This window comes from Ptychodera flava, chromosome 17 (genome assembly GCF_041260155.1).
Source record: "Ptychodera flava strain L36383 chromosome 17, AS_Pfla_20210202, whole genome shotgun sequence".
In the NCBI taxonomy this organism is placed as follows: domain Eukaryota; kingdom Metazoa; phylum Hemichordata; class Enteropneusta; family Ptychoderidae; genus Ptychodera; species Ptychodera flava.
Window position 1 is genome coordinate 34,878,041 of NC_091944.1, and position 123,043 is coordinate 35,001,083.

Below are 123,043 nucleotides of genomic sequence, written 5' to 3' on the forward strand. Positions count from 1 at the left end.
TTATCACTGTCTGCCAATTTTTAATATTTCTGTTTCGAGTTTTAAAAGAAAAGCTAAAAGCATTTGTTTTTTATTTTTTACTTTGTCCTCGTTGTGCATGTTATCTGTTTTAACTAGCTTTCTTGTCCTGTAACATCATGTTATTTATTTGTTTTGTTACTAAAATCCTCCTGTAGGTGCGGATGTATATGGTTTTTAACGGTATCATATCTATGTTGGAGTTCGAAATAAATAAATAAATAAATAAATAAATAAATAAGTATATATGATATTGATCTTGTGTGAAACCAATGGAAGTTGAACTTCAAGTGTACAGGGCCTGCTGGGTATTTTATTATTGACCACCTTGTACACGTGGTTAGTTTATTAAGTTTACTCTTTGTTCAACAGGTGGCAGCCCAGCTTAACGAAGTGTCAGATATCGATTGACACGTATATAGCTTGAGGACAATTTAGAACAACTTTAAATGTCTCCAGTTTATTTTGAGAACATTGTAAGTTTGCCTTCATGCGTTTAGTTCAACTTATCGAATTGTAGACCAGAGTGTACAAGCATAGTTATGATGGCATTTAAGTAGGCTAACACTTTTCTGACATTGAATCTAAAAACTGAGATTTCTTGTGCAGTGCGTTTTTACCGCCCCCTGCCGATCATATCCCCGCACGTGCTTCGCCGGAATTAGATCGGCAGCTAGCTGCCCGATTCGAATTCGCTTCTGTTGCCGATTTCGACCCTTGTCACAAAATCAAAATCAAAGCATCACATGCTGTACATGCAGGGATATATAATGTTGAATTTACACATTTTGCTATGGTATGTTATACTTTTAAGAAGTGATAAAATGCTTAAAAAAGACGAAAATCTGTTATGCATCTATCACTATACTATCGATTCTTCAATGACTGATGCCATTTTCAGTAATTGGACATATTTGTGCAGGGCACTGGACAGTTTTACCGGACATGGTTGGTTGTCGAAATGTTAACATTTTCCCCTCACAGGACAAGGAGATGCAAGAAAAATACACATTTTTTCAACTCCTGCAAGTCAAAGATGACAGAAAACGACGTCTAAAGACACATCCACATGACAGACAGTATAAAATGCGTAACTTTCCAAAGTCGCACATTCCTATAACTTTGCCAGAAATATATTTTTTTACATCTAATATGAAAGGCTCAAATATATACAGCCTAAAGGACACCCAAATCTATGAGATGGCAATCATATACCTCACAAGAAAATATATAAAAAAAACGTTGTCAGACAGAAAGTGGTTTCAGGGTCCGGTACATGAAGTAGGTGTCTGGCCTGTGTTTTTAATAGACACCAACTTTGGATCGTTCGCGCATGCGCGGGAGTAATATCGCGGCAAGGGATAAAATCGCACTACAGATGACTTGAAGTCAAAGCCATTAATTTTGTTCAAAACATTGAATATCTTGCAGTAACTCTCTCCGTCAAGCGATTGATCAATATTCACTCCCAAGTACCCTAAGTTTTCTGCGAAAATTCGGTGAGTGACAAACAACTGCAATTTTAAGTTTACTTTCATCAGAAAAAAAGATTGACTCAGTTGTTCCAAGGTGAAGAGATAACGGAATTTCATGACTTTAAATCGTTGCTCTACACTTGATACAAGTATGTAAATACAGCTATTTTTGCAAATATGACATAGTAGAATTTATCGTAGTATAGTAGTTATCGCAAGCATCGCGTTCACTCTATACATGAATAGATGTCACGTGTTCACGCAACTCGGTGAAGACTGCGTACTATAGTATATATTGCAGTCATCTCGGTCAAAGTGATTCAATAAAACGTAACACTACTTTGTGATAACTTTCCGAAATGATTCTTTTACAATATCACAGACTGATACTGTGGCCCCACTTTATTGGACTGAAGAATGAGTATATAATATAATTTACAACTGCAGCATAATATTGTAAATTTACAAACATTACAGAATAACCTAGGTCCCAAAATTGACCGGGGGGAACACCACTAATAATCGTTTGTAAGTCGAAAAAACCCAAACGTCAAACATTACAGAATAACCTAGGTCCCAAAATTGACCCGGGGGAACACCACTAAAAATCGTTTGTAAGTCGAAAAAAACACCAAACGTCAAACATTACAGAATAACCTAGGTCCCAAAATTGACCCTGGGGGAACACCGCTAGAAATCGTTTGCAAGTCGAAATAACACCAAACGTCATGCTATTTTTAAGATGGGATGTGATATGAACCAGTTCAGAGCATTGTAAGACTAGTGTGTGGAGGGACTGTTGTAAGACAAACCGGTGGCTTTTAGCTTACACCGCGGGAGTTTACCAACTTTCTGGTGCGATCACCATGCATATCAAACACTTATTAGTCCCCACGGACGAAGTCCGGGGGGACTTATAGATTGGGTCATGTCCGTCCGTCCGTCCGTCCGTCCGTTCACGCAGATATCTCAGACATGCCCTGGTCAATTTCTTTCAAACTTTGCACAAGGATAGTACCCTACCCCATACAGATGCACGTCGATTTGTTTCACAATGCGATCAAATTTGGCCGTGTTAGAGGACTTTTTAGTTTCCACCTCCATAGACTCTCATGTATAAGGCAGCTGTCCATAGACTCCCATGTATAAGGCAGTCCATAGACTCCCATGTATAAGGCAGTCCATAGACTCCCATGTATAAGGCAGTCCATAGACTCCCATGTATAAGTCAGTCCATAGACTCCCATGTATAAGGCAGTCCATAGACTCCCATGTATAAGTCAGCTCTGCATAGAATCCCATGTATAAGGCCAAGTAAAATAAAAATTTAGTTTCTCATCGTATTCATATAGCAAAAAGGATGCGGTGACACAGTTTTAGCCCCACGGATGAAGTCCAGGGGGCTTATAGATTGGGTCATGTCCCTCCATTCATGATGATATCTCAGATATTTTGACAAGATGTCACGTGACCTCGGTGACCTTTGACCTCAAATATACATATTTGTCCATAATCAGTAACCACAACTGCTACACCCTCCATATATGGTATGATGGGACCCTAATGACGCCACATATTGTACCTCATTAATTATGTGCATATCTAATTTTGAGCAAGCCAATAGAGCTAGAGGTCTGATTTTTGGTATATAGGGATAACTTAGCAATACAATTTTTTTTAACAAAATGTCACGTGACCTCGGTGACCTTTGACCTCAAATATACATATTTGTCCATAACTCAGTAACCACAAGTGCTACACCCTTCATGTACGGTATGATGGGACACCTTATGACGCCACATATTGTACCTCATTAATTATGTGCATATCTAATTTTGAGCAAGCCAATAAGGCTAGAGGTCTGATTTTTGGTATATAGGGATAACTTAGCAATACAATTTTTTTTGACAAATTGTCATGTGACCTCGGTGACCTTTGACCTCAAATATACATATTTGTCCATAACTCAGTAACCACAAGTGCTACACCCTTCATGTATGGTATGATGGGACACCTTATGACGCCACATATTGTACCTCATTAATTATGTGCATATCTAATTTTGAGCGAGCCAATAGAGCTAGAGGTCTGATTTTTGGTATATAGGGATAACTATAGAATAGAAATTTTTTGATCAAATGTCATGTGACCTCTATGACCTTTTACCTAAAATATACGTTTTTGTCAATAAATAAGTAACCACAAGTGCTATGTCCTTTATATTTAGTAGGATGGGCGACCTTATGACAACACACGCTTTACCTCATTGATTATGCACATATCTAATTCTGGGCAAGCAAATCGAGCTAGATGTCTGATTTTGGCATATAGGGATTAATTAACAATATATTTTTTTTTTTCAAAATATCACGTGACCTCGATGACTTTTTACCTTGATTATACATATATATGCATAACTCAGTAACCACAAGTTCTATACCCTCCAATTTTGATAGGATATTAGACCTTAAGATGTCACATCTTGGACATCATTTATTATCCACATATGTATTTCTTGGCTGGCCAATACAGCTAGAGGTCTGATCTATTTTCCCGATTTAGAACCATAACTTAGACATGCCTCATGTGTTTCAAATTGGGAAAAACAAATAGACCTATGTGCCCATAGATCTTAACATATACACTCCAGTGATACTTCTTAAAGACCACATTTACCTGCCCCATCAAGACTAATACTCCCTATTTCAAGTGGGGACTATGTCATTGTCAATGACTTGTCGTAAATAGAACAAGAACATATCCGCACACAAATTCCCTTTATATATCCACTTCCAGAAGTCTATTGTCGGTTGAGGAAAAGGAGACTGGTATTTGCTGAATAAGACTTAAAACTAGACTGAAACCGATACAGAAGATTTGAATCTTCAACATTGTGTAAACTATTTTTTCATATGCTACTTTTTCAATCAACTTTGAAATTACACTCAAAAGTTTTACATTAGTCGGTAACACTCAAAAGTTTTACACTGGTCGGTAATTGTTGACATTTACTTTACCGCCGTGTAAATGGAAGTACTCCATTCTTGAAATCGTTGGGAAATTTCCTTAACCTAATGATGTCAAGCAGGGGACAGGTTGTGATGTCGACGGCATGCAAACTTGACAAATCTGGCTGGAATATCATTAAAACTATAATAGGCTTTACTTACTGGGCGTTTTGAAGAACTTTGCAAAAGGTTGTCATCACTAACAAGAGAGAACTTTAAAGGATCTGGTCCGACACCTTTCTTCAAATGAAACTTTGTATGCCAGCTATGTTTAAACAACATCGTGTGCCGATAAGGGAGCCGAGTTTTTTCGGCAAGGCTGGCAACGATATACTCGTTGGCAAACTGTTGAATTTAGATTTATCAATCATAATGGAAACGTCATCACGAAACCCAATGGAATTTGAAGTCAATGATTCTCATTGATACACCAATGTCAGAAGATTAGCTTTAAGATTCAATGAAAATTGCCTTGTCTTTTAAAGGGATACAGTCGTCGGAACTGCGCTCAAAGGTCGTATGGTACCCACACGACAAATGTAAACACCCTATCCAAGGGACGATGGTGATTGATAAAAGTTAAACATGTCTGTCATTCAAATGTTGCAGCTATGATGTGAAATGCATCAAGATATGGTGCGCGAAATACATTGTTTGCTAACAAGAAACTCGCACAGGCACAGTTCCGACGACAGTATCCCTGGCTACCTAAGGGAGAATACTTTACAAACAACGTCCCAGAGCTTGTCATGGTGATTTTGGATGATTCTCTAATATTCATTAAAGATGCAAAATCTTATAGAAGTGAGGGGAGGGTATATAGAGAGTTCTTCAGGTAGATATTCTTATCCCAAATTTTCAAAAATGAACATTCTCAAAGAAAGTGATATTCATCCTCTATACGTCACTCGGGCATACTTTACAAAATATATCTGTTAAGATTCGTATCCCTAGGTCTAACTGCTCTAGCTCTACGGCTTATGGAAGCACAGAGTGTCGCAAGCAGGTAAACAATTGGATAATGTGGAAAGATGTTCTTCTGGTTCAAGCAGTGTTTTGATCTGCATACATGTACGCAGTTTTGGCTTTGACGCAAATATCATTCCCTGTAGGCCTAACCACTGTCGGTTCAGGTTCTGTTTCTAGAAATTTATGAAGAAAACAATGTTAGTTTCCATTTTCTCAGCCCGACATGCTAGGTCCTCATCTGTCAAACTCGCAATGGTTACAGAACCTGATTCTTCACTTTTCTGTGCCAATAATTGACAATTAAACAAAAACAAGAATCTTTCGTTCTCTAATAGCGAAATATACTAAACCAATGCATCAAAAACTTCTTGACGACAGAGAAGTCAAAACTTCATGAATGATATAATTTATTTAACGAGATGAAAAAAATTCCTTTTTGACTACATAACTAAATGAAATCATAGTCCTTCGAAAACTCGAGAGTCTTGATGAATTCGGAGCTATCCCGCGAGTAAGAAGATTTTGGACGGAAATAAACTCCGGACCAATCAGGCAAAACTTTCCAGATAGCTCCGGGAGACTGCAGACCAGCCAATTAAAACACGCGTTCTTCTGCTCGGTAGCTAAATTCAAGATGGCGTCGCCGACAAAGCTCGCCCTAAAATCTCTTTGATTTTGCGGTTGTTTCGTGCAGAAAAAGAGGCAGAAAAAACAAATTTTGCTATTTCTACATATTGGAGACATCATGACATCGATTCACTTTGTTATTCACCCGCTCCCGGGAACTGAAGACCAGTTGAACGATAGGTGAGTTTCTGTCCATGCATGCTCCTCGACGATAACGCTTACATCAGCTGTTGAAGAAAACGTTACAAGAACGGAGTCTAACGTCACAAAGAGCCTGACTTATGTCGTTCACACTACTAAAACCTAGACTGGTAGCATTGAAGCGTAGGCGATGGTCCTGTTGAAGATGTCATATGAAAACGTGCTGGTTGCCAAATTCTCGAGAATTTTCCCAATATGGCGACCTCATTGTTGTGTATGGCGTCAATTCATTTAACTGAAAGTTGAAAGATTAATGCAGACTGCTGTCAGGCACAGATGTGTAATTTTCCAGTTTAACATATTCCGTTGAACCTCGATCAATGCACATAGAATGATAAGCCATGCTTTCATGTAGTGGCGAAATATTTCGCAAATAATGAACTCTGTGAATGGCATTGACTACATTCCTGGCGAACTGAACTCAGAAGCTGATAATTATGTTACCATGCGGATGATAGAAATCGTGTCGTCAGTGCTTAAATGAGATTAGATGTTTTAGATGAGTCACTGAGAAAAGTCTAGTGTCAGTGTTACTTTTGATCCGTTTTGTTCTCTCAAATGCCGTTGATGGCAACTATGATCGTGAAACACGACACAGTAGCTGATAATAGATAATTAGCATGTTGCCATGTTGATCATAAAAATCGTGCTGGCAGTGCTCAAATTAGATTAGGTCTCAGATGAATTACAGAGAAAAGTCTAATTTCAGTGTTACCTGTGATGCGTGATGTTCTCTGAATTTCTCTCAAATAATGCTGATGGCAAGGACAGTGATATTAACATTCTACACTGCACCATGCGCAAGATTTAACCAGAAAAGTTACTGAAATGGTTATTCCTGTGATTGATCAAACGGTATTGTAGGTTGCAGAGACTAAATTTCACCAATTTTTTTACAGTGTTTGGGATTGTATATCCACAACAATATCAACACAATATCATCAACAACTTGTAGCGTCTGGTGTCAATGCCACTATTCAAGATTTTTGGGACTTAGATCTTGAATTGTAAACTCGCAATAATTTCAGGTCATCTCCAGCAAAAGCCTAGCACACAGGACATTACAAATTGACCAAACATAAGTAATCCCACTCAACTAGAAACCCTTGTGATAGCAAATTTGTTGTGTCAAATTAGATTGTTCAACTTATCTCTTCGTAACATCTACATAAATGACTTGAAGATTTTAAATGTAGGTGGTCAGTGAGTTGGTCAGATATTTTGACATCGCTTTTTGTATTTACCCAGTACTTTTAACTGTACACAGCAAGTATATATATATATATATATATATATATATATATATATATATATATATATATATATATATATATATATATATATATATATATATATATATATATATATAATTTAAATGACACACCACATCTTCTGTGATCACTTAGTCCATAAATCAAAATTCACAAAATGAATTCCTTTTCCATGCAGACTCCGAGAAGTGGCTGAGAAGATAAACAGGCAAGGAATCACAAGGTACGTAGTTGATAACCAGGGAACTATAATTTTAAATGTAAAATCAAATACTGAACACCTGATATAATGTGATGAAAAAGAAATTATACAAATTTATAAATTTCATGGTCAGACAATGTACATAAGTTAGAATGTTGCTTTTTAGCTCACATAAGGTATCTGTATATATATATCAAAGAGAACTTATTACATGGATTAGAATTGTGTGAGTTAAAGGGAACATTTGCAAGGTAGAAGGGGATGGGAAACCAGCCTGATAATTCATAGCTATTCACCGAATCATAATCTATATACATAAAAATGAAAAATGGGATGACTGTATTGCTATGGATAAGTCTTGCTGTTTTGATATTAAATACAGCCATCTGTTTACCATTATCCTCTGTCTCTGCTGATCAGAAGTTTAGTTGGTATGTTTTGTTGTGAAAGTAGAAAAATTTCTTGTGTCAGCTTGTAATTCTTATTTTGAGTGGGTCTATTTGAATTTTTTGAGCTATTGTCCAAAATGGTGAGGTAACATATTTAGAAAATAAGCTCTTCCTGAATTTGACAGCAAGTGAATCAATTATCAAACAAAGAGATGTAGAGTAGGACAGAAATGCCAATCCCGTAACCTTTCAGTACCCCTCTGCATGTCAGAAACATTGAAGCTTTGATTGACCCTTCACCACAGGTCTACATATGGAAGCAATTCAAGTACCAATTCTACTCCTATGGCAGTCACATCTTGAGTTATTATTCCATGATTTCTCAAGCAATGCCTGTCTCTGATGGGATGAATGTAGTAGTAGTGAATATTTTGTTGTCTGTGATAAGATTTGCAATTAGTGCTTTCAAAGTGTACAGCTACTTGAACAACGATTGAAATCCCATGCTGGTTTGAAATTCAATACAAATCAAATAGATGTATTAATTCAGTGGTTTGATGGCTGTCATTTTAGCATAGAGCAGGTGGTTCAGTGTTTGTTTATGATGGAAATTTTGATTGCCGGTACGCCAATATGGATATTTCCAAAAACTGTAGACTAAAGGCAAAGCCTAACAAATTATAGTAATTGTCATCTTTTTAGAATGTGTTTATTTCTACACATTGGTTACGGAAAGTGCAATAAAACCTTTTTGTTGTCACAAGGGAATGCTGACCCACAGTGTTCCAACAGGAAATACACTCCACCCACACATAATTTGTATTCGGCCATACATGTAACATTTAGAAATCAATCTGAACATTATCATAACTCAAAGAGGGTATCATTTTTGTTTCTCTTTGATTTTAAAGTAGTTGAAGCAGAAAATTTTTTTCCTACCATACATTATACGGTTGCTGTTGTACAATGTATATGTATTACACACATTGAATATATTTAGCCGTATCAGTGCGTAGAGGTATGTCAGTATTCCCATGAATAAACATGGTTCTGGCATTAAGGTTCTTTGCATTGTAAGAAAAGGAACATGAATATGTATAATTATTCCTTCATAGAAAATTGTCTATTCCTGGCAACCTCTGGTATGTTTGTTTTAAATTATAGCTGAGTCAAGTTCTGGAGTACACCTACATTGTATTTGCTTGCTGTATCATGTATGTGATGACAGTTTGGTTGCATGAGTGGCTTACACAAATAAATGACCCCCATTAAAATAAAATCTCCCTTACTAATGGAAATATGATTCTCGTACAGTCTACATGTAACTAACATATTTAGTTATTATTACATCTCATACAATACAGGTCAATTGATATCAGTCCTCCCCATCCAATTGTAAGATGGAATCATCGGTATTTATTGCATTGTTATTTATTATTTATCTTTTACAGTTCATCCATACCTGCCTTGAAAAACCAAACCATCAAGGAGATTGTTGTTGGACCAAATCATATTGCATTTCTGCTTGAGGTTTGTAGAGTTCCCTTCAACTTATTCATGTCATTGTTCCAAAGCAGACAAAGTGTCTTGCTTGGCTACATGTCTATTTAACCCAATCCTAGTAACTAAAGGTATGCTAATAGCAATCTGCCCACATTGACTGTTCAGGATAAGATTTTTCACACACACACACATGCTGCATGATTCATTTTCAAGACAACTTATCTCTCAGTGAATTTACCATGTACTAAATATTCCTTGGTTTTGTCTGTTTTTGTAACACTGGTCATGTAAAGTGTTACATTTAGCGGGATGTAATATTTTCACACAACAAAGTCATGTAAATAATTACTGGTATTACCGATCATTTAAACAGTAGATGCCATCTTTTATTACAGTTCAGACAGAATGTGAATTTAGGTATCTACACTTAAGTGAAGATTAGTTTTCTCCATTCCAAATTGATGGAATTTACCAAGATTTTTTTCTAAAGCGTTATGAGATACATGTAGCACATGTGCTAGAGCTGCATTGATTGAACAGTGTGACATACTAACATCCAATTTAACATATTTTGCTGATGAATAATGGTAACTTTGCTTTTGTTACCTAAGAAAGAAAGGTAGTCAAATTTCCACACAATGCCTGCATGTATTTCAAGCATACATGTATTGTACTTGCAAGTACACACAAATACAGGTGATTCAAATATGCATTGAGAGCAAATCTTGGTTTTTGTGACTCCAGTACAACGTGTGGTGGAATATCATGATGTATTGCTTCCCTCATGCATTTATATTAATTCTCAACCGTGTAATTGATTTAGTCTATCATTTATTGACAGGATGGTCGGATATGCAGAGTTGGCTATGCTATCACTGTAGATAAACTTGACCTCAGCAAAGTTGATATCAACAAAAGGTATAGTATGTTATAAATATTGTTCTTCTAATGAAACTGCCATTTGGATGTCATAAACAAGCGGTCATGTTCATTTCTATTCTAGAAACCGCCACCTAGAAACACATCACATTGTTGCACAGAGCTCCATGTATACAGTGATACAGCTGTAAGGGGTAAATAGAATTTTACAGGTATCCAACTATGTAACAGTTATTTTTTTACAGAACATGTCACAATTTTGTCATCAAAATCCAACCACCAGATCTTAAAAGGAGCTTGTGCTTTGGTTCATACATATATCAGCTTTTCAAATGGTTGCCAACACTTCATGGGCTTCGGTAGTCATTTCACTCCTGGTTCAAGGGAACTGAGGGGCTGGTTAACAAGCCATGATGATTCAGATGATTATCTTCAAGTAGCTACATCACGATGATCGTATTTGCAATGAGATCAAACTATGTGAAGGGCAGTGTGCCCTTTGATTTTCAGTATTTCTGAACTCTCTGAGTCAATTTTTAAATTACTCAAAAGTTGTTTGTGTCTGATCACACAGTGCATAAACTCAGCTTGCATGATTGAAAACTTTCTTCTGTAAATGAACTTGCAGTTTATCATATAGGGCACTAGTGCAGAACCTATAATGCATAGATGATAAAATTCTAAATTGAAAGAAAACAGAATTATTTTTTAATTTTTTATTTTTTATTTTTTTGGACCACACATCATATATTAGAATACCGTATTCATTTTATCTGAATCATGGCATAATTTATGCTTGCAGTGCCAAAGGCAAAGGGGCCAATGCAAGTCGCGTGTTATGGCGATCTAGTTCACGTAGCGGTGAGAGTCCATGGCTTATGCTAGGCTCTGAAGGAGCTGGTGGTCTAGGGCCAACCCTTGGGTGAGTATCTCTTTCAGAGTCCAATATTCATGGTGAGTGACTCTCATCTCATGCATTCATATTACATTACCATATACTTTGATTCATATGTTGTTCAGCATATAGTGGTCATGTAGATCATTTCAATATTTCAGTGGTACATTTGCATTCAACATTGCTTTCCATGGTTGAAAAGTAAAGATAGGTGGCTTATTTACAAGTTCATTTGCACAAATTTAGGTATAGATGTAAAGAAATTTGAAATGGAAGTCTTTTCTCAATAATACTCAGAGACGAGCAAATCATTCAGACTTTGTTTATTTCACGTGCATACTCGGCGTGCTTAATCACAGATACACATCTGTTAAATATTCTCTGATCTAAGCTGAATGAAGAGACCTGTGACCTCAGACCAAGGAATTTGTTTGTCCTGTTGTATACAAGTAGGTCCATGGAAATTTGCCTTAATCTGATATGTTTGTCAAAATGACTGCACAAATCTTAAGGCCCAATACATTTGAGGCAGATTTTAGTATTTATTGATAGAGATACATTGATGCAATTTAAGTGATCCATCTTCTTGTTATCAGGCGTTGGGGGACTGGAAGTGGGTCATGCACGTCTCGCACTAATGCCAGCAGTTCCAGAGCACCACCTAGAAGTAGAGGGCGCTGTGTGCGTGCTCAAACTAGAGGCCGTGGAGGTGTGATAGTTGGCACCAGACCACCGGTGCATACCGCTGCGGTTCCTGAAGAACTGGTTGCGCAGGCTCAAAGCGTACTGCAAGGAAAGAGTAGAGCTGCTATTATCAGAGAATTACAGAGAACAGTGAGTTATCAAGTTATCTATTTCTCCATGTTTGTCAATCACCAAACCTTGCAAGCATGAGAAAAGCAAAAGGTGTAAAACTTTTTATAAAGGGACTCTTATGCAATTGAGTGTCTCATTTATCATATTGCTTATGGGCATGTAAAGATTTAAAACAGCTAATTTTTGTCTCAGAGTCAAAACAAACATGCTGTTGAATGTATTCTTTCAAAGACACATCTCCATGATTCAGTAGTTACAACAGAAGAGGAAACTCATAATGTGAATGAAAAACCAAGAATTCAAAGTTTATAAATGACAGGTAACGTGGACACTGATGCCAAAGGTTGACAGATTTTGCTTCTTGTCTTCAGGAGACTCTGTTTTCAAATATCCCCGATACTATAAATATTTTTACACTCAACTGTCTGTGTCAATGCATGTTCTGTATACATGTCATTCTTGGCCATGTTACTGTACATTTTTTGAGTTTTCGAAAAAGAGGTTCTAGGATATACAGTCTGTCGTTCCAGGTGTAGTCATGTAGATATTTGGTTTGTGTTTATACCTTCAAGTCGGCAATATTAACACAGGTATTACATATGGTGATGTGTACACTCTGTAATTTCAATATTTAAATGTAATATGGTTTTGTATCAGAACCTTGATGTCAATATGGCAGTGAACAATCTTCTGAACCGAGACGATGAAGACGGTGATAATGATGATGAAAATGAAAGCTACATGTCAGGTGGAGGTAAGCTCAATAGGTCAAGTGACTTCTGAAAAATATATTTAGTAGAGGTTTCAAGTATTGCAGCGTAATTTGGCAAAATTAGCATTTCTTTAATTCATTGCAGTTGGCTGTGATTAGTTTATAGCATGGTTTACAATGTGGACTTTTTTAAGCAGTGCACTGTTGCTACATAACTTGTAAGCATAATGTGTCAACGACCAGAATACATACAAGTGTACTCAAAGACATCACATTGTTCAATTTGTGTTGTTTCTCAAGAAGTGTTGGAGCAGTGGCACTAAGGATCATCAGGAAAGTGCATGCAGAGCTTGAAAGATATGTCTTGCATCACAGCTTATAGATCTGCAATATTAATTCTGCTTGTTAGCAGTATTTTTAAATCCAAAGTCATATCAAAATGCTTTTTTCAGTTCCCAAAATTTGCTCATGGCTGTATAGCTTATAATTTAGCAATTTTCGTCGTCTGCAAAAATAAATCTCTATAAGCATAATATGACCAGACAGGTTGAATACAACTGCCTATTTGTACACAACCATACCATCCTGTATTTCATTCCATATTTTCCGATTGTAATGTTTATCATATAGTATTATCATCATATCTATTCTCAATTTCATTTTCATTTAGCAAAAGCTGAGCATTCAACTCACATAATGTTCAATTAAATAATGTAACTGTAGACTTAGAGTAAATTTTTTATTATCATTGGCTTTGGATATGATCCAAGCAATCAGCAGTGACTGAGGCTTTATCTTTGGACGTCTTGACCCAACTTCAAATCCAAAAGAAATGTAATTTATTGTATTCAGATAAGTGTCAGAACCAAGGAAGAGCTTCATCATCATGTGCAAATAGGTGTCAGCTTCAACTAGCCAAATTTAAACTAAAGACATGTCTCAAGGGGATTAATGTGAAATATTTCAGATTTAGAATATTTGTATGCAAGGGATGTAAGGGATGGGATAATCCCTGAACAGAGAGGATGATTGATACATGGGAAATAATCTACTGTCTGTGGTTTTGTGTAGATGATTTAATGTCCTTATTAGATGCCGGTATTCACAATGACCATCCCAGTGTCATCATAGACGCCGATGCAATGTTTTCAGAAGATATGTTTGTCTATGGATCAAGAAACCGACCCAGCAGTCGCGGGTCACTTGGACGATCTGGTGAGCCTTATTGTTACCTTGAGAGAAGCGTTTCTATGAATCTTTTCAGTTTGCGCCTCCTTGCTCCTATCAACTAGCTACGTTTCCATCCTGTTCATTGTAAATAGAAAATGTCGGTATCACCAAGTAGTATGGTATGGACTTTGTAAAAGTAACATGCGTAGGTATGGGCTAGACGTCTTCAGGCATACCCCCTAAGATCATGTTGAATGATAGTATGGCATAGTGCGACCCCAGTATTATTCAGTCGGGGAGCTGTATCAATCATAATACTGTAGACATTGCATGGTGTATGGTTTTGAAGGAACTCGGCAATACTTTCCAAGCAAGCTTCTATCCTTTATGTCTTTGCTCCCTGCCTGCACCAATGGTCACATTTAAAGAGCCAAGCACTATTTTCATCCTTCTCTCCTTCTTAATGAAAAAATAGATCAAATTTCAATCATGTATTTCTGAATATCATGTTTGAAGGAAAAAACCTCTATGCACACTTCTATTCAATTTAGAACAAGCACATTATGATATAAAGCCAGGCAAGAGCTTCAATTCACAGACATTTAGCTGCTCAAATTTCAAAGCAAAGGAAAAATTTGCAAAACGAACTTAGAGCTTCAAGAAAGATATGTATTTTAACAGTATAGTGTACTTTGAAAGAAACAACCAACAGAAAGGTAAAGATGAAAGAGAAAAATTTGCAAATTTTGCATCTGAATACAAATGCCCTGCACACACAAGTCTGTGATGCCATTCAGAATAAATTACTGCAGTTCTCACACTTGGTAAGTACGCAAAAACATAGCCTTTCTTAGTTTGAATGTATGTCTTAAGTTTAGTCATCACTGCATTGTTTCTATTGTGAGAGACATTACAGCTGCATACATGGTCATTCACTATTGTACCAGTATAGTATATTCTGTTTCCTGATATTTTGGTATAGTAGGTACTCATTCGTACTCATGCTTTGCTTTCTGCTTAATTGACGCTTTCACCCCATTTTCCTCTCTAGAGGTCCAACTTGACCATAGAAAATAATGGGATTGGTTCAAAGCACAGTAGTGAAAGGGTTAATGACAGACTTTGCATTTCCAGTCAAGCACACATAGAGTTGACTCTGCACTGTTACATAGTTGCAAAAAGACTCTGTATTTATTTTGTGTGTTCGTTACCAAATATACATCACCAAGTATCCCACACCAAGCGACATCAGAATATTGTCACTCATGCCACATGAATTCCAAATTTCCAGGTCTTTATCAGTGAATATGGATTAGAATAGATAGTGTCCGAGAAATTCAAGTTTTTAGGTTGTTATTTCTTGTTGAGGTAATCAGTAAAGTACCCATAACAGAAGTGAAAGCTGTGGAGTAATTATTGGTACTGTATTTTGATAAATGTAAACCACATTATTATTGATTGTTATTTAGCTATCATCTTAAGTATTGCAATTCAGTAGTCCGCAAAAGAATTACTGGTACATATCTTTCTGTGTTTGTTATTATTCATAAATGGTAAAAGTTTGGTATGTCTGGCAGATCAAATTTCATAGTCATAACAAAGCCAGCATTACCATTGCTCCCTTTATATCAGAGAAAAAATTATGTTGGTGTGTTTTTTAATTTTCGATACAAAGAAATAAAATGATTAAAATTATTCTGACAATTTATCAACAAAAAGGTGTTCCTAGATTTTACACCAGCCCACATTTAGACACAAATATTAGATTGTTCAATATTTATAATTTGAACGGAGTTGTTTATGGAACTGCTGTAAAGCAGTACCTATTTTGCTCCTATCCACAGAGAGAGACAGAGACTCCAGTGAGAGGGACCGAGATCCAGTCTTCCGTGTTCGGGATAGACGATGGCTGGATACCGGAATACGGGACAATGCTCCCGGTGGTAGCAAGTCAGGTGGCCAGGATGGTGCTAGTTGTGATGGTAAGAAATCCAACCAGCCTGCTCCAAATCCGTTACATCTGTCTGACGAAGCAGAATGGTGGAATGATAAGGTGAGGAATTGTATTCAAGTCTTGTCAGCTCAATCTTCTGATATGCAATCTCATTTTATGCATCAATGGTCTTCTGGCCTCTTGTAACAGTCTCCTCAGTGATCTGCTGCTGTAGATGACGATGTAACAATCTCATTGCAATGAACAGGACAAACCCGGAATTCAAATGGACCGCAGTACAAACAAACCCATGTGGGCAAATGTGCATAGAAAGAAGTGCATTTCCGTATGTGCGTGTACACATGGGTTTGTTTGTACTGCTATCATGTGATCTTTTTGTGTATTGAGTGTGTACAACACATTGATTCTTTCTTGTTCTAGAGTAGAACCATTAAAACTCCATTAGCCCTTACTTTTGATGCATTTTCCATTATTTTTATTCTGTTTGTAAAGATACCTGTTCTACTCCAAAAATCTAGTTGGAATGCTTACTTTGATCAACATGGCAACACTTCCATTTATGTCTGTACATGCATTGTCTGATTTTAGTGAAGGCATCTTAATCAAACTAGAATTAATTTGTCAACAGTAATATTTGATATACATATTGTAAGTCGTTTGCAAGGCAAAACCTTTAACATGATTTTAGGAGAACAAGCGAAATACAGATTTTCAAGAACAAAAATAATTAAATATCAAATGCTATACAGCTATTGCTCCCTTGTCATGTTGTCATGTAAGCATGGCTTAGTTATAGGTATTGGTATGTTGTACTGCTGGAGTGATTGACAGATATCTTTTCATCATACTTCGTTGTGAATGGTTGGAAGCATTAGTCATGTGTACAGTATGTACTATAATGAACCTGCCTGTGTTGTTTTCAGGGAGAAAACCTGCGTTTTTCGCACATTGCTTCACTACATGGTGAACTAGCAGCCATAACTGTCACTGGTCAGTTGTATCAGTGGAAGTGGACCGAGGCAGAGCCGTACAGGAATGCTGAGGTAGGTACAACAGGATGTCTCAAGCCATGAATCGGGGAACACCACAAATGTTATCATTGGTGAATCGGTGGATTTGTGGTGCATAGGAATCAGTACCATGTTCAAGATATTTTTACCTCTTGTGTTTCTTAGAGAGAGTCGGCTTTGCCGAAGAAAACAACAGACTCATAAGGTGATAACAGTCTAAAAAGAGTTACCTTATTACATTTCATAAACTAATTTCTCCATTTATAGCAGTCAACATGTACAACACAGTACCATACCTGATGTTTGAACAAAGACTGGCATAAACTAACAAAATAATTTGTCTAAATTCTGATATGATAGCGTCGAATTATGATTCGTTGTTTTCATTGTTTCATATGGACCAATATGTTCAGTGTAGTACTTGTGTAGTTTAGTGTGCCATCATTGTATATCATCACATGTAACAGACATTTTACTATAGACAGTAATCATTTTGATTTTTCTCAAGCAGAATCCCAATTTACATCACCCGAAGGCAGCAGCTTTGAATTTACTCAATGAGAAGATAACACTGATATCATCCTGCAATGTGAGAGCAACAGTGCTGACTGAGTCTGGTAAAGTAAGTATTGCTTCAATCAGTGTATCTCAGCTTTGCTACGGGAAATGAAATGTTAACATTTATTCCACTATAAGCAATGCCCATCTCTACTATGTTTGATACCCAATAGACCGGTAGTACGTACATAGCCGAAAATCCTCTTAGCCTTTGAACTTACGATTCTGTGCTGGCAATTCTTTACTGATATACCAATTACATAAGCTAGATACATAGAACACATTGCAGATCACGTCCCACTTCTGTAGGTGTACTTCCTTTCATAATGTTTCAGTAGTACTGACATTTAGATATTTAACTAAACCAACAAACTTTTTTCTACCAAGTTTAGTATTGCAGATTACAAACTACCAAAACTTGCAAGATATGACATTATGTATCATCATAACAGTGGTATCTATGTCAGCCACAATACCTCACCCACTTTAGAGACCCAATCATCTTTTTGTCTGATTTCACATTATCTGGAGTATATGTTTTGCTCTTTGATATACAGCTGTCACACTTCTTTTACTCTCATCATGTGGTTTGATGTCATTTGAATAAAAAAGCTGTAACATTGAGTCCGTAGATTCTGTCTTGTAACAACAATATTCCAAAATCTGTATTCTGTAGGTAGCCACATGGGTTGATGAAAGCCTATCAGCCATTGCTGGTAAACTGGAACAACCAGCTCAGCAGTTCCCGGAGTTCCAACAAGACAAGATAGTAGCTCTGTACAACTGTTCATTGTACACATGTGCTAGGCTAGAATCTGGAGCACTTTACTGGTGGTAAGTAAGTCTGTTAACTCATGTCTGAACTAGGTCTGATATAACATAATGAACAGTTTCCAAAGTTGACAAAAATATCATGCGTTCCTGGTGTGACATTCATGTTATGATGAACCTCTGATGTTTCACAGACTCAAATAAGTTCATTTACACATGCATGCATTGGTGTAGGGCTGGCTCAAGAAAATTCTAAAATTGACTGAAAAACTTAATAATGTTGTAGGATTTAGGGCAGTCTGTCTACAGGTATTGAAATGAGTCCCCTCAAGGTGTCGGCTAATGCAGAATTTTAAGATTTAGATCCTTTCAAAATGCGTCTTAGTGCTACGTTGTGCATTTACATACTTCGTGTATATCCTTCACCCTATTGAAGTATGCATGTGTATAGTGGATGAATTTCCTATGAAGTACAAAGTAAGGGTTTTAGTATCAATAGAATTATTGAACTCTGTCACATTTATTTAGCTGATTAGGTCTCACCATAATGCTCTTTGCAATCATAGAAACACGAATGAGTTGTGTGTTTATAAAGAGGAAAGACAGCTAAACTCAGTGAAGAGGTTTGTGTCATTCCAATATTGATATTTTTTGTAAACAGGGGAGTGATGCCATTTATTCAAAGGAAGAAACTGCTGGAGAAGACACGAAGCAAAGCATCTTCTAGGAAGCCTAAGACAGCAAACAGTAAAGTTCACATCACTGCTGGAACACAGGTAGGTTTGTGCTGTACAAGATGCTCTCTCTCAACATTTAATTATTTAGGAAACACTGAGCTGCAACTTATTTTAAGAGCTAGCTCTAAATATTTCTTTGGTGGAGATTTTAAGAGTGTGTCACCTCTTGTTTTGATAACATTTGATGTACATCTTACTGTAAAATTCCCAATTGAAGCCGCGGCTTGTATTAGAAACATTTTGAGGGACCCCTGGGATCACGCACTGAAGTCCGGGTGCGGCTTCAATTGCGTACATTTCCTGTGTTTCGATATTTTTCTCAATGCTCACCAAGCATTGCAGGGGCAATCGCTATTGTTATGCAAATTAGTACCAATGAATTCTGCGTGAATAAATTACCCGTATAAAAAGCCCCTACCCTGGTGTAACTCCAATATCCCTTTCCTGCCGAGCGCCCCTGTCCGTTATCCTGCCAAGTCGGTCAAAACCGGCCCCTTTTCCGTGTCTACAGAAGATAGGCTCTCCTGCACGCTTTCCTGCCAGGCATTTGGCGGGAAAATACCGCATTTTCGGGGTACGATTACCGACCATATACGTGTTAGACTTCAAAAATTTTTGCATGCCCGTATAGAGGGGCAACCGCTGATGAGGTTGTGTCCAGAAAATGACGAGGTCACGGCGTTGTTTGCCCCGGGGGACGTGCACTTTTATGCCCTTTTCTAGCTTACTTTCGCGGAAGTAAAGCTCGTTCGCCGGCACGCACGGCCACACCGGGGAAACGTCACCTCTCTCGTGGGTTAGTAGAAGACCCAGGGGTTAGTGCTATGGGTGCGGGAGCACCCTCAAACCTGTCCTGTTTCCCTGGGTTGTGTCACTTGGCCACGTACTTTGAACGACTTGGAAAGAGTCGCACATTGCAGTCTGCTTTGACGTAGTGTCAACGACATAGTTCCGCCATTGAAGGAAGGCGTGTACGTAGTTTGGCCAGTTCAGTGAACACTTAGCTCGTTAGTGTTACCGTTTCCTAACACGTTAGTTGTGCAGTTGTTACTAAGGTGCAGTTTTGTACCACCTTAGCTCTGGACAGTGCAACTGCTCTATGCACTAACCCCAACGACAAATGGTTGGTACAACGTCTACGTCGCACGAGCACAGCCTCCGTTGGGCTGTGCCCCTCCCACGTGATACAACGCACGTTCATCCATTACTATAGCGTCCTTACGGATCTGCCAAAAACGAAAGTGGGGGTAAAAACAAAACAAACGAAAATATGCGATCCATAGATAGTATTTTATTCGGGAATAATTTACATTATGCCGAACAATAAATCTCGGAGTCTGTCTCGACGTCCGAGTGCATGGTCCGTGTTTCAAAAATTACAATCGGGGTGGCAGATCCGTGTTTCAAAAATTATAATAGGGGGAATTGTACAAAATAATCCGTCTAAACAAAACAAAACAAAACGAAAATATGCGATCCATAGATAGTATTTTATTCGGGAATAATTTACATTATGCCGAATAATAAATCTCAGAGTCTATCTCGACGTCCGAGTGCATGGTCCGTGTTACAAAGATTACAATCGGGGATTGTACAAAATAATCCGTGTTTCAATTTACAATCAGCGGGATCGTAAAGCACAAACAAACGGCACAACCGTGCTCAAAATGTGATCATGGTCCGTGTTCAGAATACAGTCAAGCCACTGTTAGGCGAAGCTGTCCCCTGTCCGTTATTTACGTCGGGTTCTCTTGCTGATGGGTGTCGTCGGGGCTGTGTGAGTAGAGGTCTGCACGCCAATGCTCCTCTTACCTCGTAGCATCATGCGATGATGAAAAGCCGCAAAACACTCGCCCTCGTGAAGATGAACCCCGCACAGACTACATCCTTTGGACGTCTCAGACAGTCGTCCGCTCGCAGTGGTCTTACCCTCTCTGCTACATACTTTACAGCATTTCTGCCGCCCCTCCAAACGGCTGACAACGTGCATCGGCTGATTTTGTGGATTGATGTACGAGGCAAGAGAAACAGTGGCCTCGACCTCTCTCACACTGGGCTGCGATCGCCCACAATAACCGCCAATGAGTTGTTTCCCGACACGCAGATGAAACATCTTATGGGTCAGCTTACTATCAGGGTGTACATGCTTGAAGCATATATATGCATTTACCAGGGCAACATCAATCAGGTAACATGCCAGATATGTCCACCATCTGTGGTTCTTGCGCCCAGTGTGAAAGTACTTGCGCTTCTGGTTGGCTCGGTCGACGCCTCCCATGTACCGGCGATAATTATACAGCGACAGAGGCACTTGTCGCCGCTCGTCTCCCTCCCCCACTGGCACGCACTCCAAGGGTGGATAGACCGTATTCAAGATCAGCACCTGAGCGTTACTATCCTGATAAGCAGTGATGTTAAGACGAGAGTCCGTTCTGGTCGTGGCTTTCATATCCCCAACAGACAGAGGAAGGCGCTTCCTCTTACCCGGCGGAATTAATTGAGGGGGCATGGTGCGACGATTACGGCGGTTGAAACTCCCGACCATGTAGATCCCGGTCTCCATCAGCTCTCTAGCAGTAACGACCGTGCTAAACAGGCTATCACAGAATAGGCTGTGATTATATCCACAGAATGGCTGGACCAGCTCCATCGTAATTCTTTTCACCACACCTCGCTCCTGCCGTCTCCCATCAGTCCGATCCCGATATTTCACACCTAGGTACGGTGCAAAGTTAGCTATGTATGCAGTGGTGGAGTCGCACAGCTGCCATATCTTGAAACCGTCTCGATCAGGCTTATGCGGTAATCTCTGCTTAAATTTAGAACGGCCCTTAAATCGCACCATGCCCTCGTCGATGGAGATCTCTCTACCCATCTTATAATTATTTACGCACCGGTCAACTATGGGCTCCATCCATGGATTGATTTTATACAGGGGATCCTCCTGACACCGACGTCGGCGGCGTGCCTCATCAGGATCACGACGTGGATCGTTCTCTGGGTCTGCCAGATGAAAGTATCGCATAAGCTGCTGAAAGCGACTGCGGGTAATCACAGTAGAAATACCCTGGTTTCTCAGAAAGGGATCGCTAGACCAATAATCCTCCACTGATGATTTACGGTCGATACCCATACAGACTAAGACGCCAATGAACGCCTGCACCTCTCGGTAGTCAGCGTTACGCCAGTATTTATCTATTTTCCTAGCGATATGTCGCTGGTGGAATTTGGCGTATTTATTAGTCTCGTCCTTGGCCAATCTGATCAGTGTAGCTGGAATAAACTTAAAAAAGTAATCGAGCTCACGGCGTGGCTGGGCAAGGTGAAAGTCGGTCCTCTCTCATGGTCAAAATCGGTCTCCTCAAATATATTAGCATCGGTAGTCTCCGACATACGCCAGACAGGAGGTGTGTCGTCCTCCGCCAACACAGCAGCAACGTCATCATCGTCGTCAGAGCTTGCCTCACCTACGTACTGCCTGTCATAAAAGTCATCGTCCTCTGCCGCATCCTCGTCAACCTCCGAGTCGGACTCAGCGGTGATATCACCGTCGTCTGGGCGTCTGGGCCTGAACTCGCCCGTAGCGGCATCAAGGATCATATCTGGCTCAAAATCAGGTGGGCTATCCTGATAACGAACCCTCCGCACTATCTTTTTCGGCGGGGACATCGCAGCACACGAAACTATGGCAGGAGCGGGCTCGGCAGCCTCTGCTGATGACGAGGACTCAAGCTCTTTCGCACTGGGCACAGGAACCTCTCCTGACGCAGGATGAGGGCTCATAGTAGCAACAGGTGGTGTCTCTCCCGGAGCAGCCGGGGGAGAACCAATGGCATCAGCCGTCTCATTACTCACTGTCTCACTAGCAGCAGCAGACGTAGTCTGTGCAGGTGAAGTATCTCCCACAAGAGCAGATGTAGTCTCTGCAGGTGAAGTAGTCTCTCCCGGAGCAGCCGGGTGAGAACCACTGGCAACCGGTGACCCGTCATCATCCTCATCGGCAGAACGATCGCTCTTACGTTTACGCTTACCACTGGGTTTTTCAGCCGGAGATGGCTTCGCCTTACGGGAGCGTTTCTTGCCCGACTTCTTAGAGCGTTTACTAGGGACATCACAACGATCGCTACCACTACCGCCCGGAGACTCTGCATCTTTGAGCTTCAGTCGTCTGCTCGCCTTCAGAAAACTTTTGCGGTCCGTCAAGCTCATGTCTGGAACAGTGTCGACAGACTAGCAGGTCCCTCCCTTTTAAAGCCACAGGGAAACAAAGCCCTGGACATGATTGGACGCAGGGGTGTTAATATATGCATCCACCTGTTATTATAATGGACCTACGGCAATCAGTCCACCAACCGGCGCTGACATTCCTACCCGTCATGTAAATTGCCTGTCCGCACCATTTGATATGCTAATAATACTCATTTGCGATGCAAATCAATCGAGCACTTAGCATAACATAGTCAATGTCATTAGCATCTCAACTTGACATTCCGTCCAGCTGGGTACGTGGCATGCGCACCTGCCACCCAAGGACGTTGCCCCAAGCCCATGTTTAGTACGGGTGGGAAACCCGTATCTTTAACCTCATGTCCCTTCTAATTTCACCTGCGCAGGGCGTATTGTCATCCAAGTCGGTGACAAGCCAACCCGACAGATTGCCCATTAAGCAGTAATGGACTGGCCGTCTCGTTCTTGTACGGCAACGAACAGTGCTTCAACGGCTTGTTTAGGTCATAACCGTCGCCTGCCGAGCGGCTTACCCAACTAAGGCGGTCAAAGATGAAGGATGCCAAAATTGTCAACGGCTGTCTCGGCCTCGTCCGTTGGGCAAACATGGCTCCTTCAAATAACGTGGCCAGCACGTCTACGTCATCAGCGGTGATGACGACCCGTCATTGACGCCCGAGTGCGTAAAACTCGGAATATACCGACAGGTACCTCTACCTGAGTCGGTCATACTACGGTATAAACCAAACACAGGTCTGCCAACTCCCGTTAGACTCGGCCGTTAGCCGAACTTCACAGGGACAACATAGGCGTAACAAGTCGGTGAACAACGGTTCACGCACCTAACCGCAGCCGCCAAGTCGGTGAACAATGGTATCAAATTTTGAGGCCATGTTCCTGAATGGCAAGGCTGAGGCGGTGTGTTCGTTGCACGGCTTGAACGTCTAGAGCCAAGTGCAGCCGACAACGTCCGACATCTGAGTGGGTAGTCTTTTCGAGAAGGTAACAAGTCGGTTAAAAGCGGTGGTTACCCTTCACAAATGTCGCTCAAGTCCGTTCGGATCAGTTCCATGTCAGGGACTAATCAAGCCGAGTCCGTCAAATCCGTCCGCACTTCCCGTCAATCAGGACCAAGTCCGTGATTTTCGTCTCGCACCATTGGCAAAAAATTGCACCGCCAGCTGAGGCGGTCTTAGGCGGTTGCCTTCGAGAAAGCCGAGTCCGTCAAATCCGTCCGCACTTCCCGTCAATCAGGACCAAGTCCGTGATTTTCGTCTCGCACCATTGGCAAAAAATTGCACCGCCAGCTGAGGCGGTCTTAGGCGGTTGCCTTACAGATTAGCGTTGCCGAGACGGTCAATTTCGGCCGCAATCTATGTAGTGCCTCAGAGCCAAGTTACCCCAAACTCCGCTAGAATACGTCAACGTGCTAACCTGCCAAGTACGCTACTCGTCCCCAAAAAAAAAACCAGTCCCCCACCGGGGTGGGGGGACTGGCTGGGTAGCTTCCGCACCTTTCCCTGTCCTTGGACTCTCTGTGAACCCATTTCGAGAGCAAACGCCGTTCCTCGCCCAAAACCTGTCCTCGAACGACCCCTAGCGCGAGCAAGGGTTTGCTACACGTAGTTCCGTCGACTAGGCAGGAAAGGGGGTACCAAAAAGTAGCCCGATTTCCACCGCCTTGGCAGGATAACGGCCGTGGCTGCTCAGATTCTAGCTACACCGAATTTCAAGCGGATTTTCACCGACTTGGCAGGAAAAGGGATATAGAAACGTTAGGAGAGTGTATTTGATCGTTAAACTTGGTAAAATTCCTTTTAGATAATAAGGAAACTATTAAAAGATGTTAAAACAATGGGAAACTGGAGTTCCCTTGACAGCATCGTAAGAAAATGACACGTTTTATCAGTACTTTCTTGTTTCTCTGACCCTACTGACCCCCGTCCCCTAAATAGAATAGTCTCACTAAGGTCGGCCATATTGACCAGCATGGCAGCAGCATGCATGATGTCTTTGTTTCAAGTTTAGGGGTTTTTGGACGCTGAAATTTCACAAAAATGTCACTTCTGTATTCAGAGATTGTACAATCAATTTCTTTGGACGTGTAAGTCGATTTTGAAAGCGATAGAAGATCAAATGGTGTTGAAAAAAATCGTGCATAAAATTAGCATAAATTAAGCATCCATGGCAGATGGGTCCCTTGATTTACAGCTGTCTTGTGATGCCGAACCGGTGGCTCATACTCGGATAGTGCAATAAAGGCAAGTGAATGACCTTTGGTATCTTTACTGGATGTTTTTGTGAACTGTTTTGTGGTCAAATTTTATTTTCTCATGATTAAAAACGGAACGTGTACAAGCTTATATGCACCCACCATGGTCATTCAGCAGCCACAGTACAGTAGGCAGTTCATTATGTCAATATGATGCAGGTGGTGTTGTTGTACGTCAGGCATCGGTAAGGGTACGCACGGTACGTGAAAGTACCCATGATGCAATGCGATTTGTACACACGGAGATCGGCCTGCCCGTTATCCCCATTGCGCGTATGCACCCATATAGAAACACGATACAATAGTTGAGTACATGCAGATACAGTCATCAGCGCGTTGCGATCGCCTCGAAAATATTTAGACTGACAGTGGAAAGTTTTTCTTGTACGCACGTATATGTATTTATCATCGGCCAGAGACATGTACGACACGGTTTTTGTGGTTTCAGTAGATATAAGGATGGAACTTTTAGCACAAATGCGGCGATGTCTGATACATTGATAGCATGCATTACCGAGTTACTGAATGTCAGCTCTGCGGCTACGCGGTGACACTGACAGAAACACATTTCGGCGAACGCAAGCTGCACTGAATCGACACCCCTTCCAAACCAGCAAAGCTGTTGACGCCGGTTGTGAACGTTTAATAGACCGCAATTTTCAACAAGCGATCGTGAAAGTTCTGTAAACACTTCAGTATCCTGTGAGCGTGCAGTAACATATATACTGATAGCGTACTGCGTAGCGCCTTTGTAGTTTTACGTACGGCCAGTATTGTTTACATCTGATTCAGCCGGTCCCCGGGAGAAGACCGGCAACGCAACCCTATAAACGCGTCGTAACAAAAAGGTTTTGTCAACAGTTGGCAATGCAAAGCCACGTTCCTATCTGTTCTAGTCTTTACAGTTCAAGGACCGTGCCAAAAATGAACATTGATTCATATTTCGTGCGATCGAGAAATTACATGATTAATACCGGTACACTGATAATACACAGATACAGAATGAGCCATGTCATTTGTATTGTTTCAGCGCCGTGTGTCGTACGATTTTAATCCCGGCACAAGCGAGCGTAAGCCTGAGTACAGTGCATGTGCATACAAAAGCAAAATTATAACATGGCAAAGTACAATTTTCATTCCGATGTGACTGTCTGTTTTCAAACTCTATCTCCTCCCTTGATTTTGGGGTCAACATAGGCAAGCAGTATATCGTTGGAATCGTATTTAGTTGCACGATAATCTAATGTTGACCATTTCTCAAAATCCACGTTTGTAATCGAGAAATAGCCGAAATTCCGTTAAAAATATCATTTTTTACTAAATAATTGAGCTGAAATTTCCAAATATAGGTCAAATAAAAATCTGGGAACATAGTTTTACTCGGAGCAAGCATGGCAATGGCGTATGCACTCTTTCAGGCATCATTGATAAAAAACCAGAGAAGAGATAGCTAAAAATATCCCCAAAAGCGCAAAAAAATGAAAACTTAACGACAATTTTCAATGATATGGATCTTTGGATAGAAAAATGCTATAAAGATCCGGAAAAAAACTGAAAAATGTACGTCTTTCGGGCTATCACATTGACGTAACTGCGAACGAGGATAAAAGTCATGCGTACGCATTCGACCTCAATTTCAAGCTGGGGGCTATTTTTGGACAGCTTTAGTCATATTTGTAATGGCGCCCTCGGTGGTAGAATGGTGATCTCTGTGTGTACGAATCGAGTTGCATTATGGGATAAACCACATACTGTGGTACGTGGGTATTGAATGAAAACTACGTATTTGAAATATGGTATCTCAATCTCTCAACTATTTTAACTTGTACACAAACACCGTTGCTTCAAAATTGTTGCATCAGGTAGTTGACTATGGCGGTATTTACCACAATGACAAAAAACTTTGGCCGTGTTCAAATATACACACAAACGTGCCGATACATGGGGCATTGTTTGTACTTTTGTTACTATCAATGACAAAATGCACAATGGTAGTAGTGTTAAAACGGAACTTTTTATTGGGTATTTTTTCTGTAAGAAAGACACCTGTCAATCATTAGCACAAGTCAATGAGGCGACGCAAGCCAGCTGGTGTGAATTTCAGCATGCATTGTTTCATGATGGGCTCAAAGAAGGGGTGCGGCTTCTATTGTGGTACAATTCAAAAACCCAAAATGGGCAAACAATGAGCCAAGACAATGTTTCAAAGTCAGGGTGCGGCTTCAATTAGAGGTGCGGCCTCAATTGGGAATTTTACGGTAATAGCCAAACAACAAAGCAAATTAGCAAACCAGTAGGACTTAGTACATTGTATTATCTATATACCCCTCAAACCTTGAACCCCTTCCATTGCAATGGTTTGGTAGAAACCTATTGTTTTCAATGGCAAATATGGACCTCTCTACAAAGAAATGGGGAGAAATTGTCATGAGATCATCAACGTTTTGTTCCCTAGGTGTGTCTGGTCAGCAAACCATTGTTCCATTCCGGAGCCCTTGGTTTCACTGTGGTAGGAGGGACACCAAAGGTTGGGGAACTGCAGGAATCTGCGTGGAACCTCTCTGAAGTGTGCCGGTTTAAAATCCGCTCCAATGAGAAGACAGAGGAAAAGAAACCAGAGACCAAACCAGAGAACAAGAATGAAGTGAAAACGGAGATGGGTCCACCACCATCACCAGCATCTACATGTAGTGATGTATCAATAGTCTCAAGTGCATCATCTCTTAGTAAGTTCTGAAAAAAAATATCATTTTCTGAACTTTCATTGATCATTGCAATTTAATTATTTGCAAAGTGTGTGCTAACATAAATGAGAAAAACATCACCCAATTTTAGCATAAGATGGGTTGACATTGTTGGCCTTATCTTATCATGAAGACAAATTCCATTCAGTATTTATAGTCCAAAGGACTATATCAGGGTCAAGCTAACAGTCCTACAACCTTACAAGGTGGTCCGGTGTTCATTCGTTACCCTACAGCTACAATTTATTATTTTTTAGGCCTCTCACCATTTGACTTGTGCAAATGCTTGTCCAAAACTGCAAATATTAGTGGTTCTGAACCTCGCACACTTCATTTGCCTGCTTCTGAATTTAGTGATATTTCATCTCTATTTACAAGTAATCACTGTATACTGTAACCCTTCCCAACTTCAGTCTCTGTAAATCAATTGACAGCTTTTACTGGGTGACAATTGAAGTAATCTGTGCCTTTCTTTGGCTGTTTCTGTCAGGGAGGGGTGGTAAGAGATCAGCGCCCTCACCAGTCAAAGAAGTTACTGAGAAATCAGATGAAGAATCCTGGCCACTGAAAGATGTTATTTTCGTAGAAGATGTGAAAAACGCCCCCATTGGCAAAGTTCTCAAGGTTAGTAATGGTGTGCTGCTATTTACTCACTTGATTACTATAGTATACTAAAGAAAGCTGTGATTGAAAGTTATTTAGGAAAGTGGTAAGCTGTACTGTCATCATGTATTTACCGTCGCAAATTTGGCAAACAGTAGCTAGGTTCTTACATTCTCTCTTCTTACATTCTCTCTTGATTGTTCTTTATAAATCACGTGTAGCATACAGCATCAATGTACAACTAATGTTTTATAGGAATGTAAAAGATATTACATTGAAAAGTTCTTAGAATGAACATAAATGTATTACGAAAAAATGAATATTTTGGAGTGTCGTCTATGGTACATCGAGAGATGGAATGTGTTTGTTACAGCTTGATGTGCATTTTTTATTCCCTTAAAATTACACAGACAGCAAATTGTTTCAACGGAGTGACACTTCAACGGAGAACAAAGATTTGGAAGTGTGAATTTGGAAAATACACATAATAGAACAATAAGTGAACTACATCAAACAAATTGTTTGTAATTTTCATGATTTTGTTTCAGGTTGATGGTGACTATGCGGCTGTCAAGTTTCCAACCAGAGAGGTCGCATCAAGTGGCAGCACATTGGAAGACCCCATGTCAATATTACAAGAGTGCAGGCTGTTACGACTGGATCAACTCCAGGTGAGTTCACAATTCTTTACGGTCTCTAGTTTATGAGCCAGAGGTTGGACAATTCTATGCCATCAACATGAATGCATTAAAAATGTTTGTGTGAATATCATAGATTGTAAGTTGTGTGGCCACTCCACAGAAAGCATTCCCTCTTGACTACACAGTTCTACCATAAGATTAAAGTTCATGTGTTGTTTCCAGCATGTCAGTTGTTTGTCCCTATAAAAATTCCCTGTTCACAACAGCTACATCAGAAATTTTGACAAGACAAGAGTCTGGTGGTATACAGGTTTATCAAAGACCTTTATAAAAGCAGCAGAATCTTGGATCCTATGTCATAAACTGCTGTATGGTGTTATCAGCCTTTAGTGGTAATATTTACAAGTGATACCAGGCTGTGGATTATACAAATACTGACAAAGTCCTTGTGATCATCAAGGATTTTGTATTCGCGATGGGAAAGTTACACAGAACCGTGTAGTAAGCCTATAAGATGGTACTCACCATCAGCTCTCCATCTCAGTGACACACTCCAGTTTTACTATTGAAATTTATGAAATGAAATCAGAATGTCTGACAGAAATGTTTTAACCTTACCTTAATCCTGCCAGACAGTTTCCCTTCCCCATCTGCCAAGTCAGTAAAAAACATAATTGAGCCAAAACTATACATATTTTCACCCATTAAGTATGTAGCATGTTTCATCACTAGAAATCATTTTTAAGGAACTCGGTATTCAGGGGCCTTCAAAAACGTGAACAAACGTTACTGAATTTCAGGTTGTAAAAGCAAACACTGCTCCAAAGATTCCAGAGTGCTTTCAGAGAACTCCTAAGAAAATCTTACTTCCAGAGAGTGCACATATCTTGGCTGTAGCTGTGGATTCTAAAGGTAAGTTGTAGACCTTGAGTCAAACAGAGGGTACTTTTCTCTGAAGCTTTAGGTAGACTCAGGTCTGAAATATTTCAAGAAATACAAAATTTTAGGTTCTGTGGTCATTAAAGTAAAAAGGAATTATTTTTACTATTGAAATTTATAATCATATGGATTTCAAATACCAGCTTCCACTCCAAAACTGTTCATACAAAAAAATTAAAACATGTTGACGAAATATAAGCAAAAGTTTAAAAACTTTTATTTTCAAGTTGCATAGTACATGTGATTGTTGTAACAGTTTAAGGATGTGTTATTCCATAGAAAAATGGAACAAATCGACAATAAAAGATAAAATTTGATATGAATTTCTGATACATGCAAATTTATCTCTGTCCAACAGGAGTGCATGTTGTGGTAAAGACTGGCACAACACTGAAGGTTGTAGTTCATGATTTAGGATCTGGTAAAATGGACACAGAGAGTGTATTCCCAACTGAAATTGCTGGATTCATTGGACAAAATGAAAGAAATGTAGCACTCCATACTGCAGGACAGGTAGGAAAATATCATTATTATCTGTATATTTAAAGAAAGGCATTCTATGTATGTCGCAGTGCTTTGGCCTTGGAGGAATAAAATAAGTGTTGTGTATATTCTCACCATGAACAAGTCCCACAGTATCTCTTCTACCAAGGTATGCATTCATGTCTGTAATAGACAAGGCAGAGTGGTTCAGAAGCTTTGTTGATACATTTACAACATCTCACTCAAGTTTTAAGGTGGTTGGAAAGGCTAGAGCGTCAGTTATAAATTTCAACAAAACTATTAAAATATAAAAGTAGTCAACATTCTCTGTGGAATAAAAAAAACTAGACATTTGGGCACAAAGGCATTGCAGAGTTATAGCCTGTTAAAACTTCTGAAAAACTGACCAAATAAGAAGTTGGGGAGTCCTTAGTGTATTAACTATGTTAGAGGTCCCTAGCTTTTAATAAAATGTTTGAAAAGGGAAAGTCATTATTTGCTGTTTTTCAGGAAAGTTTGACAAGGCGGTGCTGGCATTCAGAGTGAGTGACTGCTATTGTAAATGCATTTTTAGATTCTTTGAGTGTCAAAGAGGTGTCAAAAGTGAGATTAACCAAAAAAACTGCTCTATGACTTCAAAAGAGGGGTGCAAATATGGCTTGTTTTCAACATTTTTGACAGAATAACAGTTTTCCTACATAATTGTATACCAATTTAATCCAACTTGAAATGAGATATGGACATGGAATTTTTACAGCCTATTAACAAGGTTACCGATAAGATTTGTACTGCACAATTTTCCTGTATTTGAAGTACTTTTTGAATAATCACATTTTGAAATTTGAAAGAATTTTTAATAGTTTTTGATATATAAACACATGTAAAATCATAAAAACAAATTTTATTACAAATCCTGCCGTACAAATCTTACAATAAATAGTGTCAACATATTTATAACTAATTTGGTAATATTAATACCATCCAATTATTATTAAATTCAAATATCTAAAAAAAAACATGAAAAATTAAATTTTAATATTTACTGGTGTCATATTTCAAAATCATGGCTGCAAATATACAATTTTTATATTCTTTGGAGAAAATATTAACTAAGGGAGTTATCCTGAAAATTTGAACTAAATATCTTGATTCTAACACTTGAAATTTGACATTAACTCCGAGAAAAGAATTGGTGCCAAAATAGCCTTTCCAACCACCTTAAGGTCGAAGAGAACCAACTCTTGAAGAATTTCACCCAGACAAAGTTTTCCTGGGAACTGATCATAGTGTTATGAATCACCGTGCAGTTGATATATCAGATGTTATCCACCTATGTATTATAGTTCTTTTACCAGTTCCATGATGCAGTGCGCGCCAGGGTTTACCAAGCATACATTACACATAGAACTTTTTAGCCGTAGGGTACACGCAGGGTACGTTACTCATAGAACTCTATGGCAGATTACACCCTGACCTATATTTTCGTCGCTGATGGTTAGATTATACACGGGGCATTATTTGGTATTGCAAATTTGTGTCATTCTTCTATAACAATCTGTTGTACAAAACAAATCAGCATGTTTTCGCTGTTTTGAGCTTACTTATGGTGTTTGATAAAGTCACTGCAATGCATTGTGGGATAACCGGGAAAAGGTCTATTAGATACCTCTGTTAGTAACCAACCTACTTGATTATGTAGCAATATCTCAATGTTCTGTTAACTTACCTAATATACATTGTTTGCAGGACACATGTACATTGCTGCAAGATGGAAATGGTGCTCTCTACCCACTAGCAAAGGATGCAGTGGGTGGGATACGTGATCCAATATGGCTTGATATGCCACCATTGCAGTGTATGAGTATTGGTACATACCACATGAATAACACCATCAGTATTCTGAAAAACAGAGCTGCGGTCATTGTCATGGCGTTACAGGTAAATAGAGTATGATCATGCGTTGTCTCATCTTTGGAAAGCCAATCCTTCCAGCAAAATTTGAAAAAAAACCTGAAATTTACTATGCATAAATTGAGCTGTGTGTCGTATGAACTGTATATGGAATAGTTGTACATTTGCTTGTCCTGATAACTTACATGAACAGAGCACACACATATCAATTTGACAGATATGTTGTGTGTTTAATAGCAGTTGATACTGTCAGGAATTCTGGAATGTTGCATGTTATACTGGTTGGCAATGACAAAATGGTGGCTCTAATGGTGTCTCCATGTTGTTACAGATACAAACACTTATTCCGTCAATTCTGAAATGTGACTACGAAGCAGTCAGGATATATTTACATAATCTTGACCAAGAGCCAAGTAAGTATCTGAAATAAATAGAAATTTCATTTGGCATATATGAAAGCGTACTGCAACCATCAACAGTGGTAGACTCAAAGGGTTTTAATCTTCATGGTCTTCATCTTCATTCTGTTATAACTGTGTGACCCCTTTCAGTTATTTATCACTAGCTGAAAGCTGTATGCTTTTTTACCAATTTAAAAACTGTTATACATCTCACTTGTGCTCATAAGATCCTCATGTAAATGAGACATTAAAGTTCAAAAAGTTGACAAAGTGTAATTTTGATATATCAAAAAATAAACATGCATATTCAGACTGAAAGGTATTAACTCGATGGTATTGCAAATCCAATGGAACTTGTACAAAGTGGTAAGATCTGCACAGTCAGCCAAATTGAGTACAGGCACCGGAATCAGTTTGGTGATTTGTGAACTGTAACCCCCTTGGAGAAAGAAAGACTGATACTTAGAATGAAATCTGAAACTTTCCTTGAAAGTCGTGATGCAGCAACTTGTCTGTTTCTGTTTGTCAATTGTTTCTTGGAGATACACTGTTTTTGTTAAGGTTTGGGAAGATAGATAAATGTCGTAGGAACCCTGGTCGTATTTCTGCTGTCACCTGCTTTAACATTGATAAACACGGCAAATCCCAGTAACATGACTGGTGAACCCTGATACACTTTTCACTGTCTGCTGCCCAACACAACTGACAAGAGTTACTCTGTGTTTGTCTATAGACTCACCCTCCAAGGAAAGCAAGATACAACAGCTGATCAAGGAATGTTCAGACGGTAACAGGAATATCATCCATACCTGCATAGCTATGTGTTATCCTACAACCAATGCTGACAGTGGTAAGCCTTCATTTACATATTAGTCATGTGATGCACCTATAAATCTTGGTTTATTAGAAGTGTGTGTAGGAGAGTCAGACATAGTATCAAAAGATTGGATGAAAGTTTAGCAGGCAAGTGGAAGCATTGTTGTGTTCTGGATTCGACAAGTTTATAAAGGAGAGCGCTAGTAATTGGTACTGAACTGAGATGCTGAAAGGAACAATTTTGTCATTGAACTTATTATAGTTCACTTCTAATTTAGACCAATACCAGTCAAATGTTTACATGTATCTGTATCATTATTCTAGATGCTTATCCCATAGAAAATGTCTTGGTTGCTATCGTATGCAATTTTGAAAAATAATTAAACCTGATTCTAACAAACCACCTCCCAATCTTATCTTTCTCATATCACTATCTTGCCTGTTGTATTAGGTGAGAGTAGTGGCAGTAGTTCAGTTACCAACAACCCAGCACCCATGGCAGCTGCTGGTAGTAGCAGTATTAGTAATCTGAGTTCAGCATTGGATCACGTCAGCAGTCACATCAGTGCTGTCACCAATGCCATGGATGCTATAGCTAATGCCATTGCAGCTAATAATGCCAGTGGAAGTGGCGCTTCTTCATCAAGAAAGTAAGTCATCGTTAGTATTGATGGCGTAAATTCATTGGAATTTTCATATAGAAAGTTTGACAAGGTAACTCTATGTTACATGAATGCATTGGATGCATTGAATAAGTTACACATAGTGGCTATCTTATAAAAAAAGCATTGATTTTTAGCTCATATTTGGTTTTATATATAAATACCAAAAAGAGCTTATATGATGAGTCTAAGTGGCGTCTGTATGTCTGTATATTTGTGGGTATGTGCGGATGTATGTCCGTCACACACAAAGGCTCCCATACCGCCAAAGCTACTGTCTCAGTATTTGGTGTACAGGTAGATGTAGGGGTTGAGATGTGAATTTGTTCAAATGAACACATCAGTGTCAAAAATGTGCAAATGAGGTAAGAAACAGCGAAATTCTGAAACAGGCTTGAAACGGGCTTACTCCCCTGACTTGAGTCACTTCCTGTCATTGTTTATGAACTGTAGAGGGGAGGAAGACCGTCAGTAGAGGGGAGGAAGACCGTCTATGGTCAAAGTAAGGGGGGCTAGCTGCCTTTCTGCTATGCATGTTGCTAAAGTTCTCCAGTACCTAAAGTTTCAGACCTTAATTTCTTTTGTCATTCTTGTTTTTCTGGTTTAAATATTTCTTGTTGTTTTCCTGGTTGTACTGTGCAGAAATCATTGTCATAACATCAACGTAGAATTTTCCTGCACTGAACAGATAGAAACAACATTTATTGTTGATCTTGGTACCCATACTGGTATGGGTACCAAAATTCTGATCAAATTTGAGCAACACCGTATAATTGCAGTATTTTTCCATGATATGGAAAATTCGTTACACCAGTTGGAATTGTTATTTAGACAATAAAGGTATGTTACTGTGTTATATGAATGTATGTGATTTGTCATTGAGAAGTTATGCAAAATCACCATTCTTTCAAGAATATTGTATGTTATGGGGAAAGATGGTTTTGATCGACTCATAAAAAGTAATATCTGCAGATTTAAAACGCCCAAGTGGCAATTTCCCCTCAATTACTGGTGTATTCTTTCACTCTAGAATGTTTCTAGCTTATTTACAGCAGTGTAGTAAAATTTACAAATAATTGGACTTCATACAAATCATTTGACTTTCTGTGTCCTGTCCTTTCAGTATTAATCTGCGTGAAATGATGCGTCGTTCGATATCAGCTGGCAGATCAGGGGCTAGCAGTAACAGTGGATTACCACAGGATGAAAGCAGAGATGCTGCAAGCCAGGATCCACAACCACCACCTCTACCAACTCTTAATTGGCCTCCTGATCCACCACTCTATTCCGGTGAGTTACAGCATGTGCATTGGTTCTGAACAGCTCTGAGAAATCATGCTTGCAACGTTTGATGTGTCAAGATCTTGACTATATCCAGTATTTATCATTGAAAACACACAAACAACTCTTGAAGTTTGCAAATACAGAATTAGAAGTTATACACATAAGGGGAATAGAATTTTCAGTTTGTATGTTGGGGACATGGCCATGGAAAGAAATCTTGAAATAGTGATACCAGTAGTATTGTTGTGCAGGAGTGTGATTTGCTAAGACGATACAGGATGGTACAGCTTTGACAATGTGCATGTGAAAATTCTGCAGTGTGTAGGATGTTGTTTACAGCCCTCATACATGTGATATTGTGTTGATTTGAAGATAAGATATGCTGAGAAGATACAGGCTGGTACAGTTTTGACAAAGTACATGTATATATGAAAACTGTGCAAGTGTATTTGGCGTGTTGTTTACACCCTCCATTCATGTGATGTTGTGTTGTTTGGTGATCAGATCATGAAGAGGACAACGTGAGTCTGACGACAGCAGCCACAGCTGGTTCTGCTAGTGCCTTCTCATCACCAGGGTCTGTTGTCAGTGGACAACCTATTAATCTGACTGTGGAAGACAGGAAAGGCAATGCTCATCTCATACTGAAGTTACTCTGTGAAATACCACTGCTACAACCATACCTTGGTGATCTACTCTCAGCAAAGTGAGTTTGTTTTATTTTTGTATTGTCTGCATATTTTGACTCAACTGTGTGATCAAGGTCAGGTTTTCATAATAGGTGTTCACAGTTATTAAATTGAAATTAATAAAATGAAAAATTACTCTTTTGATTTTTGTTGAATCATAATCTTTAAGTCATTTCTCACTTGCAAAATGTCATTTCTTCCTTGCAAAAATGTTAGTTTTGCAAGTTATTGTAATGACCCAAGATTGACGCTAGGAAGCTTCCTTTTTAGCTCATATTTGGTATGTATATAAATACCAGAAAGAGCTTTTATTTTCTTGTTCAAATTTTGATGAGAGCTCAACCTTGTACTGTGGTTGTGCAATTAATCTGCAGGTGTTATGGTTCAACTTTACAAACTTAGTGAATGGTATACTATATGAGGTAAAGTTAACACACACTTTCATCCAGATCATGTGCTTGACTTACAAGATTCTGTGTTTTGTGTATTACCAGGGACACAGAAGGTAACACCCCATTCATGGCGGCAGTCAATGGCAGAGCCTACGCTGCTGCTGTGACAATACTGGATGCCATACAGCAAGTTGCCAAGACCCAGGCTAGAGAGAAAGTGAAAAGTGACAAGAAAGAGGACAGAGACAATGTAGAGAAAGAAATCAAAATGAGAATGGTTTATCCACCAGGAAGTAATCTGAACAATTCACCATTACATGTATTGTGTTGTAATGATACGTGTAGTTTTACATGGACTGGAACTGAACATATCAACCAGGTATGCTATATTCTGACCTGTTCACCCCAATTTCCTGTGAACATTTCCATGCTCACATGGATAACAATGGGTTTGGACCAAACCATGTTGGTGAAAGGGTTTCCAAGCACTTACAGTCAACAGTGTTAGCTATTTAAAAAAGTTCAAGAACTGCTCAATTTTAACAACATTCTTTTTAGCTCTGGTTTGAATTATGCAAAAGAGAGGGCAGTATCAGGAAATTCATAATTTCGATCTTTGAAGTAGTATACTAGCAGCTGTTGGAACCACGGGTTGATAACATTCTCTCACCTTTGTCCATGAAAATCTGTAAGATTGTAACATCGGCAGAACAGTTGAAAAGCTCGTGTCAATCTCCTTGTTCATGGATTGGATGTACTATGGTTGACTCAAGACAACCAACCTGGCTGTTTTATCAGGCTGCTGCAATGGTAACATTGCTATCACTGTTATTTGTTTGCCAGGATATCTTTGAGTGCCGTACCTGTGGTTTACTTGGCAGTCTGTGTTGCTGTACAGAGTGTGCTAGAGTCTGTCACAAAGGTCATGACTGCAGGTAGGTCATTTGTAATTCCAAAGTAAAATTTCATCAAGCTATTTGATGTTGATCTCACTGCATTTACCAGTAATGAGTTTATGAGATTCTTTGCTAGGAAATATACATGGCAAAAGTTGCCATCTGAATCTTCCAACCTGTTACTTAGTGTACATGCTGTTTCACACATTTGTACATACCAGCATCACAAATTACAAATGAAGACCTAGTCGTGCTTTAGAAAAGTAATACATCTCTTTAAAATACAAGTATCACCAGTTTAGCTCCAAGAATCTGTCCCTTAACCCTTTGAACCCTGATCCCCTGATGACCTATGACATCATGTGGACAATTTTGTCCGAGCCAGGTTCAAAGGGTTAAACACTAATGGCTTGTTTCATTATGAAAAAGTGATTTTATTTGAAACAAGTAGCAGCCTTTTATTGCTTGTCATGTGTTGATCTCATCAGTCAGCTCTGAAGATTGCAGAAGTTGCTGATAAAAGGTACCATTCAAGAACAGTGTTGTTGATGCACCATCTTGCAAGTTTTGATATTTGTCAATTTCAATCAGGGTTTAATATACCATAGCATTATAGGTGTGACTAATAGATTCGTCCACCCATTTCCTTTCTAAATTTATGACTCTAATATTTTCTTTGTCTTGAAGATTAAAGAAAACATCTCCGACAGCCTACTGTGATTGCTGGGAGAAATGTGATTGTAAAGCACTGATTGCTGGCAACCACAAAACACGACTTGAATTACTCAATAAACTCATATCAGAAACTGGTCTAGTTACTTTACCAAATAGCAGGTGAGTAGAATGCATGTTATACACAATTTGGTAGCTCATTGCTTAGAACCAGTCTTTACAGTTTGTGTAGCAGTGTAATGAGTCAATGGCACTGTTATAGTGTTAATGACATTCTGAGAAGAATACCTATGTGGTGTTCGGTGATTGCCAGACCAATTTACATAGTTCCAACAATCCTAAAGTCTAGTTTACTATTTCTGCATACATTCTTTACCATACAAGTGTATTAGTGATCAGCAGTCCATCTGACTGCTGAAATGGCAAATACACTGCTCAGAGCAGCAAAATTTGTTGATACTGGACTTCATACCACAGAGTTAGCTCACCCCAGACAGTGTTTCTGAATGTGATGTTGAAACAATAATAAATGAAGGATTCAGATGAACATTGTTGTAAAGTTGAGCTGCATCCCACAAACACATCACACATTTTCTAAACCTCAATGTCCAGCTATTTGGTATGCCCACCAACCAATCTAAAGCACCTTCAAACCAGAGAAACTCTCTTTTTTTTTGATGCAATAAAATTTACATGTTTCATGTAGGGATATAGGGCTGGATCCAGAAAATTTTTAAGAAATTTCTAAATTAGTGCTATAGTGTATGACATATTTCTTAATAGTGTATTATTTGTTGATATGCAGATATTCCAAAATATACAAAAGTGAAATCAACAGCAAAATTAAGAAAACAGAAATGTGTTCATCTCCATATCAATATATATATAGCTGTATGTGTTCATGCTGTTTATTTGCTGCAATGCTGGGACATGATCAGCATCAAACTTGTTTGGATAAGTTTCTCTCCCTGTTATTACCAAATGTTGATACAGCCCTGTCGTTTCCAATGGTAGAGTTGGGCCTGTACACAGGCATAATGAGTATGCAAGGCTTATCGTGATGTGTGATTTCTCTACAGAGGTGAAAACATTCTACTGTTTCTAGTGCAGACAGTGGCAAGACAGATGAATGAGCAGAGACAATACCATCCTACCAGGAACAGAAGTGTTAGGAAAGTAACTGACTCAGGTTTGTCACATCAACTTTCTCTGATACATGTATATGTCAGAAAACCTCTTATTTAACTTGTCAATTGTAAATCTGTGTGTGATATGCGTATCCCAGAGATGGCTCTGATTTGCTATCTGTAAAGAGTGAAACAATTGTAGTAAAGACATCCTTTAGATCGAAAAGTTACCTATATAGAGATCTTCTTACAAAATGACTGACCTTATTTGAGAGAGGTCTTAACAAAGAGGGCATAAGTTTCTAAAAGGAGGGGCATTCTTGAAAAGAGATGCCTTCAATAAAAGGGGTGTAAGTTTCTATAAGAGCAAAGTATCCCTGTAGAAAGATGTTCAAGTGGAGAGGCCATCAGTTTCTTTATGAATTGTCCTTAGTAGTCAGGTAAATTCTGTTGAACTTGTGATATACTCAGCTTCAAAAAGCTGTACAGAGGTGTCCATTTAGGTCAGAGGGTGTCTGTCATCTCTATGTGTGTCTGTCTTTTTGTGTATATGTACATGTCTACATATATTTACGCATAAATATATCTAAAGCCAGTGTGACAATGCCCCCTCCCCTCCCCCACATGATTTTCACTAACATTTTTCACCAATATGACCATATCAGAGTGTGAATGACACCATATCATATACAATATTTCAGATCAAGATATGCCAGAGCATAACTTAGAGCCACCTAGATTTACCAGGAAAGCATTAGAGAGAGTATTACAAGACTGGCAAGCTGTCAAAGCAATGATCAATAGTGGATATAAAGACAATCAGAGGTAAGAACAATGATATTCAAATGAAACTACCAACTTAATCCTTTAACTTTCGGTACTCTTCTCTGACTCTGTGAGATAGAAATTTTGCCTGTATTGGGAAATTGTATGTTTCTCATCAGTTTAGCAACGTAATATAGGCAGGTAGCTACTTTTGAAGTATATATGAGGTATCAGGACCATTTATCCCCTGGACATTTTCTGCCCACCAGTTAGGGATAGGGTCTTGGATCATTAGGTGGTAGTTTGATTAGAATACATTTCGATTTGGTAAAATGACCAAGGGTAACTGTCCAAGAACCATATGAGATGTGGTTGTACTTAAGTTTTCAGAAAGTTTACACATTATTACATTCATTTCATGTTTACATGATTGGTGTGTATTATTCATATTCAAAAGTAGTCATGTGATGAACTTTGTTTTGATCGTACATTTCATTCTACAGGAGAAGGTGCATATATAGGTATGACAATCATCACAGGCTACAGTATCTTTAGTAGATAGGCTTGGCAATAATCACAGACTATCATAACTGTAACAATTATTTTGAAGAGTTGAGAGTCACTATTATTGTATTATTCTGTGATTGTTTCTGCCCTTCAGACATCCCTATAGTTCAATGCCAGAAGACATGACGTATTTGTCACAGCAGAGTGGTACTTCAAGATTAGACTGCTTTACACACTGTCTCATTGTCAAATGTAATGTGGAGGTAGGAATAAGTTGCTCTCTGCTTTCTTTGATCTGTGTAGATTTGTCAATTACAACGGGTGTCAGTTAAGATTAGTCAACACAACCTTTGGATATGAACTTAAAGGGTGTCTGTTGGCACTGTTGATATAGACCCTGTCAAACATCAAAGTATATAAAATATCTACCATGTATAATACTCTAACAATCTGCCCACAATCAACTTGCATAATGCATAGCATGCAAATGTACCGGTATCAGGAAAACTAATGCAGCCAGTGGTAGAATGAAGCAAGGCGAAGTTGACTTACTGGGCACGTGCACTCAAGCTGTTTACAAAATTGTAACCCTGACAAGTTAACTTGTCCACAAGTTGATTGCACCTGCCCAGCGTACCTTCGTAGTTGTCCTCCATTTTGCCAACGTCTTTGCTGTTTTCCTGCATCCTGTTTGTGTACCAGTTTTCACATACAGGAATGCACACCTTGTTGTCAGCTGACCATGATTCCAACATAAGCATTGTGTTTCATTGGTGCTTTTGTCGATATTTGCTGTAATTACATGATTTGATTCAACTGACATTCAAATGTTAAAGGATGGAGAATTTTGGCGTGAATCTAAGCGTTTCACCAGAGACAACAACCAGCAGAAAAAAATGGACTCGTGCATGTTTAAGTCTGTAACTCCAAGAACCTACTACAAAATCTTTCTCAATTATAATATGTTTAATCAGTTTAAGTATGTGGATATCAAAATTACTTTTCTCGCATAATTTTTCAAGGAATCTAGCTTAGGTAAATCAATAAACTAGTCTGTCTTGCTTTGTCATTTCAAGATGCTGGATGCATTGTTATCAACTCTGATACGAGAACTTCAAAACAACAGTATTCCAGGCAGGAAAGCAGAGGCATCTGATGTTGTCAGGAGATTTGTACGTTCCGTAGCCAGAGTCTTTGTTGTACTCAGTATAGAGATGGCACCAGGGAGAAAGAAACCGTAAGTCAGCCAGACTATACCCACAACGTATCTTTTAAAAAAGTATGTATCTCATTTGTTTCAGTTTGGGCAACTTACCGTTCTTAGTAAGAATATTTCATATTTTATAGATTTCAATATTATCCACAAAAAGAATTGTAGAGTATGTGTAAAGTGTATTTCAACTGAATGGTTCTATTTCTCCATATTTGATCCTACTACTGCCAAATTTTGAATCATCATGAAGTATTTACTTTGGAAAGTATAACGTTGATTGAAGAAGTTGTGTTTAAAAACAAAGCCTGTTGCTCCTCCCTTTCAAATATCATACAATATGATTTTGTCCGGAGCTGTTTACCTCAATAGTTTCCGTTCTATAATTTCCCGTGGGTTTGTTGTACTTGGGCCTCAGCCCAAGTACATTTGTTTTCATTCCGTGGGAAAAAACTCTGTAAGGTATAACCATTTCTGGCTGAGACCAGGGAGGGCAAAATGTCTTGGCTTCATCTTTCTTGGCATAATAAATGGCGTAATGATGTTAACTGAATGGAAGTGCTGCTCTCAGCCAGTCTTGAATAAGTGAGATGTGAATATTAATGCTTCTCTATCTGAGTTTTTGCCACAAAATCTTCTGAATATAATCAAAATGTGCATCGAAATGCAACAATTAATGCACCCTCCGTTTCCTATGCGATGGCACGACCCTTGCTACACCCACTGGACGAGCCAAAGTGGGAGGGGTAATTTCAGTTTGGTCGAACAAGAGGGCTCGAGACCAGAATTTAACATTTAAACTTGAAACATGTTTAATCACTGACAAGATGTGGACTAGTTTTAATCAAACTAAAATTGTGAAAACGAAAGGTTTTATATCCCGGATACAATGAAAAACATTACGACTGGAAACTGTACCCCCAGTTGAGAATAGTAATGCCCACAGCGATGGAGAACACTTATCCTTGAGCTGAGAAAACCAGACCGTCATTTCGAAATAGAGCTGCAGATTCGAGAAGCTCGTTCAAAATAGCTAGGTACACCCCATAAAGGGGTGGTTTCGAGTTTTGAGGGCAAATTCGCCTCCTTCATATAGAAATCGTACGTTTGTTTTTCCAGGAGAGCACACCATTTGACACAAAATTTGCATGTAAAGGGGTCGCCAGTAAGCACGTGGTCAAATCTGGCATAAGAAACAATATGAAATGTTGGGTAAAGCCAGTCCAAAATAAACTGATTTGAACTTTTGTGTTTTGTAATTTATACTCCTGCAGTAACATTACCTTTTTTGACAACATCACACAATGTAATACGTTTTGAAACTGAATACTCCGACGTATTCTGTGTCTCCTTTGCTAAAAAATACGGCATGCCGATTACCATGTAAGGAAATGATGACGTCAAGACCGTGACAGATTTGTAGTGCGTTTGGTCCTGGATCGATGGTGCACGAAGTTTTGTCAAGGTAGCTTGTGTATTTCCTAAATGGGAGAGATTAGGGTCGATCTAAACGAAGGCCGAAGAATGTTATGATACTCTAAGCGAGCTGAACTCTACGTTCCAGTCTTTTATTCTTTTTTCGTAAATAACCGTCGATGTCGGCAACTCTCTCGCTGGCCCTGCATACGTACGCAGTGTACGCTGTGTGTTAGGAACGCACACAGGGAATGCACAGCGTACACTGCGTACGTACGCAGGGCTAGCGAGAGAGTTGCCGACATCGACGGTTATTTACGAAAAAAGATAAAAGACTGGCATTTTTGGAAGCGATCGAGTAGCTGAGGTAGGCAGGGATACGACTTGGGCCCAAGAACGCTGAATTTCGGCAGTAATTTGGCTTTTTACGTCAAGTCCAAAAATGGATTTGAAGTCACCACTCTACGTACGGGTCTTTGCAGGGCTGTGGTGAGGCGGGGCTATTAGCTGTAGCGGAACACACAGCATCGTACGCAGGGCTATCGCTAGCCCTGCGTGCGATGCTGTGTGTTAGCTGTAGCACATAGCATCGTACGCAGGTAGGGGTCAACATGGGGTCGCAGCCATGTTGCCTCAAAACTTATTTCTGTCTGCACTCAAAACTCAAAAATGTCGGATATGAACCTGAAAAATCGATGCAATTTTGCAAACTTCGGCGAAATTTCAGCCTATAGACAAAATTTCATCTAGGTAAGGTAAATTTACTGAAATTTGATCGACAAAATGGAGCTAGAGGTCTGATTTTTGGTATATAGGAAAACTTAGCAATACAATTATGACAAAATGTGACGTGACCTCAATGACCTTTGACCTCAAATATATATATTTGTCCCCAACTCAGTAACCACAAGTGCTACATTCTTCATATTTGGTATGATAAGACACCTTATGACACCACATATTGTACCTCATTAATTATGCGCATATCTAATTTTGAGCGAGCCAATAGAGCTAGAGGTCTGATTTTTGGTATATAGGAATAACTTAGCAATACAATTATTTGACAAAATGTCACGTGACCTCAATGACCTTTGACCTCAAATATATATATATTTGTCCACAACTCAGTAACCACAAGTGCTACACCCTTCATATATGGTATGATGGGACACCTTATGACACCACATATTGTACCTCATCAATTATGCGCATATCTAATTCTGAGCTGGATGTCCGACTTTTGGTATATAGGGATAACTATAGGGTAAAAATCTAAATATGCCCATCTAAATATTAGACATCTACCATCGAGAACAAAAGAAATTTGCTGTAATTTGAATATTTAAGGAGTTTAAGCAATTTCCACTATAAATAAAGAACCCCTGCCTCAAACTCCACAAAAGTTGCTAGACATATTTTGCCGTTGTCATGTCATTGCTTCGTTTAATAACCAGTTAATCAAATGCCTAATTGACAGGAGGAAATTCAAGACCATATTTGAATAGTTGTATATATTGTCCTCAAAATTACTCTATCACGGCCCAAGTACTCATTGCCTTAAGCAATACTGCCTTGTTACAGCTATATTCATGATATATGTGAGATTGAGGGATTCAATCAACAGCTGTATAATGTTTCCATGCATGTGACTTTTCTGATTTCAGAACCAGCATATCTCAGCCCATTGTGAGATGTAAGAGAGTTTTCCAAGCACTGATCAACCTTGCCATTGAAGAGTTATGTGAAATAGCAGACTCATTGGTTGCTCCAGTCAGAGTGGGCGTGGCCAGACCTACAGCTCCATTTTCATTGGTCAATTCACATGTAGATGCAATTCAGGTCAGTAGGTTACACTTCATAGTATCGTTGCACACCACTATGCACTTTACCAAGTACTTGGTTGTATATAATGTAAGTGTGTAATAATGTTGTCACTCAGAGAATTTTCCAAGTATCCTCTGCTTGTTATCACAATTTTATGTTATTTGCAGATTTTCAAAACATTTATAAAATCAATCAATCAATCATTCAGCAAAGTTTACATAGTGCCAAAATCCAAAAACAGTGTTTTGCTCTAAGATGTTGAATGGCTAAACCACACTGTATGCTCAGGAGAACATGTGCGTTTCCAATATTCTTTTGAAATTTTCCAAGTTTGGTGATTCTCTGATCTTGATTGGTAGTGCGTTCCATAGTTAAGGTGCACCGTATGAAAATGTCTGCCACCATAGGTGATGGTTTTGTAGGTTGTAGATGTTAAAAGTTTCTTGATGGATGAATAGATGATGTAGTTAAGGACAGCATTCTTGTTTCTTGCCTGTGTATGCCACCTTACCCTTTCACCAACATGGTTTTACCCAAACCCATTGTTATCAATGGTGATCTTAGACCTGTTTACAGGGAATTGGGGGTGAACAGCTTAAGACATTTTGGTTATCATTGTAAGACAAAAATATAGCCCTTCTGCAATCAACAAAGAGATGTCATGTTTGAAAGTCCAATTTCAGTTGGTATTGAATAGTAAGCTTTTCAAATCCTAATTTTGAGTGTTGATCATCTGTAGCAGAGATGGCATTTTTCATCACTTGGAATGTAATGGAATGTCATACATCACAACGAACACACACCTGTTGTACAAAGTCCAACAAAGAAAGTGCAAGAAATTTACCAGTCCAGAAACAATTTTGTGAGACTGCAGCGGGCCATCCCCCATAAAAATTCTGTCAGAGTCAATTATGAAGACAATTGAATGTAAAGTACACTTCATAGTCTGTTGGACACAAGCTGCCCCTTTCCTGTACAGAGAATAGTCAAACAAATTGATAGATTGTTATTGTCTTTCTCACAGGGGAGTGCCGAGTTGTTCTCTGCAGAGCCATTGCCAGCCAGACAGTCTGGATCTAGACAAAGTGGACACAGCAGTAGACATTACGTACCACACAGCACTACTTCACAGAGCAGACGTGATGATGCTGCCAGGTCTAGGGACAGAGATGATGATGATATTGTCTCCGCTGATGTTGAAGAGGTGGGAGAGAGACAGACACAGACAGACACAGAGACAGGCAGACAGATAGACAGAAAGAGAGACAGAGAGAGATTGAGATAAGGGAGGAAGGTAGACAGAAAGAGAGACAGAGAGAGATTGAGATAAGGGAGGAAGGTAATGATGTAGTGTCATAGAGCATTACATCACAGAGTGCACTCAATAATGCTAGGGGTGGGAGAGAGAGAGGTGGGATGATAGGCAGAGAGACCAAAGTAAAGTGTTCTTAAAGTACATGAATAGTAAATATGAAAGATTGTGCTATTGAAGTGTCAATTATCAGCAATGAATAATGTGTCACATAGAATGACTTGTATACAAGATGTCTACCAGTTAGTGTAAATTCCCAAACACATGAAAGACAGTTTGCTGTTCAGCACATCATGATGTAAGTACAGCATTCAAAGTTTTGTCTTGACCAGCTTTGATGGTATAGTTTGTCTTCGATTCATATTGATACCTTGGTGAAAATAGTTGTCTGTGTATTGGTGTCACTGCCATGTGTGACAACAAAGAGCAATATTGGTGTAGGGGGTTGTCTAGTCTGGCAGAGACCCTGCGATTCACGTTCTTCCCTGTTCATGCTGTTGGAACACGCGCACGCCCTTCAGACGCGACGCGAATCCCAGGGTCTGGACGTTCTTGCAAGCGACCGGTCGGATTTCTGCCTGATCCGGGTACTTTATAGAACTCCACATATCCGTTAATCAAATAAAAAATGACAAGTACCATAGCCAAATAAAATGAAAAATGAAAAATAAAACCATACTTCGTATATAGGTTTACTAGCTACTAGTATATATTCTCTCCGCCCAGTTTATTTAGGTGTTTCTTCTGAAGTCACAACCCTTATGAATATTCATATACTTGCAAAAGCCGACAGTCGCTTTGTCTGGCAGCGCGTAGCCTTCGAATGCAGTCCCATCGTGGGCGCGCACAAAACAAGGCACAGCGACTGTGGAGAGTCTAGGGGTTGTCTTCTGTCACATAGCAGTGCATAGTTTGTCATATCACATTGCAGTGATTGCTCATAACATGACATGATGTCTTTGATATACAGGTTGAAGTTGTAGAAGGTGTTGTAGGTGAAATGGTAGCCCAGGACGACGGTGACCATGACAACCAAGATGAACAGGATCAACAGAGTGATGGACATGTTGATGAGCAAGATCGTGAAAGTCACCATGACGACCAGGATCAAGAAGAAGGTAAATGTTCAGACATTCATGTCTTATAAAGACAAGTGTTGCTATTTTTTAACAGACATACTACCATTACAGATGACATTTTTGTTTTCTCTCTACGGTATTGTTACTGCAAGTCATTGTGATGAGGACAAAGGATCCACACTTACTCTAACTACCATATTCCATATGCCATATTTGTTACATTCATTTAACCCTTTCACCCCAGTTCCCTGTGTACAGGTCCAACTTTACCATAGAAAACAATGGATTTGGGACAAACCATGGTGGTGAAAGGGTTAAAAACAAATTCTTATTCCAGCATCCTCTGTGTTGGTCTAGCTCTGTCACAAAAGCAACAAAACTACCAAAATGTACAAAGAAATAAAGCATGAGAGAAATATATATTGTGATGGTTTCAAGGATTTGAATTTTGTCTTGAAGGTGGTAATGACAGCGATATGGACTTAGATCTCCTAGCTGAGAGTGAAAGTGACAGTGAGAGTAACCATAGCAACCAAGACCATGATCAGGACCATGATAATGTTAGTCAAGACAATGCAAGTGGTCGACGCAGTGCAGTGACTGCAGCTACTGCTGGATCTGATGCAGGTTGGTTTCAAAGTTTCCATTCTCTATATATTTATTGTAGAGTAGTGTACAGTTTTGGGTTTAATCAAGCACTTTTAATATTTGTACCTATTATGTTATTACAAAAAGTCTTGTAGCTCTCTGTTTAGATATCCAGCATAGTTTTAAACTTCTGTTGAAGTTTATTTAATTATCAGTGACTTAAGCTGACAATTCTGGCAATTTCAAGTCATAAACATTCTCACTGTACATAACAGGCTGTGATAGTTTTTGTTCTGTAACATTTTTTAACTCTTTGAGATTGTTGAGCAAAGTTTTTGTTCAAATAGCCACAAATGCAAAGAGTTATAATGGATGTTGTGACATAGGGAGACTATTTCACAACCAATTTAGTCACATTTTTCAAAGGCAAAGTTTGCCCTCACAAAGTAAAATAGAGCAAAAGCATGAAGTTTTTAGGACATTGATCTATCAGTGACATTGAGTACACATCAGCATGTAGCACCACCTATGTATGCAGGTTTTGCATCTTACATTATGGTGTGTATTCAATGGTTTTTGTGAAATACTTAGTAGATTAATTATACCTGTTTAGTCTGTATCAGTGTCAAACATTGCAACACTGCCTAACTGTGATGTGTTTAACATTCAATACAGTTTCTGGTCTGCGCATTCCAGGTGGCGGATCCGTCACTGCTTTCTTCTCCGAGGAAGATTCCTCGTCCAATCAGGAGGAGAGTGAGATGGATGAGATTGAGGAGGAAGAGGAAAACGATGAGACTGAGTTCATTGATGAACAGCTGGAGCGTCCTAGCAACAGTAGCCATGCAAACCGCACCACACAAGCTCCATATTCTCTTCAGTGGGCTGTGCGGAATCCCAGGGTGGAGCTCCCAATACTGCAACCACAACAGCAACAAGTAAGACATTAACAACTTGAAGGTATCTTTGTTTTATGTTGTAATTTTTACCTTAAGATGGCTCTTTAAATATGCATTCTTTCTGATCACTTACTGATAGATACAACTCATACTTTTTCAGTTATTCCAAATCATCTTATCAGTTAGGTCTTTTGTTCAATCACAGAGCTAACGTGCATCTACAAGTTATGAGTGGTATATTGTAAACGCTGATGCATGAAATTTCAATGACATTCTAAAAAATCTTTACTTTGTATTTTCAACACAGGCTCTGGTGGTTTAATATACATAGATCCGTCATCATTGCGTCGCAGCACTGCATCTGTCGGAGCAAGTGCTGCCTCTCATGGTGCTGACCATGGCAATGCCATGGCAACCACTGCCAGTCAATTAGCCCGTGCGTATGCCATTGTGATTCGTCAGATATCGGATCTTCTAGCACTCTTACCAGACTACCCAGGAATAGCTCCATTGCCTCAAGCACTGGATATCTCATATCAGACAACAATTGACTTGCAGGTTTGTGAATTCTTATAGCCATCAGGTTTTGTCTGTGTAAATTTACTATTTAGCTTCTGTCTTGTTGCCAATACATTGGTACCTGGATGCTCCACCAAGCACTGTACAGTGTCCGGGTTATTATCATTATGCAGTGGCATTTATTCAGAACTAAAAATTTCATTCACTGAATATATGGGTGTCTTACAGATTATATCAAATTATCTGAAATTAGCATTTGATCATAATTAATTTGAATGAGATTCAGTGCAGCACACACAATGTATGACCTCAGTTCTAGAGACAGTATATACAGCACCCTCAGTTTTATCTCGTAAACATTCTGTCATTTAAAAAAAAGCATTCTTCCTCATTCTGCCGTTTGATTAAGACAATCATATCACTTTTTCATGTAGATGTTTATGGAGTATCACATGAAGCCAACATGGGATTGGTTAGTAGCTATCATGGACAGTACAGAAGCTCAGTTGAGATTTGGACAGGCCTTGAATGCAGCCACTGACCCATCTCACCCTAGCCATCCGCTTCACTCTGTCCATATGCGTAACTTGCGAGAGCGCTCTCGCGAAGTACTGGTGCACGATGATTTCTCTATCTTGCATACATTTGAAAGAAGAAACAGGCCGACAGGCAGTGGGGATCCAGCGCACTCCAACCGACATGACTTTCTCAGTTACGCTTTGTCGTTGATGAGATCGCACAATGCAGAACACTCTGATTCGTTACCAATCGTTGATGTCTCAGCACTGAAACACGTGGCATACATTCTTGATTCTGTCATTTATTACATGCGTAACAGCAGTGATCAAGATGTAGCTGATAACGTAGACACCATACAGGAATCCTTGGTGTGGGACCCTGATGATGACAATGAGACTGACGAACACGGAGACGATGATGTAACCCAGTCAGGTGCCTTGGATACAGACAGCATTGAAGATGATCGCAGTTTGCCGTCAACAAGCAGCGGTCGCAAACATCCATTCTTTCAGAGATCAGATTCTGTCACTCACCTTGGTTGCCCACCAGCTGATCCATTTGAGCTCCCATTAGCGGAGTCACTGCCACTTGCTGAACAGCCCCATCTATTGCAACCCAATGCACGCAAAGAAGAACTGTTTGGTAATCCATGCCAGTCAATTATTCCTCCCAAGTCAGAGAATGCAGTGGGGCAGTCACAAGATGTTACTGTGGATCAGAGATACCTAGAAATTATCCCAACTCGCTTGAGTCTGTTTCCACGCCAGCCAATAGTTCTTCAGCACCATACTCCAGCTGAGGTGCCAGTGGAACAACCAGCTGGATTAGACCTGACGGGAAGGTCCTCACAACCAACTGCTGAAACAAGTGATGTGGGTATGAACCTAGCAAGTGTTTCAGCACCACAATTCCAACCTTCCACATCTGGTGCAGCTGCCAGTGGTGAACCACCACAACCCGGGACCTCACAGCCAATTGAGAGTGCGCCCTCAACGTCAGATGGTGACATAGTCATGGTTGAAGCAGCTCCAGACAACTTGTCAACCAGTGTGAAGGAGGGAGGTATTGCAGGACAGGGCAAAGACCCTGCTAACCTATCACAGGGAGCAGATGTCAGTAACATTACACAGAGCAAAGGTGTCTCTGTTATCAGATCTACTGGCTCTGCAGAGCCAAAGCCAGCCACAGAACAGACTGAGAAAGCCAAGTCAGAGGATAAGGACACCAAGAAAACTGCTGCATCACAACCACCAATGCCTGGTGATGCAGGACCAACAGCCAGTGGCAGTACTGTCACAGTAGGTGGTAGTGGTGGGGGACCAACCGTGACTGTAGACACATCACACCTACAACCAGTAGGATCTACATTCCTGTTTTCAAGGTAAACACATGCTGATATTGTATTCTTCTTTCAACAGCATGGCTGAATGTATATGCGCTGTCAGTCATGCTGTGTCAGACATGTTTCTATAGTAATACCTGTAAAGGTAGAAATCTCTGTCTTTCTCCATCAAGATTCAACAAAACTTTCTCACAGGAATACAGGCTATTAGATGGTATTCTAGTTGCCTTACCTTGTATTAACTTGTAGCCTTGTCAATACCAGTGAAATTTTTGACGTCATCCCCTTAGATTATCCTGACAATGTATTCAAGTATCCAGTATTGTGGTCCAAATGGCAGATGTTATCTACATCTACAAAATACACTGGCATTGCCAAAACTAAAAAAATGATGTGAATAATGTACTCCCTCGCAGACAATAATGGATGAAAAAAAACTGCACAACATAATGTACGAGGTGAAGCCAGGTACATTATGGATTGGGAGGGGATACATTATTGCTTTAATAATAAATTAATCTATGTCAACAGGCAATACTTCATAGCCATCTCTAGTTTAACCAGTTTCACGTCCATGGTTTGGCTCAAAACCGATGGTTATCAATAGTATGTATGGACGTGTTTACTTGGAATTGGGATGAACAGACTAAGCTCAAGAATGCCCATAAATAGAAAAATTCTGTGACATTTTCATTTTCTTGGTTCACTGAGATACTTATAAATCGCAATGTTTATTTTTCCAGACAAGGTATGGTGGGTCCCCTTGTGTCCTCTGATACATTGCTCGGAAGGTGGCGTTTGTGTCTTGAGCTATTTGGAAGGGTGTTTCTGGACGATGTCGGTGCAGAACCTGGATCCATCTTGAGTGAGCTAGGGGGCTTTGAAGTCAAAGAGGCCAAGTTCAGAAGAGAAATGGAAAAACTCCGAAATAATCAAACTATAGAGATTGACACTTGAGGTAAGTAAACCAAGAGGTTGTACTGTGGGGTATGTCACACAAGATTTTTTCTCCGGTCCATTGAGTGTATGTATAGTCATTAGCAGATCACACAGTGGGTATTATACCATTTGTAGGAATGAAATATCATTAGACTTACTTAACCTGTCTTCTGCTTATGGATCTACAAAGTTGATAAAGTAGAACAATAGACAACAAGTGATGTATTCAAAAGCAGTCATGCTATGATATAATATGACTTAAAAAATATTTTTATTAGCCCCTGTGATGCATCCATAACAACAACTAGTGCTTTGCTGGGCCAGTCATTCATTCCATTTCAGTTTTCATGTAACCTCACGTTAATTTGACATGAAATGTTCGTATTTTATTCTGCTTTAAATGAAATGAAATTCTTGTACTTTCTGTGACCTCAGGTTGAAAGAGAGAGAAATGCACTGATCCAGCAGACTCTACGTCAGTTGAATTCACACTTTGGCAGACGCAGTGCTGCTATGCAACCCATGGCAGTTCACAGAGTGAAAGTCACTTTCAAAGATGAGCCTGGAGAGGGCAGCGGAGTGGCTAGGAGTTTTTATACAGCCATAGCTGAGGCATTCATGTCACCAGATAAACTACCCAACTTGGACGATGTACAGGGAACTGGCAAAGGACTCCAGTACAGTGAGTAGGCCATGCAGTGATATGTGCTGTTAGCTGTGTGAATAGCACCCTCAAGTGTTGAACTTTCCAGTTATCTTGTCTCTCATCAATTTGTTCAACAAAAGACAAAAGTATTAGTGTATAAGATCACAATGCACAACCATTCTCTTTTCCTCATAAACAAGTGCTGGGCTGACACAAGGAGTTTTGGAATCTTAAATGGGAAACATTACGTTAAAACACTTTCTGAGGGAGGGCACTTTCTTTGACAACAGGCTGACTGCAGAAAGTTGTGTAAATGCACCAAGATTGTGTGTGATCAATTCAAACATGGTCATAGGAATACATTGTGTGAATGTAAACTGTGCCATGAAAATTTTACAGTGGTGTATCAAATGGCATTGTTCATAGCCTTTGCCACGATTCTTAGGTTTGCATCCTTCAGAAAGCTGGATTTTATACTCTTCAAATAATTACTGATACATTTGTGGACCCATTGTTTATGTCATATTAAACCATCTTGTGATTTCTTCAAGGTTTGATTCAGAGACTACGGAATAGAGAGCGAGAACGGGAGAGGCTGCAACGGCAAGCAGAACGTAGAGGGCGCCGTCTAAGTAGAGAATCTCGTCAGCTTACCTACGATGCTAGACCATTCTACAGCATGCATAGTTCAGATCGTCCAAATGAAGATTACGAACCACTGTCACCTCAGAAACAGTCGTTTGGAGAGAGACTGTTCCCCAGAGTACAGGCATTGCAACCAGTGAGTGGAAAACATAGCCATAGATCACCAAAACTTTCTCCTTGCCAAATGAAAGAGGTCTTTACATTTTGTAATAAACTCTGAAAGATTCAGTTTCCATGGAGAAAGTTGAATGCCTATTTGATAATTTTAAATCTCTTTAGTTTTCTTCGGGACATAATTATATGACCTTTACTTATGGCCATATGCAGGGAAATTATTTCAGTATGCAGTTTTTGTAAGAAGCATTGTTTGCCCTACATAATGGAATCAGTGATTTGCCATATACAGTGCATCATTGAGTAAGATAAAGATTTTCTGTGATTTATTATAGAAAGCATTCAAAGACCCTAACTATAGACTCAGCCTATCAAAATACTATTATTTTGTTGACAAATTAAGCCATCATTAATTTTCAATGTCTGAGCTCAGTTACTCAAAATCACAGAACTATGAAATCTAATGTGGTGTATCTTGTTTTTGTTTTTCTTCAGTCTCTAGCTAGTAAAATCACTGGTATGTTGTTAGAGCTACCACCAGCACAGTTACTGTTTCTACTAGCCAGTGAAGAATCACTGAGAGCCAAAGTTGATGAAGCTGTCGACATCATCTTATCACATGGCAGGTAAGACTTGTGACTTACTCACTGAGTTCATGGAAAACTAGACTTGAGGTCAGTGACCTGCCTTACATTTTTAGCCTGTAATGTTTAGATTTTCATCGTGGCCTATTTGGGAAGAATTTTAAATGAAATATATGTCCATATCCAGTTCGACGAATATTTAACATATTTCTGCTCTGGTACTTGGCAAGCAGTCAGCCTGATCATACCTTTCCTGACTCAATCCTCAAAAATATTTACATGGCATATACATGCTGTAATATGATCACATTGATACATTTTATCAAAACAAATCCCCTTTAATCCCAGGGATGTGAGTGCAGCAGATGTGTTAGACGTTGACATCTTTGCGCTTGAACGCACGTCATCAGAGAAAGCAGCCAAGAAAGATGGCCCCACCGATGGTGACAGTGAAGACGATAATGATGATAACACTAGTCTGTTTTATCAACCTGGCAAAAGAGGTTTCTACTCACCCAGGCCTGGGAAAAATTCCACAGAGAGACTTAACGTCTTCAGGAACATTGGAAGGTGAGTTGATATCATGACATACCATGATAGTCTTCACTTCAAGTTGGTTGTGTGCATTTGTTTACTTGTATATTGCCAAGTGACTGAATTATGGGCTTGTGAGTTAAGCAATATTTGATACTGGTATAAGAGATGCTCTATATTAATGATAAGATACTGCATGCTATTACTCAAACACCAATAGGATAGCTGATGACATGTGCCTGATGGTAAAAATTCTGTACATAACATAGGCATTAAATCATCTTGCCCAAAGACTACCGGTATCATATGCATGAACGCCCTTGTGTGTTTATCATACATATGCAAATCACAGTGTCTTGCAGATTTGTTGTAAGTCTTGGAAGGTACTGACTCAAATTCAGTGTCAGTGTTGGTACTTTTGAATGATATTTGTGATTAAAATTGTTGTCAGGAACATACATGTTAGTTTGGACTTTGCAGAAATGCATAGGCCTATGCTTTGTGAAACAATGGCAATTTGCCTTGAATTCTGTACCAGCCATTGAGTTTGACAGCAAGTATCACATATACACAGCCTCTATGTACAGGGATGGGCAAGTCTTTCAGATCCACAAGCCCATTGTCCAGTGGCCAAAGCAGGACACCAGCCAAGATTCAGTACCCCACAGGCCCACTAGTCAAAATTTTAGTCACCATCTGAGTTATGTACTGGCCTACTGGATAAATAGAAGCAAAAGTCTACCAGCCCAGTCATAAAAATAACTAACCCATGAGCTTGAACTAGTGAATTTGCTCAGACCTGATGCATAATCTAAGCTGACATTATGTGTAGTGGTTATAACAGACACTGAAACAAAATAAAGATCTAGACTATCTTTTTTCTTTTTAAAAAGTTCATGGTATACATTTATGTGAGTTTAATTCTGTATCTACTGTAGTTTACTCCAGGCAAGTGTAAGGCAATTCTACTACTGTATCAACTTTCAACTTTCTTCTGTCAACAATGTGTTCGAACTGTAAAAACAATTTTATAAGCCTTGTACATGTATCTTGATCCTTCATGTCTTGGTTTGCCCCTTGGCAGGTTGATTGGTTTGTGTCTACTGCAGAATGAACTCTGTCCTTTACAACTCAACAGACACATCACAAAGCAAATACTAGGTAGAAAGGTGAGTTTTCATGTCAAAATTTAACCCACTGTTCGTGTAAACCCACTACTTTGTTCAGTAAAGGGAGACCTTTCTACAGAAAGATGTTGTTGGGTTAAATCAATATTGCACATTCTGTATAACTCGTACATACCTATGGTCCTAAATACTATGTCTATATTTCACAAAAATATTTCTTGCTGTGTTTACATTGTAATACAAACAATGAAAATGTTTTCACTGTATGTCAAATATCCCATCAAAAAATCGTACTGCTTCTAGTCTATTCATTCACCCCTATTTCCCTGTGTAGAGACCCAACTTTGCCATAGAAAACAGTAGGATTGGTCTTAACCATACTTGATTGCAGGGTTAAGCTATTTGCGTTGATGCTATAAATTGAACACTGAGATGGAATAATTAAATCATGTTTTCAGTTTTGTGGTTGAACCTGTGCTCAGTGAGATTGTTCTGAAAGGACTTAAATAAATTCATGTCCATTGCTAATATGTGTAACTTTGGATGATATTTTCATTTATGCTGTAGGAAACAAGCACATTTTCTTCCCAGAGTGTGTTGATATACTGGGTAATAGCCTTCCAAACATTGCACATTGTGTACAACTTTGTTAATGTTATCAATTTAATTCTAGCCCAAACTAGACTTCAATCCTCAACAATAACATTACAATGGTTTAACTCCATTATAAAAAGAACACGCAGTGTTCTACTTACTCAATATACCAAATGATCACATGATGATGGTACAAACCAACTCACATGTTCATACGTGTATGGAAATACATGTATTTCCATGCATGTTTGTGCATGTCGTATTGCTTGTACCATGGTCTGTTTGAATGCTGGGTTTAAGCTATTACACAGATACACGCTGTGTTGACATATAAAACTCTTGGCATTTTGACTTTGTTTTGGATGTGAAGTGTGATAGTGTGCTGACAAACAGAACAAAACTTATAGAAATATATCAAAAGTTAATCCAGGGGCTTTACTTTCTTCCTGGACCACAGGTTGCATGGCATGACTTGGCATTCTTTGATCCAGTCATGTATGAGAGTTTACGACAACTCATCGTGGATGCACAGAAGGGAGAAAGCTCCGACAGTGTATTCTCAGCGTTAGATCTGAACTATACTGTAGAGCTTTGCAAAGAGGAAGGTGGTAACACAGTGGACTTGATACCGGGTGGTGCGTTTGTACAAGTCAATGCAAGTAATGTCTATGATTATGTTAGGAAATATGCTGAGTACAGAATGGTGAAAGTAGCAGAGAAAGCCACACAGGTAAGATGTTTGCCAGTGTACATCATGAAAGGCATTCTAAGAACTGATTAACCCCTTGTCAATTTTTGTCACCTTTACAAAATATATTGTAGTATAATTTTTTCAGATTTTTGCCAAAATTTTTGATAAAAAACTGTAGCCATTGAAATTTGATGTCTCTTTGCTCCAAAATTATCAAAACAAATACAGACAAATTTTTAAAGATTGGTAAAATGTTGCACAAAAATTTTAGTGGGAAAAATTACAGCACTCAAAAGGTTAACATGTAGACTACCACTGCATGTATTATATCAGTATATTCATATGTTAGTCTATGGTGCCATATAGCTGTGTTTCTTCTGAAATTGGGGAACACAAGCAAATGATTCTGTGCTGTTGCTGAAGTCCGGGAAAACAAGTAAATGATTACAGAAATCATCTTGTATTTCTGCCATGCTATAGCAAGATTATTTTAGTGTACAAAGTGAAACTAGCTAAATGACTGGAAAAACACAATAAAATTAACTGGCTAACCATCTGTATTAAACTATCTTAGTACAGGGAATTGTCATGCCAATTATGTCTGAGTGTAAATTGAAAAGCTTATAATATTTTTATTACAGTCACTACGAAGTGGTGTCTTCGATGTACTGCCACGCAATGCACTTGATGGATTGACAGCTGAAGATTTCAGACTTCTTGTCAATGGAGTGGGTCAAGTCAATGTACAACAGTTGATCAGCTACACTTCCTTCAATGATGAAAGTGGTGAGTTAATCTTTGACCTTTGCTGGTCTTGCCAAGTTTTGTGATCTTGTTCATTCTTGAATAATAGTAACTAATTCATGGATTTGCGTATTATTGACACTTTGCGAAGCTGTTGAACTATTTTCATGTTTGTTTCAGTCAGTCCTAGGAGCAGACATACTCAGCATTGGCAAATTTTGTTTAAATGACAGATACAAAAAGAGCAGAGGTTTTTGAAGTTTTGTAGCTCTTTAGACCTTGTTTAGCGTTCTCACCCGTATTGTTCTGTGTTGAGGTCCAACATTGCCATGGAATACATTGCAATTGGGCTAAACCATTGAGATGAAAGGGTTGATGAGAAAGAAGACGTGTCATAGGAATGCAGTAAATTGCATGTGCTGTCATTTTGAAAATCTACTGATAGAGTTAGCACATTTAGCACGTCCTGGCTAGCCACTCTGTGTTATATCTCACATGACATTTCCTTTGCTGTGTTGCAGGTGACACATCAGAGAAATTGCAGAAATTCAAACGCTGGTTTTGGTCCATCGTTGAAAAAATGAGCAACACAGAGAGGCAAGATCTGGTGAGTGACAGTACTTGATACTCAACATGCCCAAACACATTCACTGTAAAATGGACGATAGGTTGTTTTGCTACTGTAGCGTCGATTGTCATATATTTGAGTGACACATGAACAAAAAAATTATGCATTTTGGAAATGAGTCAAAATGTTTTATAGCTGTCGACAATTTTCTGTGAATACTCCAAACAATATGTATGATTTCTTGTTCAAATGTCGATGATGTAGAAAACTACAGCTACAATACTTTCCTGTGTTGTCTCATGGATGATAGCATATTATCAGTTTGGTACACGTAATGTTTTGTACTTTGTTGTAAAGCTTGTCCTTTGCTTTTTCTTTAATTTATTCATGTCAGGTCTGTGCATTTCATTACAAAGTCTCACTTGTAGATACCACATTGTTTTGTACAGGGAAGGTGACTCTTTAAATTTGAAGATTTTGTATGTGCAATCAGCACTAATGTTTGATAGCCAGTGTCATTAACTGTGCACCCATCATGTGTTTCTTTAAAGAAAAAATTTCATAAACATGTCTTTTCTTGTGATTGACAGGTGTATTTCTGGACATCCAGCCCCAATGTTCCAGCCAGTGAGGAGGGTTTCCAACCAATGCCCACCATCACAGTACGCCCACCGGATGATGATCACCTACCTACGGCCAACACCTGCATCTCACGCCTCTACATCCCTCTTTACTCCTCCAAAGCAATTTTGAAAGTCAAGCTGATGACTGCCATCAAGACAAAGACATTTGGATTTGTGTGATTCACAGTTCAGTATCAATGCCTCACACACTATGACTTGCTGCCCAAGACTGAGATCAGTTTTCAGACAGAAAGTGAGAGTTTAGTTTAAATGACTCTCAGATACCAGGGACTCCTAGAAATTGAAGTGATTTTAATAGGTCCGTACAAGGATTTGCTAGGTTTTTTTGCGGTAAAAATCGATGGAATCAAGAAAATGAAGAATTTTAAAACTATTTGATGACTTTTACAATGAATCAAGAGAAGTACTTACATTACTGACCAATTATGACAACCAAACAATTCTGAAAAAAATTGTGTGATTTTTCATTGGTTTTATGTGTGGATGGATGAAATACATAGGTTTGATGAGGATGACAAATTTATGTAGCTGATGATATTTCTATCACGTGTACAACAAGTTGAACAAATATGTAGACATATCCGGAACCACTGAGTGGTCACGCGTTTCCATAGTTTCCTGGCATTGGTAGATGAATATTATTTAAGGGTATCCCAGGAATACATTGGAAGGCGCAGAGTCATTTGGAAACTCACAAATGGACACACTGAGTAGAGAAACTAAACCTTGAAGGTAATAGCTGTAAGTTGTTTTCTAGGCTACTAACATTTGCATTTGTCTTTTCTTAAAGTACATTGTCAACTCATCAATACTTAAAAATGAGTCACATTCTGATAATAAGCAGAGGTCTATTTTCAAATGATCACTCTCTCTGTTATGAAAACCCATGTTACAGCAATCAAACAAATGACTGTGGCATCACATTGGAAAATTGGACTTAGTTTTCCTCATTCAGCTACTTTGATCTCCCATTGGTTCACTGCAAGACTCCTCTACCAGTGTTTAGGCTTCTCTGTAGAGGTTTAGTCAATTTTTTAATGAGAGATGTCAGGTCAAAGGTCAATGCCCTCATACTGGAAGCCATGAAAGCTCCATTGTAATGAATAGAGTTTTTTTCTCAGTTGTGCTGAAGTGTTCATCCATTGATTGAGTCATCTTGAAAACTTAAACTTCACGCACATCTTGTACAGTTAATTCTAAATTAGGTTATGCTGTACTGTCCTGCACTCCGCATTGAATATTAGACACTACAAACTGGGCTGTAATTCCAAATTTTGATTATAAATATTAATGTGATGGAAACTGTTCGTCATACACAAGGAATCTTTTTTTCAACACAATGCCATTTTTGTTGTAGGCAAAGTAGTCTTTATACAGTTCATACAAAATGTTGCAAATAGATGTACACGCAGTATTGCTTTTTATGCTTTTTATTTACAGTATTTATGTAACTGAGTGCATTTGTACATGAATGCAGCTTCATCAACCAAAATAAATCTCCAATCTCGATCTGAAAATGTCTTTGTGTCAGGCCTGTACCAAGTGCATGTACGTTTTTATATAAGAGATAACTTTGTGCATAAATATTGGTAGTGCACCATGTTGCCATGGGAATACTGTGTGAGGGCAGTGTGTGATACTCATGTCTATAATTAATGGGATAGTCTACTTCATCATCAAATGTAAAGTACAGAGACGTGAGGTGTGAGTAGATGAAACTATCAGTATATGCCTATAATGGGTTTATTCCCCTAACTAAATATACAAAAAACTGATAAACAGTTGAGGCTCAGCCAAAACACTGTTCACAGTGCCTGTGTAAAATCTCTGAAAATACATGGTTCAGTGATATACCCATCAACTTGGCATCACCATCATTAAAGACTACTCTTCTCCCCAGATTAAAAATATTAACCCTTTAACCACCATGGTTTGGTCCAAACCCATTGTTATCAATGGTGATTTTGGACCTGTTTACTGGGAAGGAGGGGGCAAGGCTGTACCCAAATTTCATGGTAAAATGCCACAATGTATACCAAATATTTCAAGAATGTACAAACGGTGAATTGCAGTTAAGAAATATGAGTTATTGATTGATGGATTCATTGCCAGCCAGTGTGAGTAGTCAGAACTGGAAGAAATTCAGTATCTGTTGAAGTAGACTTCAAAATTTCGATCAACATCTTCACTGTAAAATTTATTTATTTCTGTTAACACCCCTGTAATCATTGAAATGGCCACTGTTTTATTGTACTGACACATTGTTATTGCAGATATTAACATTGGTGTCACAAATTAAAATCCCTTCCAATGATGAGGGAACATGTTTCCTGATTCAAATTCCCTCAATTCCTGCTCTTGCCAAGAAATTTAATGATCACAAATGAAAAAAAATCTTTTCCCACAGGGTGGCACTGGTGCACTTGGCCACTACCAAACACAAAGAGCATATACGTTCCCTTCAGTATTACAGGTAGCTTGCTTATTCGCCATGTAACTTATTTCTCCTCGAAGAGGATGAAATTTTTTCTCTATTTTGTTACTTTGTAAGAAATGTGCAATGGGCTTATTTCTATTGTGATGTGTACATGTGATGGGAAATAAAAAGGACACACATGACGTTAAGTTTACAGCAGAACTTGTCTGATATTTATTTCTTCCTTTGTCGTCTGTACAAATCTTTGTTGATGCCAAATGGACCTCAGCTATTCATCCATCTGTGATTTTGAAACCAAAAATCCTGTGTGGCTGTACGGTGCAGCAACTTTACTACCTTTCCAAATTCTCACAATGCCATAACTGTGATATCAGAAAGGGATACAGCTGTGTGGAAAGCGGAGAGAGAATCCTTCATGATAATGCCAGCAAAAGTCTTCCATACATGGAAAAAGGCCAGGCAATATCAAAAATTTGAAAAAATAGCCACCATTGTCCAAGGATTGGAGTAATTGTGTATTCTCCCTTGCGTGCCAATAATGTGAGATATTACCTTAATTTGTCATTGGGGTCGCGTTACTGATTATTAAGACTTCGATATTCCCGGTCTGTGCATATATAACAATGAAACTTAACCCTTTAATTCTGAGAGTACAACCTAAAGCATGAATTGCGGATTCATTTAATCTCCTACACAGACGGTACATAATACTTCTGAATCATGTTTTCAAAAATAAGTAAAGGATTTTCCATATATTCACCATATCAAAGCAGGAACAGATGATGCACATCGACTCTTGTCTGTGTACAGCAAGTACAATGAAGACAAGAGAGTACTTTTACCATTGTACCATACTACATGACATCACCACTGAATCTGACAAGATCTCAGTATTTCATTGGCTACTTGTACAAATGCAGACGACCTCTGTGAACTAATTTAAATGTTACCAAGTACCATGCACTGTGAGCAAACTAATCCATGGTTTTGCATTGCACATATGCTTGTCCTTGTTCAAGGGCAAACCAGTCTCTTGCACACAAAATCTTCATAAAACTGGTGATTTCCTGTTGTTAGTATTGATCACAAGGAATATTAAAAGGATCCTTGGTGACAATTATGGGCTAGGGAAACTACTTTTATATGCTTTGCTATGCCTTGCCTGTTAATTTTTGCTTCCCTCATAATTTCTGTAAATGTTCATCTTCAGCTTGTCACCCCGTATTCCTTTAGTGTTACTCTACATATGAAATATGTTTTCAGTAATCATATAAATAAAGCCAGCAATGGAGACACCTGATATGATTACATTATTGATCCGTACAAATTGTTTAAAAATACACGGATCATACCCGCATTCACACATGAATTGGATATATTGGACAAGAATATGGCTGAATTTATAATTCTCATCTACATTTTGACAGTGGCAAATAATGGTGTTCATCTCAAATCAGAAATGTCAACAAGAATATTAATCTGTTTAATTTGGTCTTTCTTTGCTGGGCTGTACAAAATGTCCATGAAATAGACATCGACAGGTTTTGTTTCCTGGAAGTACTCTGTGTAATTGATGCGGAAAATATCAAGATTGGCTTTGATTTTAATTTGAAAAGTTATAAAATTGAATTTAGAATACATAATAATGATCGTTAATGTCAACAGGTGGGTGGAATTTTTCCATAAACAACGGTAATTGAATGTAACAACTGACAATCAAACGGCAGGATTACATGAATATCAATTACACTCAGCAAGTCAGTAATGTGATGAGGGTTTTAAAGTTGTGCTTTTTACTTGAAATTTTCTCTTAATTACTTACGAGAATCCGTCTTTAAAGATCTAATATTGAGAATATTATGAACACCGCTCACTTACATTGCAGATAGTAATGAGGATGATTCTGATTAGTTTGAAACAATTATTTGTGAACTTTTGCTTTACATTTGGAAACATCTATCAATTCGGTGAACGTAAATGACACATGGTTGAGAATTCAATGCAATAACTTATAATGGAACTTGATTAAAACACCAGTCACAATTAAATTATTACTCTAAAAGCATCTTCCACTTTTGCCAGTTTTTAATCACCTTTCACCGGCATGGTTTGGCCCAAACCCATAATTAGCGATGCTGAGTGTGGACCTGTTTACAGGGAATTAGGGGTGAAAAGGTGAAAATAACACAAAATCAGCCACAACTATTACCATATTACAATTTTTCTCAGTGTGTAATTCATGATCATCCAAAATTAAATACATTTGTACAACACATCACCAGCGGTGTTTTCTTCTGATGATATGTACATGCAACAATGATTGAAGAAATACTGGTTCTTGAAAAGACCATTCACTCACCACTCATACTGTCAGTCTCAGAAAATCTATACAACAATATTTTCTTTCCAATCTTGATATGTGATTTATTCATTAGAGAAATCACTGGAAAATGAAATGCTCAGAAATGCTCCCTGATTTCATACTCTGGTAAATCATCATCTGCTGACTTAAGATAAAGAACTGTCTAAAATTTTGTCAATAATAATATGCAGATACAATATCTGTACCTCATTTCTAAAGTCAAAATAAGTCCCAAACAGAAATAAAGCATAATACATTCTTGGGTAAATATAGTATATTATGTCAGAAATAAAAACAGTTACACAATTTATTGCCAAGTTAACAAAGGAGTGTAGATAGATGCAATGCACCAGTACTCACCTGTTTATAACGATACATAATTACAGTTTGAAGTGTATCATGTCTTTCAAATGAGCACAACACAATCTACTGTTGTAAACCAACTTTGTAATTTCATTCACTTACATCTGTATTGAAATACTACTATATGCACTGACAGCATGTCAGACTGATCAACTAAAAATGCATGCTTGTTGCCCATTACCCAGAATGCTTTGCCTAGTTATTGACATTCATCAATGGCTTCATAAATATTAAAGATCAAACCAATTAATTTTAGCCAGTCTATGAAATAATTATACCGATCTATGTAACAAATAATGTATTTAAGTAGGAGGTGCCTTGGGTTTAGATATTTTTACAATTATACTTTTCTGGTCTACTAATAGGCCAAACCCGGAATTCGAATCTACCACGGTACAAACAAAGCCATGTGCGCAAAACGCGCACAGACGTACATGTATTTCCATACGCGTTCAGTACACATGTGGGTTTGTTTGTACCGGCATCACGTGATTATTTGGGCGTACTGAGTATGTAGAACGGCGTACGCATCGCGTCCTTTTTATTCCGGAGTAGAACCATTGTGTGCAATCATTTTGACGATCATCAAGTAAATGTTTTCACTGTTTTTGCTTTTTTTTGATGAAAAACGAAAAATTTAAGCTTTCCCCACAGAGTCAACACAAGGATGGCACCCATTTTGAATTTCAATATCTGTAAATGTTAAGTAATTTGTTTCTCCAGCACCAAAAGCGCACAGTGAAACCTGACCTTCACTTTTTATTTAGAAAGAAAATGGTTTAAAGTTTCCTTGAGAAAGGTTTGAGTAAAGATTTTACTACCTTAAACACCACAGTACTTTTTGAGTTTTACATAACACAATTTCCAAACACATTTACCAGGCTACACAGAAAGAGACTGACGATAGCATTGCCACCTGGGTGCAGAACAAAACATTCATTTACAGGGATCTTATATTTTGAACCATCTATGGAATTCATTTCAATTTTCACCAATTGGTGACCCAATACTGAAGAAGAGCATTCTTTTCTCAATGAATTAAGTTATTTCACGGTCACTAGCAAAGGCTATAAAGCATCATTAATACTTGTACAGTATATATATGACATTACAGAACCCGAAACAAATACAGACTCCATGGATACATCATCCAAATGTTTCAATATTTTCTCATCAAGAATAGACAATAAAATGTCATCCGCAAGAAGAAAAACTAAATATTTTTAAATTGTTTGAATTCCAAATATCTGTATTAGCAAGCACCTGACCCGAGAAAAAAACTGGAAAGATAGTCTCTTGAAGAGTATATTATCCTGTGTTTATAGCTCATTATATCTTTTCAAAGAAAAAAAAACACAATTATCAACCTATTACATTCTTTTTATAGTCATTAATGCTTGACAGTAAAATTCAAATTAAAGTAATCACAATAAAGAATTGGCATTTTTTTCTTTAGAATTCTCTGACTATACTTACACATTTGTTACAATTCTTATAACCTAAAAAGTCTTGCACTAAAAAGTCAGTCCGGCCAAACAAACTTACAAATCACAAGGCCAAAATAAAACTTGGTTATGGTTAGCATCAGCAATCACAAGGAAACTTAAAAACTACAGTGTGCATTGAAGGCTAAAATAGGCAATACATTATACAATTCTAAGTTGTCGGAGACAGAGGCTGAGAAGTGCATAGAAGCTAAACAGTAGAAGAGCAATCACAAAATTCATTCCTACTTTCTTCATATCCTGCGGTAGTAAATAGGCACTGAATTCTGTGGTTAAGTGGAACAGGCGGTGTGCTATGAAGAGGTAGATGGCAGTGGCCAGGGCAAAGTTCATCAAAGGGTACCCTGGGATGTAAACTATCAACTCTTTTGCACCACTCTGCATGTATACATGTAACTGTGATATGTAAGTTTCTAGGGTGATCTTACCAAGCCAGGCTAAGAGGCCGACGTAGTGTGAGCGTAGGATAGGGAAGAGGTTACGGAAGTACAGGAAAGCTAGTATTGGAATGAAAGAGGTGTACGGATGAACTCTGTTATAGCTGTATTTGTCTTTCCACATTATCGACCAATGCCAAATGAAAACAACAATAGAGAAAACAATTCCTATTATAAATTTGATGACAAGGCCAAGTTTATAGTGATTTGGGTCTTCTTTTCTCTCAAGCCACTTCATGAATTTCTCATAACGTGGATAGTTGTACGCACACAGCATACCAATTATGGTAGCATAATGGTCAAGCCCAGCTCTGAATAGCCATTCATGTGAAGATCCCTTGTAGGACAAAATAAACATGAACGGCCAGAACACAACCTTGCCAACTCCTGGGATGTCAAAAATGATTAAATTAATAATGAAATAGGCTGCAAACTTGATAGCTATCTTCTTGGGATCTGTGTTCCATGAGTTCAGAATACGCATAAAGGCATACACAGAGAAAAACCAGTAAGTATGCATGGCACATATGTAATACAGCATGTACTCATTGTTGGTCACCGTGGCAACAACGATGACCAAGAAATTCAGCCTCCATAACATCTTCAACATCCTCCAGAAGTGAAGTCCTTCCTAATCCAGAAGAATGAGAAATTACCTGAAAGAAACAGATTTTGAGATTTGTCAAAATTACATGCCGTAATGTTGAATAGAATGTTTATCAGATGAAACTTAACTGATACCACTGACAGTGGAATTTCTATACGCAGAGAATGCTGACTTGACTGAATCAGTTTTCTAAAGAGTTTAAAATCATTATATTTTGTTGTCCTCATTATTTTATAAAAGGAAAATGGTGGTGAAAGCAGGAAGTCACTTTCAAAGGAATGAATTCCAGCAGATTTTAAAAACACACACTTGCATATTTCATTACAATTTGAACAAATCTGAATAAAGTCATCCTCAGGAAGCTGCACACATAATATCAAAGCTGTCTGCTGACCAGCAGTTATTAAGAAGAAGATTTTTTACCAAAAATTTTTTTGCTAATATGGATATTTTCAACAAATTCATAAAAACAAAAAAAAAGACCGTTCACCATTATCTTACACTGCATCTACATCAAATATAAAGTCTGTAAGTGCTGCCGTTCTCAAAATATCTGAGTGGTCGGACATTCTCACAAATGGATATACAGACATACATACATGCACACATACAGACACCAGACGGATACCCATCCTGAAAGCGTCTATAAAGTTCTATAGTCTATAGTAGCTACAAATGAGCTGTCTGAAAACCATGCAACATGACACCAGCTGTTCAACATGCCTAGACTTTTTTAATTAATGCACACCATCATGTTACAAGGTTTTGTTTTGGATTGAATTCAGGCTGCAATCACAAACACCTCGTGGGGTGGGGTGGGGGGGAATCTGCTTGAGAATGCTGCAAAAGTTGTGAATGGGCTGTTTCATAAATCCTAAATATTGTGCATTGGAACAAGCGACTCACTGTAATCTTTGTACGGCTCTATAAAAAAAAATTAATGTTTCTGTTGACACACAGAACAAAGAGGCTGGAGCAGTTCCATGTGATCTGGGTTGATGCCTATGGGTGTGAGAAAGTACCTGTATGTTTGTGTATGTGTCTTTAACAATATATACAAAATACAGAATGTGGTTTTTTTTACAATTTATACAATTTACATTTTATTTCAGAAACAACCCAACACATATTTCATATCAATCAGAGACAGTTTTGTTTTGAGTAACCCCCAATAAGTCTCCAAATCCCTTCAAATACCCCCCCCCCCCAAAAAAAAGAAAAAAAAAACAAACCTTGATATTTTCAAATCCCCCCAGTCGGAATCCCCCTCCAGAGGAATTTGTGAACTGACTTAAATCCATCGTAAAGTTAAATTCTCCTTTCATTATGATAACAGCAATATGCTTCTTTAACTTCAATATTATTTGCTACAAAGTTACCACTGACAATGCAGGTGCAGTGCAATACATCCTCAAAATTTCATTTTACAACACTGATGGCAATCTTCAAATTATTTTGAATCATTGTATTCAGTTTTGGTATTACTATCTTTATTTAAGGTCATCAACGCTAAAAACATTTTTATGTAGCATCATAACCATTCAAGGGTTTGTAACAACCAGAGTAGGTTACCAACATCAGCCTTAGATCTCAAACTGAATACATGCACATCTGTTACAGCTCATATAATAAAACTGAATAAAGATGTCTATAGGATTACATTTCCATTCCATAGTATTCTCTGTGCACACAGGGTAAAATGATCCGGCTACAGAATTCAAACATACAATTTCACTGGACGATCATTGTGTTATCTTTGCTTTGATTCTGTTTGCTGTTTAAAGTGAGAATCAATCAACAGCTGAATATGTTGCACTTGACTCTCAAATTCCTCTATAGCGTTTTAGGCAGAAGCACTGGTATGATAATTGGCTCAAAAGCGTAACAATTGTGCATTTACTGTAGCACAGTCTCTCCATCACATGGAGGGATGGAGGGACTGTGATACAAGACTGGAAAACATCAACCATTCACTTTGCAGTTTTCCCAAAAACACAAACAAAATATGGTAGTTTACATTTTCCAACCACATTACTTCATATGTAAAATTAATATTAGACGATGGATGCAGCACTGTTCACAAAGAAGAATAATTTACTTTTTATTGAGTAAGATGCATAATTTCTATAAACACATTGTAACTCCAATTCTTTTAACATTTTTATGATAAATTCATACCGGTATGTACTGGTTTGTCACTGGTGATCAAAGCAAAGCAGTCAGAAACAACATGGCCAGTGCACAAGTGTTTCCTTCACAGTATAAACTAAAACTGAACTGGTGAATTACAGGGGCACATATGCTCTGATTCAGTTTCATAATCTGAGAAATCAACGCACAGACAATACCACTTACCAAAACCAGTCATCCATACATAACAGGCGATGAAAATGCGGATGTAATTATAGGTTTCCTTGGCAGCAAAATAGTGATACCAAACAAACATAACTTGCATCCAACCACGCCACTCTTCAGTTTGGTCTCTATGGAAACAAATACATGAATAAAGTACTGCAAAAGTCTTGATATCAACAGTTTAGTGTATTTAGGACTTCTGAAATCTTTGTCCACAGATTTTTGTGCTTGAACTTGAGTCCTTCAAAATACTTCATGTAAAAGCTACAACGAATTTTTCATGAGGTTTTCAAGTTTGTTAACCAGTAAGGTCTGTCCTAAAAATTATGCATTCTCTGTATTGCAAGCCTGCACATCATTATAGAAATAACGGGTGATGCGCTGACCATAAATGTTTATTTATGGGCAAGGGCAAGAGGAAAGCAAAAAATTAACGGGCAAGGCTTGCCGAGCCCATTAATTTTGGCTTTCCTATACTGTAAAAATTTGGCAAATCCGGAGATGTTTTCAGAAAAAAAGTATCTCAACTTGGCCCACAAGTGCTCCATTTTATTTTGTGATTGATTATGATATACATTTCAGCTGTAAAGTTAGGATACTTTGAGTTGTTAATCTTATTATTCATATTCACGGACATGTAAACAATCCATTACTGTTAAATTGTGGTCAGTCACATGGTTCAGCTCGACCAATCAAAATGCAACGGGCAGGGCATGATAATATAATAATAAATAGGACTTTACAAAAGTAGTGTCACTGTCAAATATTGGTACACCTCTGCCATGGACCTCCACAGAGTAAAACAGGGTGATCAGTTTTCAACACAATGGATGTGGAGAGATTTATTGCACTGTCAGATATCACGTCATATAGACCATAGTTATTATGATTATGATAATGTTCAATTGTGGACAAATTTATTTGACAAGCTGCCTGTTTATAACAACCCAGTCATATTGTAAAAGCTGATATTTTATGTATTTTTGATATATTTTTAACTACACTTTTGAACAAAAAGCAATGAAGAAATACAGCTACATGTAGACTGTAAACTTTTATGCGTTGTAATATGTTTTACATTTTTTAGTCATGAAAAGTAATCATAATTTACTGCTAGACTTCAGTGATGAAAAAAAAATTTAAAACAAATTTCTCCTTCACTGTTTTTGTTCCATTGGCTTTTATGTGGAAATGATGACAATGAATAGTAGCGAAGGCAAACAGTTTGACTTACAAATAACATTGTAAGTTTACATTTAATTTGAAACGAATCACTCGGGTGTAAAATTCTATCACAACGCTTACCTGTTGATCAGTTTGTCAGCAGTCGTCTGGATGGTGAACCCAGTAGTCACCAGGCACAGAATTAATAGCAGGAATAGAAAGAGATCCCTGGAATAGATCCGCTCTCCTGCCCGGAATATGTGCTGATAGTCACACAGATAGAAGTAGAACATGATACCACCAAAGATGATGAGATAGTACAGAAACTGATCAAAGCTAGGTGGTGGTTTAAAAGACGTAAATGCTGCTCTCTCTTTGCTGGCATTCTTATTCTTACTGTCTTCAGCTTTTTTCTCTGGTTTACTTTCATCTTTTTCTGTCAAGTTTTTTGCAGGTATATTTTCCTGCTCCATTTCCACGTTTTCCTTTTCGGCATTAATTATTGCTTTTTCAATCTTTTCCAGAACCGGCCCATTCACAGAGGTCTCTTTTCCTTCCTTGGAAATTTCCAATGAATTTGTTGACTTGTCATGATTTATTCTCACAGGACCGTTTGTCTGCGCTTCGACATCCTGTTCCTCTCCTTTTGTTCCCTGTGTCTTTCTGAACGGCACACGCAATAGCCAGAGAATAATTGCAGTAAGCCATAACAGAAACAGGGTCAGTTGTGCAATGGTTGGTTCCTTGTAACCTGCGTGAGACGGCAGCTCTCCAGTCAGAATGCTTGTCTCTGACCCATTAGTCAGATGCAATTTTGTCTGCTTGCTGGCCCAGCGCTGAAACTGGTCAAGAGTTTCCTTGTAGTGGGTACTGTCTGCCATTGTGGAAATTTGGAAATTTGGCAAATTATATACTCAAATGATCTTGGCACAAAAATACAGAATTTGGCAGTGAATTTTTGATGATGCTGGGAATAAACCAATTTTATAGCAAGTTCAAGAGACAATTTTAAACACTCTGTCACTGTATGTAATGTACACAATTACTGAAACTGTTTCAGTTTTTGTCTTCCCGTTTCAGCACAATATAACATGCAGAACTTCAGAACAAACAAGGTGTGCAAGACATTGCATCGGTGTTACCATAGAGACTGCAATTACAACGGATCATAAATCGATGAAGTCAGATTCTTACAGGGAACACATAGGAACCAAATTCAATTTCCAACAATGGTCCTTAGCTTGTGTGACTGGTCATCAACTATTCAGCAATGTTGTCTTTTACACGGCAGAGTGATTCAGCAAGTGTTACGGAAATTTCAGTGCAGTTAACAGCAATGTACCCATACACTGTGTGAGGTTAACTTCAATGTTCTGCAAGGCCACTCCTTCCATAGCCATATCATACTGCACCGTCCCATATCAGCATGTACTCACTGCCACAATGACGGAAAAATCATATAAAGCACAATGGTGTGGTGAACAAAGTGCAGCTTAATTATCCAAACAATCAGTGCAAGCTGTTTTCCACTTCAAATATCCCCACCAGCTGTCCACGTGTGCACATGTGCTTCACCACGGGTCATGAACCATGTTGGCTTCTAATGCATCACAGAACATGAGCTGTCATCCCCAAAGCTTGCCTCAATTTCACAGCATGGAAAGCCTTACATGTATATCAATCCTGAAAAGAAGACAAGAATAAACAACACTTAAAGGTATATAGTCACCTGTAATCTAAATATGCCCATATATGGTCAAAGGTGCGTTCCTTGGTATTCAAAATGCCCATGCGAGGGCGCTGTTTTTAAAAAGCAGCCACCCGCTTAAAATCTGTGATTGGTTAGATTTTCTACTTCCATGGTAACTGTAGAAAAATTGGAACAGGTGACAGTATACCTTTAATTAACACACAGCATATACAGTCAAAGTGAGTCCTGAAGCATAAAACAAAGCCATTCAAGGTTTTCAGTTCCCCATGCTACATATACGTTATGGTTTGTATTAGTAAATAAAAAAAGATGACATTTATATTCAAAAAACTTTACACTGAAAAGAGAAAATAATGTACAATAACTGTAACAGCTGTAACTTACAAGTATAAACATGTGTGAACAGGCAATGGGCAAGCTATACAACATTCAACATAAGTACGTCTGTTCTCTATTACAATTTGACTTCTTTGACCTACTGTCTCCTTTTTGTTTGACATGTCTGCCAGTAAGAAACAAAAGGAGACTATTTTTAGTGGGGCTGGTGTATATATAAACTACACCCATTAAAAATAAAGGTACAAAGTTGTTGAAGTTACAAATATAGGAAAAGATAACCAACAAACAAATAAACAAAACGTTTTCCTGCTCTGAAAGATGCTTTGTTTAATCAGTATTTCACCATAAAAGGATATGAGTACATCAGGATATTTTTGAATAAATATCAAATTACTCAAATAAAATACATCATCAATCAGACAAAGGGATGGACCAGAATTCTGTCACAGCTGTGATGTAAACTCTAGTTTAACTCTCCTTCAATTTGCTGTATGATCCTTTGTTTTCTGAATGAAAACGCTCAGTGGATAAGCTATTACTTAATACAGCTAAATGCAAATATAAAAGGTCACGACTACTCACAGGCGCACAGGCCGAATAAAAAATGTGTTTCCAATAATCCGACCTACTGAAACCCTCTGACCATAATTTTCTAGCATTTCCAATTTAAATCAAGCATGATTTGGTCAAACTTTGCTTTTTTTTTTTTACTGGTCACACCCAAATGAAAATTAAAAGAAGACAAAGTTCCAGACTGACCTACCCTACCCTACCCTGAGAGCATGTTAACAGAAACCATATATTTTTATGCCCTGAGTACTACTGTACAGCACTACTAAGACCCCTGCCCTTTTGCTCTGTAGCTATATTTATTCATACGGGCTGATGGAAGCTAATTATAGTGAGCCCTCTATGTATTCTTTGAGTCATTGAGGAATTTTTGTGATTTCCTTGAATCAACCCTACACAAATACTTGTATCATGTAAACATTTCTTGAGTCAAAGAGAAAGCTCATTCAGTGACAATGAAATTGGTTTGGCAGGCACTCTACCAAAGAAAACTTTCCAATTTATATTTCTGCCAGGGAAAAAGTGGCTTTTATATTTCCAAAGAGATTGTGGATATTTTGATTTCTCATTGTAAGAGTAATTACAATTGTGATTGTGATAAGTCCGAGAAACTCAAATAACATTCCAAGTTATATTCCAATGTTAATATCCACAGACCACAGAAAGTAAAGTCTTGTTTGCATCCGAGTCTGAATAGGTTTTTGGAGTTTTTTACATAAACTACTGCCTTATCTTGCAGAATTTTACATCATTGACATAATCTGTATACTTTCTCAGAGCAGTCACATTACCACCCTGATGTAACATGGTACCTTTTAGAAGCATTGCTTACACTCAATGAGAGTGTTGTATGAGAAAACTGTGCAATAAAGTCTGATTGATTTTGTGTTAAATTTAGTGTGTGTGCTTTTTAATCGCATACTTTTCAAAAATTTGGGTGGATGTAAAATAGAGAATTACTTAGTTTGGCCTGATATTTGTTCACTGATATTTCTAGAAATAAGCATGCGTTAGCATGTGTGTTCTGATGATCACCATCATCTCAGTAATTACTGCCACAGTTCACATCACAAGAACATTGTAAAGTTATGAGTTTGAGTATATAAACCACATTGTACTGTATAAATAATATGAACATTGTCAAGATTTTCTGGCATTTTCATGAAACTGTTTGTGCTATTTTAATAGAGACTAAATGTTGAATGTTGTAATCAACTGGTAACCATGGGCTGCACGTCACCACAAACATGTAAGCTACTTGTGCAGTAACCTGTGTTATCTCTTGCTGTATTCACTTAAACATACAGACATACAGACGCCACCGACCTAGCATATAAACTCTCTTTGGTATAATATACCCATACCAAATATGAGTTAAAAATCATTGTAAACCGTTCACAGTACACTCTCCCTATCTGATGATCTACATATCTATCTGTCTGTCTACAGTACATTGCCTTACTCTAATCAACGAGATCCACAATGAAAGATACACGTAAGGCAACACAATAAACATATGCAAATGAACAAACGTGATATTACTGTTCACCTTTTTCGTCTAGAATTCTTTTCAAGGTCACTAGTGACATCATCAAAATACAACATGCACTGAACCACAGTGCTATGGCGGTGGAAATTATCCAATATCAACAACTCTGTTTTTCAAGTTCCTTAAATTGGTATATGTATAAACAAAAGGAAACTATCACCACATTAGGTATTTCAGTGCTTATATGATCAAAAAAGATACCTGAGCGATGAACACATACCATACAGTCAGCTTTGATAATCTGCATAGTTGAACAATTTAGAGGTTGCACAGACCATGGATGTCTCGTTGTTTATGTCCATGCATAGACGTTCTCTTGTATAAAAGAAAGGGTGGGGCTGAACACACACAAGAGATGGCAATAATGAATGACAATAAACTAAGGGTGTAAAAATCCTTCAGATGCTGCACTATTAAAGGTGTCAATCTGGCTAAACTGGAGGATATTGGGCCCACTTCTCATCCCTCTCCTCACCAAGCTTAAAGGCCAGGGACTTGGTCCCCGGGATCAAGTTTGTTTTAGTCTATAAGAGGATAAGGAGTGTTATAGCCTTTTGTTTTTCCATTGAAATTGTAATCTAATAAATAGATTTCCCTGCGAGACAATCTGATATCTGATGCCAGCACAGGCCTTTAAAAATTTAAGCCTAATGAATGCTATTCGTTAAATGGTGTGGCATCTGTATTTTTGTACAGGAATTTAATTGAGCTGGAATTATGGTACAAACCTATCACACATAATGTTGGACATTTGTAATTGAAAACTAGAGTGAAGCAGTAAAGACATTCTTCAAAACACTGACTGACTGTATGGCTGTAGCAATCCGTGAAATCTATCCCCCTTGAAAATCACACATATAATACCGTTACAACAACGAATTGAAAAACCAACATTGAGACACACTGTGTAACAGTAAATAGTGAATACAATTTCTCAGCTTGATATCATCAAACATACAAGTATATGCATTGCTTGTTGATCTGCTGCGTATTAAAATGAGCTTATCTTAAAGGGCGGCGGTCATCGCGCTGCGCATGCTTGTGAGGGGGTCCCCCTTGTTGTAAACATATCCAAGGCCGCCACATTAAGTCACGGGTTGATAACAATGGTTGAGATATGACCACTTGTTAAAACGGCGGCCAGTCTGTCACAAGCATTCCCTCTTACCAAAGGTAACACACAATGACAGGTCAATTAATCTGAGTTAAATATCTGCTGAATATTGACAGGACTTACACATTGTATTGAGATCACATTTGATCATGATTTTCTTGAATTGGGCTCGGCTACTCTTATCACTCGAGCATACTTGAGAACACTTACAGTACGCGTGTTACAGTAATATGCCAACACACAAATGACCGGGCTCTAGTCCACGACATCGCTGGCAAAGATGAGAGCTTTATTTCCAGGGGCCCAACAGGAGTCCAGTCGACAATAATTCAAGCGAGCAATACCTGCGCTGCAGCAGCTGAGCAAGGAGAATCTGTTCCATGGTCTGCGTGAACGTCATGGGTGTCGAGAAAACAGGGTATATGGCACCCCGTTCGGCTGTGAAGAATCCGACTCCACTACGAAGTTTGCCCCCATGGTGTAATACAACTGTTAATTCTGAGTACAGGTGTCAAGTCAAGCAAAGGACCTTTCATAGGTCTTTTTGTTGGGTTATCTCATTTGAACGAGGATTCAGACCTGTCCAACATTCCGGAGGTAAAGTTTGCGTAGCAGCGGTAGGCCTATACTAGGCCATTCGATCACTGTCATGAGCTCTCGACACATCCCTGTGTAGCCGTGCGACTTTCCTGCCAAATGCTGCTCGTTTTGTCTATTTTTCCTGTAATTTGACAATTTCTTGCCACGTATAACTATAAGTTAGCAATTGTGATCAACAATGGGCTGTGAGTCAAGTCTGTCGTGGGGCCAGTACGATGTGGGGCTGTATTCTCTTATATCCGTGTACATCAACGCAGTGTCTATGGTCAACGTGATGACTGTTCAACCTTATCAAGCAAGCATCTCCCGTGTCCTGCTCTTGCTTTCCGATCATTGTGTGTAATTTTTGTGTGAGGCATTCTGCTTGTTGTATGTTGATCATTTTATTGATGTTTTATTGCTATAATGTACATAGCATTGTGTACAACCAACGTGACCACGCGCGATCAAAACCCCATTTGTTCACTGTAACTTCGTGCAGTAAACTCGGCGATATAATGTGTTGAGTGTATAATTATCTCAATGTCCATAGCTTTACATGAGTTTATAAATAGAAATGCATCACTAAAGTTCGTTTCTGATCTTAATATTTTACTGTCGCATGATCTTGAGTCTTATAGAGGCATTTACAAATTGAGGGAAGGCTTCGATCTCACTCCGATGGAAGTTAAGAAGGCTAATGTTTACAAAAATTTATGTTTATCAACAAACTAGGTATGCACGCGCAGCAAGACGACAAACGCCCTTTAAAGTCGGGCAGTAAATATAAAACGGAAAGAATTCCTTAGGGCGAACCCATCCCATTTTTTTTTTTGGGGGTAGGATATACAACACCTTTAAGTGTACTAATCCTAAAACTAATACTAACCCTAGACCCCTCCAAAAGTTGTATATGATGTACTTCTTCCAAGGAAAGTCTACAATTAAAGTGATTTCCAGGCATGAAGGGGCCTAAAGGAACTATTTTCATATAAAATCTTTACTGGTAAAACTTGAAAATTCAATTCAATTCTTTGAGATTCACAAGATGTTGAATCACCCTTACATGCCTACAGCAGAGTCTGAGTAGGAAACAGCCAGCTGGGGGGAATTTTCAATCTTACTAACTTGGTGAGCAAGTAGGAATTTCTGATGATTTGGGCTTTGTGGAGTGTATTTCTACTGTATTAGGATAGGTACTACTTTACTTGGGCATGTACCTTTTAAAAGTTACCTGTCCCAGATGACCGGTTATAATTTCCACAAGGATTTCAATCACTCGTGACTGTGTGAAAGCTCTATGACAGAAAATGCCTGTGGCAAATTTCATAGAGGTACCACCCAGACCTCCTTGTTATTTCCCATAAATGTCCTACACTTCACATTTCCTGTTGGTGTACAGAATATATCAAGTGAAACACAAACGATGAAATTCCAAAGGAGGATGCAAGCTTGGAGGGTATAACCACAGTCCCTGTGGCATAATCATAGATCCTAAAAAGGTCTATGGTACGGTATAATCATGGACCTAGGCTAAAATGCGTTATACTTATAGTTATGTACCTGAGGGCGTGTACACATGGTACAACTATTAAACAACAACGCACACTCAAAAAAAACATGGACTAAATGGAGGTAGAAACGAGTATAGTATACCTCGTTTCTACTTCTATATATCATGTCAATGACTCCGCGACAGACATTGAAAATCAACGGGTACGGTCGTGCACTGTGAACGTGGCAGTGTAAAACGGCTATTAAACTGATGAGACTTTGTATGTCCATAGACAGTCCCTTACGTAACCACACTGAGGAGAATCTTGAATGTTATTACTTTGGTAAACTGTAGCTTTCAGCATTATTTGGACTTTACGTCTCACCTTTGGCAAAATGGCAACAGTATCTTCTTCGCCGGTACAGCTCGGATGACCTTACCGCATGTTTCATTTTGAGTCAGTCAAGACATTCATGGTAGGGCAGGGCATTGAACTTTGCCCTTTCGTGAACACCTTTCTACCTATATGGTACAGAAGCAACTGCTGGTCAAAAAGTTGACAAAGTGCTTTCAAGTAGCCAATCAGAAGGCATAAGAGAGATGACCCATGGTACCTGTTGCGGCTGACCGCCGTGCGTGTGTGTGGATGCGCCCACTTACGGAGATGGCAAGTTTAAAATGTAAGGAGGCAGAAACCATTAATACAGTACACATTCGTTTTCAAAACTTAAACAGCACATTACACATTTTTTTAGTTCTAGAATTGTGTCGGTTTCAGGGTGAATAATGTGAAACAGCCCTGCATCACCGCTGAGAAGAAAGGCGATTTGAATATTCATAATCCAGACAATGGAATGCGGAAGCGAATACTATAGAGCGTGCGTAGCAACCTCCTTGACGACATAGTCAAAGTCAAACAAAAGGCTTTGCGCATGTAATGAATTACCAGTGCTCCATTCAGACATGGCCACAGCCACAGAATGTAGGTATCCCTGGTTCGTCTGCCCGTCTGTATTCAAGATGCGCCCGTGTTAACGCCTTTTTTAATAACATTGTTGACATTTTGTTTTCAGCGAATGGTCGCAGGATCGACGTCCTGGCAAGACCTAAACAACTCCCGCCAACTTTCCGTGAAGACAGGTAAGGCCGTAACAAGTTTTAGTTTTTACCAGAAAGTTTGAGAATAGCCTCTTTTGTAAAAATGTTGTCGCACATTGTTTCTTTCATCAAAGTTTGTACATTCAAAACTCAGCAGATTTTTTTCTCTCGATATAAATGGAACTAAAGATGTCGAGTTTGAGAACGTTAAACATGTGCGTCACCAGTTCAATCTATATGCACCTTGCACAGGTCAACGCTATTGAAGTAGATGGTTCTATGGTTCAATAGACAAGTAGGAAGGTAAACAGATAGGACTCTCGCCAATCTATAGATAAATTAGTGCAATTTGCCGTTTTCAAGACGAGCATTTTACTACATGCATGCAGAAATCACCCTCAGGTATCTGGAGAAACGACTCGTTTCGTCCGATTGATGGCTTTTTAATAAACAAAGTTGGACTTCATTAAGTTAACACGTCAACATCGTTGTCCACGTAACCCTGCCATTACACGCCTGTAGGGCTTTATTTTTAGACAAAACAAATACAGAAGCCGAACGAAGAAAATATTTTGGGCAGACAGCGATTCTTTAGGGCAGGCCGACGTTTTTAGTACTATTGCTCTGTTTAGTCCCTTTTTCGTTAAAAAAACGCCCAAAACATCAACATGTTTTGTTCTTCGGCGGAGGCATTTCCAAAATTAAGAATTTCAAAAACCAAAGGTATTGTCGCAGGACGACTGAAATGTAAACGGCAGCCCCCTCAAGTGTTTGTTCGCATTTTCTTCTGAGCATAGATGAGGGACCCAGGGTAAATACCGCAGAACATTTTCCATTTCTTTGCTGTGTTTGTGCAACTACACATCCACGCTGAATAAACCTCGCAGCTGCTACTGTGCTTCGCGTTCTTTGCTGAAAATGAAATCTTTGATTACAGAGCGATCAAAGAATGGACACAACCTGTACTCCACATATTATTAAAGTAATAATGGTGCATTATACAAAAGTATTTGTTTAGATGAAAAGAAAAAACCGCAAAACCTCAAATGCAAATCATGCTTGCAAGAATTATATATTTCAACAGACCTGGTCACTAAAATTATGTCTTTAGAATGTAGGATTTCTCTACAATGACACAACCATGAAATTCTGCAGAAAGTTGAAAAAAAAATCATTTCACCATCATTATTTTGTTATTGTTTTTTATTTTATCAGCCTGCATAGTTTTATATTCAAATAAAGTCAACATTCAACGATAGTATTTGTATGAGGAATGCACCGATGTCATGACTCACATCAGGCAATGTTTGTTCCAGTCTGTCAGTGTCATTGACACTGTATTGATCTATGCATCATTATTGACTTGTTGGAAAAACACTTCCATAAAATCTATTGATTTTTCAATAAAACACAGCGTTAATGTTAATATTTGATATGCAGGTATTGTAAGAGCAGAAAAAGATGTCAAGACAGCAACAAAAAAATCATACAAAAGAGATCAGAGAGAACACTCACTACCTGTGTATTTTATTATCGTCAAATCCTTGTGACATTTGACATGTGTGTGTAGTCATGGCCATTTTGTTTACTGCAAGGCAGTGAAGTGGGTATATATTCTGTACACGTTCAAAGAATATACTTGATTCCTGCAATATTTATTTTGGATTTACTCTAAAATATTCTTGCTTTTAAAGTCCCCACTCAATTATCAGATTTATCTGATGTAAATATTATTTACTTGATGAAATATTCAATGGAAAACGGAAAACAAAAGAATCACAAACTGTTAATGGGCTGTTGACACATTTGCTAATGCGAGAACCTGGGATTGAGAAGGGCTTCTTTAACAGTTAGAATATAGCCCCTTCAGTTACTGATTTTCAAACCTGAGTACTTTCATCTTTCAATAGTCAGGTTATTAATAAAACAAGTCAGGATGAGGAAATATAAATCATGACTGTTGATATTGAACCATTTATCATTTACATATTCTTGTTCAGAAATATTATGTTTCTCAGGGATCAACATTTATAATTTATTATGGCTAATTAACTTTCTCCAATTGGATCAGCGAAATGTGTAAACTACTTGAAATAATGCAGAAGTGCACTGTTACATTGCTGAAGATATTTAGAATTACTATGGTTTCTCTTGCAGACATTATAGTTACTCACAGACATCGGAACACTATAAATGGAAATGTACACAAATATGCAAATGCAATTAAATGTAAAGTCAACTGCAGCCACTCATGTTGCAGCAAAATCAAAGAGTAAATAAGATTTTTTTTTAATTGTCAAATTTAAGGAGACCTGACATATAATCAGCAGAAGTTACCTAGCACATTTCTCTTTGCAATTTAATCAGTTAAATTTAGGAATGTACTTTATCTTAGAAAGATATGATCATTATCTCAGGCTGGTTTTTGTACAGGAAGATGGGAGATATTCTAAACTCTTTGCAAAATTGGAGAGTGAACTGAATATTTCACTGGAATATTTTGTTAGAACATTTCATGTTAAAATTTTATAATTGTACCATAAATTAAGAATGATTATTTGAAGTTTTTTTTGAAATTACAATCTTCATTTATGAGTTGCGTAGATATTAAGCTCTGTGCTTTGCAATTGTTGGATTATATAACATGTTGAATGTAGGTTTATCAATAGATTGTGACTTCATATCACATACAGCTATCAAAAAGTATACAACTCACAACCACATAATTGTATAACTGATCATACATTCCTCAAAGCTTTAGACTCTTAAAACTGTGCTGTTGCTAAGATACTTTGTAAATGACACAGAAAATCCTGTCTTTTTATCACCAAGTGTATAGGTCAGTAAGGATCAAGTTACATGTATTACTCGTTGCATTTTGTTTTCAGACTATAGTCTTAACTTTAATGAGGGCAAGCTTCTTTTTCGTAATAACATAATAATGCAAATAATTTATGTATAAATAAAGAAACAGTTTTATATATTTGTGTCATTCAGTATACTCAATTGGTTACACAAAACCTCTCTGTAATACTAAGGTCTTTTTGAAACAAACTCTAGATTAAAAGCCACCTAAATCTTCATTTATAAAGCTGATTTCAACAATGCATCAAAATTTCAATGTCTATTATAATTTTATATAAGGTTTGTGTTATAAGGAAACATGGAGTACAGTTCCAGATTTCTGCTGTTTTTTTTCTCAGAATTTGAGTTAATACATCTTGAGCAAATCAATAGAGTTTCCATGCCAAGGAGGTTTTAGACATTTACAGAAAAGACCTTTAAAATTAGAACAAGAAAGCCTTGTTTTAATATGTATATAAATACATTTGTGTTGTTATGAAAAATATCATCAAAACATCCTAGCAGCATCTCTTAACTTGCCCTTCCAGATATTAAGGTAATCAGTAACCATGCATTCTCACAAAACACAGCTGAAAGGAAAATGAATTTTTTATCAGAATATTAATAATTCAAAACAGTACAGGCTTCAGCTTCACCTGCTCAGTTTCCCAATGTATGGTGTTCTTTTTTTCTGAATAAATCAGACAAAATTCAAAGGCTTTGTTAGTGTTATTGTATCCAAAGACAAAAACTGTTACAATTTACCTTTAACCAGCTCAAATTGTATCAATTGCCTGTTCATATTACATCTTAATGGGGGTTGATCCCTGTTGTCCCTGACATTTTATCTTAATTGCTTTCTTTCCCTGGCAACTAATCAGGTATTTAAAGTAAATTAATGTTCATTACTTTTCTGTGTGTTTTGTGAAAGAATATTGAAATGTAAGGGATGAAATAATGATGATAGGTATAAAATGCAGCAGTATTTTAGTAAAAAAGGTAGAATTTTGTTACGTTAATACATGATGAATGAATTTTACAAGAAGAAATGTTGTGCTCTTTTGCATGTCATTTTTTTCATTAGCATTAAGTACAAAGAGCGGCAGCCTAATGGAATTACGAAAACAGTAATTTATTGTATGTATGAATTGTATGTTCTGTATACTGAGTATGTGTATAGGACTTTAGACCTTCTGCTGAGCTGTCTAACTGTGACATCTGGTGAAACACATAATTATGGTTTTCCTTTTAAATAATGAATAATCATCATGGTACCTAGCCAAAATATGATAATGGAGAAAACATGTTGCAAATTCCAGTTATGATGTTTTTAGAAAGTCACCCCTTGTCTAAATTTGTACATTTCATTTCACTCGGTGCACGTTATAGTGGACAGCCTTATAATGTAAACATATTTGTCTGTTTCTGTTTGTTACAGACGGTCAGTGTATTGGCTAGACAGACCACCTGTGACTAACAATGGTGGCACAACCGCTTTCGGTAAGTATGCTGATTATCAAAGCACTTACTCAGCCTGTTGTCATGGTAACTCCATCAGCAATTGCCATAGTTAGCCGGCCTCTCTTCCATGTATTTATGTTTTCCAAATAAGACGTGTTATTTTTTGAAATTTTTTGAAAGTTTTAAGTGATCGTTGAGTACACAAATTAAAAGGAAATTTTGGTAAATGTTGCTTACAGCTGAAAAAATGCAACAAACTGAAGTCAGGGCACATTGATTAAATTCATATTTTTAATTTCCGTCTAGACATTTCTGCAAACATTGTAACATCAATAAAGTGATGCAAACACACACAATAACCAATCCTTCATATTAAACTCTATAATCTTGAAATAAGACTATTTTTTTATCTTATCATAGTTGGTATTCATGGAGTATGTAAGATTTTTTCTGTATTCAGTGCATAGTAAAAATTAGAGTACCTAGCAAAGGATTGAATTTCTGAAGAAAATCGTGAAATTGAAACTTGTTGACCATCATTGATTAGGTTGTATTGAGTATCAGTTCTAAAATGGCAAAATTCAGTTTTAACTTAGACTGCTGTGCAAACATGGAAAGAATTACAGAGTGCACACTCAGTCAGATCATACCATTTCCCCTTTAGGTAGGATGATGAGTCTGCGATTTTGTAGTCTTGTCCAGAGTGAATGGACTACTTCATTACATAGTCACTAAATGCTTATGTAATCAACTGAATATTTTGGATACAGTGGACAGTAACAGTAGGCCTACCTACATGTATTGTATTTGCTTGTGTGTTCTTGGGATCTGCTTACCAATCTATCCCTCCTTGTCCATGTCCAACAAGTAGCTGTCGCCCATAGCAACATTGCCAAGCCCTATCCAGCCAAGCTGCCATGGTATACGCAGATCAGCATGAAATGTTACATCACCATCCAACAAAAGCTAATTGGACAGTAGTTGTACTCACAGACAATGCTGAGAGAATCCTATAGCCCGGTAATTGAGATTCAGGTATTATGGTCGGCTGATTTGGCAGGGCATTGAATAAAAGGGTAGATAAACTATTCTCACCACCATGGTTTGGCCCAAACCAATCATTATCATGCACATATGGGACCCTGTTTTATACAGGGAATTTGGGTGAGGAGTAGCTCTGCATGGCAGGGCTGTGTGTTACCAGCGTTATACGGTCCGGGGAGGCCGTATAACGCCGGTAACACACAGCCCTGCCATGCAGAGCTAGGTGAGGAGTGACAAGGAGCCAAGCACCAACAATACATTCAAAAAGAATTAAGGCAGTTTTGAAGTTTCAAATACAAAATCTGGCAATTTGTCATTTCATGAAAATCTGTGCAACAAAAGCATGGTTAAAAATTATTTATTCAAATTTAATTCAAATTTGATGGAGGACGGTAAATATCCAGAGTATTGCCGAAAAAGATTTTATGACAAATTTATGAGATGTACAGTAACGTTTTTGAAAAGTTGATGGTTAGATGAAGCAGCTTATACATAATTTTAACTCTGAAAAAATATCGTAGTTTTTTGACAAGAATATTTTTAAGTAAATAATCTACAGCTTTGAGAAATTCCAGGACCAAAGTTTCAAATTCTTTATTAAATGAAATTCATTTTCCGACTAAATGTTCCCTTCGAGGAATGAATTAGGAACAAGACCAGGAAAGCAGAAAAAAGAAATAACAGTGATTTTTTTTCTTTGGTTCTCTTAAAAGTGTAAGAAAAGTGTAAGGAAAATCTTTGGTGTAGTTTGTTGACTGTTGCTATGCAGGTAGGATTATAGTAACAATACATCATCAGGTGAAAATGTCTGTAATGTATTGAATTATTTGCTGTAAAATACACCTGTGTACACAGGAAAATTTGGCATGACATGCTAGGGTTTGTGCTTAACCCTTTCACCACAATGGTTTGTCCCAAATCCATTGTTTTCTATGGTAAAGTTGGACCTGTATACAGGGAACTGGGGGTGAAAGGGTTAAGATCCTATGATCTCCTTCTTGTTTAACCTGTTTTATAATATCCTGCAACATATGTTCGAATTAAGCCATACCAAAAAACAATTGGATCAAGCTTACCTTACAATGCTACCAGAGTTTGAACGTCAGAGATGAAATCTGATCTGAGTCATGTATCATATGCTACAGAGTTTGAACGTCTGTCAGTCGCAATAAATAGAAACAAATCCTACTTTAGAAATGTTTCCCTTTGAAAGGAGGTACAGTAGTGTCTGATTGATAGAGTGTAATGTAGTTTTTACAGTAGTAAGTATGAATATTTTGCAAGAGAGAAACTGTTTGAGTATGTTTTAATGTTGTTCATTAGTGACGGATACTCAGACACCTTTTTATGTGATGGAAGGGAGACAGAGACAAAAATGGAAAGGCATATTACTATGAGCTTGATGTGTGCCGATACCTGCAAACTAATTTTCTTTAAAAAATAAAAAATAAATTCTAATTTGGGATATGAATATGAAACAGTCAAAATATATACTTGTCTATTAATATGGTTCTGTACAGTAGAGTATTGTGTTTGCTCTTTAAAAATAAATCTGACTCGTGTATCATGGATATTTGTTTCCTAGGAACAGAGCGATTCAACCAACAATCTGGCATTAATAACGACTAAAATTTACTCTTGTAATATGCAATTTCAAAACATCTATTGTTTATTCCAATAAGAATTTGAAATCCAAAGTGAAACATTTTTAATAATGGCGTATTGTTTGAATTCCAAATGGTAAGTTTCATGCCTGGTGGCTGAGGAATGTCAATATCAGTCAGTTAAGCTATTTGTGGACAGATTGCCCAGTCATTTGTGAACATAGCCTGTGTGATTCATGTCATCAATGGTTGACTCTGTTCAGAAATATGGTAAAATATTTACCAATATATTCTTGGGCCTATTTTATTATGTGGCATAATAATGCCTAAATAAATTGTACATTGCAGACACTAATATTGATCTTATTGTCACAGTTAAATTTTAATGTTTCTTTACTGATTCATTTCACCGATAATGTCAATAATGTTACGGGAATAAACAAATACTATTTATTGTTTCAGAACTCAAGATATTTTATTTTCAATGTTGTTTTTGTACATTGTGAATCAATAATCTCAACTGAGTATTTCTTGGCATTGGCTCAAATTATTGCTTTTGTAGTAAAAATGAAATTTAAAGCGTATTTAGGCTGTGGCAACCAAATAAATGAATGTATGACAGCTGAAAAGAAATCAATTACATGAGTCTTTGAGTCGTGTCAAAGGTCAGTACCAGACAAAACAGTATCCAGGCTGTAACTTATTTATGTCAGCTCTACACTAAACTGTTTACTTTGTGCTCATTTGGAATTCCTCTGTTGGGTGAACTTTACAAAAGGTCACCATAAATCAATGGAAAAGATAAGGCTCGCACAGCTACTCTGCTGAAGTCAACCACCATTTTTCTCAGCATTTTTTGTCCACAGGTTGCTGTATGTTGCATATGTATGTATGTATTCAAATTGGAAATCAAAAAGAAATAAACATTTGTCTTGAGAGGTTAATTGGTTTTACGCTTATATAAAGTACAGTATGCATCTATCAATAAAAAATTTCCATTAAGCTTACAGTCTTATTATTATCAGATTGTGGTTTGAACCTGTCAGTTTTTATATGGTACTCTATTCAGTGAAATGGAATACATGCATACTTGTATACTGATAGTTGGAATTTTACTGAAGTCAGTGAATTTTTCCATATTACTTGGTTTTATCATGCAGTGTGGAAGATTTCATGTCAAGTCGGGCCTGTTCTGGTGTGAGGCATTGTAAAATCACTTATAGATAAGGAAAATATATCAGATTTCTAACACAGGATAATGAACAACAGCAAAGTATTGTGAACCTAAGCCTATTCCTTTGAAAAGAAAGATTTATATCCATTGAAATAGGTGATAGAGGAATCTTGAGAGTGATTCAAAATGCTTACTTTGACTGCAGTATGGTTATAACTATAGTTGTCACATATACGTCATAGTAAAATAATGGTCAATAAAGCATAATGTACAAAAGGTTGGAAGTTACCCATGACTTTATTTTGAAACTACAATTATAAACCAATAGTTTACATTGCCACTCTCAGTGTTAAATTATCACTTTCTGGATGGAAAGTACATAAATATGTTGCAATTAATTAAAGTATAATAAAGATGCTATAAAGGCCTGTAACTCCTTCTGACACCTGTTGATTCCCTTGGTAGTGTGTGTTGACAACATTGTAAAACTGTGCACATATATTACCAGCATTTACACCCAAAGACAATTTTTATATTATTATAGAAGAATTTAAGATGTCCCTGAGTGTGTTGATTAAAATCTTATCTGTATCCTCATTGGTATTCAATTTTTATACATGGAAAGCTGGTTTTATCGTTGAAAAATAAAAGTTGTCAATATAGTAATTTACAAGTTTTAACTTAGGAGTTTGTTTAGTGGTATAATGTAGGAAAAAGTTGTTTTAAGTCATGTAATCAGTGTACTTTAAACATGAACCCAGTACATACAGATGCAAAGAATGCCTAAGGGTGTATTGGAAGGGACTGTGGTTGGTATATAAAAGACAATAAGCATTGAAAAAAGACTCAAGTTCCACTAAAATGAATCTAAAATAGGTAGAAAAGTGCCTTTGTTGTGATCAGGGCATTACACTGTGCATATCAAAGCGTATTGCTGTGAACTATAAAAAAATCTTCTTGAGCAGAGTGCCCATTGTAGAGTACATGCTTACAGCATGTGAGTAATTCAGATATAAGTTAAATAGGCCCATGGAGAGTCTGTGGTAATTAAAAAAAGGCCACTGACAGAGAATCAAGAGTTTTAGTGAGTGTATATTGTATTGCACTGTAACTCTAGAATTCATTTGATCACCATGTAAATACATCTCCACAACGCCTTTGATAGACTTGTTTCAATAGACCAGGTCACCTGTGACTGCACAGGTCAAACCCCATTATTATCAATAGAGTTGTTTGGACAGAGAACTGCAGTGACCTTGGGTCAAAATGACAATGTTGGTCGTGATTCTGTGGTAAATTCCATCTGTGAATGTCTTCAGAATGGGAGCATCAATCCTTATTTTAGTAAAGGCTGAAGTTTCCCAGCAGCTCTGGAGCCTTTCTTTGCATCTATTCAATATAGTAATAACTGTGTACAATAGTCATTGTATCAACACTGCATGTGTGCTTTGGAGAGAGTAAATTGCATTACTGTAGCAGTCTTATTCACCAAGGTACCACAAATGAAAGAGCCCAAAAATTAATATGCACAACTGACATAGAAAGTCTTGAAAGAATGCAATGCTTAGTGGGTAAATTCATCCTAAAATCATGCAGACATACAGCATATGAAGCAATTCTTGGTGACCTTGGTTGGAATACTATGAGAAATAGACTTGATATCATGAAACTTAAATATTTTAAGAGACTCTGTGATATGGATAATTCAAGGTGGACAAAACTTGTCTTTAATCACCTGAAGTTAATTAACGATGGAGCCGAACACAACGTAAAAAAGTTGTGTTGGAACTGGACAAACTGCCAATGGCATAATGACAAATTTAAATATTACGAACATTGATCAGCTCACTGATCAAAATATTAAACAAATTGTCCTTGGATGACGACAATAAATAGAGAGAAAATATGACCAAAAAATCTACCCTAGCTCACTATCAAAGATTTAAAAACAAGCTTCAATGTGAAGATTATCTAAAATCTATCAATGATTTCAAGGGTGCTCAATTAAAGTTTAAAGCAAGATCATATACTCTTGGTCTGAAATATGAAAAGAGAAGGTGGGAAAACAATGAAGATGATTGCACATGTCCTTGCTGTGGAAAAGAAGATGAGACATTGGAACATTTTCTTTTCAAATGTGATCAGTTCACAACAGAAAGACAACAATTAATGACTGATACTGAAGAAATGCTGTTGAATAATAGTGAATTGAACTTACTCAAGGATTTCAGAGAAAGAAAGGAGTTGATATTTTTTTTCCTTGGTGATTCTACAAAGAATTACAAGAAAGATCTGTACAAAGAAATTGACAACTTTTTCAGACGTTTCTTAACAGATATAGTAGATAGTAGGAAGAAATTTTTAATTTAACTAACATTTCCTTTTCAGCTTTAGTCTCTAACAATATGGTTTTGTTTATAATAATGGCTTGTTTTCTTTGTTAGATTTTTTCAACTACATGTAGCTCTTCTGTAAGTTTTTATTTTTATTTCCAGTGCCCAGTGTAATTTGCTGCTCCTGTTGTTTTCAGTGAGCCCCTGCTTTAAAAGGGTTGCAACAAATAAATAAATAAATAAATAAATAAATAAATAAATATGTGTCCTTAGCAGACAAAACAACAGAAAATATTGATGAAATTAGTTATTTGGCATCCCCTTCTGATACTTACACTTCCCACAATTCAGTGATGCAGGTCTGATATTGAGACAAAATTGTCAAGTGACGAAAAACAGGTTAAATGTTACAACACCTTCACTCTATCTTTGTAGATTTGGTGATACTTTACTCTTCTAATTCTTATTTCTAAGTTACCATGGTTAACAATAAAATTTTTAACCTGCTTGAAACCAGACCTTGGGACATTTTGGGGAAAATTACAATAACATTTCGGAAAAAAAGTTTTTAATTGTAAAATAAGCATAAATTTAAATTTGTGGTATAGATGACCTTGGAAAGATAACATGATTATATGCTTGTTCCTCACACATATACACAATTGTTGCCAAAGACTTACTAGGTTTCTTCATCAATTGATTGATTATCTATTGATTATTGATTGATAGATACATTATTACTTTTCCTTGTTTCAGTGCTCACACCCCGGCAGGAGGAACTGGCTAACTCCAAATATGTATCAAAACACTATCAAGGTGATAGGTAAGTTTCCAAGCTTGTCATGATGTCTGCAAAAGGTTACTTTTTATGGTGTCATTATTTGTCTGTTGTATTCTTTCAATATTTCCTCTTGCCTAATGTGTTTATAGCTGTAACTTTTTTTGTACCATTTTTATTTTTAATATCAACTACAGTTTCTAGGTCTTCTCCCCAAAGCATGATGAAATACACAGTATCTAGCTTGTCAACTATGAGCTTGTACATGTGTAAACTGCAATTTTTATTGCTCACATTAAGTGAATTCTGGTCCACATTAGAATTCAAATGTAAACAATAACAGTAAATTTTACATGTATAGATGCGGTGGCAACACATTAAACAGCAGATGTGTCGACATGCTTTTGGGAGTATAAGAACAAGAAATTGCGATTGACATTCAAAACAAAAATAGTGAAAAAGACATTTCAAGTTTACAGCTTAATGCCCTTTAAGAAGTGAAGTTTCTGCAAAGATTCTAAAGTTTCAATGCTCCTTTTGTTTGAGTGTCTTAGCATATCATATAGTTTGCACATAATCAGTGAAAATGCCACTCAAAAGGCAATAATGCAATACAGCAATACTCAGCTTTACTTTTCATAGAAGTATGATTTATAAGCTGGAGTGTCAACCACACATACAAGTGATTTCATTAACTATTGAGAGATATTTGTGGAGCTCAAACCTTCATAGTTTTAATTCCAACATTGCAAATGAAATGCTCCATTTTTCAGTGATAATAATTATTTGATTTGATATTGGTAGACCGTCACCGATATGGCCAGTGAGTAAATCAGCACAAAAAGGCTCAGCATCAGAAAGAGTTCAAGTTCTCAGTGAACACAAGAAATTACACCGTGAGTTCCAAACTGAACGTCCAGTACACACTACAGTCAGCTCAGGTGCCAAAAGTGCTGATGCCTCAGACAGGGTGACGCATCTTGCTCTTCCAAAAGTCTATGCTCCCTTGAAGATCAGACCTAGCCGAGAATGGGATGTCGATGAGTGGCAACAAGAAATAACCAACGCTGCAAAGAATGCACATGCAAGTGCCCGCCTCGAAGCACTGTCCGAAGCGAAAGTGACCCATGCTTTGTTTCAACCTGAGAAGACCATACAATGGCCAGTATCAGAACCAGCCATGAAAGCTCTAGCTACAATAAGGCTGCAGCAACTAGCTCGTCCTAAGAGTCGGGGCAAGTACGACAACTACGATCCTTACAAGGTTACGCCTGCTGCAAGAAATGCAAGACCAACCCCTCGGATTGGTGAGCTAGCTTTGCCCATACCAAGAAAAGTACGAACCAAGAAAGTGCTCGCAGGTGGGGGACTATAGACAGCACAGCCAAAATGTTTCAGAAAAACAAGAGTAGGGGGTAATGGCGATACTTGGAACACCTGCTTCTCCATAGGACTGTCACTTTTACTAGCAGTTCCTTTTTAGAACTCTCACCCCTTTGGTTTATTTGATATGCATATGCGTGGATCTCTTGGTCTTTGACAATCTTGACTGTCCTAGGAGAGCAGAGAACAATAATGTATCCAAGAGAAACTGCCAAAACTTTTACAATAAAAGTTATAATTTCCGTCCACTTAACTACTATCTGCCATTATCACTTACTATGTAGCTTCCCTGAATTTCTATCACTTTTACGTGTTTTGAATGAAGAAGTTTTACAAAACACTCACTGAAAATAGAAGAAGCCTCCCACCCAGAAGAAAATTTTAACTACTCAACATTAGTATCATTATTTGTGAGTCACACAACTCCAAAGTTGTTTGGTACTTAAACTTTCATAGTTTGATATCCTGTCATTACAGCAAGCTGATTTGAAAGACTCTGCAGCTTTCTTTTGCTATCAAGTACAACAGCAATGCCAATTTTCTCAGATTTGGATGATTCTACCAAGGTTAACTTTTAAAAACTTGGTCAAAGCAATATTGTCACTTTGTGATCGGAGAATTAAAAGATTTCAAGTCTTAATTTGTGCCAAAATCTTCACATCTTTGCAAAGTTGTAATTTATTCACCTTTGATGGTGCCAACAAAAGAAAAACACTTGCTGTATAGAGATTATATGACTGGAAATGTGACTAGATAGCCTGATGCAGAGCCGATAGCAGAACTGGGTACTTCTTCTATTGAAAAAAATCCACAAACAAACAGCACACTATCAATGAAGCGACAAACAAACAAACAAACAAACAAACAAACAAACAAACAAACAAACAGACAGACAAACAAAATAATGGATGAAATCTACAATTGCATGGGTTTGTGTTAGTATTATACTGCCTCACTGTATACCTATTCCAGTTAAAAATAATTGTGAATGAATTTACAAAATAAGATTTTGAGTGCTGCATATAGTATGTTACCATGTGTCAAATACTCTATTTTCACTGAAAATTTATCCTTTTGAACTTTTCCAAGGGCTTGAATTTGTTTAACTATTTTAAAATGAAGTGTACTGTATTTGAAAATGACATTTATCATATTTTTGGATAACAAATTCTGATGATTTGAAAAAATCTTTTCTAGTGAAAATAAAGTAATTTCGGCAGATCTGAATGAAACTTCTTACAGTATATCTTGTGTGGATTTTAGAATGAATTTTTTTCTGTTGTGATAACATTTTACCTCTTATCAGCATTACAGTCTTTATTTGATTGATGAGTATGGACACATCTTCCCTAATATGGCATGCAGGGTTTGCCTGTTCCCTGTCAAAATCAATCCCATTGGCTACTTGTACAGGTATGCAAATATCAGAAGCGTTGTATCCTCTTCCCATTGGCTTGCTCAATGAGGTATGCAAATATATGCAAATAACCTAGCCTGTTCTGTATTCCTGCATTTGAACTTTGAACCCAGTTCTTCTCTGAATGAACATATCCTCATGGATGTAATGCAAAAGTCACCTTATTATCCCAAACCCTGGACTTGGCGTGTATTTTCATTGAAAGTGTAATTTTCTGATACAACAAAATCTCCACTGAAGGTACAGGTACCTGTAATTTAACATCTGTACTAATTTTTTTTCTGTTATTTCAATTTTTCTCTTCACAGGATTGCTTAAAAAGTTCCAGTTCTAGTAACCCTATCGCTATTGTCACCAAATCAAAATGTAATTCCGTCATTCATTTGATGCAGAAGTATTTTCATATGACTACTTTTTTAAAAGTGAGAAAAGAATGTGAAATTTGTCATTATTATTAAAAGGTTAGGATTTGCATATCATTTGATCAATATGTGTATCCAGACAAAAGATCAATGGTGACTCCAAATATGCAAAATTCTTTGCCTTCATCACAACTTAAATTACCTTGCATAATGGTGGAACAAAAATAAAAATATGTCTTTCTCTAAGCTTTAGAATATCAGGGAGCAGATAAATCTTGCATGCCAGAGGAGAGAGTGTGAGTTTAGGGTTCTGTATGACTTCTCAAAATAACTTCAAACTTATGATTTTAGATTAAATAGCTGCTGTTTTTATCTCTTTCTGTACTGTATGTATTTGTATGTAACAATTGCACAACTCTGTTTCCAGGAATGATTCAATGTATAAATAAGTAAATCCCAAAATAAGCAAATCCTATAAATAAGTACGTTTTCTTGACAATGATGTTATTTTATGGTGAACTCCAGATCCAAAATATTCCAATAATTTTCTGAAGCTTAAAGCATAAGCATCTAACATTCAAGATGCTTAGTATAAACATTGTGTCATTGGAAAACACACATGATACATGACCTTGTAGTTATTATTCTTCTCTAAAACTACTTACATTTCAAGATATAAACTTTCCATTAATAATTCAGAAATGTTGTAGCTGACATTCCATTCAATGCATGATTGTAAATATTTGTAACACTTTACACTTTTACTTTAGATGATTTTAGATCTGAGATCTGAGATCAACAAGCACAACTTTGTTATCAACTTGAAAAAAGCTGTTCATTCTCATCCTTTCTGACTCTCATTCCCAAAATTTGCCTTTTACATCAGGAGACAGAAATGTCGAAAGGAATTTTTTCAAGCAACCTAGTAAAGCTACCCATTCTAAAGCATACTTCTAGTTGAGTGATAAAAAATGTATATCTTACAGGAAAATGCCCAATAGCAACAAAGATTTATTCAGTTTTATGTGTCACGCAAGATTTTAATGCAGCTAAATTTCAGTTTATCATGGCAGTGCTGTGACTGTGCATGGAGCAAAAGAAGATTATAAAATGACACCGTCATCATACTGCACATGTGGAATATCTAGAAAAAACAGGCAGAGAATAAACACATTAGTTCCGGTGGGTGAAAATCCAGCAGAATATGTTACAGAGTCTGTGCAACATCAACAAAACGTGAGGTTAAAATGTAACACAAACATTAGTGAGATTACATTTCAGCTCATTTAAAAATAATGTAGAAATAATGAAAAGGTCAGAAGGGCAGAAATAAATGGAATTTTGACTCATTTAAAAGTTATTTGTAGATTAATGTATATTTCTCTGGAAAATGTATAAGATTAATTTTGCTGTTTTTTGTTGTGTGAAATTGTGTTTTTAATCTGAGTGATGCCATAGAGTTAGTGTTTTTTTGTACTGAATAAGGGTGTGTTATCAATCGGTATTTGCTGTTATTCTGTCATTTTCTGGAAGAGATCTGCATAAATTTTCAGGCAATATGTTTTTTTTCTGAAAAAGGGTAAAGTTTTTCTGAATTATTGGATATAAGTTTGTCATGTGGATACTGAGCTTTGCTTGACTTTGTGCTTTTCAGGAGAGGATGTGGGGCAGCGATTCAAAGAAAATTAAATACATGTAGCAATGTTGTTCTCTATTTTCTGTGAAGATATCGGGCAAAGACAAACTACAACTTGGATAAATTGAGCTGGTTTGCCCCTCCAAATAGAGTCAGACTCAAATTTTTGCCTAAGGAAACTTTAAATCATTCATTTTCAAAATGAAGAACAAAAATCAGAGGTCTAGAGAAACAAAAATAACCAATATGTTAATACTAAAATATGAAATTCAAAATGGCCACATCCCTGTGTTATTAACATAACTGGGATGGCAGCCATTTTGAGGAAAAATTGAATTTCGGATTCAAAAAAATAAATTGGTGAAATCTTTAGTTACTCCTTGAGCTTCAAAATGAATACCAAAAGTGGCAGAGGAGGAGTATTATAAAAGTTTCAGAGTCCAAATATCAGTCCTCAAGACTTGTTCTGCCTTAAGGTAGAACGCACCTAGGGGACAGATATTCGGACTCTCAAACTTTTACAATTCTCTTCTGATATACCACATGTGGGGGTTCATTTTAAAGCGCTTGGTGAAAGAAAACTTTTCACCTGCTTAGTTTTTCGAAATTCGAAAATTTTTATTTTTTTCCATAGAGTTAACACAGGGATGGCGGCCATTTTGAATTTCGAATATCGGTAAATCTTGGGTAATTTGTTTCTCTAGTACCAAAATTTGCACGGTGACCCCCTATTTTATTCTTGATTTTGAAAGAGAATGATTCAAAGATTCATTGAGGAAAGTTAAAGCAAAAGTTTAAGTCTTTCACTTTCGAGGTGCATATTACCTTAAAGGAAAGTTCAAGATCTAGAGGCAAGACACACAGGGTAATCTTGCGATAAAGTGATTTAATTTCTCTTCCCCATAACAAGCAATGTTTGAACTTTGATGGATGATGTTAATGTATGCATGGCCTGTCTTGACTCATCGGATTTGTCTGAGAAATATTTCTAGTAACAGATACCGGTGTTTGATCTTGCAGAAGACCATATATTATATTGTCAAATTTTTATTGAAAATATAGATACTCATTAACATATGAAATGAAGTGTATTGTGATGGGTTGGAAATATATTTACATTGAATTCAAAACTTGTATTATATTGTTGGTTTGGTTTTCTAATAAAATATTCACAAAAAAAATCATTTTTGTTCACGTTTTCTCTTTCATAAAATTCATGGAGTATTCCCCTGTTTCAGCTTCACAGAGAGCTGTGTGTGATTAGAATCATCACAAAAGTGAGAATTTGTTAATTTTCTTTGACAAGGTCATCCAACCAACACACACTCAGCGTGTTTGTATAACTTTACAATTCTTTTGTGGCAATTACTTGTTATTAAAATGCTTTCTAGTCAATATTTATTCACCCATTAATTTAGTTTTCATCATAGTAATAGATGCAAGTAAATTAAGGCAATATGTCAACACATTGACAGTGTCATTTCCGCTGATTAGTTTGTTGTTTGCATTTACTATTCAAGTGATTGATGGTTTTAACATTTGCAGAAGGAACTTGTTTAAACAGCTGGGATCCTTGATCGGGAAATTATGGTGTCATTTAAGCTAATCATATAAATTAACTATCCTGCTAGCTTCAAAATTATCATAATGATAATTGTCATTTTATAATTTAATTTGGCATTATATTGATAAAAAACTCATCAAATTTTTGTTCTTTGCATTGACAAAGTTCTTTCAACCACCCCACCCAGTTTATAGCCAAACTGTTTGACACCATTGTTATAGAGGGCGCTATACGTAGACATGCATGTAGTTTCACTCTGAACCCCATGGTCGCATGTGGTCCGATACATGGCGAAGGTCCCTGAAAGCATTAGAAAGAGGGTAGTTTTTATAATGCTTACAGGGGCGTCCCCCATGTATCAAACTACAGCTGACTGTGTGTCAACGTCACCATATGTTATCAATACTTCAGACAAACTGACTGACCAATATTTTGGAGTAGTGCCTTACTCTTTCAAACAAAAGGAAAGGTCAATAATACCATAGAGGGCGTTACAAAGTGAACCTCCACCAAGGCCTGATGTACCACATCCATGAGAAAATGAAAATCACACTGATGATGCATTTCTCAATGAAGATTTCTCAAAGAAACATTCTAGATTTCATATAACCCAAGTCAAAAATTCGTGTGAAGACCTTTCTATGATTTTTAATATCCCTGCAATTCAATTTTATGTAATTTCTAGCATTTACTGTTCCTCTGCAAGATTTTTATGCATGTCCATTGTTTTCAAGTTTGTGGTTGAACCCATATGGGTGGGAATGACAGGATTAAAGTTCACAGTTTCTTGTCTTGAGACCATTGTCATTTTCACAAGAGTATCAAAGCTTTGATGCCTTGTGAATAGAATGGTGCCTTGGATTTTGAAAGACACGTTTTTCTATTGCTCCCGCGACTTACTTTTTGATTCATGAATCAAGTCACATACACTTCAATATGAATGAATTTTGTACACTCCCCCATATTCTGTCCTCAAGATGCTGTCTTGTATCAAACTTTGAATTTACAAAAAATGCCAAAACGGAATTTACAGAAATTATTGGAAACATGAAACTTCAGCAGATTTCCTTGTGGAAATTTTTTAGAAGAAAATTTTCAGTCTTTTTTTGTGATCTTACAGGATTGTTAAATGGTCATCTTTACAGATCGTGAAGAACAGCACACAAAGACTACACACACACAGAAAAACTGATATGTGGAGTGTTTTGGGATTGATATAGTTGCAAACATAATTACCCCCACATCAAAGTATTGATGAACACCAACATTCTGGAGGGCGCTGTGCATTCCTATTCATGAATTATCAACTTACATGAAAACAGCATAGTTCCAGATATATCTGAACATCAATGAAACAAAAATCAAGTCAATTGCTAGATAGCTGTAAGACTATGGAATCTTCTGAAGGTGGGCTTGGGTACAGTGGACAGGGTCAAGCATGATTTCCATTCAGAGACATTGAAACAAAGATAATATGTATAGAAATAATTTTGTACACATGGTTACTAGTTTGCTTTTTCAATCTTCATTACTCGTAACAGTAACTTTAAAGCCACTCTTCTCAATGCCTGATTCTCACATTAGTGGATGTATGACATTCTCATGAACATTTTGTCAATCTTTTGTTTTCCACAGAAATTGTTATCAACTAAATCACTTTCCTGTAAGACTAATATGATATTAAGTGGGGCCTGTGTGTTTGATACAGAACTTGCTTGGTGGTACAAAATGGACAATTCATTTTGGTTACACTGCTTAAACTGTAACGGGGAATTGATTACTCTACTGGCAATATGATACCCTTCTGAAATCATTTTCTAGATAAAGTGAGAGAGGAAAGCATTTGGAAGTATCTTGCAGATACATCTATCTCTGCCAGTGAAACAAAATGAAAATACCACCTTTCATGCTGAGAAAACACTTATACAGAAACACTGACAGTTTGAAGAATTCATTTATTTTTCAAAGTTTATACCATACTTACAAAAAACAAAAACGAATTGCATTCCCTTGAAATGATCAAATTTCAATCTCTAACAAACTTGTGGTGAAATGTGTCCCGAAATTTCAAACTACGGTATTTTCAAACGTAAGTCTGTGTATATTTCACTAGCAGTCTACATATGCCAGCTTGAATCTAACTCTGTAAGCTGAATCCCTTAGAAACAAGGCCTTGAAGCCAATACCAAACTGCTTAAAGAAATAATATATCAATATGTACTACCACTGTGGCTCTGTACCTCGAAGTAGAATGATTTTATCTTCAATGAAATATACACATTATACTGAGAGGGTGATGGGCCAAATTTATCCCCATCAGGTCTCATTGTCCAACCACAGAGGCCTGGTTAAACAGTCAACTACATTCAACTACGGAAACAAAATTTGAATTCTACAACCTATACTCAAGAACACTAAACTGTAATTCCAACATCACTTCGGCCAAACTGTGTTTCTGGCTTGTTAAACCAGTGTTATGAGCTGTACACAGTTATGTATAGTTTTGAAGTTAACTTTGAAGCTAGCCTGGTATCTATTCAGAAAGGAGTTTAAAGCCATGAATGCATGTGATAAGTAAGACCATGAAGGCCAATTTTCATGGATATAGATCCAAAGGATGTATAAGGTGTGGTTTACTTCCCTATGAAATTTCATTTACACTTGATGAAAGTAGTCAAACAGTCAGATATTCACCTGAAAAGATCTGTGACTTGTAACTGCGTCTTCTCACCTTTCTGAATAACAAAGTTAAAATCAGTTGCTTCAGAAGTATTGGGCTATATAATATTCAGACACAAAACTGCATTTCAGTTAAAACAATAAGACAAACTGTGAAAACTGGCCAGAATAAAGCATACTGTGATCTATATAGTTGTCGCTTAGGAAGTGAAGGGAAAAGATGAATACATTCTTTGACATTACTCAAATTCATATTCTAATGCTGGAAAATTCAAACATGGAAAGTCCATCTCTTATATAACCTATACTTAATATTAACCTTGAGCATGAACACAACAAAAATTTGGAATAGTCTAATTACTATCAAATATACACTGCAATATGTCTCTTACCATTAAAAATGCCTGTCTTTCATTTTATGTGTGTACACAGCACACTGTATCTTACCATTAAAAACACCAATGTCTTTCATTTTACATGTAGAATACATTATTGAAGAGTTCAATATACAGATAAAGTCCCGTGCAGTAATCTTGGAAATGACCAAAATAATATACAACCTCGAAACACAAACATTCCCTCCATTGCTAATGTCTAAAAGCACGCCCATATTTATGAAAATTGCTTTTTGTGCATCTAGGTAAAAGAAGCGATTGACTAGTATATGGCAGTTTCTCTATTGTTCCATAAATGTTCATTAATTTCAGGTTAGTGGGCTTGAATCCATGGAAATAAATGTTCAGAACAGAGTCTGATGTCAAGAAAAGTATTATACCTCAACAGTTTCACTGAGCCTTTGTTTAAAGAACTGGCAGAGCCATGAAAAGTTATCAAAGGCATATACTAAGTGCACTACTTTACAAAATATGAATTTACAATTGGGTTACAGATTATTATACTCACAAACTGGCATAGGAGAACCTAAATGTATGCTCACAGAAATCACCTCTGTCATTTCTGTTCAATAATGGTTCTGCCACTGCCTGGAAAAATAAAAAATACAATCTTTAAACTGATCAAGTCAGTCTGATAAGTCAAAATCAGATCTTATATACATATCTTTGCATATGTCAATTATTACAGTAACATTTTATTTAATTTTAGCAACACTGACTTCCCAAATACTGTCTTGCTGTGCTTACTCGGTAGAAGCAACAAATGTTGCTGGTCAGACTGATTAACTTTACAAAAATTTGTCTACAAGAGTAGCTTGATTCTTTTGTATCATGAGTCATTTTAAATGATACAGTCATGTGCATGTATGGATGAAGGGTAGGATGAAACCTGGCAGCATCCCTTAGTTTCAAAATTGGAAATGGCCTAGCCCTTCTGGTACAATCCATAAAAACAGTCAAACATTCAACTTGTACTTGTCATAGCCTTAAACAGCTAAGTGTGATTTCATTTCTTACACATGGATATTCTGCTGTTCTTGATAATTTTGACTTGACTGTGAGAGAGATGTGAAATTCCAGTTAGCTTTGATTAAGCAAACTGAAATCCACAGTCCACACCACAAATATGCTAACGATAAAAGATACATCAGTTGGCAATGAGCCTGGGACTAGTTTGATGTGGTAACTTCCTGAAGACTAGCTACAGCTGCAATGACATCTATATCTGTGTGTACTGGAATCATAATGGTGTGAGTTTGATCACCCTGCCCTTGCATTCCAGTCTGAATGATATTCAGTATGCTTTGAGCAGTTTGTGGAACGGTCTGTGGAACAGTTTGTGGCACAGTCTGCGGAGCGGTTTGTGCAACAGTCTGTTGATCAAGCTGTGCAGCAACTTGGCTGATACTTGTGGGGTACACCTCTTCTGTCTCTACAACTGTGCATACTTTCAGATGCTTTTCCAACAGATCCATTCTGTTGAAACTGTGGAAGCATTTCTTGCAGCTGTGTTTGCGCTTGTGCGTCTTCAAGTGCTTCTCCAGTGTTTCATAAGTGTTGAATCCCTGTTTGCACTCTCCACAGGAATAAGGCCTTGAGTGAAGCAGCTGATGTTTCTTGAGGAGATAACGATCTTTGAAGCTTCTGCGGCATATATCACAGACGTAAGGTCTTTCAGAGCTATGGACTGTCTGCTTGTGCGTCTTTAGCCCCTTTTGAAGTCGAAATTTCTTTCCACATTCATCACATTCATGCTGGGGTTCTGTCATATGGTGAATTTTGTGTTTTTCAATGTATAACTTGCTGAACAGTTTCCCACAGATTTCACACGGAACTTTGTCAGATATATGGGCATACTGTTTGTGTGACATCAACTGTTTCTTCAGCTTGAACTTCTTATTACAGATGTCGCACTGCAGTGTCCTTTCTGCGATGTGGGATCTCCTGTGGAGAGCCAAGCTCTGGGGATATGCGAATGCCTTGCCACACAAATCACACAGGAAGCGTCTCTCCCTAGTATGGCAAACTTGATGCATTTTCAAGTTAGCCAAGACACTGAAGTGTTTGTCACACAGATGGCACTTGTAAGGACGACTCTTTTCGTGGACACGTTTCTTGTGGAACTTCACACTCTGGCTGAATTTAAAGTGTTTCCCACACAAACTACAACTGTATGGCTTCTCCCCAGTGTGGACATTTCTATGGTCTTTCAAGGCACTGTGCCACTTGAAACTCTTGCCGCAGAACTCACAGTTATAAGTTGGCGGTTTGAATGAATCTAAATCGTTCGGGTGGATCTCACGAATATGCTGCTTCAAACCTTTCACAGATTTGAAAGAAATTCCACAAAGTGCACAATCGCGCAACTTCCTCTGTAAATGTTGCCGGCATCCTGAGCCACTTGCCGTTTTTCCTAAGATTTCTATGCGTGCAGTGTTTGTGTCTACACCATGCTTCATGCGCATGTGTTTGTAGAAATTTGAGGATATCGAAAATCCTATCTTGCAATCTGGACACTCATATGGCTTTTCCCCTGTGTGAACTCGTTCATGTTTAATAAGGCCCTCATTTGAAGGAAATGATTTGTGGCAGTGTGAGCATTTGAATTTTCGTTCTTTCTGTTCTGCTCCAGCCTTTTCTGTCTCTTCTTGCTTTTCTGTAGCCTCTGCCTCCTGGGCTGGTTTTGCTGGCTTGGCAGCCTTGGCAGCCTTGGCTGGCGACTCCACCTTTCCATCAGAGGATTCCGAAGATTTGTGACTGGTATCAGACTTGGCATGGGGGCTTTTCTTTGCAACACTCCTTTACCAGGTTTGCCTTTGACGTCTGCAAAAGATACCTTATGAATGTTTTTCATATGCTTCCAATAATTTGAACTGGTGGTAAAAGTCTTGTCACATTTGTCACACATCTTTGGAGCTTTTGGGCGAGCTGCCTTTCTGTTGCTGCGTTTAAGGCTTTCCATGTACAACTTGGCATGGGGTGTCTGTTTTCTCCTTCTTTTCCCTTCTCTAGGCTCTGCTACAGAAACTGTAGAGTCATCGGCATCACTGCCTGCAATGTCATAGTCATCATCATCATCATCATCATCATCATCACCACCATAATCATGATCAAGACCAGCATTCTGACCACCTGAACCAAAGTAATCATGATCTTGTTCTTCATTTAATCTCGCTTCCGATTCCTGGCGCACCTCACCTGTATCCTCTTCACCATTTGCAGCAGCCTCTTCACTGTCTGGTAACAAAGCCTTCTGTGCCTCCTTTCCACCATCTGGTTCAAGCTGTTTGTCTTCTTTGTCTTTTCTCTCTTTGGACTTTTCACTGAGATCACACTCTGAACTTGGAACAGCACTCCCTCCAACTTCTGAAAACAGCTGCATGGCACTCTTTGCAGGTTTCGATCTTTGGCTGTCGGTATCTTCCTTCTGCATGTACTCCTTACATCCCTGGACAAGGGAATCAACCTCAAAGCGTTCAGCTATTTTAAGAACATCATTGATATTTTGAGCAGTAAGTTTGGCACTTCCGGTGTACAAGTATTCTAGAAAGAGCTCAAAGAGGTCGGTGTTGATATCCTCAAGCATCATTGCGGCCGTCTCCTGGCTTTGAGTCTTCTCATAGAAGAAACCCATAAAGAAGTTGCAGCAGCTTGCCAGCACAACCTGGTGACAAGGGAATTGCTTTTCAGAAATGCAGAGTACTACATCTGTGGAAAATGCCTGCAAACGCAGTTCATTTAATTTACCCAAGACAGCGCCGGCATGGTTAGGGTTACTGTACTCCCATTCTGCAGTTGGTATTGCTGATGCCATGTTGTCTTCCAACTCTCACAGTTCAATACCAAAATTGCTCCTTCTCTTTGAGGACACCAATTAGAGTGTACTGTACTTCTGTTCCAAGGGTGATCCAAACCTGTAATAGAGATATGCCCACTGAATAAATGACTTGTTATGATACACTGTTCTATTTATAGTAAAGACTCTCAGCAAAAAGTTCTCTCCAAATAATCGTAGATCAATCACGCTAGCAAGTTTCAATGAACATAAATCGAAAGGCATTCAAAAGCAGTGTTGAATGTTTTTAACCAAAATATTTTAATGGTAGTGTATATGGATTGGCACATTAAAATCATAATTTCAAACTCTGTAATGTCATCTGCCAAATGCAAATTGCCTTTTGTTTGAATATTAGGTTTCACTTGTAAAAACCTATGGGTATTGCTAATCTTAGCACGATTCAATTCTGTTGAGCTTTAATCTATGATATTTTGGGAGGTGCTTTGCTAGAACTAGTCAAGCATAAGATGTCCAATCTGTTGCATTTTAACAAAAAAATTGAACATTTGAATTTTTAAGGCCCTTGAAAACATAGATGTTGTAAATATGATTTTCACAGACTAAAGCTGCAATATAATACCAAGCCAGGAGGGTGAAAATGTACAGTACTGGTATATGGTTTTACTGACTTTGCAGCGAGGGAAGTGATACTCACTGTTTGGCAGGGAAAGGATTAAAAGTAAACTAAAAACTAAAAAACTTGTTTCTATTAAATCTACATATTAACTTAATCAACAACATCAAAATTACTACTTACAAAAAGAATGTGACTTCTTAAATTTCCTAAACTACACAAACTGAAATTGCATAAGTAAGAATCTAAGTCTACTCTTTGTGTGTTCACTAATGTTCTGCTAATTTGGGGAAAAACACATCTAAACTTGATATTTTAACTACCAAGCAGTGGTCTTCAGTCCATCACAGTAAAATTGTAAAGAAAGCAGATCTACGTGAGAATGATCTATTACATTTCAAATAAAAATTTTGCATACCAAATATCTGTATTGCTAAATACAATGTATCAAACAAAGATGTAAGGGTAAGTTCAGTTTCTTGAATGGAGTGAAATCATGGATCGGTAAAAGTGTATTTTTTAAATTCCTCTGTTCCAAGAATGTTCCATGCAAAATTTGACTAACATTGCAGTACGCATTGCACCATAAAAAAAAAGCATTAGTAAACACACTAATACACTTTTATCTCAAGTAATCTCATGAAGTTGATTTTGTGTCTATTGTAGGACTTCTTTATTAGCGTTTCACATCTTGAAGAATGTGTGTAACTTTGTGAAACTACACAATACAAGTTGACATGCTTGTGTTTCATGCTTTGTATTAAAGCATAAACCATATGGTACAAATATATGATTTGCTTATGATCAGCTAAAGGGATTACCAAAATGTATACATTGCGTCCATCTTCAGTTCTACTGTAACCACCTGTTATATGCTACCCATTACTTTCTAAAATTTCAAACAGTAGATGACCAAATTCATGGTGTTACAGAATTACCGTCGTACTTTACACCATGAAGGAATCAACAGGGAATTTTCAGCTGTACTGAAGTCAGAACTGGCGGCCATATTTGCCCATGGGTGACCACGAAGAGAAAGGATTACGTTCATGTGCCGCTTGTACGCGTCACCAGTGTCAATATTCAAAGATGGTATGTGGATAAATAAGTTGACAAGTCCAAAGCCTAGTTATGCGTTTATCTATTGGTTTGATTTGGATTGAAATTTCAAAAGAAACTTGCCAGGTGAGAGCGAGGGCGACTGGATTAATTGGAGTTCATGATCCATGCAAGAACGACTCTATCTACTTTTCTGTGGAGTACAGTCCCTTAAATACCCCGTCACTTTTGTATTTTCCAATATTCTCATATACGCGTAAGATGAAATCAGGTGCAGGCTGAATGGCGTGCTCATGTCTGAGAATGCACAACCGTCGTTTGTGAGCTGTGCTGTGCGATCATATTCTTTCATTACGGCTCGAAATTTCTTCGCTAAATGCAACGATACCAAATATTAACTTACTTGCAATCCTTGATATGATACTTTCATTACATCTCAAATCAACGCTTGAGATAAAACACAAACAGTGGACGACCCGTCCGAAATATACGAAGAAGATTTTGTTCCGCAAGCTCGATCAGTTGTGAACTACACGACAACGCGCGCTCAACGCTGATGGCGCGCGAATAGGTCAAAAGTCATCAAGATGCGTGAACACCTTTTGCAATTTAAGATGACTGCAAATCCTCTTTTAGCTGTCATTTATTGTCACAGATGCTCAGATTACTTTGGTTGGTAGGTACAACGATGCAGACGTTTCCAAAATTTACGAGGTTTAGTGCTAAAAGAAAAAATATCGAAATTTAGGACGCCCCCAACGAGCTTGGTTTTTTGGAATTCATGGCCCCTGAATTTGAGCCCGTGTGTCCACAGCATGATACTTCAAAGTGATATTTTAAACCTTTATAGATTGCCATAAGTCATCAAATTCATCTGATACGTATCAGATGTTAATTGGTACCTATGGTTATTGGTTTGCACAGAGGAAGAAATTTGGAATTAGAGTAGGAATCAGATTCTTACTCGAAGTTCACGTGATGATGACGTCATAGGCTTGCTTTTCAGCATCCGAACAATTCCGGATTCATACGAACATGGTTTATTTACTGCAATGCAGTACATAGACGGAAGCGCTGCGCTTCCCGGCGAGGATTCATCGTGTCTGCATATACGTCCATGCCTATCATTGGCGCAAAGTCAGTACCCTAACATCTTTAGCGCTTCTCAATACTCATCAATTTTCACGGGCCTATTTTCAGTGTCATTTGGGCCGTTCCGTCGGGTTCGGAAGATATGGAAATGGTCTCCATGATAAAGTGACGCCGATTACTCATAACCAGAGTTCTTGTTGGTCCGATTCGGAATGCGAGGCTATTTTCTTTCTGAAACATTCGAACACCCTTGCTTACGATGGCAATTTGTTCGTGTCTCATCTATACAGAGAAATAGAGTGGCAAAAGGATGACTGACCCCAGATCGTAAGGTCAACACGTTGAAGGTTATTGATAAGTGGGTCAAACTGTGACATCATGAACACATTCGAACACTGTTCGGAACTCTCGTTACAGTAACATTATAAGTGGTTGGCCAGAAGATTATTTATGTCATGGAGGTAGAAAGAGCTCTCCTTCTACCTCCATGGATAATCGAGAAGAGGTTTATATTTTACAAACCTGTCTTCAGCAAGTTCGAGTATGGTCATATTTTGTACACTACCATATCTTCTGTGGATACAGTATGGTAAAAAAAAGAAAATAGCTATACAGAAAACATTTTATAATCATACAAAAGAGAAAATAGTAATGGCGAAACATAACTAGGTTTTGAATATAGTTTTCTTCAGAAATATGCCAAAGGCCAAACTATTCATAATGGTACCCTCTGACGTCATCATCAACAACTTGTAAATTACAGCTTTTAAACAAAGACACTTTTTCTTTGTTATACAACTGGCATTCAAAAATAAAATGCATCTCATTTTCAATTTCTTTACTGTGGCACTTTTTGCAAAATCTACAGTCTGCTTGTATCTTAGGATTTCTTCTACCTAATTCAATTTCAAATGATTACTTAGTTTGAATTTTGAGATATTTTTATGCAATGATGTAACAGTATAGCAAGCAAATTACACACTTGTTCTAGTAACAGGAACAATATTACCGTGCAACCACTGTGTTACACAAACTTTCAATAATGAAATATGGTACCGATGTCTAACTCAAGTGCCTCAGCTTCATGTTTTACAATAATAATTAGTATTTAATGTATTGCACCACCCTATAAAGAAAGAACATGCATATAATTTCAATTACTTCAATGAACAATACTGGTTTAACTTTATCATACACTTCATGTCACATGATCTCTAAGAATGTGCACAATATAAACTTGGAAATCAAAGTAACTTTGAATAGTGTGATTATACATTAAGCAAATTGAATGTCTGTCATAAAATAATCACTTTGAATATCATAACTGTTACAGAGGTAATTCTTCATACACACATTTCAAACTTTCAAATGTGAATAAGGGAGGGGAATCGTGATGTCACTCGAACAAATTTGAAAAGGGGAGGTCACATTTAAAATTGGATGAAGGTCACATTGTACGTGATGATTTCCCCCTCCCCTCCCCAACGTACCTGCCAATTCCTTCGATCCAGTCCCTACCTTATACCAGTATTTAAAGCTGAGCGCGATCCCTAAGTCTGTCTATTTCACACCCCTTCCTCAATTACACAATCTATTAAGTCCTGTACAGTGTGCCTCCAAATTTACAGCTATGGAAGCTCGAGGTGGTGTTCCTGTACATATGTATTTGCAGTGAGAACAAGATTACAGCAACAACAAATTAGTGTTTTTCAGTTTTGTCGACTGCAAATATCATAACAAACAGAAACCTGGTTAATGACTTCCATGCAGTGGAACATCAGGCCTATAGTTGAGTAAAACGAGGCTACACCTCCATTTGTATCAGGTCAGGCTATGAACTCAAAGCTAAACTGCTCGTAGTGATATATGGCATATGCACTAGAAGTCAAACATGTGAAAGGGAAAGTAGGTCAAAGCTCACAAGAAAGAAAGTGAACATGTGGCAATAGTACAGATGTGTTATGAAGACAACATATGTGAGCAATGTGTTGAATATCACCACTGGGATAGTTTGGTTGTGAAAAGTTCATATTGCACTAATACATGCAACAAGTGCTTGATATCATATGCACTTTGGCAGATGCATTTTCCTATCTTGGCATAAATTATTGTAATAAGATTTTTCCTAATCTCAATATAAATAAACTTTACATTCGCATTTTCATCATTGTTACAATATTTCCAGCTGATATGTTTGGTTCGAGAATCTGAACTTGTTTTACATACAGTGTTTCTATGGCAATTCAGAGGTGGAAATTACTGAAAACAGAAAGTTCTACACTGATGCTTTCGGTAATGAACACAAATACCACAAACCAATTGAATGACCTTTATTTCACAAACTGGAGACAAATGCATTTGAAAATCTTCTGAAGTACACATGATCTTCCAACTGCAAAGCAGTCAGTGCATGTTGTGGTCAGCATATTCACACTTTGTATTTAAATGTACTATCCTACAACCAAGATAAGTTGCAAATCATGAATAAAGTCACCAGATTTTTTTTAAGTAAACCAAAAGTTTAAATAAAATTCCACAACCATAATTTGATGCAATCCCTGCTTTAATTGGTTGAGTTGATGTTTGTACAGGAAACTTACTGAAAGGTTCAGAAAATCCACACCCATGTACTGTAAGCAGCATTTTATCTTCCATATCAATTTTTGTGACTTTCATATACAAAAAAGATAGGAGTGCGGAAATTTGGGCATTTCAGAATCATAATAAAAGCAAAGTGATGGAGTAATTGTATATGATCAATAGTTCACCAATCTTGATGAAGCATATCCAAGGATGGAATTTTCATGAAAACTTGGCTGTCATACACTATTTCAAGATTCTGTTTTCAGACTCTGATGCTGTTACAAAAACATAAACGTGTACTTAAAATGCACCACTCTCCCATGGCTGTTCTTTCTGGCACTCCTAGTCATAAACACTGGCAAATCTAAATGACAAGCACAATTTTTTCTGATTATGTAATTGGCTACAAACAACAGCACAAAATGAGTGACAAGTCTCTACACTTATGTTTAGTCTGATTTGTGCCCAGCAGACCATGGTTTAAAATGTTCAGCTGAAAGAAATTACAATACATATTTTTCATGAAAGTTCAGAACTAAATTGATTTGTTGAATTATTGAAATATGTTGTTTGCATCAAAGGAAAAATGCTTAGTAAGACTTGATGAATTAGACTGCAGTAGAAAATATAACAGACAAAGATAATGTAAAATATGACAAAATTACAAAGCAAGAAGTTTCTCCCAGTTTACACAATTTGAAAGTTTCATAAGGGGACTGGGTATCATAAACACTGATGCATGTGAAATGGAATTTGTCCATATGAATGGAAACAGTGGGGTCAAACAAGGTTTGTGTCAAAATGGCAGTGATGGTTAATAAATACAAGTAGGCAACGTACGGCCAAATCTGATGATCCATCATGAAATCAGCATGAGAGTGACCAATATAAAGTAGTTGATGGTGACGCGTATACTTTTGTTGTCAAGTAAGTTGATGGTGATACACTTATGGTCAAATAAGTTAATGGTGATACACTTATGGTCAAATAAGTTGATGGTGATACACTTATGGTCAAATAAGTTGATGGTGATACACTTATGGTCAAATAAGTTGATGGTGATACACTTATGGTCAAATAAGTTGATGGTGATACACTTATGGTCAAATAAGTTGATGGTGATACACTTTTATGGCCACATTACAAATCTTCACTACTTTGTATACAAATGGTTCACAAGGGTTCACCATAACTTCTAAGAATTTAATTAAGCATCATTCCCTGCCATGCTGTGGATGGGAATACATGAACTTCAGGTAAAATTGGAGACATAATATAGCACATGCCTCTAGAGGGTGCTATATCAAGCAAATTACACCCAAAGCTCGAGTACACCCACCAACAGAGGGGTTATTACTATTCTATCAGCGAAACATTTGTGTTTCTGACATTTAAAGAAGTTTCTCAGTATTAGCATCAAAAAAGGAAGGAAGAGATTCTAAATTTGAGCAACCTTCTTTAAACTGACATTTAGGACCCTGGGCCCAGCATTGTTAAAAAGAGAGATACAAAGCATGCATTCTCAGCTATGACAATGGCCCGGTACAATGGCCGTGGGGCAGATGACAAAAGCTGACAACACTGATAGGCCAACATGCAAGGCAAATGTTCCAGCAGTTTTACAAGTAAATTTCAAAATGTTTACCCTGCTCTTTTATCTCCATTTATCAATCAATGTTCTAACAACAGTTTTTTCTGAATATTAAATGCTCTTTGATTTGCCATTAACTGTTGTGTTAGTTGAGGGGCCCGTTACCATTATATCATCACAGTCGACGTGAGCTGTCGGCCAATCAGAATGATCCATTTGTGTACTTGACAGTGATGCAATACTCTTTATCGGGGAATAAAACAAGACAAATTGTAATGAAAAAATATATGTAGAACATTGCATGATGCTAAAGTCACACACAAGTAAACAGCTAATGTGCATTCCAACCAAATCAGTACAGTATGTATAAAGAACAATTTTTGCAGTACAGAATTTCATTAGTAAAGGAGTTGGAGTCACAACTAAAATCTACAAATTATGTTTTGCATGAATCAGTTGACTAATGACCCTTAATTAACCTTTTCACCACCATGGTTTGGCCCATTTCCATTGTTGTCACTGGGTAATGTGGACCTGTTCACAGTGAATTGGGTGTGAACAGCCTAGCACAGTGTACTTTTTAATTGAAATCTTGGAATTGTAGCATGGCTCGTGTGAGACACATTCCTCATCTTAACATGATTTTTATTTCATATTCTCTTAATTTTAATAACAAATATAATCTATACTCCACCCCAGGTATAAGTTTGTTGATATATGCACCATGACAAATAGAGAGTTCACTTCATGTCATCTTGTGTTCCATTTCAATGACTACACCTAATGAATGACATGAAAAAAAGTTGAAAATGTACCACATATGCAATCAATATACCAGGATATTCAAGAGTAAGATGAACTCTAAAAACTGTCTTCAAAAATACAAACATTAACATTTGTGAAATAATTCTGATTGGGTAGACACAATAATGAATCCTGATATTGTCTCTAGAACTATAAGAATTCTGTAAAGATGTATTTGGCTAAACAAATCAGTTGTGCTTAGATGCTGTGTGTCTTGCATTGGATCACAGTCCCTCTATCCAGAGGGACTGTGACTGGATGTAACACAGTCCCTGCACACTACTTAATCTTTCAGTCTATTAATCTGTTTTTGGTTTCCATGGCAATCACTGTTGGAACAATCCAGTTCGTCACGGCTTCTTAAGAAAGATTTAATGCAGAATGAATGAAGAGTATCCATGATGTCATGGGGAATGCCAAATCAATAGTTGCAAATTATCACCCTGTTAGCAATTGCTAAAAACACATCAAAAAGCCACATTTCTGTCTGTTACGTCAAGATAAAGTCATTACATGTAACTGAATGAAAATCTATGTCAAAGTTTACCTTACAAAGTTCCAAGTAACTTTAGTAAACAAGTAACTCATGGAAACTGTCTTTCTTAGTAAAATAAATCAAGTCCAGGACCAATTGGTCTTTAAAAACAGATTCAAATGAGGTAAAGTCTGATTGAATCAGTCCATCACACAGTACTAGAGATTTCCCACAATACATCACGATTTGTACCAACGTAGATTCCCCTGTGAAGTCTACCATGTCTCTCATGTGTAGACAAATTCCTGGACCACTTGTAAAATTCTGAGAACGTACTTTTAAAAACACCTTTCTTCTCAATTCCCATTTTAAAGGATTAAGAAAATTGTGCTTGATTGAGAGAAGAGAAAGGATTTTTGTAAATTTTCCACTGATCGTGTCCTCAGCCATACAGAATAAAGTGATGGAAAGTAGGGAGACTAGTTGCACCTGTTTTATGAAACAAAAGGATATTGATTTTTTTCCAAATAGAAAAGACAAAAGAAATTTACATGCTAACTATTTTCAGAGAATGACCCCTTCAGTTGGTAATAACTTGCTTCCCAAAACTGTGACATTTTGTAGTACCTGAAGAATGTGACTTTTATGGTTATTTAATGGTTTCTTTGAAATTTATACTACAATATTTCAACGTACTTTTAATAAATATAATTAATCAATTATCGTGAGACTTCACATTATTGCTTTTATACAGAACTGAAAAGTTATAAGAAAACTAACGTCGTTGGTACAAATCGAACAGCATTGTGGGTAATTATTGTACTGTGCATCATCCAACTGGTGTTAGCCCAATCACAAAATGAGGTACGCATAACCCACTGACCCGAATTGGAGCAATGAGGAGTACCGTAAATAGAAAGTCTGTTTTAGACCTTTATCAATGGGAATACACCCTTGATAAAGACTGTGTACAGTTGAAATGCAGAGAAATTTACAGTGAACGATCAGACCTGTACTTGATTTTAATACTTCACCAAAACAATTTATAATTTCAAGTCCAACCTGTTTTATTTGCTGTGCCTGCAGTTGGATTGATGTTGGACTGCTACCACAAACTCAAATTGTTTTTGTCTCAACAACATTCTTGTTCCTATTATGGTATAGATATTCAACTACACTGTCTTTTCAATGCTGTCAATTCATCCACAATGTCAGAAGTACTGTACTATCACAGAGGCAAGACAATTACACTAGTAACATATTTGGACACCTGGAGTGTCAGAACAGGTTGATACTATTATCAGGAGACCAAGGATCATGACCTTTTCTTTGTCCTCTGTGATGAAAACATCAACAGGGTGATACTGCAAGGTAGTGAAATGTAAAACATTTATTTCAAAATGAGAAACAGTAAACACCTATTTTTGACAGGGTTTGCCTCATAATATTGAATATTGCCAAACTGAATGTCTGTTGCTTATATTCCTTTAATCGTTTTGTAAGTCACTCTTTCAGCATGGTTCAAAGTTTGCAACTGATATACTGGTAGCTGACCTCTTATATTCTATGCCAGTTTCCTCAAATCTTGCTGGAGATTTCGTCACACTGAAAATCCTACGGCTACAGCTAGCATCTTATGCTTGACTTTGAAACCAGAATAGGAAATGATAAATTTGCATGAAAAAGAACATCCACTGAGATGTCATGGTGACAGATAATATCATGCAGGCTACAGGAAATCAGTCACATGTTTTGACTGGTGACTGGTCGTTTCGGCACCAAGTCGTTTCGGCCTCTTAATTTCCAGCCCAAAGCCATTTCGGCACCACAACCCAAGACGTTTCGGCCCCTGTTTCGATTTTTTTTCAAATTATTTAGTAATTGTCTGACCCGTCATATTCATAAGCGTGACTTTTGCGTTCTGACCAGTACTTTTATGTGCATTTTTTTGTGACTTTTGCCGTGCTGTTTCGGCACCGCTTTCAAACTTTTGCCGTGTCGGCGGCTATTGCTATTGATAAACTTGTGTCACAGATTTGAAAATGATATGAAGCTTTTTCTTACGGTCCTTTACCATGTTCTCACAACACATGTACGTGAATGTAGTTGACACTATACTTTTTAGTACTTTGATTTGCAACATTACGCCCCAGCACTACGGTTCCCACAAGTAGCCTTGAGCGGTGCCGAAACGTCTTGGGTCGAGGTGCCAAAACGACTTGGGGCCTGAAATTGCGAGGCCGAAACGTCTTGGGCCGAAACGACTTGGTGCCGAAACGTCTAGAAACCTTTTGACTTTGTCGTGATTGGTTTGAAGTTTTGTTACAATTACCGGTACATTGTTACTATTCATTATAACCAAATACACCATGATTAAATTCTAGACCAATCACAGAGTAGTTATATTCATGTGTCACCATGGCATCATTGCTGGAGTTCTTCTTCTCCCAACCATAACTGGGTTAAGGGACCAGTAGTTGGAACATTTGACAATTTCCTTCACTGTTTTTATTTTTTAGTGTCAACTGTAGTTTCCTCTACTCCCTAGAGCACATTAAAATACACAGTATTCAGTACTCAGCCTGTATACCGGTATATGAAGACTGCATATGTGAATAATTCTGGTCCGGACTAGAACTTAATTGTAAATAATTTTTTACACATATGGACACTGTGTTGACGAGTTGAATAGTCTGCATTTAAACACGCTTTGGGGAGTAGAACAAGAACCTGTGATTGACATGCGATATACAAATAGTTTAAAAATCATAAAAATTAGAGCTACTTGCCCATGCCATACCACAACTTAGTTAAAGATTGAATGCCTTGGGTAATCTGTTATAATTCCAGTCTAAGTATTTATTGAGACTGTTCTAAATATTTCTGGAATGTGTGACCAACAAAACATAGACTGCAAAAGCTAAACACAACATCTCCTCAACAACACATCATTTAGGAAATGAAGAAATATACAGAAATGATTATTTTTAATGAATAAAAGTAGCCAATTACAAATATTCTATGGTTGCAACATCAACAATGAAAGATTAAAAGTGAAAAGTTATGAACACAAACTGATTTTCATTTGATAATCAAATTATTTCTTTCATTGTTAACCCTTTTACCACCATGGTTTGGCCCAATTATATTGTTTTCAGAAAAGTGCCTGTGTTAACCACTAGGCTGTGCTCTATATTACAAAAGTTCACCACAGTAATGGAGACTTTGAAATTGAAGTGTCCCTCATACGTTAATAACAGCTGTCTACCTCGGCCGACAAACATGTCTTTTCATAACCTTGAGACTGCTGAAGCCGCCATTACATTTGGGACAGGAGTATGGTTTTCTGTCAAGGTGTATTCCTTCATGGTTCTCTAAGTGATCCTTCCTTCCAAAAGATTTTCCACATCTGGAACAAATGAACTTGTTGTCATGTTTTCTCTTGTGTTCATTCAGGCTGTGTTTGTACTTATATCCCCGGCCACAGATATCACATTTGTAGTTGTGCATGTTGGGGTCCCTTAACCGCTTTTTACTAGGCACATTGACCGATGATTCGCTGGAGTCCAAGTCTGAGTTGTTCTTTTCATCGGAGTGGCATTTCATGTGCAGATTAAGAATAAATTTGTTTCTGAATGTTTTGTTACACTGTGTGCATATGTACAAATCACACTCCTCACCATTGTTAGTGCTTGAAGCATTAACAACTTCCTGACCATCTTGAATTGATGCGTTTATGTCAGTCGGACTTGACAAACTGCCCATGGCTGAATCACCGCTGACAGTGACTGTGTACATGTGATTCCGTATGAACTCAGTACATCCTCTGGCAAGCAGCGGTACTTTGAAGAATTCTGCTGCAGTTTGAAGATTCTGTACATTTTTCCTGTTCATATACACAGTTCCTGTATATGCGAACTCCAAGAACTGCTCCATGGTTGTCATTGGGATTTCATTGACCACAAACGTTTCCACTTTTCCACTACCCTGCTTGGGGCTCTTCTTGGCAGACTGGATGAAGAACTCACAGAAGAAGTCACTGCAGCTTGCCAGGATAATTTTGTGGCAGGGGAACTCTCTCTTCTTCACACTAATAATCACATCGATAAGGAGACTCTGCTCCCTAAGTTTGGAGAACCGGGCAAGAATTGTCCTGGAGTGCCCTGATGCCACGTACTTCCAGCTTGATTCAGTCATATTGAGGGATATCGTACTGACATTTTCATCCTTCTGTACACCAGAGTCGCCTCCTTCATCACATGAGTTTTGTTCATTCCGAGCGAAGTCTCCGACTTCTACATGATTGTTGGCAGTTTCTCCATCACTGGCGTCTTCATGAAGTACAGCTATGCCATCCTTGACGTCTTCCGCCACCACCTTGTAATGAGCAGATTCCTCTGTTTCCATGGTTACATAAGGCTCATTCTAAGACTTACACAGCACATATGGTATCACTGTACCATGGTATGAACTTCATTTGTTGGCTGAAGAAAATACAGAAATATTCACTTATTCATCTTTTCCTGAACAACAAATTTCACACAAGACCAGATGCAGCATTACCCTAACCAACATGGAGGCACTGAGGTGTCTTTCAAACTTGTTGAGCAACATGTGTCATCGACAGTGCTAGTACACAGTCACACAACTTTAATGTAAACCAAAGTAATCGAGGTAGAGCTTCGGTTTTTATGAAAACATATCTAACCACACTTATGGGCGACTGAACAAAACACTGATGCAGACATTGTTGTCAAGATTGAGACCACACTGCGAACTGTTATGTTCATGCATGTCAAGGCAATAACAAATGACAGACATTTACTGTGATATGACATATCCTACTGCATCATTTTGGAGTGAACACACATCTCAAAACATAAACTTTTAAATGTTTGGGCAAACTTCCCTAAAAAACCTTCAAACTATTGTTTTCCATAATTAACAATGAAAATCTTGGTCACCGGGCAAAGTTTTGGAAATTAAGTTACAAATTATCTACACTTTAAAATGGCTACTATAACACATGTGAGCTCTACATGAACAACTTTAAGACTTCCGCAAAACAAGAAAGTGAAAACTTCATCTTGTATACTTTTTGAAGGGGAAATGCATGCTTTAACAGGGTACTTCCCTACGCGATATCCAATACAATCTATGGGTTAAGGACAAGGTCAACTAAACAAGTACCATTGTCTAAACGCAAGACTACAACGAACAAACATTTTGAGGTACAGACATCCAGCTTTGCTATTACAAACAGTGGGATTGCATGAAAATTTGGTTGGGCTTGTTGGGTCATGGAATTCATGCCCTTATCTATGTACCCCATTCCGGATCATAATGGACAAAAGGAAACTTTGCAAAACATAATGTTCGTTGTTGTACAAAGTTCCTTTCACTCATTATGGTCCAGGAGGGGGTATATTATTGCTATTTCTTTATAGTTTGGGCTATGCCGAGGAATTGTTGAGATGTACAAAAACATCTGGTGCCACACTACAGGATAACCAGATACATTATTGAGGAGGGGGCTGAAGTCTCAAGATTCACTGGTATGCTATAATATAACAAGTCATCGTTGATGACACAGTCCCCACTTGTTAATGGGTACTTTGATTACATGTCCTCAGAAAGGATAGAGTCCTCTTCATTAATTAGGTCTGTGATAAAAATACTTTGATACAGATGGCGCTCAATGGCCAAGAATGAGTTCCATGGTGATGAAAACATAAAACCAATGTAGGCCACCATCCTAAAGTTCATAAAATGAGTCAACTAGGAATTAATCAACAGGATGTTGTAAAACATTTTTGCATACAATTCTAACACTTGACAGATTATCACTGGTACCATATTTTATAAAGTTTGATGCAGTATTTACAACACTATGAGATCAACATCTGTATCGAGTTTCATCACATTTGACGTTGTATTAATTTGTGGCTATATTACCCTAATTAGGAAAGTTCATTACTTATGCAATTACAAATTAATTAAAATGACACTGATAAATGTCTTTTTCAATGTTAAAGCAATGTGAGCTTAACATCAGTTACTATCTGTATAAAATTTCATGAATTTGATGCAATACGTATTTCTTGACATATCAGCCTACTTACGAAACTTCAATAATTGACATGTTACTGCTACATGACGTGAAACAAATTGACGAGCATATGTATGAAATAGGTCAATGTCCTTGTACCAACTTTGAATGATACTGGTGGAAATATGTCTGAGTTATGGCTCTGTACATTTGAAAATTGTAACAAAATCACCGCCATGCAGCGATATTTGATCTTACTGTTTAAAAAATCAACATGTATATGTATGACGTAAGTCAATGTACATGTACCAACTTTGAATAAGATCAGTTGAGACTTGCCAGAGTTATGGCTCTCGACATGAACAACCATAACAAAATTGCTACCATGTGGCCATATTGGACCATCTCGTGAAACCAATCGACATACATATGTATAAATAAGTCAATGTCCTTGTACCAACTTTGAATAAATATGCTTGATACATGTCTGAGTTATGGTTTCCGGACATTAAAAAATCGGAAAAAAATGGCCACACGGAGGCCATATTGGATTGTATCATAAAACAAATCAATGTGCATATGTATGACATAGGTCAACGTCCTTGTACTAAGTTTGAATAAAATCGGTGAATAAAATTAGTTGAGACATGCCCAAGTTTTGGCTAAGGACACGAAAAAATTGTAACAAAATGGCTGCCATGCAGCCATATTGGATCATATCATGAAACAAATTGACATACATATGTATGACATAGGTTAATGTCCTTGTACCAACTTTGAATAAAATCGGTTGAGATATGCCTGAGAGTATTATGGCTCTGTACATGAAAAATCGTAACAAAATGGCCGCAAGGCAGCCATATTGGATCGTATCACATAACAAATTGACATGCATATGACATTAGTCAATCTCCTTGTACCAACTTTGAATAAAATCGGTTGAAACATGTCTGAGTTATGGCTCTGTACATGAAAACATCGTAATAAAATGGCTGCCTAGCGGCCATATTGGATCGCATCACATAACAAATCAACGTACATATGTATGACATAGGTCAATGTCCTTGTACCAACTTTGAATAAAATCGGTTGAGATATGCCTGAGTTATGCCTCTGATATGAAAAAAATCTTAACAAAATGGCCACACAGCAGCCATATTGGATCGTATCACATAACAAATCAACGTACATATGTATGACATAGGTCAATGTCCTTGTACCAACTTTGAATAAAATCGGTTGAAACATGTCTGAGTTATGGCTCTGTATATGAAAAAATTGTAATAAAATGGCCGCCTGGCGGCCATATTGGATCGTATCACAAAACAAATCAACGTGCATATCTATGACATTGGTCAATGTCCTTGTACCAACTTTGAATAAAATCGGTTGAAACATGTCTGAGTTATGGCTCTGTACATGAAAAAAATTGTAATAAAATGACCGCCTGGCGGCCATATTGGATCCTATCACTAAACAAATCGACATGCATATCCATGAAATTGGTCAATGTTCTTGTACAACGTTGAATAAAATCGGTTGAAACATGTCTGAGTTATGGCTCTGTACATGAAAAAATCGTAATAAAATGGCCGCCTGGCGGCCATATTGGATCGTATCACAAAACAAATCGACGTGCATATTTATGACAATAATCAATGTCCTTATACCAACTTTGAATAAAATCGGTTGAAACATGTCTGAGTTATGGCTCTGTACATGAAAAAATCGTAATAAAATGGCCGCCTGGCGGCCATATTGGATCGTATCACAAAACAAATTGACGTGCATATCTATGACATTGGTCAATGTCCTTGTACCAACTTTGAATAAAATCGGTTGAAACATGTCTGAGTTATGGCTCTGTACATGAAAAAATCGTAATAAAATGGCCGCCTGGCGGCCATATTGGATCGTATCACAAAAAAAATCGACGTGCATCTGTATGACATATGAAGTAATCCTTGTACCAAGTTTGAATGAAATCGCTTCATGCATCTCTGAGATATCTGCGTGAACGGACGGACGGACGACACACGCACGCACGGACGCACGCACGGACGCACGCACGGACATGACCAAACCTATAAGTCCCCCCGGACGGTGTCCGTGGGGACTAATAAATGATATATCCATGCGTGAACAGGTCGAGCATGTGATTGGGTTTGCTTGGTATACATTTTGGACATTCTATTGACTCCAATAATCTGCTGTGCAATGTAAAAGTAAGTCGATCAAAATGGTTGAAAGTTGAGATCCATGAGTATTCGAGCACCATTAAACATTCACTTGCAGCACAGGGTGTTGCAAGCAATATTCCTCAAGGAGTTAGGATAAATAAATGTCATGAATTTATCTTTTTCATTATACAAGCCTTACCTGTAATGTGTGTGCCTATTACTTTACCCTAGCTATCTCTGTGTAGTATTTCAAAGAAAACAGTCCATATCTGTTAATTGCCTACCCTAACCCCATCTCCCTGACTAGACAACTTGTTAGCAGCTCCAAAGACAGCAAGGCTATTACTGTATGAGCTGCTAACAAGTAGTCTAGTCAGGTAGATAAGCCCTCCCCTGTAACTCCCGTTGATGATCGGTAGAAAAAATTAAAGAACTTGAAGAGGATATTGAGAGAAATTAACAGATGCGGACTGTTTTCTTTAAAATACTACAGAGATGGGATAAAGTTATAGGCACTACACGACACAGGTAAGGCTTTGTATCATAAAAAAGTTTAATACTTGACATTTATTGATCATAACTCCTTGACGAATCATGCTTGCAATACCCTGTGTTTGTACACTTGTATGCAGTGCGCTGTCATGAAAGTACGCTTGGCCATCGTTTCCGTGATCTAACACACGTTCGACCGGGAGAATCGATGGGTATTGTATATTGCCGTCTAGCACTGTCACAAAATTTGTTCCATGTGGTTGCTAAAACTTAATGACATGGATGTTATTTTGCAGATAATTTAGGTTGGAGATAACTGGACAACGACAGAAACCGCAATATTCCCGAGGCGTTCGTCTGAACGTGACACAGATCTGCAGAGCAGTGAACTGATCGGTACTTTTGCTCTCTCTGCTCTGGCAACATCTCTATGGAGCAACCCGATCTTCTTTCGTCTCATGCTAAAACTAATTGCATTCTGCTTGTTAGAATTCAACCAAAAATCAGTCTCACCTTTGCACCCTGCTTAAGTTTCCTTGAAATTTGTGAGGACCATCGGACTGCTCTCCAACTCCCTCCTTCCACCTATCGCTGGTTTACCATTCGTGTCAGAGGTCGGCTATGAATATAATTCCCAAAGGTCAACTAAAGAGGGCAAGCTACAGATTGAGTCGACAACACTCTATGCGCACACTTTCCATACGTATTAAACTTACCACTCAGTCTCCGATCGAGCTCAATTGCAGTCATGAAAATACAATATAAGAGATGGACCTTTTGATATCAACGCAGGCTTGAAATTTTTTTCGGGGATAATATTTCAAGAAGTTGCCATAAAAATCCATCCATAGATGGCAGCGAACAATTGCAAGCAGTCCTCAGGAAGTGAAAAACTTATATCGCTCTGATTTTTCATTTTTGGCGAACCCTTATATTCATAATATCTGATTTCGTTGCAATTTTCAGTAGACCTTTAAATGCTGTAGCGGCTTTTATGATAAACAATTTTCCGTTTTTATGTGTACTCGGTGTTTCAATTTGATATTTTTACTGGTATTATTTAAAGTGCTTCTATTACAGTCTCTTTTCTGCTCCCTTATTAGGCCTATACGTGCTGGAATACTGAGTTATTTTCTATTCATTGTATACATAGCCTGCACCAGATATCTTATGTAAACTATTGTTCTAGACAAGTACGGGCCAGGCTTATTATAATCGTTTTGTGTTATTCATACAGAAGTTCCCGCACCAACTCCCAATATTGAATATTTCCAGAAAACCTTTTTTCAATTTCAAACAACCTTAAGCACAACATTCGCTAAGCAATTAAATTTGTATTTGTCATTAAATACATCTCAGTAATGTCTTAGTATACTCATAGACCTTAAAACGGATTCAGTTTTTAATGTCTATGGTATACTGTACTTGTCTTTCGAAGATTAAACTTCCTATGGTATAAGCGTACAATGTTAATTTCCAAAGAGTAGTCACATCCAAATTTATAATGATCATGCCCGACTTTTAGCCCATGCTTCACATAAACTTTTTGAACTTTAGAAATCCCAAACATTTCTGCAGCATGTACGTACACATAAACTACATATAGGCCTATATAATTCTTCGCGTTCAACACAGGCGGTGGCGGGCCTTACCGGGCCTTATACTCTTTTGTAATTTACTCATATGAGTCTTTATTAATCTATTCTATAATTTATATTTTCAAAATCTTCTTTGCCAGGAGGGGGACACCCGTGATGGGCCCTGTCACACCTTGACGATTTAGCCAGGGTATGCCGACGTATCAAAATTCATCTAAAACACTGTGGTGTATTTTTCAATTTTGGGCGTATACATAGCGTATAAATAACGTACTCATAAGTTAAAAATACGTTTTGTATACGCTGGACAATTATCTTGACGCATTTGTTATGAGTAACTTACAAGTAACGTGTGTGAACGTGTGTCAACGAGCGCATAACCTACCTACAACTTATGGCCCTCTTGTGCGGGACGTATAAGCCATACGTTGGCATATGTTGAAAAGTTTTGTGCATGCAAAAATACCAGCGTGCTTCAGTGTGCTCATATCTGGTACAAAACTTACCCATGACTTATTTGACGTACGCCCAGCGTATTCGCCAATTGTTTCGTACGTTGGCATATGTTGGCTAAATCGTCAAAATGTGACCATCTATTTTTGTACATCCATAGTG

The 123,043-nt window shown here is 37.7% G+C and overlaps 6 protein-coding genes across 6 annotated transcripts; 2 read left to right on the forward strand and 4 right to left on the reverse strand.

Annotated features, from left to right (window-relative positions):
- Nucleotides 1-6,091: 6,091 nt before the first annotated feature.
- Nucleotides 6,092-61,251, forward strand: LOC139116149 (E3 ubiquitin-protein ligase UBR5-like). The gene is given in 49 exon segments (XM_070678694.1): nucleotides 6,092-6,277; nucleotides 7,748-7,792; nucleotides 9,612-9,690; nucleotides 10,505-10,581; nucleotides 11,345-11,464; nucleotides 12,034-12,271; nucleotides 12,911-13,007; nucleotides 14,037-14,180; nucleotides 15,953-16,188; nucleotides 17,013-17,132; nucleotides 17,611-17,721; nucleotides 18,334-18,491; nucleotides 19,090-19,204; nucleotides 28,120-28,390; nucleotides 28,899-29,032; nucleotides 29,560-29,682; nucleotides 30,453-30,564; nucleotides 30,950-31,104; nucleotides 32,821-33,012; nucleotides 33,317-33,398; nucleotides 34,120-34,236; nucleotides 34,654-34,852; nucleotides 35,988-36,154; nucleotides 36,653-36,854; nucleotides 37,332-37,608; nucleotides 38,073-38,164; nucleotides 38,813-38,959; nucleotides 39,877-39,986; nucleotides 40,626-40,749; nucleotides 41,351-41,459; nucleotides 42,273-42,433; nucleotides 45,487-45,661; nucleotides 46,671-46,850; nucleotides 47,929-48,076; nucleotides 48,497-48,664; nucleotides 49,301-49,525; nucleotides 49,528-49,563; nucleotides 49,832-50,082; nucleotides 50,478-51,943; nucleotides 52,648-52,848; nucleotides 53,266-53,525; nucleotides 54,041-54,270; nucleotides 54,744-54,874; nucleotides 55,181-55,402; nucleotides 56,451-56,535; nucleotides 57,545-57,817; nucleotides 58,420-58,564; nucleotides 59,044-59,129; nucleotides 59,681-61,251. Coding segments are annotated over 49 exon segments (8,871 nt in total). The 5' UTR covers nucleotides 6,092-6,215; the 3' UTR covers nucleotides 59,894-61,251.
- Nucleotides 61,252-64,161: 2,910 nt separating this feature from the next.
- LOC139116150 (uncharacterized) lies at nucleotides 64,162-78,864 on the reverse strand. Its single transcript, XM_070678696.1, has 5 exons — nucleotides 78,707-78,864; nucleotides 71,106-72,647; nucleotides 69,801-69,928; nucleotides 65,455-67,494; nucleotides 64,162-65,254 (listed from the first exon to the last, which is right to left on the reverse strand). Exons 2-4 carry the CDS (start codon nucleotides 71,843-71,845, stop codon nucleotides 67,442-67,444), a joined length of 921 nt encoding a protein of 306 aa, XP_070534797.1. The 5' UTR covers nucleotides 71,846-72,647; nucleotides 78,707-78,864; the 3' UTR covers nucleotides 64,162-65,254; nucleotides 65,455-67,441.
- Nucleotides 66,543-67,439, reverse strand: LOC139116411 (uncharacterized). The gene has a single exon (XM_070679048.1). It carries the CDS (start codon nucleotides 67,437-67,439, stop codon nucleotides 66,543-66,545), a length of 897 nt encoding a protein of 298 aa, XP_070535149.1.
- A 308-nt stretch (nucleotides 78,865-79,172) lies between the features above and the next one.
- Nucleotides 79,173-94,191, forward strand: LOC139116151 (sperm microtubule associated protein 2-like). Its single transcript, XM_070678697.1, has 5 exons — nucleotides 79,173-79,303; nucleotides 79,395-79,461; nucleotides 83,702-83,763; nucleotides 90,636-90,702; nucleotides 91,462-94,191. Exons 1-5 carry the CDS (start codon nucleotides 79,285-79,287, stop codon nucleotides 92,030-92,032), a joined length of 786 nt encoding a protein of 261 aa, XP_070534798.1. The 5' UTR covers nucleotides 79,173-79,284; the 3' UTR covers nucleotides 92,033-94,191.
- Nucleotides 94,192-101,101: 6,910 nt separating this feature from the next.
- LOC139116153 (zinc finger protein 271-like) lies at nucleotides 101,102-106,091 on the reverse strand. Its single transcript, XM_070678699.1, is given in 3 exon segments — nucleotides 101,102-102,861; nucleotides 102,864-104,007; nucleotides 105,968-106,091. Coding segments are annotated over 2 exon segments (2,643 nt in total). The 5' UTR covers nucleotides 103,908-104,007; nucleotides 105,968-106,091; the 3' UTR covers nucleotides 101,102-101,262.
- A 7,388-nt stretch (nucleotides 106,092-113,479) lies between these two features.
- On the reverse strand, nucleotides 113,480-121,442 carry LOC139116152 (zinc finger and BTB domain-containing protein 24-like). Its single transcript, XM_070678698.1, has 2 exons — nucleotides 121,344-121,442; nucleotides 113,480-116,593 (listed from the first exon to the last, which is right to left on the reverse strand). The coding sequence occupies exon 2, from the start codon at nucleotides 116,514-116,516 to the stop codon at nucleotides 115,374-115,376; it is 1,143 nt and encodes a 380-aa protein (XP_070534799.1). The 5' UTR covers nucleotides 116,517-116,593; nucleotides 121,344-121,442; the 3' UTR covers nucleotides 113,480-115,373.
- Nucleotides 121,443-123,043: the final 1,601 nt, after the last annotated feature.

Bases quoted from the DNA above. Each gene is read 5' to 3' on its own strand.
- LOC139116152 (XM_070678698.1), bottom strand. From the start codon at position 116,516: ATGGAAACAGAGGAATCTGCTCATTACAAGGTGGTGGCGGAAGACGTC.
- LOC139116411 (XM_070679048.1), bottom strand. From the start codon at position 67,439: ATGTTATGGAGGCTGAATTTCTTGGTCATCGTTGTTGCCACGGTGACC.
- LOC139116151 (XM_070678697.1), top strand. The intron at 79,462-83,701 runs GTAAGGCCGTAA...TGTTTGTTACAG, and splicing joins CCAACTTTCCGTGAAGACAG to ACGGTCAGTGTATTGGCTAG. The intron at 83,764-90,635 runs GTAAGTATGCTG...TCCTTGTTTCAG, and splicing joins TGGTGGCACAACCGCTTTCG to TGCTCACACCCCGGCAGGAG.
- LOC139116150 (XM_070678696.1), bottom strand. From the start codon at position 71,845: ATGGCAGACAGTACCCACTACAAGGAAACTCTTGACCAGTTTCAGCGC. The intron at 69,929-71,105 runs GTAAGCGTTGTG...TTGTTTCCATAG, and splicing joins GCTGACAAACTGATCAACAG to AGACCAAACTGAAGAGTGGC. The intron at 67,495-69,800 runs GTAAGTGGTATT...TGTTTCTTTCAG, and splicing joins TGTATGGATGACTGGTTTTG to GTAATTTCTCATTCTTCTGG.